This window comes from Sceloporus occidentalis, unplaced genomic scaffold (assembly GCF_023333645.1).
Source record: "Sceloporus occidentalis isolate IW3139 unplaced genomic scaffold, rSceOcc1.0.p SCAF_1, whole genome shotgun sequence".
NCBI classification, from domain to species: domain Eukaryota; kingdom Metazoa; phylum Chordata; class Lepidosauria; order Squamata; family Phrynosomatidae; genus Sceloporus; species Sceloporus occidentalis.
In genome coordinates, this window is record NW_028316981.1 from 161,658,421 (window position 1) to 161,802,599 (window position 144,179).

Sequence of the window (144,179 nt, forward strand, 5' to 3'; positions counted from 1 at the left end):
CCCTAAAGGTACCATGTCTCTCTCTCTCTCTGCTTATGGGGTTTTCTGTCTCAGGTGTCCCAGCCTTGGAGGCCATGTTCCTTCATTCATGAGATAGACCGGATTACTGCTCCATCACATACAGCAAAATATCTGCCAGCGACTCTATCTAGTTCATACTGGTCCACAAAACAAACTGGAGGGCAAGTGTTGGAAATTAAATTAGTTTACATGATTTTAACCTGTTTAGATTATTTTTGTTGTTTTCAATTTTAAATGCTTTTAAACTGCTTACATTGATTTTATGTGCACACCACCATGAGATCCCTTGATACGGATATAAATACCTCAAGGAAACACATTCAAAATATTGATCTGCTACAGCTTAGTCAAACTACATTCTAATCAGACTGGGATGTGGGTTTTGTTTTGGGATATAATACTGATAATGTTTTCAGTGTTTGGTCCCAAGGATGAGTGTTCAGATTCCACAGAGGAAACAGAAAAAGAGGTGACCCATAGGACTTGAAAGTAACTTGGTATTTGTTGTTGTTGTTGTTGTTGTAATTGAACCCTGGTGTCCAGAGTTCTAGTCCAGCACACAAACCCCTACACCACACTGCCTCTCGGACATGGTATACAAATGCCTATTAAATATGACTATTTGTGCATTTCAGTATTTCCTTGCTTGCAAGACTGGCCCTACCGTTTACATGATGTTTCACATCACAATGAGGTGTTCAGCCATTATAGACACTGGGCACCTTGCTTTTTTTATCTCAGAAGAAATGTAATGGGGGGAATTTGGGGCAGCATGGGAAGGCAAGGCACAAAAGGACATCTAATCACTCTGGGGCAGTGTAGAGTCTAGACGTGCCCCTAAAGCTCTCTGCTCAGGAATTGTAAATGTCTATCTCTCAGCTACCATAGGATGTTTCCATGGCATTTAAACTGGAATTATAGTGCTATAATTATGTAGTGTGGAAGAGCCCTTGAGGCAGGGCCCCACCCATTTTCTAGCTGCTCATTTGCCCACAAAAGGGTTATCACTTTCCTTCAGAGTCAGAGACTTGCTGGAGGTTGGACTAACCTCACCCACACATCCATTTTAATTCCATAGAAAAGTGGCAGCATTTAAGTATATAGTTAAAGTATGTGAATAACATAATGGGTCATTTAAACTGGCCTCAGAAAGGGGCAAGCAATGGAGACAAGCCAGGACTTGTTTTTAGACCAGGTCCTAGGTTACTTTATGGCAACCTATACATTAGCTGCTGGGGGCACTATCTTCCCATGTAGTGTGTGTGTGTGTGTGTGTGTGTGTGTGTATTCATTCTTTATTAAACACAAACACACACACAGAATGCTAAACTAAATGTTAGACATATTTTTCACCATTTGGTGTGTTTTTTAAAGGTCACTGTGAACTGAGAAATTCTCAGATTTCTTTTGACAATACTAAGTACCTAAATGCAACAAAAATCCAAATTCCATAAAACAGTGATAGCTTCACTGGTTTCTTCTTCAGTTAAGATGACAGAAAGATATCAACCCTTGGTCAAATAGGGACTAAGGACCTAAACATAACATTGGTCCAAAGCACACTGCAGAAATCATCCAATCTGAGACCAGTATAATAACTGCCTTTGCTCAGTGCTTGGGAATCCTAGGAATTGCAGTTTGTTGTGGCACCTGAACTGTCTGACAGAGAATGCTAAATGTCTCACAAAACTATAATTCCCAGAGACAGGCAGTTAAAGCAGTCTCAAACTGGATTATTTCTGCAGTGTGTTTTGGATCATCATAATAGCCTCTATTTTTTTGTCATCTGGAATGCAGGCTCCAAATATTAACAGATGTTTCCTTTCTGGGAACAGCTGCTGTTTTGGACCAGTGGAGTAATATCACACAAGGAATCTACTAGATGCTTTTATGTGAAGTCAAGGGCTTTCATGGCCGGCACCCATAGTTTTTTGTGGGTTTTTCGGGCTATGTGGCCATGTTCTAGAAGGGGTTATTCCTGACATTTCGCCAGCATCTGTGGCTGGCATCTTCAGAGAATGTTGGCATGGAAGAGAGTGGGGTGTATATATACCCTGTGACCCTGAATTGGGAGGAGTGATTTCCATGTTAATGGAAACAAGCAAATAAAAATGCACAGATTAACATGAAAATCACTCCTCCCAACCAAGGGTTACACAGTATATACATACCCCACTCTCTTCCATGCTAGCATTCTCTGAAGATGCCAGCCACAGATGCTGGCAAAACGTCAGGAATAAACCCTTCTAGAACATGGACACATATAGCCCAAAAATACCCACAAAAAGCTTTGATTTTTCTTTCTACAACAAAAATGAAGCAACGTGATCCCCCCACAGATTCAGCAAATAAGTCACAAAATAATTTTTAATAAATAAATGAACTGCACTTGATGCTTACATTTCATAAGTCAGACTTGAAATGCAAATGCTGGGATTTCCGAATTTGTGAACATTTGTCATGTTCTACGAATACATTCAGCACAGGATTTGAATCACACGAGTTGACACACACAGGCCCACCTGGGTTTGTTTTTAAGCAAAGCTACCTGGGTGGGACGCCATCCACTTCCTCTTACGTAGGATGCTGGAACACAAATACTGCTTGGTCATTAACCCGGCAGAGTGTTTAGTCACTGATAACATTTTAAAAAGTCCCGAAGAAGGATCTAATGTTATGGCTGGCATGACCCAGTTTCTAAACATCATATAGATAAGATGACAGAATTCAAAGACATAGGTCCAAAGCACACTGCAGAAATAATCCAGCTTGAGACCATTTTAACTGCCCTGGCTCAGTGCTGGGGAATCCTGGGAATTGTAGTTTATTGTGACACCAGAGCTCTCTGACAGAGAAGGGTGAATGCCTCACAAAACTACAGTTCTCAGAATTCCCTAGCCTTGAGCCAGGGCAGTTAAAAGCAGTCTCAAACTGTATTAGTTCTGCAGTGTGTTTTGGACCATGTCATGTTAGTTGTGATCAGTATGTAAAGGGATCTTGTAGCACCTTTGAGACCAAAAAGGTGCTACAAGATTCCTTTGCATATAAACGATAATACCTAATAAAGTAGGAAGGCAGTAGAAAAAGAGAGTGATCCCTATGGTGGACTGACTCCATCAAGGAGGTCCTGAGTTTGCAAGACCTGAGCAGGATAATTTGTTATTGGGGGGGGGGGGGGCAGTTTGACACCACTTTAAGTGCTGCAGCTCCAATGGAATGTGAACTGCAGTTTCCCGAGGTCTTGAGCCTTCTCTGCCAAAGACTGTTGGTGCCCCACCAAAGTATAAATCCCAGGATTCTGTAGGATGGAGCCAAGTGGTGTCAAACTGCATAATTCCTACAGTGTAGATGCAACCCAAGACCATGGCTGTATCTGCAATGCAGAAATAGTCAAGTGTGACACCACTTTAATTGCCCTGGCTCAATGCTATGGAATTCTGGGATTTGTAGCTTGTTTGTGGTACTAGAGCTCTCTGACAAAGAAGGGTGATGCCTCACAAAACTACAGTTCCCAGAATTCCCTAGCCTTGAGCCAGGGCAGTTAAAAGCAGTCTCAAACTGGATTAGTTCTGCAGTGTGTTTTGGACCAATGCTATCTTTAGGTCCTTGGTCCCTATTTGGCTAAGGATTGATATCCTTCTGTCACCATAATAATTAAGATGACAGAAGGATATCAATCCTTGGCCAATCAATCCTTCTTCAATTAAGACTTAATTGAAGAAGAAGCCAGTGAAGCTTTGAAATCTCTCGCGATGTGTGTGCATTTTGCTTGGTTATTTCTGCAGTGTGTGTTTTGGACCTGTGTGGTTTGCAGTTTCCAATTGCAGCCCTTCCTCCCCTTTTAGTAAAAAACAACAACACAATTTTAAACCTCAGTCTGAAAGAAATAAAATGAATCCTTGCAGCCAGGTATGAGAGAGCGTCGCTTTAAATCCGGGAAGAGAGGGGGCGAAAAAGGCATCCTTTACCTCTATGACCGATGGCCAGCCTGGGAACCTGTTCCTCCTGATTGGCCGCGAGAGACCCCGCCCCCGCTTTTCATTGGCTCCCGCCAGCAGTATATAAAGCCTGCCCCCGGCTGCGTCCCTCGTCATTCCCTCACTGGTAGTGGAGGAGTGAGGAGTTAGACAGTGGAGGGACTTTGCTGCAGGGCGCCGGTCGTCGTCATGAGGGAGAGGCGGACTCCGCAGCCGGTGGTGGCCCGGTGCAAGCTGGTCCTGGTGGGCGACGTCCACTGTGGCAAGACGGCCATGCTGCAAGTGCTGGCCAAGGACTGCTACCCGGAGGTAGGTGGTGGTCTCTCTATCTAGCGGGGTCTGGGCTCACAGCCAGGCAGCCTTGGGTTTGGGGCCACTGGGTTCAATGAAGGCCCCCCAAAGGAGGACCTCCTTCCCCCCCCCAAAAAAAAATGGAGGACGTTCATGGAAAGTGGAGGACGTGGCCAAAGAAAGGCTAAAAGCACTCATAGGAATATAAATCTACAGCGCTATATAAATAAAACAAAAGAATGATGATGATGATGATGATAAGTTCAGGCTTCTTGGTCATGCTCAAAATGGAGGACATTTTGGAATTGCTCTTGGAGAGAAAATAAATGCTAAGAACATTAATATCCATGTAAATCAATGCTTCTTAGACAGGCTCAAAATGGAGGACGTTGTGAAATTTCCTCCTGGGTAGAAAATAAGTGCTAAAAACATGAGTATAAATATGTTTCTTGGTTATGCCCAAAATACAGGATATTTTGGAATTCCTCCTGGTCAGAAAATTAATGGTAAAAGCACTCATAGGAATATAAATTCATGCTTCTAAAACAGGCTCAGAATGGAGGACATAGTGGGATTTCTCCTGGACAGAAAAGAAATGTTAAAAACGCTAATATAAATGTAAATGCGTCCTCCTTAGTCAGGCTCAAAATGGAGGACATTTTGGAATTCCTCCTGGGCAGAAAAGAAATGCTAAAAATGTTAATATAGATGTAAAATCATCGTCCTTTGTCGGGCTCAAAATGGAGGACATTGTGGCATTCTTCCCGGACAGAAAATAAATGCTGAGGGCACTAACGTAAATGCATCCTCCTTAGTCAGGCTCAAAATGGAGGGGATTTGGGGATTTCTCCTGCACAGAAAACGTAAATCCATGCCTCTTGGGTGTGCTTAAAGTGGAGGACATCATTTCATTCCTCCTGGGCAGAAGGTTGAAATGTAGGACATGTCCTGGGAAAGGAGGACATCTGGTCACCCTGCCTGTGGGAGTTGCTTCCTGTCCGGGTGGCCAGATGTCCTCAACACAAAGGAGGACAAGGCACTGCGAAAATGGAAAACATTCAAGAAAAATGTAGGGCATTACCAAATAAAAGCTAAAAACACTCATAACATATCCATTCATTTCATATGGTTTATTTACAGCTGTATTATATATACTGTCATTTATTATGGGCTTCATTGTGTATTTTTCTGATCGTTAAATTTAAAACTTAGTTTAAATGCCTTGTTTGCTTGCAATATACTTCTAGACCTCTGAGGAAGACAAAGGCTTAAAATTGTACTTTACTAGCAGTAAACCCATGAATGAATCTACATTTACATTAGTCCTTTCATTTGTCCATTGCATTGAAATTAAGGGGAGGACCCTTTCATCAACATTTGCATAGTGTACTCCTCAACTTTTCCCCTCCAAGAAACATGCCCTGAGCTCTGGAGAGGGCAGGTCATGTCTGCTGCTGTTCCTAGGGAAAATGAATTTTAGAAAGATCCGTCCTATTCCTCTATTTGCAGAGAGGGCAGGCTGCCAGATAGACCAGTTTCTCAAAGGGGAACAGTAAATATGGTGTTGCTCAATGGGCTTTTTGGTGATGCTCAAAATGGAGTACATTTTGGAATTCCTCCTGGACAGAAGGTTGAAGTGTAAGACATGTCCTGGAAGAAGAGGACCTCTGGGCACCCTGCTCCCTCAGATGTCTCCCTCTTTCCGGCATCCTGTGCCTCCAGCTGCAGGCTGTGCTGGGCGACTGGGGTGCAGTCAGCAACCTTTAGCACTTGGAAGTTCGCTTTCTAGAGCAGTGCCATGCAAAGTGGTGGTCTGTGGGCTGAGGTCAGCTCCCAAGCCATCTGCTGCCAGTCCCTGGAGAGTTTCCAGGCAAGAAAAAGCCAGTTGTAGCCATTGGGCACATACAGGGTGCCCGTCTCTGACCCATTAGTGATCAATAATTGCTTGTCCTGCAGGTTTAAGAAGCACTGCTTTAGGATGCAGACATACGCTGCTTTTTTATTCTCCCCCTAAACAGCTTTGGGCGAAAGGAGTTGCTTGTCTTAAAGGGTATATTGGTTGGGTGTTACCATCATTTGGATTTCAGATTTTCTCAAAACAAGGAATTTTCCAGATGCTTTGGACTGCAACCTCCATTGTCCCCTGACAGTGTGATACATAGAAGGTTATGTGTGCATGCAATGGGGATGTTACTACTGCTTTGAGTGCAGCTTTTCTCCAAATCAAGAGCCTTCCAGATGCATTGCACTGGAGCTCTAGTTGTCCCAGTCCAATATGGTCCCCGCAGTGCACTAGGTTGCAGGAAAATGAAATTTTTATATGCATTGATCTTCCCTTTGCCCATTTCTGGATAAGAGACAGACCTGTACATTACACTGCTACTTGTCAGCCTGCTTTTGACAGTACTGTCAGTGTGTATGCGTGTGTGTATGTGTGTGTACTTTGTTGAGTGGGGCTGGCCCTACACTGTCTCTCCTTGGGGGCTGTCATCTCCTTTGGTGCCAGCGTGGGTCCCTGGCAGAGCATGACACCATAGCTCTTCATCTCTCTTGTTTCTTTCCTTCTCATTCATACCCCAATTTCTGCCTGAGTGACTATTCAGTACCTTCTGTCTGACCCCTAGACCTACGTGCCCACGGTGTTTGAAAACTACACAGCTTGCCTGGAGACGGAGGAGCAACGTGTGGAGCTCAGTCTGTGGGACACATCAGGTGAGCCGCCTCTTTCTCCCCTTTGGCCCTTGGGCACTGCTGTAAGGGCCGACAACTGTCAGTCTGCCCAGCCTGCTATGCTGCAGTGAGGCAACCTGAACAGAGGAATAATTTGCTGAACCTTATTGCTTGGCACAGAGATACATAGAGGATGAAATGGGGATGGGGAGAGGGAAGAGGATGAAATGGGGATGTGGGGGGGAAGATGGATGGTAGAGAAGGACACCTGGATACCTCATCTGCTTCCAGGGTTTGTTTTAGTGTGTCAGATGTGAGCTGTTGAGGTGCTGCATGATCTTTAGTAGCCTTTATGCAAGAGGGAATGAGTGCAGTTCAGATGAGTTCAAATTAAATTCCGCCTCTCCCACCTAGCTGGCCATGATAGATTGCTTTGAGGCACTTAGGAATGAAAAGGGGGAATTTCCTTTGTGTTTTGGGGAGTGTTTGTTTTACAGTATGATGCAGTCCTGAGCTGGGGAGAAAGGGGGCATTGTAATGCGGAACTTGGGGTTCTCTTTTTAAAGAAGCAGTGATTTGGGGAGAGGGGCATATGGGACTAAGGCACAAAATTGAGACCCTGCTCCTAGGGAAGCAGCTTTAGAAAAGGAGCTCTTTATGGGTTTCAGCAGAGAACACCTGTACGGCAGGGTTCCTGTGCCAAATCCAGAATCTATCATTTCTCATTTTGTGTTAGGATGAGAGAGGCTCTACTTCCCTCCCCAACCAGGGGTTGAAGTTTAAAATGCTGCAGTGTTTTCTGCTAGCCCTCCCCAATTTCTTCCTCCATTTCCAGTAAATATCTGGATGCTGAAGGTGCTGGGCTCATTTTCCCTTTGATCAGTTTTGACTCTATTCCTCTTCTGGAATGCAGAGAGGAGGAGGGCTTGCCCATTGTGTGCAAGTGTCTGTGGACACATACATACATATGCATTGAGCAGGGGCAGAAACCCTAGGGCAAGAGGCTCTGTGGATCATTGCTAAAGAAATGTCGGGGTGGGGGGAGATTAAGAGGGGCATGCCCCATTCGCGATAAGGGGCTCTTTAAAAGTATTGTGTGTGTGGAGGGCTGCAAGAGGGTTATCCTAGCAACTGAGAATGGGCAACAGCCACTCCTGTTTCTGCAGCATCCCCTCTTTTGAAGGGGGCCAGAGATGGGGGTCCCTGGCTACTTGGATCCCCTTGGTTGCCATGGTGATGGCGATGGTGCAGGGAGCCAGAGGTTGCTTGCTATTCTAGGCACGCAGTGTCTGGGCTGCAGAAGCATTTTGGATGCTGCTGTTTCTGATAGAAGATTGGGGGGGTTGCCTGTGATCCTATTCCTGTTCTTCCGCCCCCTTATCATCTATGCAGCAGCTCCCCTCACTCCCAACACCCTGTGCAGCCCTCTCTCCCCCTCCCCTGTTCATGCATGCACAATGTCCCTTGCAGATATGCAACCCATTTTTCTCTCCCCTTTCTCTCTCCCCTTGCCAGTGAAAGAAATGTTGCTAAGCAACCCCTGTTTCCCCCCCTGTATGTTGCATCTTCCCCTCCTAAATCTCCAGAAAATGGGAACTCCACCCCCACCTATATTGATTGCATGGGTTGGGAGTGGGTGGGTAGATGGCCTTGGTTATATAAACCATAGTGAAGCTATTTCCCAAGCAGACTGGGAAATCCTAAAATGGGTGTGCGTGTGGTAGGGGGTGAACATGCAGAGTCCTGCAGAGTGCAGTGGAAATGAGGTGAGCTGGGGAGCAACTCTGTCAAAGACTGGTTCCTTTTATCTTTGCCTTACTTCTGTAAGAGTGAAAAAAATCACCACTTTGTCCCACAAGCACGCACACACACAGCATGACGTGTGTAATCCAAAAATAGGACAGTGTTATGTTAGGCCATTGGAAATAGAGAGAGGCTTCTTTCTTTTCCTTGATTTTAGCTGAAGGGAGTCCTATGACCTGCCTCTCTGCTTTCCACAGGCTCCCCTTATTATGACAATGTGCGCCCCCTCTGCTACAGTGATTCAGATGCTGTCCTACTCTGCTTTGATGTCAGCCGCCCTGAGACCATGGACAGTGCACTGAAGAAGGTGAGGAGTGTCTGACTGCCACTTGTTCTTGCCCCTCTTCTCATAAGACCTAAAGCTTTACACTATGAACATTGTCGGCATGTGACTTGATAGGATGCACCAAGGATAAGGTGACATTTCTGGAGTCTCCCTTGCAAGGGTTGTGGGGTCTGTTACATACATGAAAGGTATCCAGTCTTTCTGTCCAGTTTCTCATGCTCGTGTACATCCAGTGGTGTAACAAGGATGAGTGAGAATGAGGAGACTGTGCCTCAAAACTCCTTAGGATAGTGGGGGTAGGGTAATCCCTGGTGTCCAGATAATTTGGACTTCCATCCACAGAAGCCTCAGCCAGTATGACTAGCAATATGGTAGTTTGGAAGCGGTCATCCAAAATACCTAGAGGTCCAAAGTTTTTGCCATCCTTGGATCATTTGCAAGAAAAGATGGCCAACTGGTCTGTTATCCTTTGGATACAGTATCTGGACCCTGTTTTTTAACATGGCATAAAAAAAGGAATTCTCATTTATGGGGATTGAAATTCCACATTTACATGATGTATTTTGCATGTTATATGTAAGCATGCACAGTTCAGGGCAATATTATACATTTATGTGCAGCTGAGTATAATAATGATATGATTCTACTTGAGCAGCAAAACATACTACTTTTTCTTCCTAACTCCTGAGCCCCAGAAGAATAGCCTCTCAGAATCCAGGCTGTCTTGGATAATTATGGTACAGCTGGCCCTGCGTATCCACAGATTCTGCATCCACAGATTCAACCATATATAGCTTGAAAATAGTCCAAAACAAAATGTTAAAAAGCGAACCTTGACTTTGCAATAGCATTTTACTATGTACTGTATATAATGGAATTTGAGCATCCATAGATTTTAGTATCCACAGGGGGTCCTGGAACCAAATCCCAGTGGATATGAGGGACCCACTGTATTATAATTAGAAGAACACAGACTACAACTAGTGGCCCAGGAAGTATGCCAAAAGCATTTTTCTGTCTAAGCTTCTTGATTGTTCATTTGTTGTTTTCCACATAACTGAAAATCAGTTGCCAGATCATCCAACTACTGCTCGCTTACAATGCTTGGAAAAGATGCTTTAGGGAGACTAACATTCTCAGAATCCTCCGGTCAACACATCCAGTAGCCATGTTGGCTGGTTTTGAGAGCTGTAGTTTCCCAAAGCAACTTTCTTCTACTTCTTGCTCCACTATTAATGTTTGTCTTGTTAATGGCCTCCAATAATTATTAAAGCACCTAAATTGTTCTTGGTACTGTACAGTACCTGGAAAGTGATAGTGCTTCTTTTTGTGCTAACTTTTGTTTTGTAGATCTCCAGTAAATTCTCTAACAGTAAATTTCTGAAGAATCCCTAAAATGCAGTGGTGTTCAGTCTCATTGATGATGAAAAAGATAATGATAATCGGCTGTACCTCAACATTATATATTAGTGAAAAGATGAAGTATTTGCCTGTGGAACTAATTCTTTCTGTCATCATTCTTGCACCCTGCCCTTGGAAAATTTGTTCTGGGTGCTTAGGGATTCCTCTGGAAAAAATTTTGAAGGGAGGGCTTAGGAAACTGCAGTAGAGAGAAGGAAGAATTCTGTGGCACAAATATTCATGCTACTTAGATGTCATGCAATAAATTGGGATGAGCAAATGTGATGTTGGACTTCAATTCTCATCCGTCCTAGCCGCTGGTGAGTTAGAGTCAGCTATCTGGTGGGGGCATAGTTACTCATTCCTGCACTAAATGTTTCCTACTTCCCAATTAATTTTTGTGTCATAGGTTCAAAACACACTACAGAAATAATCCAGTTTGACACCACTTTAACTGCCCTGGCTCAGTGCTAGGGAATCCTGGAAATTGTAGTTTATTGTGGCACTAGAGCTCTGACAGAAAGCTAAATGTCTCAGAAAATTGCAGTTCCCAGAATTCCCTAACATTGATCCAGAGCAGTTAAAGCAGTGTGAGAATGGATTAGTTCGGCAGAGTGTTTTGGGACATAGTGAGCCTTGGATTTAGAAAAGTTTATTTTTATGGTTCCTGCATCTTTTAAGCATTCCTGTCATTCTAGTCTGCATCTGTGTTGAAAATATTCTGAACAAGCACTTCCTGAAATACCTCTCCACTAAGATGGACTATATGGCATTGTACAGGCCCATTAACTCTGAGCCCTGTGATTCAGACACAGGGCTAGGATCTAATGAGTTGTTGTTGTTGTTGTTATTTGGAGTAGGGAGAAAATTTGAAAAGTGGCCAGCCAGTGCACATATCTAGAGAAGGTAATTGCTCAAGGGATGTGAGATGGCTTTCCAGCATTTGGTTCCAGAAGTGGTCAGTTGTGGAAGTTACACTGTGTTCATAGACTGACAGCTAGTGTTCAGTTAGTGTTGGCTTTTCCCCATTGCATGCTAATATTCATATCTAGATCACTGCCTATCCCAGTCTGGGAAAGTGAAGATGATTTCTGAGTCTTATTAAATATTTTCCCCCTGTGGTGTGTCTAGGCTAAAAACACCAAGCCAACTGGTCTATTAATATACTTTCCTTCAAACTTGCATGTAGTAGTAATTGAAATCTGCCACTAGTCTTCCAAAGCCCAGGATCAGTCCTGGTATTCCAACATCTGTGGCCACTTCCCCCTTCTCGTGTCTGCAAAGACAGGTAATTCTTGTCATGTGCAGCTTGGAGATTAGAATTTTGGGCTAAAGAGATTAGCAATTTCTTCCGGATCTCTAAAATAGAGGGAGCTTGAATTTTCATATGGAACTATAGATATGTTGCTTTAAAAAACCCCACAATACCTGATGTGTAGGGTGCTGATGAAAGTATTTCCAGTCGGTGTTGCAGCTTTTAAACTAAACCGAAGTGTAGGAGTGGAATGTATTGTGATTTGATGTTTTCTCTGTTACATGGGATCAATGCTTAAGCCTTGCAACCTTGGGGTGTAGTTTGTGCATTCTATATAAATTCTCTCTCCCTTTGCAGTGGAAAACAGAAATCTTGGACTACTGTCCCAGCACTCGCGTATTGCTGATTGGTTGCAAGATAGACCTGCGCACAGACTTCAGCACCCTGATGGAACTATCCCACCAAAAGCAAGCTCCTGTCTCGTATGAACAGGTAAAGCCATGTCTTATGCTGGTCTTGATTTCTAGCCTATGAGATCCTTTCTCCTATTCTGGATTTCTTATAGGAAGGATGAGTGTTGTCTTGGTTGATGTGACCAGCCAGTCCTTTTTGTTTGGACGTTATTTGCAACTATAGTTATGAAAGTGCAAATGACTGTGTTTAAATTTTCTGTTCCAAGCTCAAATGGTTAAGAAAAAAATCTAACACAAGCCTGCACTCACATAAATTTGCTGTTTAATTCCAAAGAATGGCATCAGCAAAGTATGAAATGCACTCTGGACATAACTGTACTATTTTTCTTCAAAGTCAAAAAAGTATTGAGTAGTGCTTTGCTCACATAATATATAAAGAAACAAAATCTGCTCTTAGTAGTGAGTTTGCGCTCAACAAGCAAACATACTACAAACACAAAGACTTGATGAAAGGCACATCATACAGCTAAACCAAGTCAGGAATTTTAGCTTCAGTGGATATGTCTGTCCCATACAAATTTGCCGTCTTGTACATTCAGATTTCTTCCTGTTGTTGAGTAGCTGTGTAATAAGTGAGCCACTGAGATGACAACTTTAGCAGAGAGATTATTGCCAACTCCATGCATCTCAGCTGCATCAGTTCAACACATTGATTCTTCTGCTCCCTCTAAGGCCTTACAGAACATGAAGCAGTTACTGGTCATGATGACTAGGAGATTCTGCGAATTGTAATCCAAAAAAGTAACTGCAGACTATGATCCTTGCCACAAACAACTGTGGTATCCCTTCACATACCTTGGAGCCTTTTGACCAGTGCTTCCACATTGCTGGGCTCTTCCTCTTCCTTAAGTGAATCAGTTCTCTGTCTTATGCCTTCTTTCTCTCACACTCTCTTTTTTTTGCAGGGTTGTGCTGTTGCCAAGCAGCTTGGAGCAGAAACCTACCTGGAGTGTTCAGCCTTTACATCAGAGAAGAGTGTGCACAGCATCTTCCGGACAGCGGCATCCATCTGCCTCAGCAAGCCTGGACCCCAAACCCCCAAAAGCCCAGCCCGGAGCTTTCCCAAGAGACTCCTCCGCTTGCCCAGCCGATCTGAGCTCATCTCCTCCACTTTCAAAAAGGAAAAAGCAAAAAGTTGCTCCGTCATGTGAAGTGGCCACCCACTTCTGGGAGCAGAGGGTGGTGGTGGAACCAGTGTGGACACTGGACCCTCCAGTTGGCCCTTCTGGGGTGGGATTGGGGGGCTGCTTAGTTCCTGTGGGCCAGGCCCTAGAGGATCCAGAAGGGTCCAGTTTCCCCCACTCTCCCTGGCTTGAGCAGGCGTATCATCCCTTCCGCATTGCAATGCTTCCCAACATGCAGCCGCAGTGTGCGCTTCCAGGCTTAGGCCTGAGGGGGGATTGGCTGGACTGCAAGAGTGAAGGTTGGCCCAAGACCTGCCCTGTTCTGGAAGGCCTTTGGGGCTAGGTATAGCAACAACTTGGACAGTGGTGGCTCCTCCGTTTACTTGAAACAAAATTGTTCCCCCATGCACAAACACTCTCTGATGCACAGTTAATAATAATCTCATTGGGCCCTGATCATCTTCTCCATCTGCTGCTTGTCTCGTTGCCTGTTGGGAGCAGGCTGATTGCAGACACCTCTCCTTTCTCCCCCCATTCCTCCCCCCCCCCCAGCACCCCATATCCTCCCCTTTACTGTCCCTCCTCTCTCTAGTACTGAGGTGTCTGGGCATCCTCTGCTTCTCCCTCAGGAGGTGAAAAATAGGGAAGGGAGGAGAGAGGGAAGTGACTGTTTTATAGACATTATCTCTGTGTGAAGGAAAGGAAATGGGGAGGGGGGTTCTGTTAAATGTTTGGTGTTATTAAAAGAGATCTTATTTATTAATGAAAATATAATGCAGAGTAACAGCTTGGTTCCAAGAACTTTTCTTATTTGTGGGAGGAACTCTTTTGGTTTTTCCCATATGGGAAGGAAATTGTGGGAGGGGAGGGGTTGCCTTGCGCACTCCACACAAGGGTGCACCCTTGATTTCTTCATTTCTCATCACTTCCAGACTTGATGCCCACAATATCTAGCACATTGATTCTTAGCCTTTGCTTGGGTCACTTTAAGCATCTGATGAAAGCTGTGGTTCCCCTCCCAGGGGAAAAAATAATGCAACAGCCTTACAATTCAGAAAGTGACAGAAGAAATCAAAAGATATTTAGGCATATATCCAGTTCATGGATTTCCCCAGAGGCCCATGAGTCACAAGCTGAGAACCCCTGCTCTAGCGATATTGGGAAGGGCTCTAATTTGGTAGATGTACACCTACTCTGCATGCAATGGGCTCAGGATTAATTCATTAACATCTCGTTGAATGGCAAAACAGGGTTCCTTTCCTAAGACTTTGTTGAGCAGCTGCTGTTGTGCTACAAAGTGGTTCTCACCTTGGGATCCTGGGCATGCTTTCTGGGCTTTCTGCAAGTCCCAGAATCTCTGACCATTGATCATGCTCACTGGGGCTTCCAGGAGCTTAAATCCAGCACAATTTAGGTCCTGGAATTATTGCAAAGGGCCATCCTTCTGTGCTTTTGGTTTACATGTTACTGCTGTGTTGATCTAGCATATGTGGCTCATTCCCCCCCCCCCCCCCCAAGCTATAGTGAGCCTTCCCAACTCAAGTAGAAAAGAAAATTCAGGTACAGTATAAACTGGGTTCACTTTGTCTCTCTGGCTGTCTTGAATTGAGTTTGAAGTGAACATTGGTTTGGTGCCACAATCGGCGCCTTGGGCATCTGAAACATGACTCGCTGTATGTATTTGCTCACAAGACTGAGTCAGTGAACAGTGGACCCAGAGGCTCTGGAGAGATGCCAATAACAGTACTGGAGACCTTTCCAGGAAAACAACTTGTTTTTGCCACACTGCTTGCTACTTGCTTCCCAAGTTGCCTGTCTACCACATAACAGGTATAGACCATTATGAAGACCGCATTATCATGAAAGCGGGTTTCATCACCTTCATGTTTTTCAGGTCAGCACCCATTCTTCATGGTGTATTGGCTAACAATTTACATGTTGGCAGCTTATCACATCTCAATGGATCTCTGCAATTGCTATATCCCTATTAGCATCTGGTACAGTTTCAATGACTGGGTATTTATGGTAAGGTTCCAGTGGATGAGTTCCTTTGTTCAGAATGTATTTCAAGTTAGACATGAAATTTAAAGCAGCAGATGGGGAATCTTTCAGCCTTCAACTCTCAGAGTCCCAAGCCAGCATGGCCAAACTATGGTGGGCTTGTCCAAAACATGTGAAAGGCCAAAGGTTCCCCAGTTCTTCCTTTAAGGGGTTGTCACTAAGTATTCTTTTGAACCTCTGGATTTCAGTGGGTCTTCCATACTGATGTACCTGCCATGATACCCCTCTCCATTGCAGTAAATTCTGGTCCATATGCTTAGGATAAATGTCCAAGCACATTGGGCTTTGTTGCTGGAATAGTTTGTATCTTGAACATATTTCAGTATATTTTCTAGATCACCCTATCTACTAGTGTGTATTGTCTCATTTCAGGCTGCTACAGCCATCTAACTACTGCTTGACATATGAGCAGCAGGGCAAGTACTGAAGTAAGTAGACAGCAAATCCTAATATTGAAGCTGGAACAGAGCAATGGATGCAACTAGATTGGGGGTGTAGGGTGTACAGTCTTCCAAATGTTGTTGGTCATTAACTCCCATCATAATAAAGTGTTTCCTCTGATTAAATCATCACAGTACTTGCTTGAATTGTACACATTTTGTAATGTTTCAGGCCTAAAATTAAGGAACATAGGTTCTGAAATGGTTAAACAGCAGAGATTCTATTAATGGACTTACGGAGAGATGTTTGCAATGGTAGAGTTAGGTTAATTTAAGGGATACTTTTCCAAAGCAGACTATGCCTAAAGTGGATCAGAGGCATCAACATATCAAAATACGAAAAGTTTTAAAGACTATTAACCAGTTCAAACAAATTAAATAAGCATAAATTTAATATGAAAATCAAATATCTGACGCCCATAAATAAAAAGCGATGCCCAAATTAATAAACCACCAAGATTACTGACCCTCACTGTGTGCATCAAAAGATATAAATGTGAGCCATTGAAACAAAAAAAATCCTAGTGTAAGATTTTGTGGAGCAGTGGTTCAAGTGGCTAAGACGCTGACTTTTTTGATTGCAAGATGGGCAGGTTGGCAGTTCAAGGCGGGTGCCACATGATAGGGTGAGCTCCTATCACTAATCCCAGCTTCTGCCAACCTAGCAGTTTGAAAGCATGCAAATGCGAGTAGATAGGTACCACTTCTCAGTGGGAAGGTAACAGCGTTCGGTGCTAGACTCATGTCAAGGGACTGCTTTTACCTTTAGTCCACTTCATCAATTTGCCATTGTTGTACTTCTACAAGCCACAGCAGCCTGGTCTAAATACAGATAAGATGGAGGAAGCTGGATGTTTCTCTGCTAGCACCCACCTTCCAAGGAGACTAACAGCCACAGTGGGAAATGGGGAGTGACACTAGTGGTATGTCCTCTGCAGAGTTGCCAGATTGAAAACTGGAGATGCTTCCTGTACTGTTAATGTCTGTTTTGAAGAGGATTTTTTAACAGATGTTGCTAGTTGCCTGTATGACAAGCAACACCTCCTGAAATGCCCTCTTCAACAGGAATAGGAGAATGGGTGAGGAATAGGAGAAAAGGAGACAGCTGGAAATGACGTGCCTTTCTCACTCCACCTCTGTTGACCTAAGGGTCTGTTCATCTTGCTTTTCCACATTTACCAGCCCTTTGACCTACAGTATGTTGTAGGCAGGAACTACTAATGCATGTGCCATTGGACTTTATCCTCTGAGCAAACAGGCACCTATTAACACATCCGGCCACCTAAATCTCACATGCAACCTGAAGTTTGGGTTTATACAAGCCATAGTGGACTGTGTCATGGAGAGAGGAATCCCAAGAACTGTGTCTATGGGTGTGTCCTTGTAATGACTTAAGGCCTGTGGTATATTTGCTGTTCACAGCTAAGCTGGGCCTATTTATTTGTTGCAGGGCAGTGGACATGTCTTTCTTCTCCACTGCATCCCTGTGAGGGTGATGAGGCTGATCAAGATTCTCCTCAGAAATGGCTTGGCTTAGTGGGGACTTGAATCTGGATCAGCAAGTCCATGCTCAAAACTCTCACACCTACATCATGCTGTAATTTACTAATAGGTGAAGTAAGGAGGCTAAATCGGAAGGCATATGCTGGAAGCAAGGGAATAGCATGCACAATCATGCTGAAGAGAAAAGCTGTGTGTGTTGATGCCATATGTTGGGCTGAAAGCCAGCCTATTACCCTCTGGAAGTCTGGTGACCAGTTTCGCTTGTGTCAGGGACATAGCTAGGATTTTAGGAAGGGGGGGTCCAGACTAAGTTTCACCATTATAATGGGGCTTGGGTGCGGCAGCGCAGCAGCACACCATTCATTTTTCTAATGGAAGGGGGGGTCTGGACCCCAAGAACCCCCCCCCCCCGGCTACGTCCCTGCTTGTGTACATGGAAAGAGGATAGCAAAGAGAAGAGAGGCACCATCTTTTATTTGTCTTCAGGCAACAAATTGTGTTCTATCAACATTAAACCAGGATTAAACTAGAAGTGGGGAACCCTTTTGTAGCCCAAGGACAGTTGACTCTAGGCAATCATGGGGCTGAGGGTACACAAGTGGATGAGACCATCCCTGCACTGAAGGGTCTGCAATATGACCACTAGGTTATACATACTACATTCTCCCTCATTCTCCCCTCCCTCTCTTACTGACTTGCATAGGCTCCCAATGCCTTGAAGTGGCAACCCATTCTGCTTCACTTTCCCCATCCTTTTCTTGACTGGAAGGCAAGGAGTGAGCACAGCAGACAGGACTGCTGTCTCAAGGTGCCAGGAATAGCTTGAAGCAGCAGCAGCAGCTTATTCAATGCTTTGGAAGTACTGCTTCAAGTCTCTTCAGGCCCTGTGCAGCAGTGACACTCATTTTTGAGGTCAAGGACCCAGGGAAGGGGGGGGGGGAGAGACCCTCAAAAGATCTGATAGATACCCTTTTGTTTTGAAGATACAAGCAATGCAGCAATGGTAAGGGGAAAGTAACATAAAAGGCTCATGGCTCTTACCTATTGATCTACCAAGGAATATAGATTTTTTTTTAACAGCTAAAAACCGCCATTCCAGTATTCCACCCCTCTCTCTTTACATTTTGTTACTCATTACATGGCCAAGAAATGGAACCCAAAATGTGGCTAGGCAGGTATGCAACTGCACTTGATGCTCAACAGCTGGGCTGGAGTTGCCAAAGAGTCAGGCGTTGTTGCTGTTGTTGTGTGCACCTTCAAGCCCTTTCTGACTTATGGCAACCCTAAGGTGACCCTATCCTGGGGTTTTCTTGGCAAGATTTGTTCAGAAGAGGTTTGCCATTGCCTTCCTCTGAGGCTGAGAGCACGTGACTTGCCCAGGGTCACCCAGTGGGTTTCATGGCTGAGCTGGGAACTGAACCCTGGTCTCCAGAGCTGCAGTCCAGCACTCAAACCATCACATCATGCTGGCCTAGTTACCATTCTGTACTGGCTCCAGTTCCCTGGGATTTGTGATACCTGCTTTTGGTACTGTATTTAGAAGACTTATGGACAAGCCATGATTTGATTAAAAGAACAAATTGTTGAATTTTGACCCAAGATTTTCACTATATCCTGCCTGCTACCCCCCCCCCCCCACACACACCATAATTTGCAACAATATCAGACTATGTGGTCATCATGCTATTATTCCACATTTACTGCTATGACTGCCTCCTGTGGAATTCTGGGATTTGCAGTTTACAGAGGGGCATTTAGCATTCTTAGCCAAAGAGCTCTTGGGCCTCACTAAATTACAAGTCCAGAATTCCACAGGAAGCAGCCATAGCAGTTATGGTGAAATGACAGCACTACTATAGAACAGTCTAGTGTGATCCAGATTTCTCATCTCAAGGCATTACACAGTTCACTGTTTTAATTTCTATGGTATAAATGGTTACTGCCTAAGTACCCTAAAGACACCAGATCCGATTTGATCTTGGAAGCTAAACATGGTCAGCCCTGGTTAATACTTGGATGGGAGACTGACAATTAGTACCAGGTGCTGTGGGCTGTATTTCAGAGGATGGCACTGGCAAAACCAGGAATCACTGTGTAAGAAAACTTGATGAAATTAATAGGGTCTCCATAAATCAACAGGCAACATGGTATACACACCTAGAGTAATTCCTATGTGGGAAAGTACACTTGTAGGAAGAGGGGAAATGTGTCTTCCACTCTTAGCAGCATTCCAACTGGAGTTGCACCATAGATTTTTGCAAAGCCATTTATGAGTTGATGAGAAAGGCAAAATAATATAGACATCATCTCACTATGCCATTATATTTAATGCAACTTACTTGAGCATCCATGGATTTTATATCCATAGGGAGTCCTGGAACCAAACCACAATGGATATCAAGAGTCCACTGTATTTTCAAAGCTGGGGCTGCCCCTGATCAGAGATGCAGGACAGTTGAGGAGCAAATTTTCATCTATCTAGAAATGTTTAGCTTAAATAAATAAAAGGGCCTAGCATCTGTTTCTTGATTGCTTCTCTCTTAGCTTTCCCTCATAATCAGGTTGGTTTTGTGACATCCCATCTGTACTTAAAGTGGCATCATGCGGGGAGTGCAGACTGCACCAGGTGACACCCTAAGAGGGGGTGATACGCCACTGCTCCTCAAATATCTGCCTTTTGGCAGAAACGGGTTCTGTATGGAAGGAAGCCAATGGGGGTGTGTAAACCATGAGTTACCACACAGGGTGATACCAACCCTGCGGACAGCACTGGGCAGCACACCTAACACTGAAAACCCACAGCTGCACCAGGAAGAATTATACCACCCTGATATGAATTTAACCCTCTTGGTCAAGTGTTAGAATGGGAGAAGATAGCATGGCTGTAGGGCTTCTAGTTAAGTCCTGGCCCCTCTCTTTGCTGAGATTGTCACAGCTGCCACAAAGTCAGTGTTGTGCCTCTTAAGGCAACTGCTACATTACTCAGGAACGCACAGTGATTACTATGCTTTTGCTTAACTGAATCTAAACAGCTGTCCTCCCACTAACATGTCAGTTGAGGAGAGATGACATTTTCCCACTTGACAAACTGCAATTTGCTATTGCTGGAGAAATTCATATGACTGTTGCTTTGGAAAACATGGCGTTCTGGAACCTACCTAATTTCTATGTGATTAGAGCAACTAATGGCTAATAATAATACTTGTCTAGCCAGAACTATAGGCAGAGATGTACTTTAAAATATTCTGAACAGGGTTTTTAATTAGTTCTCGAAAGCTTGCATTTGACACATCTAAAATAATGACAAATTAACAAAGTTGCTGTTATTTTACCATGTTCTCCAATCTAGGCTGGCTTGCCAAGTAGCTTACAATTAAAAAGTAACTGAATGCTACTGCAAGAAATTGCATTGTTATTCCTTTTCGTTGCTGTTTTATTGCTTATGTATGCCTCTATATATGCCATTTTATGATTTTATTGCTGCTGCTTGGGTTTCTGAGGAAAACCCTCTTGTTGTGAAGCCTTTGACTTTAAATGTGGCATATAAATATTCTCAACAAATAAAACAACACAAGAAAAGTAACTTTGAACCTACATATGCAATGCGTTTCGTTACGGAATAGATGCTCCCCCTAATGTCCACAGTAGATATTTGCCACTGCAGTTTAAATTCAGAGATAAATGTTGCATCTGGTAGACCTGGACCGGTTGTTTTGCAAAATGTTATTACTATGCTGCTTCTCCCGTTATTCAAGATGATTTCCAACCGAATTAAGACTGTAATAAAATCAAAGTTGCAAGTGGCTAAATTTCTGATTCTGTTTCTTTTCCCATGTGTGCTGACTGAGTAGTTTATTTCCAGGATTACTTTGTTGCAGCAAAAACAGATCGCAATTAAAGATCACAATGCTGTACATTTTATTTGGTATAATCTTTCATGGACTTGACCTTTCTTAATCAGATGCATGATTCTGTTGAATCAGATTTCTGTTTTTTGTTTTTGTTTTGCAGGGGAGGCAGGAATGGTTAGGACTGAATATAAAGTGAACATAAATGCTGGACCCCTTTTCTGTTCCTGCAATTCCTCAATGCCAGATCTGTCTGCGGCGGTTTTAATGAGGATAAAACTAGTTGTCTGCGAGAAGGGGCGGTCTGCCGTCCTTGGGAGAACCTTTCCCAGTAAACCTATTTAGGAGCAGCCATGTTGGCCACACGGCAAAGTACAACACAAATCTACAAAACAACTTTATTTGGATGAACCAAAATGCACAAAATATAACATGCCAGTTTTAAAGTTCTATTGGCTTCTGCATCAGGCAAAAGTGTTAAAAATCATACAGCATAAATAATAAATGTTAAAGTCGCTGGTCTACATTTTGTTAAGATGTTTTTGAGGAATATCCAATTAATGCAGCTTGGCAATAACAGCCATGGCTCCATGCTATGGAATTCTGGGATTCGTAGTTTGGGGAGATATTTGCCTTCTATCTGTCAGAGAGTTCTGGTGCCACACTGCATTAATTCAGCAGTGTAGCAGCTGTAGGCAGAGGCCATTCCTCTCTTTTGGCCATGTGGGCTCTGGGAGACAAAGGGTGCCTCTGTCTTGTAGAAATAATGCAGTCTGAGTCGGCAACACTTTAACTGCCAAGACTTCATCCTACAGAATCCTGGGATTTGCAGTTTTGTGAGGCACCAGCAGCACTCTTGGGCAGAGAAGGCCTTGTAAAACTACAAATCCCAGGAGTCCCTAGGACAGAGCTACAGCACTTAAAAGTGGTGTCAAACTGCCTTGTTTCCACAGTGTAGCTGCACCCAAAGAGTTGTAAAGTCCAGGAAATAAAACGTAAACTCCATTAGCAATGATCCTGGCTGCCTCTGTCTTGCGCCTGATGAAGAAGCCAGTGGAGCTTTGAACGTTGTTGTTGACCCTGACTCATGGCGACCCTATGGATGAGACACCTCCAAGCCCCCCGTCCTCCCCTTCTCTGCTCAGGTTCTGCAGATTCAGGACCATGGCCTCCCTGGCTGAGTCCAGCCATCTGCCGTGTGGCCTTCCTCTCCTTCTACTACTTCGACCTTCGCTAGTGTCCTTGTCTTTTCTAGTGAGCCGTGCCTTCTCATGATGTGGCCGAAGTATGACAGCCTCTGTCTCGACATCTTGGCTTCCAGGCTTGATTTGTTCAAGGATCAGTTTGTTTGACCTCTTGGCCACCCACAGTATCCTCAGCACTCTTCTCCAGCGCCATATTTTGAATCGATTAATTTCCTTCCTGCCGACTTTCTTTACTGTCCAGCTCTCACATCTGTACATTGTGACGGAGAATACAATGGCTTGGATGATGCTAATATGATGATGATGATGATGATGATGATGATGATGATGATGATGATGGGCCATTCCATAAAAATGTAGGGCATTGCCAAACCGACTCATAGACCCATCTGATCACCTTTTACATCCTTATCTCTTTCTTTTTTGACACTTCTTTCCATTTTCTCTTCATATTGTTGGATTGTCTTTCTATTAATTGTTTTATTGAACTTTAATTTAACATAAAATAAACAATAAAAAGCATTCTTTCATGATACACTCCGCATTATCATTATCAATGTAGCATTATTATACACTGACAAACTATCTAATACAGCTAAGTCGTTTTAATTTTATTATCCATTCGTCCCTTTGACGGTATAGATATATATGGAGGACGTTTTGGAATTCTTCCTCCTGGACAGAAGGCTGGAATGTAGGACGTGTCCTGGAAAAGGAGGACGCGCCTCATCTTCTCATTTTGTGCATTTCTGGGCTTTCTGTAACATTTCCCCCTGTTCCCCTTTGGGCCAGAAGGTGGCGCTGTTACGACTGCAGACAGACAGATTTCTTTTAGAGGAGGAGCGATGCATGCTGGGTGACTCCGCCTTCTTTTACGTCACGGGCGTCACCGTCGCGTCACTCGCTTTCTCTCCTGGGACTTGTAGTCCTCGCGTCGTCACAGCGGAGGGCGATTGGCCTCGAACGGACTCCCTTTCCCGTAGTGCTTTGCGGGCTGGGGGAGCGCTGTGGTGAAAGGAAGTCGCTTGAGGAAGATGGCGGCGGTTCTGGAGTGAGTCGCTAGCGACGTCGGGGAGCATTTACAGGTGAGTCGGGTCGGAGAGACCCCGAAGGCCGGGAAGCCGGGAGCGGAGGGGATGGCGGCTGGAGGGGCCCTCGAGGGTATCTCATATCCATAACATATAATATAATATGTAATATATGGTATAATATAATATAGTATAATATAATATAATCCATAATGTGTGATATATTGTAACATATAATATAATATGATATATAGTCTAATATATAATATAATATGTAATATAATATAAATATAATATTATGTTATGTAAAATATAATTGTAATATAATTATAATATAATAATTATATAGTAATATATATATATATTCTATTACTAAATTACTATTGTGTATATATATATATATATATATATTCATTATATTATTATATTATAATATAGTCATATAATATAATGATATATAAAAATATTGAGGATATCTTATACCAAGGAGTCGAGCGTGCCTCTGAGGAAGTGCAGAGTGCCTCTGCAGACGGCAGAGTCACACTCTCTCAGCCTCGGGGGGTGGCACAGGCAAACCTCCCCAGAACAAATGCCGCTGCCGCCGCTGCCGCCGTCCTCTTGTTGCAGAATAATTTGAAGCTAGACTTTGTTAAACCAGAACTAGCAGGGAGAGCCAGTCAGAAAGGAAAACATGGTTTATTTTGCCACAGAAGGAAATACATCCAAATTATTGGGACCCAGTGAAGCCAGCTTTTATAGTACTTTGAACAAAGAAAACTACAGATCACATTTCGTTGGTTAGCTTTGAATTTAAACATATAGACCCCTGTGTGTTCATTGGATACTCTAATATTACACCCAACATACACGTCTCTGTCGCTGGTGGGGTACACATCCTTCAAAATGTGCTCTATATGTTTTTCTTTCTCTGTCTCCATCTGCCCTGTGTTGCATCCTCCTTTTGTTCTGAATAATAGCTTAAAGCAGGAACCGGTTTAGGGGCCTTGCATTCCAAGACCAAGGATTTGACATGGCCTGAAATAGCAACCTTTGCTCTCAGTATATATCGAGACTATAATTTTCAGCTCCTCAACAAGTGAAATTCCAATTCAAATCTATCCTTTACACTCTGAGGCTGAGAGAGTGTGACTTTTGCCCAAGGTCACCCAGTAGGTTTCATAGGAGTCAAACCCTGGCCTCCAGAGTCATAGTACAGCACTCAAACCACAAAGACTTGCTCACTAGTTAGAATATTAAAGGTTAAAGTTTTCTATGATTGTAAATACCTCATAGGTTGGTTGTTGTCATTGTTGTTGTGTGCCTTCAAGTCATTTCTGATTTATGGTGACCCACTCATGGGGCTTTCTTGGCCAGATTTGTTCAGAGTGTGTCTTTGTTTTGTCTTCCCCTGAGGAGGCTGAGAGAGTGTGACTTGCCCTGGTCTCCAGAGTCATAGTCCAAACGCAACTGAAACCACTGCTACACCACGCTGCCTCTCTAGAAATTAATCATCCTCATCCCTGCAGTTTAGGAATAATCACGGATTGTTGCTGGGATGCCAAGGCCCTGGGATTCTTGAGGAAATGGTGGTTCTGATGGTTCAGTTGACTTCACTGGAAGAGCGCAAGGTTTGATTTGCTCCTGCAGGCCGTAAGCAACTGAGATGCCATTCATTACTCGTGTTTCCCCAATACCACTTTTTCCTATTCAGAGACATAACTGTGCTAGTCTGGAAAAGCAGGATGCAAAGGGATCTTATAGCATTTTTCAGACAAACTGAGAGGGGAAAAAGTTGGTTGCATGAGCTTTCGTAGACTTGGATCCAAAACACACTGCAAAAATAATCCAGTTTGAGGCCGCTTTAACTGTCCTGCCTCAGTGCAGTTAATCCTGGGAATTGTATTTTATCATGGCAACAGAGCTCTCTGGCAAAAAAAGGCTGAATGTCTCACAAAACTACAGTTCCCAGAATTCCCTAGCATTGAGCCAGGACAGTTAAAGTGGGATTATTTCTGCAGTGTGTTTTGGACCTCAGATGTATGGAATGAAGTGTTGCCCAGGAAAGACCTTTATGACTAGACTGTTTTTTCTGTGTAAACGTTCATAGCATCGCACATCTATATTTATATTAAAATTCCACCTGTTCTCAGCAGAGTTCAAAGAGACTTCCCCCTTTCCTGCCCCTACACCTGTTTTATCTTCAGGACCACATTGTGAGGCAGGTGATGAAGGTTAGGCTGAGAGATGGTGACTGGGTTAAGGTCGCCCCATGAGATTAATGGATGAGTTGGGATTTGAACCCAGGTTCCTGGTCATAGTCTAATCTAGATCACACAAATGTTAGAACTACACATTTATGAGAGGAGAAAGCCCCATGAAAGGGTTGCCTTTGGGTCACCATAAGTCAGAAACAATTTGAAGGCACACAGCAACAATAGTACACACAACCTTCATGTGATGTATGGATGCACTGATAGTCAAGGCTTTTTATCATGTTTATGTGCAGGGCTAAATATTAAAGGAATCAGCTCCTATCTGGTCTGGGAAACTAAAAAAGGTCAGGCTGCCAGCAAATCCCAGGTGCTGTAGTCTATATTTCAGAAGAATAAAATTGCAAAATCGCTTCTGATTACTCCTTGCCTAAGAAGACCCTGGGAATTTCATGGGTTTGCCATAAATTGACAGGTGACTTGAAGGCACACACAGTGTAACGGATTTGCAGTGAAACGTATTTATTTGTATCACTCATGTGTACTTTTTCCTCATCCCTTAAAGGAGAAGAATTACACAGCAAAGAACCCAATGTGTGTATATACCATACAATCAGGTGGGCAGAGGGTGGAATGTTTTTGCAGCCCGCAACCCCACCATACTCTCTGGACTACCCTTCCCCCTACTCTTCAGTGGATTGCATTTCCTGGTATTCTCCAGGAGTGATAATCCACCTTCTAAGAAGGTTACACGCAACCGCTGTACTGTTCAATTTTTTTTATTAAAACCACTGGTGGATGTTTTGTTTTGTTTGTTTTTGGGCAGTTTGTGTGACCCCTGGAGAGTCCCAGAGACAAAAAAAACCCTGCGTCCTGAGCCTGATGTAATATACAGCCCAAGCTGTATATGAACTGGAAACTAGTACTCAGTTGCAGATGCTTGTCAGGTTAAATACATCTACACTGCAGAATTAATGCAGGTTGACTCTGCTTTAATTGCCTTGACTCAATGCTATGGATGTCTGGGATTTGTAGTTTTGTGAGCTATTTAGCCTTCTCTTTTAGAGAGCTCTGGTGCCACAACAAACTACAAATCACAGGATTCCATAGGATGGAGCCATGACAGTTAAAGCAATGCCAAACTGCATTCTGCATTGTGACAGCAGGTATATTGGGATGTTTAAATCATTAACTTGTGTGTTTTTAAATCAGAGAATCAAAACTGGATTTGTTGACAACTCTGTGAATGAGCTATTCTACTTGGCCATATTGTAAAAAGAATAGAGATAAAATGGAACTTTTTAAAAGAAGTTGTCCTCTCTAATCGCTCTTTCATATATGAATTGGTAACTGGTAGTGAGTTGGGGGCATACATTTCCTTTATCTGAAGTTTACCTTCAGGGGCCTACTGTACTTTCTCCCACACATTAAAGCCAGCACAGTAGTTCAAATATAATACAACTGGTGCACATGGCTTTGTGTACAAAAGTCCCAAGTTTAGGCCTAAGGATCTTTAGGTATGGCTAGCAAAGACAATCTGAAACCCTGAATTGTGGCTGATAATACCAACTTTGATGGATCTATTGCATCCCTTCCAAGAATCGGAGGACCTAAGGTTGGTAATCTTGAAGCTGGACTTCTACAATGCACTATACATTGGGCTACCTTTGTACCAAGTCTGGAAACCAACTGGTTCAGAATATAGTAGTGAGACTGATTATGGGGACATCCAAGAGTGATCACATTATACCAGTCTTAAAAGCACTCCACTGGCTGCCCATTAGTTTCCGGGCAAAGCACAGAGCATTGCTTATTATATTAATTTGTGTATGAATACTTGCGGCTGTATTTTAATGGTTTTATTGGTGTGGAGAAGATGGCTGGGAAGGAGCACTCTTCAGCCACAAACTCATGGCCTTCTCCCAAAGCAAGACGCAACCTGCAGTCCCAAGCTGGCACCACCAGGAGTCAGTTTAAACCAACTCCCTTTTTGATCCGGTCCTTTGGACTGGAGGGTATAATTGGAGTGGCTTCCAACTGCTTTGGGAACATGTGTCATCTAAACATCACACCCTCAAAGTGACCGAAAGCCACTTCTTTTGGCTCCTGTGTTCCAGGCCATAGTATTGTATTTTAACAGTAGGTTTTGTGTTTTTATGTGTTTTGTATTGTAACATTCTGTACCCCACCTTGAACCTTGAGAAGAGGTGGGAAAGAAATAAAATTCATTATTATTTTTATCTAAAGAGGAAGGATTTTGGAGAGTCCATTAGGTTATATTCACCTGCATTTGAGGATCATTCCATAGCATAGTAGTATTGTTGCCCAGTTTCCATTTCTTTGGTCACATACTAATTCCTTTTTCTTTAACCAGATGGCTGGGGAAACTGTTGAAAAAAGAGAGCGAGATTCTTCACCGGTCAAAGAAGAACGGAGACGCTCACGTTCAGCAGACCGGGAACGTGACCGAGAGCGTGATAGGAAAAGCTCCCCCAGTGCGAAGGACAGAAAACGGCATCGCTCCCGTGAAAGGAGGAGAGGCAGTCGGTCAAGATCCCGATCTAGGTCAAAGTCAGCCGAGAGGTAACGCCAGACATTCTTTTGAGGTTGTGTTGTCAGTCTGGTCTCTCTTACAGAGGACTTGATTATTCAGCTTTGGTTAGTGAGGTAGCAGGGAGCAGAAGTAGATTTGGCTTCCATTAGGTTGAAGCAGCTCAGCGCTGAACTTAGATTTTGTAAATACAGGTATACCTCAGCTAACAAAGTAGATGTGTTCCTGGGCAATATTTTTAACAGAAAATTTGGTACCAGAAGTAGAATTAACATGGGGAGAATAGCAAAAGTTTGCCACACCATAAAAAAGAAAAGCAATGCAAAATGTTTCAGCAAACGTCTTGTTTGAAACTAACAATAAGCACATGTAAAACTAAACAACCAGCTCAGGAAAGCCTTGCACAAATAAACAAAAATTTGAACCTTTTAGAGAACACTTTGAAGGTTTTTTTCCAAAATACATTCAGGGATGACATTTTTCCACCAGCCTCCAGTTTGCATAAGACTTCCATTTTGGTGGCCAAACTTACAGTTTTGTGCTTTTAAAAAACATTCTGGAGGTACTTTCTCCAAAAGTAACTGTGTTACTTTCTTCTTTTCTCTCTGATTTGCTGTTCATGCACACTCAATAAGAGATTCTGGAGGCGACTGCTGTTTACCTTGTCTGTTGTGGACAGGCACATACAGCTAGAGTAGAATCCTGTTTCCTAGCTTGAACTTTTTTGACTGTAGACATACTGCTACTGTAACCCAACACTAAAAGTGTGTCTTCTCCTGCACATGCTGTTCTGTCTTTATACCACAATGCCTACAGATTCTCTGTGGTGCTGGTTCCTCCCCCCCCCCCCCCAAGTTGTCTACAATATCGTACCAGCCTCCTTGCCAAAGAAGACCCTGGGGAATTCATGGGTTTGCCATAAATTGACAGGTGACTTGGAGGCACACACACATGTAGTGAAACATACTTTTTTGCATCACTCGTGTACTTTTTTCCTCCTTCTTTATTTGCATCACTAATGTGTACTTTTTCCTCATCCCTTAAAGGAGAAGAATTACACAGCAAAGAACCCAATGTGTGTATACACCATACAATCAGGTGGGCAGAGGGTGGCATGTTTTTGCAGCCCGCAACCCCACCATACTCCCTGGACTACCCTTCCCCCTACTCTTCAGTGGATTGCATTTCCTGGTATTCTCCAGGAGTGATAATCCACCTTTTAAGAAGGTTACACGCTACCGCTGTACTGTTCAATTTTTTTTATTAAAACCACTGCTGGATGTTTTGTTTTGTTTGTTTTTTGGCAGTTTATATGAGAGGACATGAATTGTGAGCCCTACAAAAATTATGTACAACTAACATCTATGTTTCACAGAACTTGACATAATTTCTTTGGCTTCTGCTATTTACAAGTTGGGGTAGAAATGTCAAATTTTGAAGGCTTAAAGACCAGCCATTAAAAATGCTGCTTTGTCTTAACTCCATCCCTGCTATCTCTGACCTTTGGCTAGGCATTGCTTGCACATCTTTGCTATTTATTTTTTTATAAAAAGGAAAGAAATTCTTATGATGCTGATTACATTGCTCAGTGCTAAATTCATTGCTTCTACCACTGTCATGTCATTTCATAGGGATGCTTTTAAAATTTGAGGGGACTGAACAGTAAATTAATGTCACAAATTTAATGAATGTCTCCTGCTTTTTATTGTCGGATGACATCAGCTTGTTTGGCATGTGCTGAAATTGTTCAACATATAAATCCTCTGTAGAGAACGACGGTATAAGGAGAGGGAGCGTGACAAAGAGCGGGAGCGCAGCAAGAAGGACCGGGATCGTGAGAAAGATGGACACCGAAGGGACAAGGACCGTAAACGATCCAGGTATTCTTCCTTTTCAGGTTGTGGCATGAATGCAATGGCTCCCGAGGTGTCACAGTTACTGTAGAACAGCAATATGTCATGAGTAACTTGAGTAATTGTGACTTTTGCTACCTCTTTGGGGAGCATGAAGAGAACAGTACCTTCCTCCATTTATTAAAATATAGGAATTTAAGAAAGCCTCATACAATTATAGAATTTGGGTTCCTTTTAAAAGTGCAATGTAATCTTCAGTGATTGTGAGTCACTGAGGCTGGGAATATGTTGCATAAATGACATAGCCAGAGGTTACTGGTGTTGAAGGGACAGCTGCTGGCCATTTCTGCTACTCTTGGTGTCATTTTAGTGTTATTAATTTTTTTTCTTAACCAAACCTGTGGCTAGGTAACTTGCAGGTCTACTTGAAAATACTGTAGTGGACAAGGGTCGATCAGTCTCTTTGCTATGGTGAATGTTGTGTCACACTCCGGCTAATGTGACAGGACCCAGATTTCCCCCAGGCTTGTGAGAAAAAAGTAGGGATCTTCTCTACAGTGCTTCTGAAGAATTTGGAGCACCTGCACAGTGCAGCAGAAGTGTAAGGACAATCCCTTCTCCCTCTGCATCTCCACCATTGGGAAGAGAGCTGGATTTGTTTTGGTGCTGCACTGTTTAGATGCTACACTCCTGCAGCACCCAAACAATCTTCCACGTTTCTTTTTGGCTGGGGCATGGCGCTAGCAGCTGCTCTTGCAAGGTTCTCTTGACTGTCTTGGAAGCCTGGTGCCATAACAAGCCAAGATGCTCCTTGATAACTTGGAGCTGAAACAGCTGGATTGTCCTGGCCACTATGCTGTTGCAGAGACTTCCAGCTTTAAGACTGGAAAGAGGTCTGGGACTTGTTGTGATCTCTAGACTCCTGTTCACATTTTCCAGTTCTAAGCTGGAGAAGAATACTGCAGTACAAATCTAAGGACAGTTTTCTTCCTCAACCCACCCAGTCTGGCTTCAGATTTGGAGCTAAGGAGAGGAAGAGAACATTGCCCTGACCTTGTTCTGCGTTTCAGAGATGAAGTGTAAGGTCAGGGACAAGACAACCACACCACAGTCTCCACCCTTGGAAGGAGACTGACAGTCCTAATTTGGTTGGCCACCAATGCCAACTAAGACTTATAGACACCTGAGTAGGGGAGAGTGGCCTTCCTTAATTCCTGATGCTTCCTTCCTTCTTGAGCAGGAGCACATCTCCAGGTCGGAACAAAGACTCTAAATCCAGGAAGGACAGAGACTCTCGCAGAGATGAAGAGGATGAATCATTGTCCAAGAAGGAAAAGGTAGTAGATACACTTGCCTTGTCTCCAAAGATTGCTCACTTCCCTGTACCGCAGGGCTTGATAAAGGCTACATGTGCTTCCAAACCTTTTTTTTCTGGAACTGCCCCCCTCCTTTCCAGAGCCTTGCATCCGCAATCATTTTCACACTTTTTTTCAATTCAAAAATTGCCCCAAAAATGTTACTCATTGATCTTGAGATACAGCAAGTCCCTCCAGCCATATCAAACACACAAAGAAACTAAGATGTCACAATTGGAAGTGATATTGCAAGCAGCAGTTATTAAGATGAACGTTTTACATAGGTTTATGTTCCTTTTCCAGAATCTGCCAATTCTTTTACATTTACGTTATTTAGATAATTGGCAAAAAGAGCTCTCAAAATTTTTATGGTCAGGAAAGAAAGCTAGAATCAAGTGGAAGATCTTGACTGAAAAATTTGCACAGGGAGGATGCACTTTACCCAACCTAAAATTCTGTTTGTTCTCAGCTTGCTTGTATTGGCTAGAGGAGTGGATAAGATTGGAGAATAAGAGAATACTAGATCTGGAAAGTGTCAAATTGAGATTTGGTTTCCATGCCTTTTTATGGTATGAAAAACGCAAAGAAAATTCCAATTTCTCTCACCACTTTGTGAGAAATGGTTTATTGTCCTCATGGCTGAAAATAAAAAAACCTGTTCTATAATAAGCTACCCCTGTGGGTGTATCCACAAGAAGCGTTCTTTCAAAGAACAAAACCAAAGCAGGATATTAAATATCAGACTTACAAATCCCTCCTGGAAAGTGTTAAAAGATATCAGATTAAAATCATTCGAACGAATGAAGTCTGAGGAGATAATACATGACTGGTTCTCATATAGACAAATAATAGAGCAATTCAAAACAGATAATAAAATGGTTGGAATAAGCATGACTAAAACAGAACTTGACAGAATTATATTTGACAAGGGCAAGAAACATATCTCAAAATAATATAAGATTCTACACAAAAGAGATCTGGAAAATGAAGCGGTAAAACATACCATGGTGAAATGGTCCCAAGATGTGGGCAAAAATATTGAGTTGGAGAAATGGGAAAAGGCCGTACAAAACTCAAGTAATTTCACTCTTTGCCAGAACTTTAAAGAAAATTTTCTAAAAATGCTACTTCAGTGGCATATTTCCCCACATAAAATTAATTTAATTTACAAGAAAAGAGATGCGGCATGTTGGAAATGACAAAAATGTGATGCGAATTTCTTTCATGTATGGTGGAAATGCAAAGAAGCAGAAAAGTTCTGGGGAAAAATTCACTTAACAATCTCGGAAATCTGAAATGAGAAAATCCCCTTTGACCCACTCCTATTTTTGTTAAATATGACCTCCGAACTCAATAAAGCGATAGAAAAGAAATTTAAACGCATTATATTATATATGATTACTGCGGCGAGAATTATCTTTGCAAAATCATGGAAAAGCCTGGTAATACCAACAATAGAAGAGTGGCTAGCTAAACTTTACGAAGCAGTAGAGATGGATGTATTGACGGCATTGATGAAAGGTAAAACGAAAGAAAAAATAGAGGAAGATTGGTCCTGTGTCATAAAATATAGAGAGGGAAAATGAATAATTATGTATAAAGGAATATATGTATGTATGTATGTATGTATGTATGTAAATACATAACTTGCTAAACTTTAATGCAGTGTTGTTCCAAATGTCGGTAAGAACAATTGACAGCTGAACTGTAGATCACATTAGGCTAAGGAAACGTGTTTAAGAAAGAAGATGTTATAGTAATTGGGAAATGAGATACGATAGAAATAAGAGAAGTTACCTCGGAAGTATAAACAATTTTTTGAAAATTATATATAAGAGCATTGTGTAATGACTGTGTAAAGTTATATACGGCTATACAGTCATTTGTGTACATATGTTTATTTGTTTATGTTCACGTTTATTTGTTGACATGTTTGTCATGTCTTAGTGTATGTTTCTTTCTGTCTTTAATAATAAAACCTTAATAAAATAAATAAAAAATTGGAAGTAATATTTTGGAAACTTTATACTGCTGTTGTACATCCCCTGTAGTAAGGCTGAGCAACATGTAGCCCTTGGGGCTCCTGAATGCAGCTCATAAAGACACCCAACCCCCCATTTTCAAAATTTGGGGGGCTACTTTGAGGTGCTTTTGAATTGAAAACTGCCAGAACAGCTTGAAAATGTGGTGGCTTGATACACCTAAGAGGCCCCCCCCAAAAAAGCAAAATCAGCCAAAACGATAGCCAGATGGCATGTTATTTGTCAATGAGGCCCTTTGGGTGGGTGTAGGGGGAACTGGCCCTCACTCTCTGTACAGTTACCTGTCTCTGCACTAGATTTTTAAAGTAGCAGTTCTTCTTTGAGTTGATTGATCTTTTATGGGCATCTGTTTGTTCACAGGCCCAGCCACTTTCTTTGGAGGAACTCCTAGCCAAAAAGAAAGCTGAGGAAGAGGCTGAAGCCAAGGTGAGAGTATGAGATATGTTTTCCTTCCTTCTCCCAACTGCCAATTCCACTTTTGCCCGTGTGAGACCAACTAGTATGTATACTGGGTTCTAGTGAGCTCTGTTTGTCTGTTTTAGGATATATTTGGCTTCTTGGGCACTTCAGCAAAAGGAATTACTAAATATACCTGTCCTTTGGTGATCTGTTTTAAGTGTTTAGTGGTTACACTGACTATCATTGAACATCCTTCCTCTGATTCCTTGTAGCCCAAGTTTCTTTCCAAGGCAGAACGAGAGGCTGAGGCCTTAAAGCGCCGGCAGCAGGAAGTTGAGGAGAGACAGCGGCTGCTGGAAGATGAGAGGAAAAAGAGAAAGCAGTTCCAAGAGATGGGGAGGAAGATGCTGGGTAAGGCTTTTGTCCTGGTGGAAGGCCAGATACCTAGCCCAAGCCTTGGAGGGAACTGCCTAATTGGACCAATAAATTTTTCAGTGCTGAGCTTTTTAGTCCCTGATGCCAACCTTTTCTGATTATGTGCTCTTTTACTTTCCTTGCAGAGGATCCTCAAGAGAGGGAGAGGCGTGAGCGGCGTGAGCGCATGGAGCGAGAAACCAATGGCAATGAAGATGAGGAAGGCCGGCAGAAAATTCGAGAAGAGAAAGACAAGAGCAAGGAACTGCATGCCATTAAGGTCACTTTCTTGTACTGGGCATAGTCTCAGCCTGTCTTATTTGATCTCAAGTCTCAGAGAGATTGAGACAACGATTAAGGCATTAGAACGAGGGACAAGAGTTTTTTGAATGAATAAGCACATGTATTCTATGTGTCAGTTTGTTTTTGTACATTTGGTTGACTATTGCACTACAGTTGTAGTTTTGGCCTTTCACAGAATCAGCTGGCATGTCTCAATGTGTCAAGATGTTATTTCAATCCCTGATCCTTACCTCAATTCCAATTCTGGGGGGGCAATAACTGTGCTTCTCAGCCCTCTTATTTGGAATTGGAAACCTTTCCAACACATTATAAATGCTTTGCATAGCTATTATGTTTTCATCCCATTAGCTGCCTTGTGTGTTTATTGGGAAGAATAACAGGATATATTTTAAATGAATTAATATTGTCCCCACCAGGAGCGGTACTTGGGTGGAGTCAAAAAGCGGAGGCGCACTCGGCATCTGAATGACCGCAAATTTGTCTTTGAATGGGATGCATCAGAGGACACTTCCATCGACTACAATCCCCTGTGAGTGCTACTTTCAGAGGGGGAGCCCTCTTGGGATTTGCACCTTCACAGCATAGGTTGTCTGCTCACAAGCTGAGTGAGAATATGCCAAAATCTGTATTCTTCCTGCTGGGAGGAAGTGGGAAGTTACTTTTTCCTCTTTAAACTGCAGAAGCATTTCAGAAAGATGCAAATTTCTCTTTTGGATGTTCCTAGCTATAAGAAGAGGCTGGCTAAGGAGGCCTAGAGCTTCATGATTCTTAAAAAAAAATCCAAATCTATTTACCATAAAAGTACACATTCCAAAATACTGGCAGTATAATTTTGAAGTGAGTTGTGCACGTTGAGCTGTATTATGGAAATACTCTATTTGCGTACAAAAAGTTAGACATTCTGTGCTTGGTTATCAACCTATTTTGTTTTAACCTTTTTGTTAGTGATTTTAAAGGGGTTGTAACTCAGTGGCAGAGCACATTCTTTGCATGTACAAAGTCATGGGATGACTCTCTAGCATCTCCTCTAGATGGTTGAGCAGGGTGGGGTGAGGGTTTCCTTGAGTGGAGTTAGAAAAGTGACACTTGAAAGTTTAAAATAGTCAATATGAGAGAGATAGTACAACGTCACTTTATATATTCACCTGAAGGGACATGTGGCCTTTGTACAATAGTTGTATGCAGCAGACTGTCAGCTGAAACTGAATGTGTTGTGATTATTTAAATCTTCCTATGTGTGTATTTGTTTGTTTTTGTTTGTTTGTTTGTAGCCTGCAGTCTGTGGATTAAAAACTTGCTCTTCCCTTTTAAACAAAAATGATGTTTTCAGGATTCTAGATGCTTTTGACCTTTGTTTGAATAAATTTCTTCCACAGTTTACAATTTGATATTTTCTTAAACAGGTACAAGGAACGACATCAGGTTCAGCTTTTGGGACGTGGCTTTATTGCTGGTATTGACTTGAAACAGCAGAAGAGGGAGCAGTCTCGTTTCTATGGAGACTTGATGGAAAAACGGCGCACATTAGAGGAGAAGGAGCAAGAGGAGTAAGTGACTTGTAAGACAGGAGGGAGATGCTGGAACTGTGAGATTTAAGAGAAATCCTCCCAATTTAGGATTAATGAGGGATTTGTGTTAAACCCTATGGATTTCTCTAGGTTTTGGTATTCAGATGGATGAAGGCAGACATAGTATGCTGTCACTGGTGCAAAGACTTAATATGCTACAAATTAGGGGCTGTACAAATCCAGCTGCCCTTCTTCAGCCGGATCAGGGCTATGGCAACCGCATGCCGCAGACCCAATCCGGCCTTTCCAGGGTGCAAAAAGGAGCTGCAAAAAGAGGTGCTGCATGCTGTGTGGAGTGGCGCACCTCATCATGGTGCCCTGGGGGTGGAGCTGGGTTGTGCATCATGGCGACGCTACACCCCAACTACGCCCTTAGCTGGCCCAAAGTGCTGGTCTGTACTGAGCCTTAGTGACCAAAATTCTAAAACTTCAGTGTGAATAAGTTAAATTGTGCAGATTATTTAAAATATGCATACACTTGATTATTTGTTCTATTAGTTATTGTATTTCTTTCTTCCACCCAAAATTCAGCATCTATAGAAATCATGATAGATTATTTGAGCTGATTTGTGCTCGTCATGTTTCTTCTTATGACTTTAGGAGCTGCGTAACAGAAAGAAATTTAATAGGTGCAGCTTTCTGCCATACAAAATTAAGTGTTGGAAAACGTGATCTGTTGAATTCTTGCCTTCTTGTCAGCTATTAAAAGCAGAGGAAAGCTGTCTTCCAGAAAGAAGATAGGAGTTTTACGTTAGTATGCTTTCATAATATTGTTTCTACGATTGTGGTAGTCGTAGTAGGGGAGAGAGAAGTAGGATACTGGAAAACAATAAATGGCATTGGCTAAGGGCTGGATGAGGAACAGATGAAACAGAACTTTCGCTAGGTAGAGGAATAGTGGATATTGACAGCCCAACCTATATCCTTATACACTTCATAGAATTGGAAGAGACCACAAGGGCCGTCCAGTCCAACCCCCTGCCATGCACTTAAAATTTATCCTTATAACAATAAAGTCTAGAATTTTACTAAAAATGGTATTAAATGAATTTGGATTCACAAGAAGATGTATATGAGCGTGTCCTGGAGTCAAAACCCCACAATTCTTGTCATGATCATAGTCTTGATGGCAGTGGTTCCTGCTTCTGCGTGTAAAATAGGAACTGCCTCCTGTGGATGTGGTGCTTTTTTATGGAGCCATTTTAGCCCCTACTACTTTTGCCTGCCTTTCCTGACCTTGGGATTTTCCTTTCCTGCTTGGCAGGGCACGCCTGCGGAAGCTGCGTAAAAAGGAAGCCAAGCAGCGCTGGGATGATAGGCACTGGTCTCAAAAGAAACTGGATGAGATGACAGACAGGGATTGGCGTATCTTCCGAGAGGATTACAGCATCACCACCAAGGGAGGCAAAATCCCCAACCCTATTCGTTCCTGGAAAGACTCCTCCCTGCCTCCTCACATCTTGGAAGTTATTGACAAGTGTGGCTACAAGGTAAGAGACAGACCCCTTTCTTAGGTTGATTGTCCCTTCCAGTTACCATTGTAACTTCAGTTCCTTGCTAGAGCCTATGTTAAGCTTCTCCCTCTCACAGAACAGAGAATCAGGGCTTCTGGAGTACATCCCCATTCTTGGAAAGATGCATGATTCAGGATAAGAATGAAATTTCCTTGGCCTTTTATCATCCCCTTGAAATATTTCTCTTAAGAGTTAAAGGTTCTTAACATGACATTTTTTCCCCTTTGTTCTGGACAGGAACCTACGCCTATCCAGCGTCAAGCCATTCCTATTGGTCTGCAGAACCGTGACATTATTGGTGTGGCAGAAACTGGCAGTGGTAAAACTGCTGCCTTCCTTATCCCACTGCTGGTGTGGATCACCACCTTGCCCAAGATTGACAGGTGAGAAAGCAGGTGGTGTTCCAGGTTATTTCTTTAGCATAATCTGGGTCACGTTTCATCCTAAAGTGGCTCTCAAGATTAAAAAAATAATAATAAAGAATTAATAAAAGTCAGCAACAGTGACAAAACATATAAACTGTACTTCTCAAAAAATGGTTAAAAAAAGGATAGCCAAACCATCAGCAGTCTTATTTTTTTTTAAAAAAAAATGCAACTCAGGAGATGGCTTGAAGACCTATATTGATGGAGTTACTGCAGAAAAGACCCCCTGTTATATGTGCTAGCCTTACAGCTCTGATATGAGCAAGGTGAGATGTCACAGTCATGTGATAGCATTTTGTTGTTGAGCTTTGTTAGGCTTGTCCAACACTACTATTTGCAACAGTGGCCAGCTAAAGAGACTTCTGGGAAGTTTATATGCTGAGGATAAAACATAGCACACTATATGGATTACTTTTTTTATCCTATGTGCACTGTGGCTACTTTTATGAGAAGTTTTTGCTTTACTTAGACTGTGTGGCTGGACTCAGCCAGCAGGGCTGGGGAGCTAGAAGTATACTGGTTCAATTGGAGCCCATCAATTTCATTTGTCAACATACAAGCATAGAGGTGGGGATGTGACATGCATGAAACAAATACAGTGGAGAATTTTACCTGATTGTAAGGGCAAGAGCAATCAGGAGTGGAGAAACACGATACTGTTGGACTGTGGCTCCTATCAACCCCTAGCGAACATAGAAGTTTACACTAATGAAATCCCTCTAAAAACGGGTTTCAAACTAGATTTAAGTTTTAAAAACCCCACAAATGTGGGAAGTTTATCACACCACATTCCTGGAAAGGTGAAGTAATGTGAAGTTAAAGCGAAGGCAAAAGGGAGAAAAATGGCAGCTTTTTACTTTCAAGAAGTTCCAAAAGTGAAAAGCTCCCATTTTTCTCCCTTTTGCCTTCGCTTTAACTTCACGTTATTTCACTTTACCAGTGACATTGTCTGATAAACTTTCTGCATTTGCAGTTTTTTTCTAATTTAAATGTAGTTTAAATCCCGTTTTTCGTCGGGATTTCTCTAGTGTGATAAACTCCAAAGTCAAGGCTGAGGAATGATTGCAATTGTTGTCCAGCAAGAGAGGGACTTACGTTTAACATTAGAATGTGTACTCCTGTTACCACATTCAAGTGACTGGCAGCCAAATCTGGGCTACAAAAATAAGCAAGTATTTATCATCTAAAAGGATTCTACAATTCTCACAAAAGGATGAATGGGGGACACTTGAGGTGAGCCGATTTTTCTGTGGAGTCTTGGAGGCTGGAGAGGGAGCAGTTTCACATTGTTTGCAGAGACTCAGTGTGTGGTATTTCTTCACTGCAGGATTGAAGAGTCTGACCAAGGCCCCTATGCTATCATTCTGGCCCCTACCCGTGAGTTGGCCCAGCAGATTGAGGAAGAGACCATTAAGTTTGGAAAGCCCTTGGGCATTCGCACAGTGGCTGTTATTGGTGGTATTTCCCGTGAGGACCAGGGCTTCCGCCTGCGCATGGGTTGTGAGGTAAGGGGAAACTCTGGTTGCAAATGGTAGGATGACCCGGGGGGGGGGGGGGACCACATGTCCCCAGATGTTATACATTGACAGAATATCTGTATGTGCCTTTAAATCTCCTATTGACTTAGGGCAATTAATTTCCTAGGGTTTTCATAGGCAAGGGAAACTCAGGCTGCATCTGCACTGCAGAAATCATGCAGTTTGACACCACTTTAACTGCTATGGCTCAATGCTATGGAATTCTTGGAGTTGTAGTTTTGTGAGACATTTAGCCTTCTCTGTCAGAGAGCTCTGGTGCCACAACAAACTACAAATCCCAGGATCCCATAGCATTGAACTATGGCAGTTAAAGTGGTGTCAAACTGCATGATTTCTGCAGTGCGGATGCAGTCTCAGAGGTGGTTTTGCCAGCACCTTCCTCTGAAATCTAACCTGCAGCATTTGTTATTGGTGATCTCCCATGCAAGTACTAACCAGGGCAGACTTTGGTTAGCTTCTAGGATCTGGTGTCTTTGGGGTATTTAGGCCAGTTTAGCAAAGTTTAATCTAGAAATAATGAATAACAGCAAAGAGATTGAATAACGCATTGCTTGTTGTTATTCATTATTTTAGCTTAATAAAGTTTACGCTAGAAATAATGAATAACAACAAGCCATGTATTGTTTAATCTCGTCAGACACATAGTGTAGCTCAACTTTTTTGCTTGGCCAAAACACTGGGAAATGATACGTTGCTCCTTGTTGGGGTGTGAGGAGAGATGATATGCACAGTGATTTTAAGTCCAGGTACAGCCTTTTCCTTTATCTTTCAACCTGCTCCTCCCTTTCCTCTCCAGATTGTGATTGCTACCCCTGGACGTTTAATTGATGTTTTGGAGAACCGTTACCTAGTGCTGAGTCGCTGCACATATGTGGTATTGGATGAGGCTGATCGCATGATTGACATGGGCTTTGAGCCTGATGTACAGAAGATTCTGGAGCACATGCCTGTCACTAACCAGAAACCAGATACTGATGAGGCTGAGGACCCTGATAAAATGATGGCTAACTTTGAGTCGGGCAAGCACAAATACCGACAGGTAGTGAAACTTGGATGCCGTGCTTTTCAAGTCTTAAGTATTTTTCAAAATCCAAGTACCATTGGTCAAGATCACCTTTCCCCATGGAAACTATTCACTTAATATGTACATTTTCAAATGTACAAGAGATTTGCTTTGAAAGGGTTGTTGCCACATTTTTTTTTTCTGATGCAGGAAATTGTATATCAGGAAGATGTTTTATTATAGGAAGCTATAATTCTTAGGAAAGTGTGCTCATTCCGACGAGAGTCATAGTTGCAAGACAGAAAGTTTTAAGAAGAAAGCTCGATATACGTTAAATGTAATTAAGAGGAAATCAGAACAAAGATCAAATAAAAATTTGCAGCTTTTATGACAGAAAAAAGGTTTCCAATATTTACTAGATAGAAAGATGAGTTGTTACACTTAGGGTCTATGATCTTGTAAAGATTCAGCAGATCTAAAGTGGGTTCCTGCACAGAATATGAGGAGTGGAATAGTTATTCTGTTATAACTTCAAGATTTTCTGAGGGAGGGAGGGTTAGAGGGAATTTCTGTTGTGTGCAGTGTGATAAGTATGCCTTCTCCTTTACCTCTAAGCAGAGGGGAAGTTCTGTTTTGGGAGAAGAGGCACATTTGCCTTCTACTTGGTGGTTCTCATCCTTTTCTTTTCTTCTTCCCCCCTTCCTAAACTTCTGACAGACGGTGATGTTCACAGCCACTATGCCACCTGCTGTGGAGCGTCTGGCCCGTAGCTATCTACGCCGGCCAGCTGTAGTTTACATTGGTTCAGCTGGCAAGCCCCATGAGCGTGTTGAGCAGAAGGTCTTCCTCATGTCTGAGTCAGAGAAGAGGTAAACAGGGCTGTGGGGAGTGCAAGGCAGGAAGCAAGGAGGGTGGCTTTGGGGAACATAATCTGGGGCTGCACTGTGGTAGGATTACAGCTTGAACTAGCCAGGCTAAGTGGGAATATGTGCGTACACATGTACTCCTAATAGACAGGGCTGTTTGTCTGTTGTACCTCTACAAATCTGACCCCACTAACTTCATTAGACCCACAGTGTCTTTCCTCATGAGTCTTCTTATTTCTTATGTTCTCTTTCCCCCGATATAGAAAGAAACTGTTGGCTATTTTGGAGCAGGGCTTTGATCCACCAATTATTATCTTCGTCAACCAGAAGAAAGGCTGTGATGTGCTGGCGAAATCCCTAGAGAAGATGGGGGTAAGTAGTTTTCCCATGCATGGTTGGAGAACTGCAAATAATGGGTTGAGATATCCAAAATAGACAGGGGTTGCTACTCTCCAAGCTCCCTGTGGCTTTTGTCACACTTTGGAAAGATGTATAGTTTCTCTCTCATAGTAAATAACAAGAATAATGTGGGACAGCTGTAGAACTGGTAACAGATGTTAAGATGCTTTCCTGCTGACTAAGCACAGTTTAAGCTGTGTCTGCAGAAGTCTGAATCTGAGAACTACTAGAAGTAGCTCCCACCTTAAGTTCTGGTATGGTAGTTGCCACAACCCCTTTCCCCAATAGCTTTCAAAGTGTGCAAATAGTAGAGCACTTTGCCCTGCCATCTCCCATTCAAATAACTGTCTTCCCTTGTATTTGGAGGGAATCTTATTCATGTTTGCCTGCCTGTTCTTTCTACCTCCCACAGACATGTGGCTTGACTTAACCCACTGTTCTTCCCCCTTCTACAGTATAATGCCTGCACTCTTCATGGTGGCAAAGGACAGGAACAGCGAGAATTTGCACTCTCTAACTTGAAGGCTGGTGCCAAGGACATTCTGGTAGCTACAGATGTCGCTGGACGCGGTATTGATATCCAGGATGTCTCCATGGTGGTAAACTACGATATGGCAAAGAATATAGAAGGTGCATGATTATATATAGTATTATTCCTTTCTTTGTAGATGTTCTGGGCCGTCCCGTTCTTAAAATAGAGTTGTCCCATCTGTGAAGCTAACTGTTATCTAGCTGAACTGATAATGGATGGGGGAAGGGGGGAAGGAACAGGGATGTGCTGATAGGATAAGGCACAGAAAAGGCCTGTACTGGTAAAGTTGTTGCCCTCTTTAAATGCCAGTGTGGTGTTCCCTAGCATTCAACTCCTGAAAGCTTGTAGAATGTGGTGACAAAGGGCACGGGTCAGGAATGCCTTCATTCAGACTTTTGTTATGATTTGCTTTATGCAGCTACTAAGTGATGGCCAGATTCTATTCCAGAAGCCAGTTGTATTGTCTGGCTGTGAGTCTCCTCATGGTCAGCTGATACAACCTCCCCTGAAGTAGCTATGCCTTGACAACTTCATCTCTTCTTGTTTATAGATTACATCCACCGCATTGGCCGAACTGGACGAGCGGGCAAAAGTGGTGTGGCCATTTCTTTTGTCACCAAAGAGGACTCTGCTGTCTTCTATGACCTTAAGCAGGCTATCCTTGAGAGTCCAGTGTCGTCATGCCCACCAGAGCTGGCCAACCACCCTGATGCCCAACACAAGCCAGGAACGATCCTTACTAAGAAGCGTCGAGAAGAGACTATCTTTGCCTGAGTCCCACAGAGGAGCTGCTTAAAGACACCCCTCTGACTGGCCAGCGGCCTCCCTCTTTCCTTGCCTGGTGCCCAGCCAAGACTTGGGAGAGTGAAGAACCTTCAGGTTTGAGGTGGCTCCCCCAGTCACAGGCACTTAGTCCTTAAGGAAGGCAGTGCGTTTTTCTTTCCTTTTTTTCCATTCAAATTTAGATGCACTTCCTCTTTCTGTTGATATTGAGCCCCTTCACAGAATTTAGGACCAAACAATGGAGACTTCAGTCCAAAGCAGATAAACAATCATATTGGGAATCCTGATCTAGAGAAATCTCCAAATTTTGTTTTTATTGGAGCCAGTGTTTGTTCATCACCAGAGAAAACTATTTATGCTTTTGTTGAGAGGCTGGGCTAGGCTAGGCTAAGTGGACCAGCTTTATTGATTTATTATGCCTGGTGGGTTAAATTCCCTTTTACCATGGTTTTAGAAGCTTCATCTTTGATGTGTGTCCCTCATCCTTTACTCCATGATCAGGCAAGAATGGGGCATGGCCATCTGCAGTTGGAGTGCTGCAGTCTTTGTGGATGATGTACAGAAAGACTGATCTTATTTTCAGTGATTTTTTTTTTGTGCTACTATAAATCGATGTGAAATGTTGCTCACGTCTTTGTGAATTTCTTGATCCTTGGCTTCTCAAAAGCAGAAATAGGGATGTGACTTCAGACTTTAACCTGTATACAACAGACATTTCTCTGCCTTGTTGTAGACTACTCTTGTGTCTTTTTGAATGAGACAGTAGCCCCTAAAAACAAACAAAACCCAATCATCTGCATTTATAGGACTACCACCTTAGAAAGAGGATTGCCATTTGGAATTGCTGGTAACTTTTAACCACATGTGAGAGGTGGCAGCAGTAGTGGGGCAAGTGGATGGGTAGAATAAAAAGGAAAGTTAGTTTTGTTAAAACAAAATCTTTGTGTAGAAATTGTTTTCTTCCTGAAAGTCAAGACTGTTAGCTTGAAAGGCTTGTGTTGTGTACCTTCATGTCATTTCTTACTTATGGGGACAAAAACCTATCATAGGGATTTCTTGGAAATATTTGTTCAACTGGGATTTGCTTTTGCTTTCCTCTGAGACTGAGAAAGTGTGACTTGCCTGAGGACCCAGTGGGTTTCCATGCTTGAGTGGGGACTTGAACCCTGGCCTCCAGAGTTGTAGTCCAGTGGTCAAACTACTACACTCCTTTGGATAGCATTATTCTGTTGAAGATATTTTCCCCTCCCTGTTTGATACTCAAAATAATTCTGCTTTTTGGTAGAGGTGGAGGTGCAACTCCCTTCCTCTCTCAAATCCACTTCCTATGGAATAATTGAATCACTCTGGAATAGTTTAACTTTTAACCCCAAGGACAAAACATCTGTGTCTGAAGTCATTTCTGAAAGTTACAGAATCATGTATGGAATCATGTCTGGAGGTAACAGCTGGGAAAGATTCAGGACCTTCTTTGTGTCTGGGTGTTGCCAGGAAATAACGTTGAAGTATACATATACATGTTTTGCACCTGAGTAGGTAGTCAGCCCCTTGTATCCATGGGGGATAAGAAAAAACACGGCTTGCATCTGTGGATGCTCAGAGGTGCCGACGGCAAGCCCATGGATGGCAAGAACTCACTACATATCCCAGTACAGGATGTCAAGTGAGATAATCTTGGTATAAATCAGTGCTTCTGGAGCCCCTCTGTACTTTGAAGTGGCTTTGCCTTTAGTTGACTACCCTGTTCAGGATTACAGGAGAAGTCAAAAACTGTTTACTACAAATCCTTGTGCTGTACCTGGAAGCTTAATTTTAATTTTAAGTGTCCATTCTAACAAAGCAGACTTTGTTTTTGTTTTTAGTGAATGTACGCTTCTATGAAGAAGCAATTGCAGTGCAGAGACGATGACATTTATGGTAGCAAGCAGCAACCTTAAAGATACTCATTTATGGAATCTGATGGGTTGTGTGTTTTTGCAATCAGCAGGAACTGCTTTTCAATGAAGATACTTAGGACTGCACCAAATATAATTAAGACAGTGTGTGGAATACCCAGTTTCTTGAACTGATAGTTTTGGTAATATAGTTACAGGCTAGATTCCTAGTATGTGCTCCTGATAACTTTTTCTCAAAGTCAAGATTTCCAGTGAGTGATAGAAAATTACATTCCCCACAGCATTGGGGGGAGGGGGCATTTCATGCAATAACTTCATGATAGGAAAACAACTGAGAAAATGTGGTTCTCTGAAACAACAGTCCAAATGCAGAGTAGAACAGCTATGGAGCTGTTCAGTTTTACAAGCTTTTTAAAATACGTGTATTAGAACCTCCATTGTGAAAGGGGTCTAAGTATGCAGACTTTTGACTTGCCTTCTTTTAAAAAGGCAATTGGTAGTGTGCTTCAAATATAATTTAGTGGGGGGTATGCTATTTAATCAGTATACAGTCAGCCCTCCTTATCCACAGATTTTGTATCCATGGATTCAAGTATCCACAAATTCCTATAGGCAAACCTTGATTTTGCCCTTTTATGTAAAGGACACCATTTTATATTCCCATTATATTTAATGGGATTTGAGCATCCATGAAATTTGGTATCCATGGGGGGTCCTGGAACGAAACCCCAAGTGATACCAAGGGCACACTTTACTTAGAACAGAGGCTCCATCTTAAGTCTGTGTAATGAAATGGAACATTATCATCAATCACGTTAACTATTAACCATCGCTCTCATTCAGCCTTATTGTATAAGTGACATTAGTAGTGTAATTTAGGAATAGGCTCCCTTAAGGCCAGGTGCAGCAAATAAAGGTACCTGAAGTCTTTAAAAACAAAAACGTTACTGTACTTGGCCATCTCAAACATCACACACTTAATATGGGGTTATGTGCCATTTTAACTATCATGGATTTTCTAAAAGAACCCTGGGAATTATATCTTGGTGAAATACAGAAGAAACCCCGGTCTTAGAGACTGATAATTCTCTGGGCAGTGAAAATGGCTGTAAATCAGTTTTAACATTTTAGTGTGAGTGTGTACTGAGTTCTTGCCACAGGTGGCATACACTCAGACCTGCCTCTACACACGCACACCCCTCTACAACCAGCTATTCGTCCTTTAACTGTGTTGCCTTTACTGTGACATTTGTGTATGTGTGCCACTCAAAATACCATCCTAATTGCCATCCACATTGACTCGCAAAGCCTAATTTCTTCTCCCACTTCTCCTCCCATCCTCCAAATAAAGACAGACCGCCAATATTCTATAAACAGCAAACACTTGTTGTTTCAAACTGCTTACAAGTTGTTGGGGAAAGAAGTGCCCTCTACAAAAAAATAATAGTAACAAAGCTGTTGCCACGGTGGCCAAGTGGACAGCAACCGCAGGGACAGAACCCAGATCTTCCTGGCCCAGAAACTACCTAAGCTGGGAAGCAGGAAGAAATGTCTCCCTCAGCTCTTGGCAGTTTAGGGCATGTGAGTTACACTCAAATGACTCCCGATGTTAGTGCGCAGTATATACAGGCTGATTTCAGATAGGTGTACGTGCTATTTAGGGGCAAGGGCCTGCCACCCACTGCCCAGTGAAGTGTTTGGAGATGCAGAGGGGAGAACAGTATCTGGGTTTGGAGGAGCTGTGCATCAGGAAGCAGGGAATGCGGGTGAGCTCTAGCCCTGAGGGTGGAGGCACAGTCAAGGTGGTGTGCACCCAGCACCTCTCTGTCTGCCCACCCCAAGACTGAACATGGAAGATCAGTGCCTCATGCAATTTGCAGAAAAATATGGGCAGAGTGGAAAAAAAATAATTAAATCACATATTGTGGCTTTACAGATGCTCTTCTGTCACCAGATCCCAAACAGAGGGGGTGTTGCTGTGCAGGGAGAAAGGACAGAATCCACATGAGGTGAGGAAAGGGAAATGGAAGGGTCAAATCTAGGCTGAGCCTCAAGACTGCTATGCCAGGGAGAGGACAACTCACCTATTCCTTTAACTGTGTCAGAGGCCAAGTAGACACTTTCCAGGCCTTAAACTGCAGTTTTGAGGGGAGAAACAGCTGCTTCCTTCTTCCCAGAATATTCCTCTTCACCATCCAACTACCCCTGTGGATCTAAAATTTCATTGGGGGAAAGCAACTGTAGGAGGAATATTTAGAGAGAACCCAGCTGAAAACTATGAAGTATCCCCCTGCAGTCTCCTGCCCCAAATTGCAACGTCCTAAGCCTGCTTTTCATAAAAAAAGATGCTTGAAAAGGCTTGGGGTTCCTGCTTGTGAGTGGTCATATTTAGCCCCCTAGCTTCCAAAATATCAAATGAGGAGCTCCCAATTAATGGAAGCCAAATTAGGATGGAGTTGGCTCTTTTGTTACTTAAGAGTATGTCTTTACAACATATCAGCATTTTACGTTTGCATTCAGTGGTAAAGCTAAGGTGGCATAGCCCTCTCTCCTTGGCTACTGCTGTATCTGTGAACAAATACGTTAAAACAGACACATCCATACCAGAAAGATATCCCGAGGAAGCAAAGCCTCTGTGGCATGATCTGTTTCACCCTAGTCACTATATAGGATAATACTTTGACTTTACAGACAAAGGGTAAGTTGCACATAATTTGTTACCAGCCGCTTTGATCATATGTCTCCGTTAACACAATAAGAAAAGGTGGAAGACATCTTTCTGGACTATTATCAATTAAGATTACAGGTAAGAGAATCACAGAATTTTCCCTGGTTCCTTCTTCCTCTTCTACAGAGACCAAGAGCATACTGAAGGCTAAAGGCAGAAGCATGATATTTTTCTGTGAACAGGAGTTGGTCTGGAAGCACTGTTTTGTGGTACTTCCCAATCCACACTGCCTGAAATAGTATAGAGCAAGGACAGTTAAAGCTCATCTACTACTTATGGTCTGTGAAGTATCAAAGTTTAAAATGGTCACCAGTACACTACTGAGCTGCACTCAAGACTTCAACTCAACTGTTTGACTTGACTTGCATATCCCAGTAGTTCTCACAAGCTGACATTCTTGTGCTTCCATCAACCATGGAACTCGCTGGCCTTACTGCAAAGCATGGACTAACATCAAGTCCTAAGGTAAAGCAAAAACCAATCTTCTTTTTCTTGTAACATTGTACTTAACTGACTAGATAAGCCTTCCACAGCCTGGTGCCATTCAGATGTGCTTGACCATTTGTTCTGGCGTGCCTTCAAGCCATTTTCGACTTATGGTGACCCTAGGTGACATATGCAGAGGAGGTTTGCCAGTGCCTTCCTCTGAGGCTGAGAGAATGTGACTTGCTCAAGGGAACCCAGTGTGTTTCCATGGCTCAGCAGGAATTCAAACCCTGGTCTCCAGAGTCATAGTCTAGTACTCAAACCCCTGCACTACACTGGCTCTCATGCTAGACCATAAATATCCTCATAAAATCCAACTATCATAACCATACTGGCTGGGAAATGATGGGGTTTGTAGTCCAACACATCCAGAGGGTGCTGGGTTGAGGAATGTTGCACAGGGAAAACAAAACAGAGCTGCGTGTTCTTACCTACCCATTCTCCTTTGCTATAATAATACAGCCCTTTGCTCTACAGAGTTAGAAGAAAAAGAGAACCATGGCTTGTTAGTTCCTTTCTCTTTCTCAGCCATACTGTCTGTCTAAAAGATACCATGAGCCCCACTTCTTCTTGGCCTCCTTCCCCCCCCCCCCCGGCCCGGAAAATGAAATTGGGATGCAAAGCTACCAATGGAATTTACCCTGCAAGGACATTATCTGGGTCCTCACCGTTAACCCCTAACAAAGGTGAGTGAGAGAATTCACCCAATCCGCATATAGGAATCAGGCAGCTGTGGCTGTGTTCAGGGGGATTCCATAGATAGCACCTGTATATTGTGGGCTCATCTGGGTAGGGAAAAAGAGAAAGGCATGGGAGCAGGCAATTGAATCAGTCTGGGGGGTGATGGTGGTGGTGGCAGCAGCAGTAGCATTCTTGTTCCGCATCCCCAGCTGCCTGGCCCAAGGGCAGGAAGTGCCCAGCCAGAGTGGAATCTCAGTAGCTGTCCTTGGCCCAGGGCCGGTTGCGCTGCCAGTTCCTCTCATTGTGGTTGTGCTCGGACTCACGCTCCAGGAGGCGATCCTGGGAGTCATGGCCGTTGGTGCTGTGGAGGCCGCTGTTGTGGTTGCGATGAGGCTGGTACAGGTCAGTGTAGGCATCCGAATACTCATCTTCCAGGTGCCGGGAACTGCGCTGAGACGATGCTGTCCAAGCCTTGCGGGAGGCATCACTTGTTTCATCCGACTGCATCAAGCTATCGTGCTCCACCGGGGAGCGCTCGTTGCTCTGTTCGCCCAGTGGGGCCTGGTTCTGGGGAGGGACATGTATAGCACATCAGAGGAGGCTTACAGAGTTTCTTCTAATGGGAGAATACTGCCACCACCATCTCCTCCTCCTCTTCCTTCCAACAGTAACCTGGCTCTTGTTCAGCCAAGTAGTTACTCTACAATTATACTCAGAACCCCTGGTCCAATCAATTGCACTTACATTCTGTATCAAAATAACTTAATTCATGGTTGCAGCTCCAATTCTGTGTGCAGAGGACTTGTGAACAGGACATTGTGAAAAGTAAAGCACAGTGCTCCACTTTGAAGAATTGCCTTCACTTAATCTTAAAGACCAATCTCAGTCGGATTGGGGCATGAAGTTTAAACCTGTTTCAGTCAGAACATGTTGTTGTTCACTAGATATTATAAACTTGCTCATATTACCTCAAAGTCCGGTTTGAATATAGGTTTATAAGTTTGGATATTTCTAGAGTCTAATGATTTGAGTAATGAAGGAAAGCAGTACATACATTTTGTTGCTGTGTGCCTTCCAGTGGTTCCTGATTTATGGTGACCCTAAGGCAACCCTAACACGGGCTTTCTGGGACTGAGTGTGTGTTACTCACCCAAGGTCATGCAATGGGTTTCCATGGCCAAACAAGTAATTGAACCCTGATCTTTACAATCGTAGTCCAACGCACAATAAAAAATGTAAGATCATGAAGATGATTTAAACAAAAAGTAGGAAACCTGTGACCCTCCAGCTCACTGCCCAGGCTGACTGGGGCTGATGGGAGTTTGAGTCCCAACAACTTCTAGAGGGCTGACAATTTCCCATCTCTGGCATGAAGCAGAAAAGAGGACTTGGTTTATGTTGATAGGTTTTCAGGAGCAGTATACAACTAAGTCCCAGATGCTGGGACAGATGACAAGCCATGCAAGCCTTCCAGAAACATCTGGTATGGCCACTGTTGGAAACAGGATGTTGGGCTAGAGGGATTTTTGGTGTGATTCAACAGAACTGTTCTTATATTTTTCTGTACCTGCAATCCTGGAATGGCAGTAGATGGTGTTATGAGGTTCTGGCCACCAAGAGTGTGTGAGGGGTGGTGGGTTGCTCGCCAGTACACCTCCAGGTACTCAGCCAGGTGTTCACAAGCATCCTCCAGCTGGTTCTCATCCAGAATCACATCAAATAGTTCCTTGGAGGATTGGGGAGAGATAGCAGAGAGAAGGAATTAGCATCTGAATAATAATGGATTGCAGCTTTCCCCAAGCTAGTGGCTAACAAATGAGTTGGAGTAATGGCTGGGGATGATGGGAATTGCAACTCAATTTATCTGGAGGGCACTGGCTTGGAAAAGCTTAGAACAGTGACACCACAAATAGAGAGGTGGACACATCATAATACAAAGTGTAGAAAGTTCAGTGGTGAATATCAATGAGTGAAGAGTGCTGACACAACTATTAGCAAAGCTGCAGTCTAAATGTTTCCCAACAAAAGGCAAGGACAGGCATTCTTAGAATGTTTGTTAAATGATGTAGAGGCAGTATTTAATTTCTATAAGGAAGAACTGGAATTCAGCTTTGTATGCAGATATCTACCATTTGTCTTGTAATGCTCCTTCAGACAAAGTGGACGTGGTCAGACTGTTGTGCAGAGTGTGGGAAAGGCACTGTGTACATGCTCAAAGACACATTTAGCACATAATATTACTTCCCAACGATTTCTGTAGAGGAATGGCCATAAGTGACAGTAGCGTCTCCTATTTTAGACAGGTGAGAAGGGTTAGAAATGGGTGCTGTGGGGAAACTGGGTCCAGCAGGTGAGTGAAGAGCACAATGGAGCCACACAAAAGAACCTAGGGCACAGCAGAGATGATACAAGAAGGACACCATATCACATCCCTCTCAGAAACTCACGGGAGGACACTGCACAAGCTTGTCAGCTGCCATCATCTGCACATTGAGATGCTTTACTTGCGATTTCCCTCTGGACTTAATAAGTCGCTGCAGCACCTTCCATCAAAAGAGAAAGATACAGAATCAGATGATGCCAAATGAGTCTCTAGATCAGTGCTTCCCAGACATGGGACACTAGCTGTGGATGTCAATTCCCCAGAATCTGCCAGCCAGCAATTGCAGTCCAACAGCATCTCAGATTGATGTTTGGAGACTTCTGCTTTAGATGCTGAGCTACTGCAGTTTTACTGGTAAGAGACATTTGAACTAGCATGTTCTACTTGCTATGAAATCATTTGGTGCTGCTAGGCAAGTCGCTCTCTCAGCCTGAGCTGCAACATCTTATGAAACCACTCTGAGCTACATACTTGTAAAAGAACAATTTTCCTTGTATGGCAGGTGAGCGGGGAATACTAGGGCTAACAGCTAATGCTAGTACAGTATCTCTCTACCTCTCTCTCTACCTGAGTTAAGGTAGTCTTATCACATATCCCACATGCTCTCATACAAGCTAACCTGTTATGCCAGATTTATGACTGGATTGCCTGACATTTTCCTGTTGGAAAAAAGGCAACTACTACCGTTATTGCCATGTCTCTTGCTGCTACAATTCACACAAAAGGAAAATGTCAGGAGACCCACTCAGAAGTCTCATAATTTATAATCTGCACTTCTGTGCAAATTACACATAACACAATACTGCTCCATTTACTGCTTCAATAACAAGGACTGATTTTTTTAATTGACTGATTCAGCTGTGGATTTATCTCTGGACTGAATCTGACACAAATTTTGAGCTGTGATTGATAATTTTGTGATTTGTAAATTGTAAAAACTCATGCATATTCAAGTCTCATAGGCTTAAATGGGGTGCACCACTGCGTGTGTGACCCGGGTGTGCACAGCACTGGAAATAGTGGAGGTCGCCCATATTCGAGGTCACATATCTCAGAGTTAGGAGGAGTGACTGTATTTTCAGGTAAAATTAATGGAAAACCTAAAATGTGGCTTCATGGTAGCTTGAATGGAAGAAACAAATCTCCTAGTACAACACTAGGAGGCAGTAGAAAACACAACAGGAGAATCTGGGGTTCAGAATGGGAGATGCTTCAAGTCACAGGGGAGGGGTGCCATTGCCTGGGTATAAGCCTTTCCCCCTTGCTCACCTTCGGAGAGGAGACCTTGACATAGACAATGATGGGTGCCAGCGAGGTTTTGGCCAACTGTGCTGGGTGGTTGATAGTGTCAGCATCCAGTACCACCAGCTGCAGTGACTTCGCCAGTTCAAATATCCGCTCAATCTCACTCTGAACCTCAGCTAGGAAGAAAGAGGAAAGACAGCTGGATGCACCTCTCTGCCAGACAGGAAACAAAATTATTTCTGCTTCTATCCTTCTGCACCTCACATGCCTGCCTCCCTGCTTCTCATTTCCATTGCTCATTGCTGCTTTCCAATCCACAGTAGGTTTTATTGTAGGTTTGAGAGCCATCCCCATCTATCTATGGTTTGCAAGAGGCTGCAGGAAGGACAGGAAAGAGTGTAAAACCCTGTTTCATAGGCCTTGCTGAGAAGATAGCTCTATCTCTGTTTCTTTCTGTCTCTTCACTGGCATCCACTAGCAGACTAGCTTTATATACCAACTTCCAGAGCCTTCCAGAACAGACCGGCCAGAGAGAGGAGAAGGAGAGGAGAGGAGCTGCTTGGCAGCCATTTTGAGACCGTGTGCTTGAGACCGTGTGCTCGTTGCTGAAGGGGAGGAGCTTCTGTGAGTCACATCTGTGAGTCACAAGGGGGCGGAGCTAGCAGACTAGCTTTATATACCAACTTCCAGAGCCTTCCAGAACAGACCGGCCAGAGAGAGGAGAAGGAGAGGAGCTGCTTGGCAGCCATTTTGAGACCGTGTGCTTGAGACCGTGTGCTCGTTGCTGAAGGGGAGGAGCTTCTGTGAGTCACATCTGTGAGTCACAAGGGGGCGGAGCTAGCAGACTAGCTTTATATACCAACTTCCAGAGCCACGCGCCTAATGGCGCGCGAATTTTCGTTTTTTTTAACTCAACAACTCTGCTCAAGTGGCATCAGGGTAGAATCAGATATTGAAACAGAACCTTCCCTTTAAGTTTAAGATAGCAGCCAGTACTTACTTTTAAAGAAGTATTCCCAGTAGATTGACTGTTATATTTATTACTAAAACTTTGCAGTATGGACAACGAGGGATCTGCCACAGTCACCTGCAACTCTTGTGGGATGTTTCTCTTCTTGCCTACAGAAGTGGAGAACTTCACATGCACCAAGTGCAAGTTGGTAGCACTCTTGGAGGAGAAAGTGCAGCAGCTGGAGTCCAGAGTAGCCACACTTCAGCATATTAGGGAACAAGAGGATTTCCTGGACACAATAGAACTAACCATCTTGGATGAGTACCACGCAGAGGAAGATGCTAGGGTGGAAGAGGTCACTTGCCAAACAGAGGAGGCAGACAGCTGGAGGAATGTCACAAAGAGAAGTAAGCCAAGAAGGAATTGTTCAGGGAGCTTGCAGCTAGAGAATCGATTCGAAGCTCTTTCCCTGATCAAGGAGGATGAAGAAGAGCAGCATGGACAGACTTCAGGGACAGAGCAAGGGAGCCTGAGAGTCCCACCCGAGGGAACAGTCGCTGCTAAGCATCGGAGGAGGCGTGTGGTCGTAGTGGGGGACTCCTTGCTGAGGGGTACAGAAGCAGTGATTTGTAGGCCTGACAAGATGTCTCGAGAGGTGTGTTGTCTTCCAGGTGCAAAGATCCGTGATGTGACAGAGAGGCTGACAAGACTGGTCAAGCCTACTGACCAATACCCCTTCCTTTTGGTCCACATGGGAACTAATGATACTGCAAGACACAGCATTCAGAACATCAAAAGGGATTACGAGGCGCTTGGTAGGAAGCTGAAAGGAATGGATGTACAGGTTGTCATCTCGTCTCTTCTGCCAGTTGAAGGGCATGGTCCAGGAAGGGAGAGGAAAATAGCGGATGTGAACAACTGGCTTCGCAGATGGTGCCGCCGAGAAGGATTTGGATTCTTCGATCATGGGCTGCGGTTCCATGAGGAGGGACTTCTTGCAACGGACGGGTTGCATCTCACGCCAGTTGGAAGAAATGTTTTTGCCAACAGTCTCAAGAACTTGATCAGGAGAGCTTTAAACTGAGTTCCGAGGGGAAGGGAGACAATATTAAGGAAGGCAAAAGGGATGGCGAAAATATTCAAACTGACATAGAGGAAACAAGGCAAACAGTGCAAGGACCCAGCAGTGGGAGGCAAAAAAACTTGCACAGGCAGCAAGTAAAAGGGAACCACGGTCTGCGATGTCTCTACACTAATGCACAGAGCATGGGAAATAAGCAAGATGAACTCGAACTCCTAGTACAACAAAGCAGATATGATATAATAGGCATCACTGAAACCTGGTGGGATGAGTCTCATGATTGGAATGTGGAAATAGAGGGGTATAACCTTATTAAGAGAAATAGGCCAAACAGGAGGAGGAATAGCACTATATGTCAGAGATATTTACACCAGTGAAGAGATCCTGGACATCAATCATGGAAGCCAGGTGGAGAGCATCTGGATAAGAATCAAAGGGGAGGGAAACAACAAGGATGTTACGGTGGGAGTCTACTACAGACCCCCAAGTCAGACTGAGGAATTGGATGATGCCTTTCTAGAACAGATGACCACACAGTCAGATAAGAGAGATGTAGTAGTGAAGGGTGACTTCAACTATCCTGATATTTGCTGGAAGTCAAACTCAGCAAAATCAAGGTCTAGCAAATTCCTCACTTGCCTGGAAGACAATTTCATGGTCCAAAAGGTGGCAGAGGCAACAAGGGGGTCAGCTATTTTAGATCTGATCCTAACCAACAAGGATGACTTGGTTAATGGGGTGCAAGTGTTGGGATCATTAGGTGGAAGTGACCATGTTCTCCTGGAGTTTGTAATACAGTGGAAAGGAGAAGCCAGGCAGAGTCAGACACGCATCCTAGACTTTAGGAGAGCGGATTTCAGTAAACTTAGAGAAGTATTGAGGGCGGTTCCATGGTCAGAAATACTAAAAGATAAAGGAGTTCAGGACGGATGGGACTTTCTCAAAAGGGAGATACTGAAGGCACAATTTCAAACAGTTCCAGTGAGAAAGAAAAACGGGAGGTGTCTCAAGAAACCAGGATGGATGACTAAGGAACTTTCAACCGAGCTAAGTTTGAAACGGAACATGTATAAGAAATGGAAAAAGGGGGAAATCACAAAAAAGGAATTCAAAGAAATAGCAGGCATGTGTAGGGGTAAAGTCAGAAAAGCTAAAGCGCAGAATGAACTCAGGCTTGCTAGAGAGGTTAAGAACAATAAAAAGGGCTTTTTTGGATATGTTCGCAGCAAGAGGAAGAAGAAGGAAATGGTAGGGCCACTGTGTGGAGAAGATGGCAAAATGCTAACAGGAGATAGAGAAAAGGCAGAAGTACTCAACACCTTCTTTGCCTCAGTCTTCTCAGAAAAGGCAAAGGGTGCTCAACCTGAGGATAATGGAGCAGAGGACAGAATAGGGGAATTTCAGCACAGAATAAGTAAAGAGATAGTAGAGGAACACCTTGTTAATCTAAATGAATTTAAGTCTCCGGGACCAGATGAACTCCATCCAAGGGTATTAAAAGAGCTGGCAAAAGTAATATCGGAGCCATTGGCAATCATATTTGAAAACTCCTGGAGAACAGGAGAGATCCCAGCAGACTGGAGAAGGGCAAACGTTGTCCCCATCTTCAAAAAGGGGAAAAAAGAGGATCCCAACAATTATCGTCCAGTTAGTCTGACATCAGTTCTAGGAAAGATTCTGGAGCAGATCATTAAACAGAGAGTCTGTGAACATCTAGAAGGCAATGCCATAATCACAAAAAGTCAACATGGGTTTCAGAGAAACAAGTCATGCCAGACAAATCTAATCTCTTTCTTTGATAAAATTACCAGCTTGGTAGATGAAGGGAATGCTGTGGATATAGTATATCTTGATTTCAGTAAGGCCTTTGACAAGGTTTCCCATGACATTCTTGCAAACAAGCTTGTAAAATGTGGGCTAGACAAAGTAACTGTTAAATGGATCTGTAATTGGTTGACCGGCCGAACCCAAAGGGTGCTCAACAATGGCTCTTTTTCATCCTGGAGAGAAGTGACCAGTGGGGTCCCACAGGGCTCTGTCCTGGGCCCAGTGCTATTCAACATCTTTATCAATGACCTGGATGACAGAATTGGGAGCATACTTATCAAATTTGCAGATGACACCAAATTAGGGGGAATAGCTAATACCCCAGAGGACAGGATCAAGATTCAAAATGACCTGAATAGACTAGAAAGCTGGGCCAAAGCTAACAAAATGAAATTCAACACAGAGAAATGTAAGGTATTGCACTTAGGGCGGAAAAATAAAATGCACAGATATAGGATGGGTGACACCTGGCTGAATGAAACTACGTGTGAAAGGGATCTAGGAGTCCAAGTAGACCACAAGTTGAACATGAGTGAACAGTGTGATGCGGCAGCTAAAAAGGCCAATGCTATTTTAGGCTGCATCAATAGAAGTATAGTGTCTAGATCAAGAGAAGTAATAGTGCCACTGTATTCTGCTTTGGTCAGGCCCCACCTAGAATATTGTGTCCAGTTCTGGGCGCCACAATTCAGAAAGGACATTGAGAAACTGGAGCGTGTCCAAAGGAGGGCGACAAAAATGGTGAAGGGTCTGGAAAACATGCCCTATGAGGAACGACTGAGGGAGCTGGGGATGTTTAGCCTGGAGAAAAGAAGGTTAAGAGGTGATATGATAGTCCTGTTTAAATATTTGAAAGGATGTCATATTGAGGAGGGAGCAAGCTTGTTTTCTGCTGCTCCAGAGAACAGGACCCGGAACAATGGATGCAAGCTACAAGAAAAGAGATTCCACCTGAACATTAGGAGGAACTTCCTGACAGTAAGGGCTGTTCGACAGTGGAATGCACTTCCTCGGAAGGTGATAGAGTCTCCTTCCTTGGAGGTCTTTAAACAGAGGCTGGATGGCCATCTGTCAGGGATGCTTTGATTTGGATTTCCTGCATGGCAGGGGGTTGGACTGGATGGCCCTAGTGGTCTCTTCCAACTCTACGATTCTGTGATTCTATGATCCAACAACACCCATTCCATCAGAGATCAGCACAGGGAAAGATACAAGTCATTCCACCAGCTTAATGGAGGGATCAGCTACATTTGACTTCTCCTCTCCTTGAAATATTTCCATTTTGACTGGCTGATCTAAGAAATTGTAGCTAATAACTAGTGTCTCTGTTCAGAGGGATTTTTTCCCTTTCCTCCCAGTTTTCTTCTATTTTGTGCTGAATTTTTAGATTGTGCTAAGGACAGGGAGCCAGTGTTTTGTCATGATTTGAGTGCTGGACTTGGAATAGGGTTCAAATCTTCACTCAGCCATGGAAATCCATTGGGTGACCTTAGGCAAGTCATTCTCTCTCTCTCAGCCTCAAAATAAGGCAATGACAAACCTTCTCTGAATCAACCTTGCTAAGAAAATCTTAGGAGAGGGTTGCCATAAGTCACAGTTGACTTGAAGAGACTTAACAACCAACCCTAAGAACAGGGGTTGCCTTATTACTAAGATTTGTTACCTACCCTAGAAGTCTTTATAGCTGAAGAGCAAGTTTTAAGTAAGCAAGTGAAACTGGGAATAGAACAAGAGTTGAGTGAGTCTTGAGAGATACAGTGAATTAGAAAGACAGGAGAAGAGCCAGGAACTGAACCAAAGAGGAATATGGAGAAACTGGACCACAATAAGTGTAGAGAAAAGAACAAGAGGCTAGATGGGATGATAAAATGTTGCTTTGTTTTTAATTGCATCTATGTAGGGAAACAGACTAAACATTTGTATTACAGCTGAAGAAAGGTTTGAGGGAGCATTGTTCCCTATGGTGCTATGAACTTATTTTATCCCCGTGTCATATCCTGTCAGGCAAATTGTGCAGATTTTGGTGTCATAAAAAAGCTGCAAAGCCTGTTCCATATAAATGAAAGCAGGATGTACACATAAACAATCAGCAGTGACCCCTCTTTCAAGTTGCTTTAACTCTGGGGGGAAAAACCAAATCACTTCTACATATCCCCAGACTAAACTAAAATTAAAGTCAAATAAATTTGCATCTATGTTTCAAAGAAAACTGACAGTGTTTGACTGCAGTGTTGTCAGTAACGTTGCAATCCTATAACTTCCCATCTGGAAGTAAATCTCATTGAACTCAACAGGATTTGCTTCTTAGCAGACATGTATCTGGAAGTCCTAGATCCAGCTAGAAAAAGCTATAATACCTGGCCAGAAAAAGGAAAGACTGAGAGGTTCTAGCACAAAAGCAGTAACAAGAAGCGGAGGCAAGAAACCCCTCTTGACATGGAAGCAATGGTCCCATCCCCATTATACCTCCCTTGGCCAAATCTGAGAAAGAAAGGCAGCCCTCCCTTATTTCCTTACCTTCTTTTTTGGACTGAATGGCATTCAGTAGCAACCTGGGAGGGCCCATTTTGGCTGCTTGAGGTGGAATGGCACAATGCTGGCCATTTTTAATAGGGGCTTATCACATAATACTCTCTGCAGAGAAATCATCAAGCCTCATGAGGCTTAGTAAGTCCCTATTAAAAATGGAGGCCACAAGTCTCTCTGCAGAAAGGCTTAGAAAGTAAGCCCCTGCTAAAAATGGCTTCTGCATCTTCATTCTACTTCATGTCCCCAAAATGGTGGGTGCACTGCATTTTTCAGGGTCCCCCTGATAGCTGCTTAATCAATCAGGCTGAAAAAGAAGATCAGAAAGGAAAGAGGGATGCTTTTTCTGGTTTGGGCAAAGGAAGGAGTAATGAGGGGGAACATTGCTTCCATGCCCCACCACACCAAGATGGGCCTCTTGCCTCTGCCTCTTGTCACTGCCTTTGCACTGGGTTCCTATTCCAGCACTTACCTGTGAATAAGGTCTTTTTTTAGTCTTTTTTTGGTCAAAATTTGTTCAATGTGCAGTCATCCCTCCCAATTCACAGACTTGCCGTTCGCGTCCCTTGGTCTTTCAGACTGCAAGCGGGGAGGGACATAATGGTGCATGCGCGCCTGGCAGCGCACCCCCATTGTAATCAATGGGGCTCCAATACTGGCAATTTCCCCAATTCAAGGAGGGGTCCAGAACAAATATTTATGATATAAAGTATAAGGAGCCAGTAGTGGTTTGGGCACAGGATGATGACTTTGCAGGGTTCGAATCCCTCCTTGGATATGAAAACTCACTGGGTGACCTTGGACAAGTCACAGTCTCTCAGCCTCAGAGGATGGCAAGGGCAAACCAACTCTGAAGAAAATTCCCAAGAAAATTTTGTGATAGGTTCACCTTAGAGTCACTATAAATCAGAAACGATTTGAAGGCAAATAACACCCACCCACATTTATGGTATATATACTATCAATTTTTCATAGCACTCTAATCCAGTTTTTAGATTAATATTGGCTTGCATTACAGAACTGCTCCAAGACTAATGAAAAACAGACGTAAAGCACTCTGAACACTATAAATGATTATTTTAATTTTTGCCTTACACTTATCCCTGGTCAAGTTGAGCATATTTTGATACTACAAGAACCTGCTTATGCAGTAAAAGGAGGATGAGTAAGCTCATACCCCTCTTAAAGTGACTCCAAACATCTAAAAAAAAATTATTACTCATCTCCAGACTGAAATTGCAATCCTAAAGACATTTATCCAAGAATAACTCCCCGTCATCTGAATATACACGTATAGGATTGCATTCTGCTATTGGATTTTAGGATGATTATTAGCCTTCAGTATTTGTTTCAGAAACATGTGAGAATATATTTCTAAAATGGTATAAACATCTTAATGGAGCACAAAATATATTATAAATATAAACAGGGTGCTGAATACTGCACGAGGCTGATAAAACAAGCCTTGCAAGTACATTCAAGGAGACCGATGAAGCTGCTTATATGATTTGCCTTTACAATCCAATGTCAGTAGGAGGTGAGAAAAACATCTGATTCTCCCAAGCTTTCTCATCCTTACAAATGTCCTCCTTTACAGGGTAGCAAGGATTCAAGTCACAAGATACGCTTCCATTCCACCACAGATTTGCACAATCACATTCCCGTAAGTATAAGTGCACGGATACCATACAAGTATCAGACAATTTCACTGGAGTGCGTCATCTCTTCTCTCTCCATGTGAAATGGTGCATTGTATAGAAGTAAACAGCAACAGAAAAATCAGAGAAGCAGTTCATATCATAGTAATATGTGACTTGTAAAAATGGACAGAGATCACTCTAAGCTGTAGCAGGATCAGGACGCTACAACAACAGTGGCCTGACAGAGAACACTAATTTTCAAACTGGCTACATTATCAGTGACAATAAAGAGTTTTGAAAATCAGAGAAATTATAGAATTATAATTGTAAGAGTTGTAAGAGGCCTCAAGGGTTTCATTTTTTAAAAAGCTGTTAAGATTGAAAGTATTAAAGTCTTTGTGAATATTTCCACTGATAATAAATCAGTAAAGACTGTCAGGTTTCCAAATATCTATTTTAACATGCAGCCTATAGAAGCTTCCCTTCCTTAAACTATCAGTGGCTGGGCTGGGTATGATCTGTTGGAACTGCAGCACAATGGAAAGGAAGTGTTAAGCCCTTCTCTATCCATCAGATTCCTAAGGACACTTGCCACCCCCACAACCATTAAGTAATTTTAATTTAAGTGAATGCAAATAGCAAATGTCACATGACTTCTGGCCCTAAGTCCCCAAGATCTGAACTGTAGTACTTAGAAACAAAAACAAATGTATTTTAGCTAATGTCATTCTTGCATCCTAAACCCCTCCTCCTCCAAATATATCCCTTAGCACCCTGTACTCATGGAGCCACCCTTGGCTGTACTATTTCTTTTAAGGAACAATCTAATGCTGAGATAATTAATTACGTTTACAATTCAACACCAGAGACAAATTATCCCTCTCCTGGGCAGCAGCTGTGAGGAGATATGTGGTGACGGAAATTACAAAGCGGACATGGTGAAAGCAGCAGTACATGCAAGATGAGTATCCAAAGGTGAGCATATATAAAGGCTGGACTCCTTCTAACAGATTTTAGCGTTTCAACCGTCCTTCTCAACCAATCAAGTAAAGCAAAACAGTAACCCTTACTTTCCAACATCCCAGGATTTAAATTTTTAAAACTTATAGTAGTGATACTATTGAGATTCTGTAGATAATTCAACCACTTTGAGTCCTCTAGACTGGAGTCTCTCTTTTTTAAAGAGACACATGGAGGATTCTAGATACCCAAAGCAACACCGAAAACCCTGTATGAGTGAGAAGCTGATGCTGTGAAATGAGCACCCCGAATTCTATTATTTTTTTAAAAAATAAAATTGTGCATCTAAATTCTAGTGTCAAAGAATGTATATCCAAAATTACAATGTGCTATATAGCACCCTCATTTTTTATATTCAAGGAGCTTGTTTTTGTTTTTTTAAATATGCACCTAAGCACTTGCACACCCACACACTGAAATGTCAGTCCCTATTTGCAGTATGAATGGTACAATCCAACAAATCTTGCATCAAACAATCACTGTTTGGCTGTGATAAACTAAATTCTGATTCCCTTCATCTGAAATTGATACTTGTAGGGTACCAGGACAAGAAGAAGAGAATTCACACTAGACACTGCTGGAGAAAATGTTTTACTGCATCTTTAGAAGCTTAAACTGGAAATAATTCATTGTGGCCTAGCCCATCTCAGTAAATGCAGGATGCCTGCTTTACAGCAGCATAAAATGTCTACATAGGATTGCCATCTGTTTTTAGGGATTATTCATATTTCAGAAGCTTGGTGTAAACAGAGAAATTATCATGAACAGACTTTGTCTCTATTTATTCAGGGAAGCAGAACTGTGTATGCAAACAAATGTGATTATTGGCTCCAGATTTGTGTGCATATAAAAGAAAACCCAGTGATAGCTTTGCCTGAAGTCGAAAATTACTTGAAGGCACACAAGTACAAAGGAGAACAGAGAACCATACTAACCATGCTTATAAAAATATTAACAAAAATAAACTGACCCATTTAAAAATGCATAGCTATGCTATTTCTATATGACACCTTTACTTCAAACACAAAGTTGCCATGGAGGTTAATACAGACTATAATGATGATCCATAACTTGTTTTCCAGATCCACATTTAACAACTTAAATTAGGTTACTAAATTTGGTGTGCATAATCAATACTTTCTATTTCAGTGAACCTTTTCCTATGTGTTATTCCTTTTGCCTCACTGACAAAGGAGATTATCACATGAGTCCCATTCTCACTGTAGTGAAACGAGTCGGACACATAATGGTTTGGGAGCATTCCATATCAGATGTCTCTTCAAGAGCACGATTGGGGCCTTGTGCTGTCCCTAACCCTGCCTTCCTGCCTTAGCCAGTGTGCCTTTCAGGTTTATTTTATTTTAATTTCTAACACAATTCTGGAGGTACACTATTACAATTTTTAAAAAGTGAATGAATGAATGAATGAATGAATGAATGAATGACAGCCTGCTCTGGAATTACAGGGTGGGAGGGGGAGAAGAGGAGACATTGACACCTTGTGATTGCCCAATATCAGAACTGCCATGGGAGGAACCTATCACACCTAAGGACTAATGCTACAGCAGCACTTTTAGGAGCTTATTGATGGGTTTTCCCCATCAATGACAAGGTGCACAATAACAATTTTCCAAGCACAAGGTAGTGACAAGATGGAGGTGGTGCCGTGAAATAAGTATCACCAAAGGTGCTATTTTCCAACTTGAAAAACAGTTTAAAGCCACATGTGATAATCTCCAAACTGAGCAGCTGAACAGTTCGTGATTTACTGCTACTGAATTCTGCAAGAACATGACCTATCATTCTATGTTGAGAGGGACTGATGGAGAAGCAGCATGGCTCTGCCACACAGACTGTTTGGCTGCCAGTTCCCATCACTGCTTAGGAGCCTGATAGGACTCACCAATGCTGGACCGGGTTGTGGATCGCTCGATGATGGCACGCTTGCCTGGATTGTTGAGCACGGAGCGCTTGGCCAATGACAGGTCAGCAGTGACGCGTGTGATGGAGATTCTGAAAGACAGAATGACAGACAACAAGCATGTTATCCTTGCTCGCTTGCAGATGGGGATGGGGCTCAGGGACTCTCTTTCAGAGAAAAAGCATCTTACCGGCCATCAAATCTGTGCTTCAGGAAATCAAAGAGAGCTTTCTGCATCATATCTGTCACCTAGAAAGAAAGAAAGGTGGGAAGAAAGACTGAAAGCATTTTGGCCAGGGGACTGCTATGTGCATTTTGGCATCTGTGCTTATTGCAGAATTTCAACCATACTAGCTTCCCATACCTCATAACCTTTTAGGGAGGGTCCCACCAGCACAACTGGCCTCATGGAGGGCACAACATCATATGGGGGGATGTGCTCGGTCTGCAAAATAGAGGATATGTCACATAAAATAGCAGCTCTCTTCCTATTCTGCTCAAGAAGTAGAAGCAAAGGGATGCAAAGATGTGAAGGCTTGAAGCCTCAATCCCCACCACCAAAGCCGAATATCCTCCCTGAATCCCTCTCAATTGCTGTATTTACTAGGGAATCAGTCTTCAATCTGTCTTCAATCTGTCCAGAAGGCAAATCCCTCTCCCTCCCAAAATGCACATTATTTCTGATGACTAAAGGAACTTCTTTACCACCACCATCACCTACAGTGCAGCCCACCAAATGGCTATTCCAACCCAAGATAGATCCTCCACTGGAGATCAGATTCTGCATCAAAGACACACTGCTCCAAGTTAGACAATACAACATTGGAATTCGCCATTCCTTCCCCTGGGAAACTGGAGGGAACCACTCAGTGTCCAATGATGTAATCCCGGCATTAAATCCTTACCTGCTTTTGCTTCTGTTTTGCTTGTTGGAAAAGAAAAAAAAATGAAGTTGTCAACAGTCAAGAATCAGCAAAAAAGAAAGATTGCAGGAAGGAGTAGAACAAAGCAATGTGAGAGCTTTGATCCCTTGGAGATACAACATGACCAAGGGTCTACCTTCTGGTCTTAGCTTCCAACCACTCCCAGGATCATACCCCAGCAGATTACTTTTGGATTCATTTATTAAAGATAAGGCATGGGATTAAACCAAGCCTTGTCCGAGTTTAATGCTCAGGGATGTGTATATCCTCTTCTAAATACAATGGAAATTCTACGCCCTGGGCACAAGACCTGAGTTGTGACAACAAGAAAAGTGAAATCTTGTGACAAAACATATATGATTTTGCTACTGTTCTGCCAAGCTTATTGTGGTGCTGCTAGCTGTAGGAAAATTCCTCCTCTCACCAGCCCAGAGAATGCTATCTATGTTCAAAATGTAAACACCTGCCCTTGGGCAACTGGAGAGCTTACTTCTTTGGGGTGGAACAGATGGGCAGTAAAAAGCAGCTGGAACCTGCATTTTCTGGAAGTGTGTTGAAACCCTGCTGTCTGCACCAACCGCTCCTAAGGCAGCCTTAATGCACACGGCTTGACCACACAGCGTGGCATCAAGCTGTGCTGCTTGCTGGGTAATTTTTTTTGTCGCCTCCCCATTGCACAAACACACTGCCAGTGACTGCCTGCTGCATAAATGTCATACCATTGGATGGCTGCCCCTATGATTGGCCATACAGTCGTACCTGCGATCCTCCATCAGGACAGGGCATGAGAGCATCAGTGAGCCCAGTAAAACACTGGCAAAGCAAAATCATGGTCTCCCCACATGCTCTCTTCACTCCCCACTTCACCCCATGCCCCCTCTTGGACTCTCAGGTTTGTATATGTTGTACTTATATCCATTGGAGATGTCACACTTTCACTTTTTTGCATTGCCACCCCGACCTCTTGAGTACATCAGCTCCATCCTTTTTAAATGTACCCATTCATTTATATGGAGATTTAGGGTTAGGGTAGGGTTAGGATGAATCACTTTTTCATAACCACTCTCGTCTCAAGGCATTTATATGCAGGGTCAAAGGTGCATGTTTTCTGGGCTCAATCAGAATATCCCAGCTTCTTTTTGCTCCAGTTTTTAGCCTCAGACTATGGCTTCAATCTGGTTTCCACCCACTTGGAGGCATGCATCATCTAAACACCCTGCCTTCAAACCGAGTGGAAATCACTTTATTTGGTCTGTCTGTTTCACCCCATAGTCTCATTACAGATGCTGTTAAAGTGAATCTCTCTCCCCAGTACTGACAATAAGATCATTTCTGTGTGTACTTTTCAGGACAGAAAGATGGCAACTTGGGGAGGGGGAAATCTGATCTCAGGTCTCAGATCATTTATATTAGTTAAGATATTTTTACCCACTTTCCCCTTGAAAAAAGGAGTTGCTCAAAATTATTTAAAAAATGTAAAATGGTAACAAATAATTGCAACACATTAAGAATCTGAAAACTACATCTCTTCTTTCTAATCACCCTCTTGGAATTTTCATTTAGCTTAGGTTATCCTCCTTACACCTTTGTGAGATCATGATTATTACTCTCCCCTGCTGTTCTGTGAAATGATTACTCTGTCTCTGTGTCTGTATTTTTGCTAAGTGTGTTAACACTTCATCAGGCACTGTATGCACACTTTCAAGCATGGTGTTGCTGACATAAAAGCTAGACAGTTCCTTCTGTTTTATTTTAATAAATGTTGAGAAGGTTTCAAGGAATTCAAGGAAGTTGAATTCTGCATCTAGTATCACATTCATACATTGCACAGAATCATGGCAAACACTCAACCCTATTTATGCCTTTACCTAGTGATGGGGGAGGCGACCGCCGGTTGCTGATGGCAGGATTGCCAGACTGCCTGATTAAAAAAGAAGAGAAAAGGTTATTGTAATGATGTGGGGAAAGTGCAGAATGTCAAGCTACTGTGTATTTATTTCTAACAGGAAATCATGCCTAGAAAGATGCAGGAGCAACCTGTACAAAGAATCCCCTCCCAAAGTCCAGTTATATTAGAAGAGGAAGAAAGTCAGCACTGCACAACTGAGGTGGTACAGAGTACAACACAGGCTTCCTGCATTACTTAGAATCAAAGCCATCTGAATATGCACAATTCAGCAGAGAGGATTGAGCAAAGAACTTAGATAGGGGAGGGCATATCATGTATTCCTATATTTAGAGACAGACTTTCACCACCACGGACTACTATCATATACCCTTTTCCCTTGGTGATGTGGGTGCACCCCTTTCGCCCTTGGCCTTCTTACCTGGCTTTCTGCTCCTGCTTCAGCCGTATGGCCTCCAGCCGCTGTGGGCTGGGGATGAAGGCGATGTCTCCCCCCTCCTTCACTAGCCTCCCGATCCACCAGTCATTGCTGTACTTCTGTAAGGACATTGTGATAGAAAGTCATAGACTACATCCCCCACCTAGCTTCCAATATAGTGGGAGGCAGGTCAGGAGGAGAACTGAGCCCTTCAAATAACGTTTCCAGCCAAACAGAGTAATTGAGAGTAAACAAGTGAGTACTAACAGTCCCTTTACACATTAAAACACTCAGATTAGCAACTGGGTTTAGAAACTATTGCTGGAACTCTATTGCAGTCTACATTGCATAAATTTATACATACTTAGCTATGTAGCAGAAGCTCTAAGGAATCCTCCAGGAACTGCAAACATGCATATCAGGGCACCAGCAAGAGTACCCCAATGCACATTGGTCCCATTGTGCATCTGGCTCCCCTAAGTGGTAATGTCATGGTTGCCCCTTGTTGAATATGGATGTTGCTGAAGTGTTTAATTCTATTTCTCATAGACATAAATCCACTTACAAATTCCAGCCTTTGTTTTTTATTTATAAACTGTCAAAGTTACCAACATGTTACTAATCAATTAATCATTCAGGCTGCCAGAAGAACCAAGGTTCTTTACTGTCCACGTTCAGAAGGCAACACGGTCACTACAAGTCAAATATTTTAGAGTGAAGGTTCCACATAGAGTGATCAAGGAACTAATATTTTTTTATTTGTGATATATTAACAACTAAATTCAATATGCTCCAGCCAAACATTTTAGCTTTCAAAATCTTCAGTTCTTTCCCATTCCTGGATAAACCTTGTGATTTGTCCTATCTTTTGTTCTCCCTGTTTTTCAACCCTCTCTTCCATCCTTCTCTTCCCATACATTTGCTGGGTGAGGACCAGACAAAATGGTTACTGCTGTAGGGTTTTATATCCTTCATTCTAATATTAACACCCCCATCCCTCACACAGCAAAAAGTTTCAAAAACCCATTTGAAGAGCATTTAAGTTAATCACACAGTATCTTGCCATGAGTGAAGAAACAAAAGTGGAGGGTGCACCAGATGCCATCAGAAAGAGATAGAGAAGCAGGGAAGGAGATAGAGAAGTAAAGTGTACTCAAGCCCATACTTGCAGGAACTGGCTAAGTCCTGACCACAGGATTCAACCAACTCCTGCAAGCACTGGTTGAGTGTGTGGCTTTGCGGTAAAAAAAGGATGAACGAATTATTCTCAGCCAGTGCTTGCAGGAGCCAGCAGAGTGCATAATGTGAGAAGCACAGGAAGGAATCCCTGCTGCCTCTGACCACGGTCTGGTATAGCAGGGATTCTCATGTGTATTGCTTGCCATTGGGAGGATGAGTGGCATACAAGAAATTCCTGCTGTTATCTTCGATCACTGATCAGAGATTATGAATCCTAGTGGGCCAGAGGCCCTGTTCCCTTGCCCTGTGCCATACTGTTCCTGATCATCAAAAGCTGGTTTGATTACAGGTTCAGCACTGCTTCTGGGAATCACCAGTACTTAATCTTTGGCAAGTCTGGGAGAAGGAATTTCTAAGTCACTTATGCCTAAATCTGAGGCTAGCAAAGTGTGACTGAGGTCTGCATGCACCCCTCAAATCTCAATGCCTCCTCAACATCCAACACTTTTTTGTGAGGGAGCAATTTAGTTATGTTCACCCCAATCTGCTTTAGGCTCAGGGATGAATGGGATTTGCTTAAAATTGGGAGCTACTTTTGGTCTGTAAAACAGCCCTTCCCAGGCCTTAAACAGGAAGGAAAAGTACAGCAAAATGGCCCTCCCTAGAGGCTGCCTTTCTGAGTAATAATAATAATAATTGTGGGGTGTCAGGAAAGCATGGGATGGCTGCAAATCTCTTGTAGGGGTGTAGCCCTGAACCTCTGGAAGTTGCCCACCCCAGCATAAATTATTGGTTCTTCTACCACTCCACCTTTTCGTCCCTCTGTCCACATGCCGGTGTCATGATGACCTTTCCTTCTATTTCTGGAAACAGATTCCATTAAAATGACCAGCTTCCACCTGTCCCATGTTCCTCCAGCTCTCCCACCTCTTTGATGTGCAAGAAGTCTTTGGCTTCAAAGTTGATGGCAGATCCCTGCACGGGACATTCCTCATCCAACGCACCACAGTAGCTGACATTGGTACGAACAGCAAATGCGACTGGCTTGTGCTGAAGAGTAGATGGGGAGAGGTGGAAGGGGAAAAAATCAGAGACAAGATTGTGAGTGCCAATTGTACTGTGGTGTTGTCATTTTGCATCCCAGAATAAAAAGGATCAATCATGCATCATCACAATTAAGGCTAGCTCCAGAGAATAGCAAGAGCAGTTGCTGAGGTTCAAATGGGGGCTCATACAGAAAGTTTGAGAAAACTGAACAAAAACTCAAAAGAAAGATACCTTATTGTTAACAAGAATTTCTTGTTCCCTAGACAGTTTCCAAGACTAAACTTGATGGAATTACACAAGCAAAGGAGAGTCTTTTTGTACATCTGCTCCTACTTGCCCTTACTGATTATGCAAGCCCACTGAGACCTTTTCCTGAATGACTCAAGTCTTCAGGAAATCTTCAGGAAAACTCTGAAGAGCCAGTGTCATTTTAACAGTTGGAGAAATGAATTCTCATATCAGACTTTAGACTGTTTCCCTTCATTCACTGATAAATACCACTCTATTCCCTTGCATAATTTGTGTAAGCTGATTTGGAAACAAATCAATATTAATGTTTTAAATAATTTAAAAATACAGAGAAAGCAGATAGCAAGGGAACAAAAATGAAAATCTCACCTTTCTCTACTCTCAGCAGTTCCCAGGATCTAGAATGAAAAGCACATGTGGCACCACTTGATAAATGGTTGAGCAACAATCCACCTGCTGGACAGATAGCACCATCTACCAGAAACTGCTTGCTAAGTACAGAATACATGATTTCAAATCATTTTGAGGTCATAATTGAGAGAGGAGTGGACATCTTGTTACCTTCCAGTTGTCTTTGAAAAATAAATACCATTATGCCTCACAACTATTGGCTATGCTGGGCAAGGCTAATGGGAGTTCTAGATCGACAACATTTAGACAACCACATTATCTCCCACCCCTAATTTAGAGAGAAAAGACACTGAGATATCATTATCCTGAAAAATCCCCCATGAGATAGACTGGAACAGACTGTTTCTATAATGTACAAGAGACAACAGAAAATATTGGTTCTGTTACAAAATGTTTTAGAGTATCACATATCTCTGGAGATCTTTAAACAGAGGTTGGATGACCATCTCTTGGGGGTGCTTTAAATCCATATACACTAGGTGGTCTTTCAATTGTAAGATTAGTTCCAGCCACTCCATGCCATCCTTCCTCTCTCCACCCTGGTTCTCAATCTATCTGTCCTTATCCAAAAAAAGAAAGTCAGCATTCCATGCCCATTGAACATGTTCACTGTGGTGTATGGTTTCTCCTCTAAAGATTGTTAGTATTCTGGAAAACTTGGGATTTCCATTGGATTCCTTCAAAACTGCTGGCATCTCCCTCTTGTGTGCAGCCAACTCCTGCTCTAAAAGAATAATTCAAGATTGTGTGCTCTGTACATAGAAAAACATTTCTGCTAGATGATGCCATCTGTCAGGCAGACAGATTGTTGCTCAGTCACATACCAGCTGTGTTTTACATTCTGGATTCTGGGGACTGCAGAGAATGGAGAAAGGAGAGATTCTGGATTCCTTCACATTCATTACGGAAGCAAAGGTGCCTCCAGTCAGTAAGGGTACACAAGCAACCATACTATGGATATTGGAAGCTGTTATACATCCATATGTATCCCTCCCAAGATGTTTCTCTGACTGAAGACATTGTCATCTGGGTTCCTAATAAAAATCTATGAAAGAGTATACTGAGTTTGGTCTTTGTGACCTGACAAATGGGTTTTAGAAACCTTGGCACCATCATGGCCAAACATTAACAGCGGGCCAGAGAGCTGTCCACAGAAAAGTTAAATTTTTTTAGGTATTTTTGAAATAGATTCTTGCTATAGCTTGGTAGTTTAAAACAGAATATACCAAAGGCTGGAAACAGACCCAGGGAGTAAGTTTCCCTCTATTACCAACCCACTTGCACAGTTTTCATAGCTGTAGGATAGGAGATGGGTCATGCCTGCACATTTCACTTTTCTTTGTTTACTTCTGCACTATATAAACCTTGGAAATCCAACTTTAATTGGCCTCACCCTGGGGAGAAAATTACACCAAAGTCCAGGGACCCTATTTAGCCAGCCATAGGGAACCATAGTGGGATATTCTAGGTAGAATTATGTTGCTTACTGGCTCATTTCTATCACCGGCTCAGACAGGATGCTAATGCCAATCAGCTAAATGACTGTGATGTTTCTCAGCTATATATCATCTGCTGCATCATTTGCTACTAATAAAGCTCATATGATAACAGTAACAGGTATCAGTGTTTGGTACTAAACTAAGCCTTCAGAATGTCAGGAAATTTGACAATTTCTAGCTCAGAACACAAGGCAAATCAACTGGCTTGGAAGCACCTTGAGTGAAGTTATTTTAAGGCAAGAAACTCCTTACCTGATATGGTTCTCTACCTGCCCAGCCAAAGCCAAGACTGCCCCCTCCCCATCTAGTACCTTGGCTTTCTCAAGCTGCTGCTGAGCCTGATTCTCCACTTCACGCTTCACACCCTCGCGTTCCTCCTCTAGCGACACGTCGGAGTCCAGCGATGGGCGGCTGGTGTAGGAATCAGCTGAGCCCTGAGGAGAAGGTCAAAATTCCAGTGAGCTAATGGATTCATTATTATTATTATTATTATTAACCTTTATTTATGAAGCGCTGTAAATTTACACAGCGCTGTACATGCAATCTTTTTAGTTAGACGGTTCCCTGCCCTCAGGCTTACAATCTAAAAAGACATGACACAGAAGGAGAAGGGAGTGGTGATGGGAAAGGGTAAGAGGTCCAGCAGTTCCTCTCTACCTCCGAGGCCTGGACCAAGGCAGATGGACTGGAGGGAGGGCTTGGCTCCAAAATGGAAGGTTAATCATTATCCAGGGAAAATACATACTCACAAGTAGGATAATACATATACAGTACATAGCAATACAGGAAATGGATCGATAAACAGCCAACAACAGAACATCAGATAGTAAGCGACAATTATGCGATGCCTGGGAAGGCTTCTCTGAACAGGATGGTTTTCAGCTCCGTTTTGAAGCTGGTTAAAGAAGTGATGGCTCTTGCTTGTGGAGGAAGAAGGTTCCAGGAGTGAGGGGCAGCAAGTGAAAAGGGGCGAATCCGAGATGGGGCAGAGGAAATCCTGGGCTGAGACAGGAACCCTTGACTACCAGAACGGAGGGCCCTGGTGGGAAGGTGAGGAGAAAGAAGGTCTGATAAGTAAGGAGGGGCCAGTCCATGGAGGGCTTTGAATGTCGACAGCAGGAGCTTATACTGAATGCGGAAAGGGAGAGGGAGCCAGTGAAGGGATGCCAACACAGGAGAGATGTGGTCAGAGCGGTGGGTGGAAGTGATAATGCGTGCAGCTGAATGCTGGACAGAGATTAAGGGACGGAGGTGAGAAAAAGGAAGACCAGCCAGGAGGACATTACAGTAATCAAGTCGTGAGACCACTAGGGCATGGACCAGGATCTTGGCAGTAGAGGCGGAGAGATATGGTTGGATTTTGGCAATATTGTACAAAAAGAATCTACAAGCCTTGGCTGTGGTCTGGATCTGAGGGATACACGACAGAGAAGAGTCAAAGATAAAGCCAAGACTGCGGGCTTGCTGGACTGGTTGAATGGAGATGTTGTCCACAGAGACAGAAAAGGAGTGTTGAAGGTTGGGGTTAGGAGGAAAGACAAGAAGCTCCGTCTTGGACATGTTGAGCTTCAACCGCCGATGGCGCATCCACTGCGAGACAGCTGTGAGGCAAGACGAGACTTGCTGTTCAAGCCTTGGAGAAAGGTCAGGGGCAGAAAGATACAGCTGGGTGTCATCAGCATACAGATGGTAGGAAAAGCCAAAAGAGCTGATGAGTTTTCCTAAGGACAGTGTGTAGAGAGAAAATAGAAGGGGACCCAGAACAGAGCCCTGGGGAACTCCAACAGATAAGGGAACAGGAGAAGAAGTCTGACCCCCTGCAACTACTGCAAAAGATCTGCCAGACAAGTAAGATCTAAACCAGTCGAGAACAGAGTCTGAGAACCCAAGGTCAGAGAGTATGTCAATTAGGAGACAGTGATCAACAGTGTCAAAGGCTGCAGACAAATCGAGAAGAATGAGAACAGAGTAAAGGCCATTAGCCTTGGCCTGTAAAAGGTCATTCGAGATCTTAGTGAGAGCTGTCTCTGTAGAATGCCTTGGGCGGAAACCAGACTGAAAGGGATCGAGGATGGAGTTGGCTTCAAGAAACTCAAGACAGCACGAATAAACAACCCGTTCCAAAACCTTAGAAAGAAAGGGGAGAAGAGAAATCGGACGATAGCTAGACAAGGAGGAGGGGTCAAGAGAAGGTTTTTTCAGAATTGGGGAAATGAGAGCATGTTTGAAGTCCGAGGGGAAGGAGCCTGTAGAGAGAGAGAGATTGAAGATATGGAGGAGCGAGGGCAGAAAGGAGGGAGCTATAGAGATTAGAAGACGAGTAGGAATAGGATCAAGAGGACAGGTAGCAGGTTTGGAAGAGTTCAGAAGTGTAGAGAGTTCATCCAAAGAGGCAGGAGGAAAGACAGAAAATTTGTTAGGCGAAGGCGATAGAAGATTAAGAGCAGAAGAATCAGGAGGGACTATCTCAGAGCGAATAGTGGTAATCTTAGAGATGAAATAGTTAGCAAAGTCATTAGGAGAGAAAGATGAAGAGACAGGAGGAGAGGGAGGTTTAAGCAAAGTATTGAAGGTGGAGAACAAACGCTGCGGGCACCTCTCATTGGCAGAGATCAATGATTTGTAATAATTCTGTTTTGCCATAGAGAGGGCGCGTGAGAAGGAAGAAAGAACAAATTTGAAATGGATAAAATCAGCCCACTTTTTGGACTTTCTCCAAAGACGTTCGGCCGCTCTAGAGCAGGACCGGAGAAACTTAATGTTGGGGGTAAGCCAGGGCTGAGGTCTAGTCTTGGAGGAAGAAGTGTGTACAGAGACAGGGGCAAAATGGTCAAGAGTTGAGGAAAGAGTGGAGTTAAATAAAGACATAGCTAAATCAGCAGAATCCCCGAGATTTAGGGAAGAGAGAGATGAATCCAGCTGTATGAGCTGTTCAAATGGTATCTGCTTTAGAATGCCAACTGTGGAAATACTAAATCTGAATTCAAGCAGCCTGTTCTAGCTGAATGTTTACTCAGAAGTATATAATCTAAGGTCTTAGACTGCAGCCTTAAAACTCAAGTTAATACACTCCAGCATTTCCCAGGTGGAAAGAGCTTAGTGTATTCAGAACATTTCAATCCTCATACAAAAGATCACCCACACACTGTTTACACACTTTATATTAATTATAATCATTATGACTGTTGGCCAGACTCCTCTATAGCAGTTACAAATATGTAACCTAGAGTTATGCGCTCTTGGCTGTTACGTGTTCATAGACCATATGTTTAGGGGCTACATAGGGACTGTCAAAGTCCCCCAATCCTTACTTACGGCTGTGATCAATGGAGGTCTGTTTCCCTGTTGATCAGGAGGCAGCTGGCTGACATTCCCACTGATCCCTTTGTGAAAGCAAGCCCTGGCTCAAGGGGGAATCATGAAATCGCAGTAGCAGCTTCATTTATATACCATTTCATATCGCCTAAGCAGTCTCTAAGCAGTTTACAACAGAAAGCACTCAAGGTGGGGATGGCAGCCAGCTGCTTATCCAGTTATAGGGGAACAGGCCCCCATCAATTGCAGTAACTGCTTCCCAGTAAGTGGGGACTGATGGTGGTGGTTGGGATGGGATTCACTGTGTAGCACCACAACTATGCATATTTAAATCCCATACAGGATTGTAGCCATCATCATCATCATCATCATCATCATCATCATCATCATCACCACAACCAGCACCACCACCACCACCACCGCAGCTGGCTTTATGTTCTCTTTATGCTGTTTTGCTATACAGTGGGTCCTTGGCATCCACTGGGGTTTGGTTCCAGGTCCATCCATGCATACCAAAATCCCTGGATGCTCAAGTCCCATGAAATACAGTGGCATAATAAAATGGTGTCCATTAAAAATATGGACATATACTGAAGTAACTAAATAAATGAATTAGAAATTGAAGTAGAAAATATTAAAGTACAAGTCACACATATCGGAGAGACTTAGAGAAAGCTAATATTGTTAAGATATATAACTTGCAGGCACAGCAATTTATGCACATATACCAAATATTTCAGATAAAAGACTGGATCTGTGAAATAATATATATGGTTGCAATTTATTTAAGATCAGAATCAGTTCAATTCAATGTATCTAATATTAATATGTATTGTATGTACGATGAATTATTGGATTTTATTTATTAATAAAAATGAAAGTTTAAAAAATAATAAAATGGTGTCCATTATATAAAACATCAAAATCAAGGTTGTTTTGTGGAACTTATATTTTTTTTAACATTTTTAAGCTATGGATGCTTGAATCTCATTGATAAAGAAGCTGTGTACATAGAGGGCCAACTGTTTAACAATATATTGTGTGTGTTTTATTGTGGTATTAACAATATGTCTTATATTAGGTAATACGTCAGTAAAACAACCACAACAATTTCCTGTTTTAAAACATAAAACAATATTGGGCAAAATATTCCATTTTTTCATAAGGGACATGATTGCACTTCTAGAAAAAACTATAAACCAAACACATCCACAACAAATTCAGTGAGGTGGAAAGGAAGCTAATGCACCATGTGGGAACACTAGCATGTTCTTTGTTTTTAAAAAGACATCTCCAAACCTCCCCAAAGGCAAAAACACAAAAAAGGGACAGGTGAATAGGGACAACTGGAGCGTATGAACATACAGAGTACGTTCTACTGTCACACAGCACAGCTAAGCATCACAGCTGTTACAGTATAGTTTAGCCTTCCCAAACCAAATACTCTCTATGTTGCATGGTAACTCCCATCATCCATGGGATGATGGGAGGCTGGAATTAGGGGAGTTGTAGTGCATTTCGGATGTATTAGTCACAAAATGCTTTCCCTTCCACATTTCTTTTTGTCAGGCGCTTGTTAAGGGTACAAGGATACAACTCTTGGCAACCTAGAGAATGGTGACACCCCTAGATCTTAAACCTCTCAATAGAATCCAGTTCTCCATATCTCCCCTCCTCTCCATCTGCAATATGAAGATAATAATAATAATTGCCTACAGGGCTGTTGCCACAAGGATTAGTGAGATAATCTGTATGAAGCACTTTTAACACTTGCAGAGTGCTATATAAATGCTAAATTATATTGTTATTGTTAATTGCTAATTTGCCTGTAATCATAGTTCTGTGATTAAGCAGCCACTCTCTTCACTGCTGTATACAAACACAATATATACCAGGTTGAGTCTCCCTTATCCAAAATTGCTTTAGACAAGAAGTCTTTGGAATTTCTGAGCTTTTGGATTTTGGAATATTTGCAGATAAATCATGAGATATCTTGGAGATGCGATGCGACCCATGTCTAAACATGAAATTCATTTTTATATTTCATATGCAACTTTTACACATAGCCTGAAGGTAATTATATACATATATTTTGTTCATGAACCACCAGAAAGCAAAGCTGTCCCTGTCTCAGCCACCCATATGGATAGTTTTGCATTTTGGAACATTTCTGATTTTGGAATTCTGGTTAAGAGACTCAACCTGTACAAATTTTTGTGAGCTTTCACAGTTTCTAAGACCCCTGGTCTTCTTCCAGCTCTCCTCGCTTTGCCCCTGGGCCTTTGGCAGAATTCCAAATCATCCTTATTTGCAGCTGTGATCAATTTAAGTTCGTATTAACAGTACTTAATTACATTCTGTTCCTTGCTGGCCTCCCCTTCTGTTTCCTTCCCATTTGATGTTTTTCATTTCTAAATCCCTTGTAGGAAGGGACCCATCTATATTTGCTTATGGAATTCTGAAATGCACATCAATGAATTGTTGCTGTTATTGTGTGCCTTCAAGTCATTTCTAATTTACAGCGACCCTATGGTGAACCTATCATAGGGTTTTCTTGTCAAGATTTGCACAGAGGAGGTTTGCCATTGCCTTCCCCTGAGGCTGAGACCATGTGACCTGCCCAGTGGGTTTCATGACAGAGCTGGGAAATGAATCCTTATCTCCAGAATTGTAGTCCAACAGTCAAACCACTGGGCCATACTGGCATCCATGAATGCTGCTGTATTAAAAAAGAAGAAGGAAGACTGGAGGGTTCCTACCTTTCTTTATAGGTTACCACTGTAAATAAATCAGGAAAGGAAAGGAAAGGAAAGGAAGGTGGAGACAGCTGGAGTTGATTAAAGATGAAATAGGAATGTGGTCAGAGCTAAGCATCATCATTCTGATGCAATCACTCTCATTGCTCAACCCTAAACCAGCCTTCCCTGACTTTTATCCTTTTGTTAAGACTGCATCTGCACTGCAGAATTAATGCATTTTGACACCACTTTAACTGTCATGGCTCCATTGTATGGAATCCTGGGATTTCTAATTTGTTATGGCACCAGAACTCCCTGATTGAGAAGGCAAAATATCTCCCAAAACTACACATCCCAGAACCCCTCAGCATGGAGCCAGGACAGTTGAAGCTGTGTTAAACTGCATTGTTTATTTATTTATTTATTTATTTATTTATTTATTTATTATTGACATTAAAATCACATATACCATCACAACAATCACTTACATTGTCACCACACCAAATAACTTCCCACCACCAAAGCAATGAATCCTTCCTGTTCTTTTGGTATCTGCTGCCATTTTCTGTAGCTTCAAACTTACTTTGGATTTTTAAAGTGTTTACACTTAAACTAGCTCCATGTTTATAGCAAAACTGTTTTTGTTTATACAGTCATCAATTGTTTTATTTCAGTTTAACCCCATTACAAAATTGGACCCCATTCCTTCCTCAAGTACTTTATCAATGGGTCCCAGTCTTGTCTGAATTTAAAGAGTTCTTCCTCAACAACTGTGTCAATTCATCAAGTTTCCATATCATCATTTAACTTCCATAACTATGCTTGTATATCTGGACTTTCTTTCCTCTTCCATTTTGCTGCGTATATCACTCTGGCTGCGGTCATCATATAAAATATAAACTTCCCGTACTTTCTCTCTGTATAAATGTCGTGCTATTTAAATTTTAAGGTTTGTATTTTAACATATTTTTCATTCATAACTGTTTTAACTTTTTAAATGGTTTAACTTATTTTAAAATTTTATATTTATACATTTTAATGTTGTACTGTTTTTAAATTGTATTGTTTTAAATCTGCTGTTTGCTGCCTAGAGTCTCCATATTGGGAGAAAGGTGGGATATAAGAAAATAATAATAATAATAATAATAATAATAATAAATCTATATTGTCATCTGTGATCAAGCTCAATAAAGGGACATACTAAAACAAATGCCAGTACATGTCCATAGGGAAATCATATTTGCCGATAGAAAATCATTGGAGAATACTTGCTCATAGGGGAACTATGCAATGTTTCCCTATGGGCAAGTATTCTCCAATGATTCTCTATGGTCAAGTATGGTTTCCCTATGAGCAAGTACTGTCATTTGTTTTGGTATATTAATTGAATACTATGTTTCTCTATGGTCAAGCATTCCCCAACGATTCCCTGCATCTCATTTGTTTTAGTATATTAGGCCCTCCATTGAATACTCCTATGTTTCCCCATGGCAGGTATTCCTCAACGATTCCCTATGGGCGAGTACTGTTATTTGTTTTAGTATTCCTCTCAATAGACATTTTGGGATCACCCTGTCCTTTAATATCTAAAATCTTCACTACATGGCTGTGAATCATATTCCCAATTTTTTTCTGCATTACTTACATGACCATCAGGTATGATAAAAGATACCTGTTTCAGTTTCACATTTCCCACAGACTGGATTTTTAAGCATTTTACCTAATTTGTGTGGGGTAAGATACCATCGATGTTCAAACTTCATTAATGCTGCAGTGCAGATGCAACCTACATTCCAGAGAACTTCATAATTGTTTTTCTGTCTCTGATTGTTTTAATGATTTAAATTATATTTAATAAATACAAATAAATGTTTATTATTATTATTATTATTATTTTACTATCATTATGTAGGAACTATTATGTTGTTTATTTAAGAAAGGATAGTGGGATTCATTTTTATGTTGTATGAATGTAATTGTTACTGTAAGCCGCCCTGATTTTATAGGAGAGGCGAGATAGAAATAAAATTTTATTTATTATTATTATTATTATTATTGCAAGAGAAAGATTAGGCTTAGCCCTTTGGGGGCGCTCATGGCCGAGCCTTCTGTGCTTCTCTAACACGACAAACGAACGTGTGTACCCTCAGACACGTGTCACTGGCTGAGGCGAGGGAGGAAGAGGCTCTCTTGTCTTTTCTCTCTCCCTGCAAAGCCATCTTCCCTCCCGAGTCCCTTCCTAGTTCCTACGCCCCAAAGCTAGGCACACACCTACACAACCCAGGCTGACCGGACGCGTCCTCCTTTTCCAGGACGCGTCCTACATTTCAACCTTCTTTCCCGGGAGGAATTTCAAAAACGTCCTCCTTCTGAGCACGACTAAGCAGCATTATTTACTTATTTGAACGTGTGTAGCTTTTCCTTTGGTCAGGTCCTCCATTTTTTCTCGCCCGCCCTACATTCTGCAGTCCCTCGTCCTCCTTTGTGGTTAGGACATTTGGACACTCGGACACAAGCGTCCTCCAAAGGGGCCTCTGAGGCAGCCCTTCCTTCCCTCCTCCTGGATTTGGGGGACTAATTTCGGCTTACTACTACCCCCACAAAAAGGAGGGGGAGAAGAAACGGGCCTCTCTCCCCGACCAGACGCGTCCTCCATCCCACCTTCTTCCTCTCCAGGAGGCATTCCAAAGCGCGCCCTCCATTTTGAGCATGATTAAGAAGCATGGATTCATAACATGAGTGTTTTAGGCTTTTATTTGGCCGTGTCCTCCGTTGTTGTTTTTTTTCGTTTACAGCTCCCTTGCCCTCCTTTCGTGGTGGGAAGAGCGGGGTATAAACACCATAATAAAGTAATAAACCTGGCCACCCTGGTCTACCTGGACGAGCAAGAAGGGGGCTGTGGGGACACACCCGTCCCCCCCCCTCAGAGAAAGACAACACGAGGGGCTGTGCTTATGTAGGGAATGGAAGGCTGAGGGCGGGCGTTGTTGTTGTTGCTGCTGCTGCTGCTGCTGCAGCACACGAGCCTCTTCTGTGGAAGCGTCTGCTGCTCTCTGCACACGGATCTTTCCCCCTCCTCACGCGCCCCAACGGCTGCATGCGACCATTAAACGGCCTCCCCTCCCCCTCCCTCAGCGCTGCCATCTGGAGGGAGGCGCACATGGAGGAGACACGCAGAGCCACTTCCCGCCATTTTCCTCGGATGGGCCTCTTGCTTTGCTTCCCCCCCCTGAATCTCCCTCTCAGAGTCAGAACCCCCTGCCTCCTTCTCCCCCTCCTCATATAAACACGCCTCAGCTCTTCTGGAGGCGCCACACCCAAGTTCCCCCAACCCCTCTTGGGTGTGGACGAGGCAGCCCTGTTTGTACATGGTCTCCAGAGGAGGGCCACCCAAAGGCTGAAGAAGGGTCTGGAAACCATGCCCCATGACGGGAGGCTTAGGGCCCGAACAGACAGGCCAAAATAAAGCTGCTTCGGGCCAACTTTGGAAGTGTGCTGTTTAAATAAGGCAGGCGTCCTAAGAAGCCGGAAGCTGCGCCAAAGCCACAATCCAGTCCTAAGGACTGGAGCGCAGCTTTGTCGCAGCTTCTGGCTTCTTAAGACACATGTGTCATTTGGACAGAATGCCTCCAAAGTGACCCAAAGCTTTATTTTGGCCTGTCTGTTTGGGCCATTAGGAATTTTATCACACAAGGAGGGATTCCGTGGGGGAAAAAACAAGATTTAAAGTGGGGAAAAACCCACAAAACAGAGTTATTATCAGATGATGGAGTTCATCACACAAACGAGATTGGGAGCTTATCCCATGAATATCCCAGAAAAACTGCGTAATTACACTAAACGATTTCACTCAATGTTGCACAAAACCCACCATTAAAGAAGCATCAACACACATCTTTTTGCTTTCAGGATTTCAGTGACAATGCATTTCCAATATCACTATCGTGTGATACTCATTCGCGCAATTACTCACCATTTTTGCTTTATTTGCAGGATGCTTTAAATGTGCTTTAATCTCTCTTTAATGCTGAAATTAGTCCCAGTGTGATAAACTGACTCCGGGTTAACCTGACATTAGGCAAAACATTCTTTTTTACTTCCAGAAAATCCCAAAAGTAAAAAGAATCACGTTTCGTTGACTTTCTTGCCGTTTTAATGTTGTGTTAGCCCCAATATGTCTGAAAATCAATCTTGCTTTTGCATGTCTTCTTGGGATTTTTTCAGGTTTTAAATCCCATTTTAAATCCTGTTTCTGCACAGGATGCCTCCTGTCCTGAGTCCTGTGTAATAAACTCCTTAGGGAACTGGGTATGTTTAGCCTGGAGAAGAGATGGTTGAGAGGTGATATGATAGCCCTGTTTAAGTATTTGAAGGGATGTCATATTGAGGATGGAGCAAGTTTGCTTTCTGCTCCAGAGAACAGGATCCAGAGCAATGCAAACTAGAGGAAATGAGATTCCAGGTCTTCAAACAGAGGCTGGATGGCCATCTTTCGGGGGTGCTTTGATTGTGTGTTTCTTTAGTTAGTCTCAAAGGTGCTACAAGATCTCTCTACATACTGATTCTACAGACTAACACGGCTTTATCTTTGAAGATTCAAAACAGTAGTCAAAAACAGAAAAGTATTCCATTAAAACAGAATTAAATTATTGCAATATTAAAACTGATTGTATATTAGTGATACACACATGCCCGCCAAAAAGGCATTTAAGCACCCTGAAGCTGAGGCAGCCACAGGCTTAACAGAATGATGTTGTAAAATGAGGCAGAAAAATGTCGCCAAGGAGCATTTACCCACTGCAAAGCAGAGCTAGCCTTACCATTTGGAAAAGAAGGCTCTGTGTGTGTGTCTGTGTGTGTGTGTGTTATGTGCTTCAAGTTCTTTCCAACTTATGGCAACCCTAAGGGGAAACTATCATTGGGTTTACTTGGCAAGATTTCTTCAGAAGGAGTTTTCCTCTGAGGCTGAGAGAGTTTTACTTGCCCAAGGTTATCCAGTGGGCTTCCTGGCCAAGCTGGGAATCGAACCCTGGTCTCAAAAAGCAGAATTGAGACACCATGAAAAGGCCAAAAAAAGTTACTTACACTGACCCCACTGCCAAGAAACCGCACAGCTTGACCGCACATGCAGCGGCTTCACAGTGTTTCGGTGGCATAGCGTTTACACGTGCTGTGCCACTGAAAAGCTGTGGCAGTGGCAGCAAGGGTGTTCTTTTTGCCCCCCAAAAAGGAGCAGCATTTTGCCGCTTCTTTTTGGGCCAGCAAAATGCCAGTGTGGTTGTCACAGCCCTGATCTGCCGCTCAAAAGGGCGGCATCAACCTGCCTCTTTAGGGCCATCTGTACTGGCCCACAATGATGTAGTAAAATGGTGTCCCTTATATAAAATAGCAAAATAAAGGTTTGCTTTTGGGAATTTATAATTTTTTTTAATATTTTCAATCTGTGGATGCTTGAATTTGTGGAGGGCTGATTACTATGCAATTTATGCTGCCTTGGATGAAGGCATGTAGTTTCTGAGGAAGGGAAAGTGTGCATGACATACATGTACACACCAGCCTTCCTCAACCTGATGGGCTCCAGATGCATTGGACTACAATTCCTGCCATTCCTGACCATTGGCTATGCTGGCTGGGCCTGCTGGGTGTTGAAATTCAAAACCTCTGGTGAGCACCAGGTTGAAGAAAGCCAATGTATGCAAATGTGAATAAATTCAGCTGGGGTGGGTGGAGAAATCAGGTTTATTTTTTAAAAAAATACCATCACTGACAGTGAGGAGAAACATTCCCCCCTCCTTTCAGTTTGTTGCTTGTTGTTAAATGCTATCAAGTCGACTTCAGCTTATGGCGACTTCCAAGTCTCCCTATCCTGTTCAAGTCTTGTTCAGGTCTTCCAGATTCAGAGCTGGGGCTTCCTATATTGAGTCCATCCATCTGGAATAGGGTCTTCCTCTTTTCCTACTGTCTTCTACCTTGCCAAGCATTACTGTCTTGTCTTATGATATGACCAAAGTACAGCAATCTCAACCATCTTGGCTCCTAGGGAAAGTTCAGGTTTAATTTGCTCTAGGACTAGGGTTGCCATAAGTCAGGAGCTCCAAACCGGGACAAATGTAGGACAATATTTACAAATGGAGGACACATTTTTAAAATGGAGGACATGCCAAAATAATGATTTTTTAAAAAATGTTAATATAAATGCATGTTTCTTAGACATGGTCAAAATGGAGGACACTTTGTTATTTAATAACAAAAATAAAATAAAATAAAATACCAAGGCTGGGTTGAATATATTTAAATATATTTAATATATTTAAAAATAAAATAAAATAAAATAAAAAAACCAAGGCTGGGTTGTATATATTTAAAAATAATAAAAAAAAACTTTTCCCTCCCCCTGGCCCAGAGGCCTATCCTCCTCCTTTGCCTCCTCCTCCTCCTATTACTCCTCCTTTGCCTCCTCCTCCTCCTGCTGCTGCTGCCTCCTCCTTTGCCTCCTCCTCCTCCTCCTCCTCCTTTGCTTCCGCCTCCTCCTCCAAGGCTCCTGACACTGGCCAATGGCAGACTGGGGCTGGAAACTAGGCCAGCCCCTGCTCGTCTGCCATTGGCCAGAAGGCTTAGGAGGCGAGCGCTGCCTCTTAAGCCCTGCGCGCAAAAGGGGCAAGTGTGCGCTGCTGCCGGCCCTGGCCCAGGCATGCGCCATGGGCTGCGCAGCAGCTGCGCTGGGGGGGAGGTGGAGGAGGAGCGGTGGAGGCGGAGGGCAGCGCGGCGCAGCCATGGAGGAGGAGGAGGAGGAGGTGGGTGGCCGGCCAGCCATGCTAGCGGCCGCGGTAATGGCTGCATGAGCGCGCCCGGCCCAGAGGCTGGGCCCGGGACAAAGGCCGGAATTGGGGGGAACCGGGCCGGGGCGGGCAGGCCCCCCCCAAAAGCGGGTTTGTCCCGAGAGCCACCAGGATATGGCATCCCTATCTAGGACCCATTTATTTGACTTTCTGGCAGTCCACGGTGTTTGCAGAACTCTGGTCCAGCACCACATTTCATATGAGTTGATTTTCTTCCTATCAGCAGTCTTCACTGTCCAGCTTTCACAACTATACAAAGAAAGTGGAAATACAATAGCAAGGACAATCCTAACTTTACTATTTAGTGAAATATCTTTACACTTCAGGATCTTACGTAGTTCCTTCACTGATGCCCTTCCAAATCCTAGTTATCTTCTGAATTCTTGACTGCTGTCTCCATTCTGATTAATGACTGAAAATCTTGGGAACTATTTCAATGTCTTTGTCATCTTGTTTACAGTTATGTAAACCATCTTTTGTCATTATTTTTATTTTCTTAATGTTCACCTGTAAAACTGCCTTTGCATTTTCTTGCTTGATTTTCTTCAGTAATCATTCTAGGTCTTTGCTGTTTTCTACTAGTTGCATGATATCATCTGCTTATCTTAAATTGTTGGATGTTCCTCCTCCAGTTTTCATATCCTCCTTCCTCAGAGTGTAATCCAGCTTTGTATAAGGGTATACATTAAACAAATAAGGTGATAAATGCAGCCTTGCCTGAGCCTGACCATTCTGTCTCTGTATTCTGTCCTAAAAGTGGACTCTTATCCTGAGTGTAGGTTATGCACTAGGATAATCAAATGTTGTGGCATACCCATTTCTTTAAGAGCAATCTGTAGTTTTCATGATCTACAACGCACAGGATGATTTTCTTCTGAAATTCTTTGGTGCACTGCATTATCCATTATATTATAAATTCACAGTATAATCCCTCACATGCCTCTTCCTCTTCTGAACCCAGCTTGGACATCTGGCATTTCTCACTCCATATTTGTATAATTTTGAGCATCAGTGATGCTCTGGAAACTGCAATTCCTGGTGTCCCCTTTCTTGGGGTTTAGAATATTTATTGAGTGTTTCCAGTCTATGATTTGGGGGTTGGGCATATTTTAGTTAGAACCAGATTTAGTTAGAACCTGTAGCTTCTACTTCTGTAGCATCTCTATTGGTATGCTATCAGTTCCTGGTGATTTATTTCTCCCAAGCTCTCTGAGTACAGTTTCCCCTTCACTTTCTAGAATGGGAGGTTTGTCTTCGTATAGATCTTCCTTAAATACGTCTGTCACACTTTTATCTCTTTTATATATTTCTTTTTATTTCTGCATGGTTATATAATGTATTCCTCTGCTCGTAGTATAACATCTCCACCCTTGTTTTAAATTTCACTTTGATTTCTTAGATCTTGTGGAAGAGGTCTCTTGGTCTTCCTTTTTAGTTGTCATCTTCTGTTTCTCTACTTTGATTATTACAGTACAGTCATCCCTCGGTATCCGTGAACTTGCCATTCGCGGTTTCGGTCATTCACGGATAGCAAGCCTGCGGGACAAGTCCTCCCTCCCCCTCTTCTTTCCTTCTCTACCTCCTTGTTTCCCCCGGGCTTAGCTTTGCCTCAGGGGCCGTGAGGGGGCCTTCCATCAATTGGGGGGGGGGGAGAACCTTGAATGGTCTCTTGGAGAGGTCCTCCTTCTGGCTCCCCCTTTTGGGCTCTCCTCTCCGGCGCAGAGACAGATAGTTCATAGTCTGTACCATAATCGGATCCTGGTATTGTTTTTGTAGAAAGATTGAAGGTTCTCCGTCTTCTGCTTCAAGTTATGTAATCTGATTTCTATATTATTAATCAAGTGATGTCTATGTATATATAGTTTTTTGTGGGTTTTTCAGTCTGTGTGACCTTCGACTTCTATGTATATAGTCACTTGTTGGGTTGTTTGAAGAATGTGTACATGATGAACAAACTGTTGGCCTCACAAAATTCAGTCAGTCAATCGGTCTCCAGCTTCATTTCTTGTTTGCTGTTGTTGCAGTGTGCCTTCAAGTCCTTTCCAACTCATGGAGACCCTATCATGGGGTTTTCTTGGCAAGATTTGTTCAAAAGAGGTTTGTGACTCCATTCCCTTGAGGCTGAGAGCACGTGACTTGCTCAAGTTTAGCCAGTGGGTTTCATGACCAAGGTGGGAATTGAACCCTGGTTTTCAGAACTGTAGTCCAACACTGAAACCACTATGCCACACCAGCATCCATGAATGCTGATGTATGAATACTATGTCAGTTTCAGCCTATACAAATAGCAATCCTGACCTACCTTGCAATGTGATTGTAAAGGTTATAACTAGATACTGCATACAATATTTTCTATCTAAATACTCAACAGTGGTATACAATTTAAAAATATTGCTATTGTTACTCTGTTTAATAAAACTGTTAATTCCATATCAGACTAATATATAATTTCCTATTAGTATAATATAGTAACAGCTTTTTTTAATTTGTCAGGACATTTCAAATTCCTTCATCAACCTTGCACTGTATATTATTTCAAACATGGATGATTCCCCATTTAGATTAAGTCATCAGTGTTAAGTCATCAGTGTACTTAACACCATCTAACTAGTAAAGGATTGTGAGTTGCATGAAATGAAGTAAAAAGGCAGTTGCTTGTGCTCCCCTTCTTTACTCCCCATAGGTGCCAGGACAACATTCTCACATATTATTATCATTCACTTTATTTATATTTTGCCTTTCCCCTTAGACTGCGACTCAACACAGCTTACACATTTACACAGTACTATATCCAAACGCTAGCTCCAAATGAAGGGTGCATCTACACTATAGAAATAATGCAGTTTGACACCACATTAAGTGCTGTAGCTCCAGCCTATGAAATCTTGGGATTCATAGTATTACTTTCGTTAAATTTCTCTGACACAGAGTGCTGGTGCCTCACAAAACTACAAATCCCAGGATTCTGTAGGATGGAGCCACGGCAGTTATAAACTGCATTATTTCTACAGTGTAGATGCACCTGACGTCCATTTATGGCCTCACCTCCACAGGAGGCTATTTCAGGGGATTTCTCTGTTTCTTCTTTGGAGCTGACTTCATAACTAGACTAGCACTGCAAGGGACTGCGGTACACAGCACATAGCATTACGAGGTGGCGGGAGGAATCAGCAGGGTTTCTCTTTCCAGTCATGTATTGGCACTCATACCATTGCTGCTCCTCAACAGAAGGAGGTTGATGACCAGAGGAGCCGATATTTTAGAGACAAAAAGGAAGGACTAGGGATGTGAAGTTATATAACAAATGGGATTCAACATTAGCAAGTGTGAAGTAATTCATCGTTGCTATGTGCCTTCAAATCTACCCCAACTTAAGGTGACCCTACCATAGGATTTTCTTGGCAACATTTCTTAAGAGGTGGTTTGTCCTTGCCTTCCCCTATGGCTGAGAGCATTTCTCACCAAGGGTCACTTAATGGGCTCCTACAGCTAAGAATTTGAATCCTCATCTCCCAGAGTCCGATACCAACACTGAAACCACAACACCACACTGGTTCTCAAAGTGATATATACCAGGGCCCCCAAAAAATTAAAATTCCTAAATTCACATACACAGATGGAATATGAGTGGAAGAGACTGAGCATGGATTTTTCCCCAAGAGATAGTCATGTTAGTCTGTTTCACTATAAAAATAGGGAAAGAAAAAGGAGTCTTGTACTTTTTACTTCAATATAAGCCAGGTTTCATGGACTACAATCCCCTTCTTAACACTACACAGTTTTAACACTATAATTCCAGTTTAGCTGCCATGGGATCATGGTGTGGGATCATAGAATCATAGAACCATCTGAGTTGGAAGAGACCCCAAGGGTCATCCACCCCAATCTCCTGCCATGCAGGAACACACAATCAAAGCATTCCTGACAGATGGCCATCCAGAGTCTGTTTAGAACCCGCCAAAGAAGGAGACTGCTGGGATCTGTAGTTTGGTGAGGGACTAAAATTCTGTAGCTGAGAATTCTAAATATGCCTCCCAAAACTGTGAATCCCAAGATTCCATAGGATGTTGGCACTGCAGTTATTAGTAGAATCATAGTATTATAAGTATGTCGTATGACAGGACCCACTGTATACAGTTTTGGTCACTGCACCTAAAAAGGCTGTTGTAGGAAAGGTGCAGAAGACAACAACTAACATTATCAAGAGACTGGAGCAACTGTCTCATGAGGAAAGTTTACAATATATGGAACTGTGTGGAAAAAGGCAGGACAAACATGATAAAGAGGTCTAAAATTATGAATGGTTTTGAGAAAGTAGGAACCTTCCCTAATGAGACTAGAAACTGGGATCACCTACTATAACTGAATGGTGGGTGACTCTAGATAGATGAAAGGAATGTCTTCTTTACAGCTTATAGTTAAACAGTAGATCCAATTTAAATTAGAGCTAGTGTGATGTAGTTGTTTGAGCATTGCAGTATGACTCGAGACTATGGTTCAAATCTCTGCTCAGACAAGGAAAATCCATGGTGATCTTGGGCAAATCGTCAGAGGAAGGCAACAGCAAACCCACTCTTAAAAAATCTTGCCAAGAAAACCCTGTGATAGATTCAATTTAGGGTTGCTGTAAGTCACAAGTGATTTGGAGACACACAACAACCAACAACGTGAATTGCATTAAAAGGAAACTGGATAAATGTAAGGAGAATGGGTCCCTCAATGGTTGCTAGTCAGGATGCCTATATGTTATATCACCTTCAATATCAGAGACTAAGTTTTTATGCATCAGTTGCTGGGGACACAATATACAGTATTATACTTAAATCCTGCTGGTCAGCTTCCCATTGAGGCAATTGAATAGCCCCTGTGTGAACAGAATGCTAGACCAGATAGTCCTTTTGTCTCATTGGTGAGAATGTGGCAAGAAGGACTTGGCAAGAAGTCCCATATTATGGTCTAGACTCATGATGTGACAATCCCAGTGGTGTTAAACAGTGTGGTCTGGATGCTAGAACCCATGTATGCTACTTTGAGTTTTATGATGGTAGAAATGTAAGTTACACATGTTTACACATGGAATTTGCCACAAAAAAGTAAAGTTGGCTCCTACCTGTGATAAGTTCATTTCTGGTAGATAAGGGTGAAGCCTATTAGTCGTGAGTGGAAGGAGCAAATCAGGTTCCAGGTTGTTCCATCCTTATCTACTTTGAAATGGTGCAGTTCAGAACGCTGCTCAATTCTCATCAGTATATTCCGTTCCATTCCTTTTCCAGTTTTCCTGTTCCCCCAACAACAGCCAGCCAGCATTACACTGAGCATGCACAATTCTCACTTGTCTCCTCCTCTTCCTCCCCTATACCTAAATATTTTGTACTTCTGCAAACTTTGGGAAAGCATCATGTTCATGAGTTATTTCACTATACTGGCAGCACACCACAACGGCACTGGAAAAAGAGCAGAGTGATAAATTGTAGCAGTAATGGAAGGAGAATGATTGAAAGACAGAGGCCTGGAAAGATCCACAGCTGGGACACTGGAAGACTCAGAGAAGGAGGTGAACAGGATTTGGTCAAAGACAATGTTTGAGCATAGAACTATGACTCTGAAGAACAAGATTCAAATGCCCACTCAGCTGTGGAAACCCACTGGGTAACCTTGGGCAAGTCACACAGCCTCAAGGGAAGGTCCGCTGGCAGACGTCTGCTGAACAAATCTTGCTAAGTTATAGGTTGGCTTTAGAATCACTGTCTGTCAGAAATGACTTGAACAACAACAATAACAATAATAACAATGAAAGGATGGGGCTGTTGGAAACTCATAAATACAGAAACAGAATAAAGGAGCTTTTGAAACTTTATATTGAGATATAATGTTAGCCAGATAAATGCTGGAATCTAATGGGGGTAAGGGTCTGAAGAGCACTGCAGATTTACTTCACTAAAGTTATTAAATGCTGAGGATACCGTGGATTGCCAAGAAGACAAATAAATGGGTTCTAGAACAGATCAAGCCTGCACTCTTCCTGGAAGCCAGGATGACTAGATTTAGGCTGTCATACTTTGGTCACATCGTGAAAAGACACAACTCATTAGAAAAGGCAATAATACTAGGTAAGGTAGAAGGCAGCAGAAAGAGAGGGAGACCACATGCCAGATGGATGGACTCAATCAGAGTGGCCATTGGCATGAGCTTGGAGGACTTGAGCAGAGGAGAGAGATGTCTTATCCATAGGGTCACCATGAGTCAAGATTGACTCAAGAGCATTTGACAAGAACTAAGAACAAATACCAGGTGCTCTAGGCTCTATTTCAGAGGCAGGAACTGGCAAAACTACTTCTGAGTCTTCCTTGCCTGTGAAAACCCTTTGAAATCCATGGGGTAGCCATAAGTCGACAGGCGACTTGAAGGCACATGCACATACACACAGAAAGGTTATTAAAAGCTTTCCAAGACAGCAGTTAGAAAAGCTGTAAATGCACCCTTTCAGATTTAACAAAAGAAAGCAAAAAGTCCACAGTAAACAGATGTGGCTGCTAGCTAAAAGGAGTTATTAGGACTAGCTTAATTTTTCTCTCTCCTTGAACTACAACAATATATTTTCTGGACTGAGCTTGAAAGGAATGCATGATATGTAAAGCAGTTACCTTTCACACATTATTGTTGAGGGTACCGAGGGGACAACAGTTTCATCTTTCAAAGCTACATAATGACTAGTAATGTCATTACTGGAAGGACAGCAATGTTTACTTGTTATTTCTGAATGTAGCACTTTTGGGGTCATTTAGGAGATTTTTGCCCATTTTTGTTTGTCTAAAAGTAAAAACAAAAAGCAATACCAACATCATGAAAGGGTCAATCTCATTATAGTGAGTTATATTAACAAGCTACCCACTATTAACAAAAGAAAACTAAATGGACAACTTTTAAGAAATTATTTTTAAAAATAGTTTCCAAACTGTGTGCTGAGACCCTAGAATTATGATCTAGATATTCTGCCTCCAGCCTAAAGATGTGATAATAAGCAAAACGTTCCTCTGATGCAAAGCCCTATTTTGGGTTCCTTGGCATCAAATCACTGCTAGAACAACAGACACTGTAATTGCTGTTCCAAGCATCCTGAATGTGAGCCACGCCACCTTCCATGATGGGGATTCAAACCAGTTCTTGTCTGAGTGGCAAACCATACATTACATGCAAATTCATGCAACAGCCTTCCAACAGATTTTGTGTCTGATCAAAATTAAAAGTAGCTTTTGGAGACCAGAGAGCTGCACGGAGGAACAAAACTGAGAAAGGCTACTTTCCCACTGACCCCTTTCCTTTCTGGGGGAGAGTATTTTTGAACAGAAAAACTGCTGCTGGAGAAGAGGTAAGCAACTGCTCCTGCCAGCACTCCCCCCATTCACAAAAACAGAATCCAAATGTTGTATGTTTACTATTTTTTTTATAGAAATGTCAGGTATTTGTCACATATACATGCAAGTAACACTTGCCAAGACAGCTGAAGAGCACAGGGCCAGCCTACCATTTGGCAGAGTGGCCTTAGACATATGATGAACCGAAGGACAGCCAACAGTTTACTGCTTAATTTTCAGGCTTATGGCGATCCTAAGGAGAACCTGCCATGGGGCTACTGTTTAATTCATTACTTTATTTTTATGATCAGGGAGGGGGAAGCACTTATGTGGTCTTCTGCCTCCAGTTCCAAAACAACCTGGTCTGGTTTGGAGTAAATAAGCATCTTAGTTTGGAGAAGGGTGGGGAGTGTGCTGTTTGCTACTCTCCTCAGGCAGAAGAATTCTTTAGGCTGGTCTTGTTGTGATGAACCTGATTGAAATACTTTCCCCACCACCACATCTTTTGGTAACTGTAGTGTCCAGATGTTTATTTTGGCAAGTCTCCCTCTTCTCTGTGTGTGTGCGCTTTTTCTCTGGCCCTAAAATGCCTGTTCATCCTATATATGTAAAAATACAAGATGACAATCATGATGACCCAATAAAATTGCCAGTACTTCCTCCTCCAAGTGCAGACACTTCTCTCCGGACCTCCCACTGCTAGAGGGAGTGGACAATGTGAGATAAAATATGTGTAGAAGACACTAGATCCCATCTGATCTTGAAAGCTAAGCAGGATCAGCCCTGGATAGTCTTGGGGTGGGAGTCAGCCAATGAATCCCAGGTGCTGTAAGCTAGATTTCAGAGGAAGAAGCTGTATTCCTTGCCTTAAAAAACCCTATGAAAAATTAATAGGGTCGCATAAGTCGACAGGTGACTTGCAGGCACATGTTCCCCCCCCCCCCCATCATACAACAAAGCCTCCTCTCTGCTCACATTCCTGCTGTCAGCCTGCAAAAATCAGGAAGTCAAGAAGGAAATACTTTTGTCTTCCCTTTTTTTCTTTTTTTTTAAAGTCATGCTGGCGCCCAGAGGGAAGCCATCCTCTACCTTCAAAACTCCACTGCCCCAGGGAGCTGACTAACCTAATGTCAGATCAGGTGTATTGTGAATGACTGTGGTTGGTTATACTGTGGTAGTGAGAGAAAGGAGTCTACACCTGGCTCAGAAACCTACTCTCTTTCCTGCTTCCTCTAGTTTAGAGGACCCTGTTGGAAATTTAGGCTGAAAATAAGCCCAGCCTAGAGATATCACTATATACAATGCCTGACATGCAGCTACCCAAGAGAGAAGTGTGTACATACCAGTATGGCTTGCTTCATCCGGACAGGCTGAACAGAACTGGACTTGGAGACACAAAATGGAAAATCCTTAAAATTGCCTCCTCCCCCATGACTGAAGGAAAAGAAGCTCTTTCTAGCCTTGATCTGTGTTGTCACAGCTGTAACTACCGTCCCCCAGGGTAGAAAAATGAATCTCAGCCAAAGAGCTTAAGATCCAAGCTGTCAATGACCAGTAAACTCCCCCCCCTCTTCTCCCCAGCAAAAAGCTTTGCCACTTGACCAGCAACCTTGCTTTCCATCTCAGTTGCCCCACCAGCCACCCTTAGCATGCCCTGTTTCACATTTCATTGGGGGGGGGGGGGAGGGACAAAGGAATATTCATCATTTATTTTAAATAAATAGCAGGTTTCCTACAGAAAAGGGTTTACTGTCAGCCAGATGCCTATCCCCAGGGGAAAAGACTTTTACAATTAAAGGCAGAGAAGATGAATGGGCAGAACTAGGACTCTTACCCAACCTGGTGTGATTAAGGTTTAGATGGTGACAGGAAAAGCAACCATAAGATACGTGACAAGAGTGTTTTCCGAGCACTTCCACATGGGGATGAAAACTGGGGGTGGATTTTGGAAGAGGAGGACAGTCCTCTGGGAGATAACATGCTACAGACCTCTTCAATCCGGTGCCCCCCAGGCATGTTGGATACAGCTCCCATTATCCCCAACCAGCATGTCACACTAGCTATGCTGACTAGAGGTGGGGATGGGGGCTGTAGTCTAACATGCCTGGAGGACACCACATCGAGGAAGGCTGACCTACTTCTGTGTGTCAACAGGGAAGACACTGACCCAACTTCTATTCATCCATCAGTTTCTTCAGCTTCCCATTACAATGGGTGAATTCAGATTCCAAGACCAAGAAGGGATTGTTTTGATCCTGGTTCCTCTCCTTCCACCCCACTGTACCCCACCAATTCAGCATGCACTTTTCCTATTTCTTGGTTCATCTCTGCAAAAGATGCACAACTGCAGCCAATCTATGCAGTATATAGTGTTTACAGCATAGGTGGGAATGCAAGGTGCAGTTTATCAGATGTTATTGGACTGTAACTTCTAGCACCCCCTCTCCATTAACTGTATTGCTACAGCTGATGGAAGTTGCAGTCCAACAACATGCCTGGAGGGCTTCATGGTTCCTGCCCATAGGTTGGAGCCTTAGACTGTGATGCAATTGTTAGTCCCAATTATAGCAGACCCACAGAATTAATGGAACCTATATCAGTGCTGATTAAAACAAAAAGTTTTAATTCATCCAAATGGGCTTTCTCTCATTGAGACTAAAAATTGGATTAAAGTTTCAGCCTACAATGGGGTGAACTCAGAGTACATCCAGTCACACAATGACAACAATCTGATAATACTTTAACTACTATGGGTCCATCCTATAGAATCCAGGGATTTGTAATCTGGTGAGGGGTACTTAGAATTCTTTACTGTGGTTCAAGGAGTGTGCTGAAGCTCTCCAGTGGAGAATTCTAAGGCCCTTACAAAACTACAACTCCTAGCATTCCATTGCATGGAATCATGGCAATTTAAGTGGTACAATTGTGCAATGTGAATACACAGCCAGATTCAATTCTGAACTCAAGCATCAAGTCCACTGGATGACTTTGAGCCAGTCATTTTAGCTTATCCAAATCTGTCCTCTTCACAGGACTGGATTGCTGCAAGGAAAAAGCAAGCAGGAAGGAGAACTATGTCTGCCACCTCAAGCTTCTTAGAAGGAAAAGCAGAATACAAACATAATACATAGAAACAAATCGAACATACAAACTAGGAAACAGGAGTGGAGAGGAAGGAAACCAATTAACAGAAAGTGGAGGCTGTTTTAGAAACCTGATACTAACCTTCAGGAATCTAGGATATTTTCCACAATAGTTTCCCAAACCTGCATCCATCCAGATGTGTCCAATTACAACCTGCCAGCATGCCCAGCCAGTGGCTGGAGGAGATGGGCACCACTGTTCCACACATCTGCAGGGGGCCAAGTTGGAAAAGGCTAGGACACAGAAAGAAGGGGGGATGGCTCCACACTCTCTCTTCCACTTACACTTTCTGCCCCTTCCCTAGTTCTTCAATTCCCCTCCCTCATTCTCCTTCTGCATATCAAGACAGATTCCACAGACCGCAAACCAAGAGAGTTGATGGTAGAACTCAAATCCTGCAACAGTCTATGAGAAGTGTTTATGACTTAGGTAAGAAGTGCTGTAGATGGAGGAGGGGAGCAAGGCAGAAGAACTCACACTTCCAGCAAGTGATATGTATGCCTTTCTCCCCACCCCCATCTCACTATTTGGGCAGGCTCCCCTCCCTCTCAGGCAGACTCTCTGACAAATGCCAAGGCTCCCCACAGCCAGTCCCACCATGCCATCTGATCATCTACCTCCTCCTGCCTGCACCCATCCACTTCAAAGTGGAGCAGCTGCACTTGCCTGCTGGGAATGCCCGACCCCAAGCAAGTGGGCAGGAAGCCCCAGGCCTGGGCATGAAAAGAACTGTTCCGGCATCCGACAGCTGACTTCTTCTTGATGGGCTCCTACAGAGACTGACAAAGAGGTTCAGTCTAGACTGGCTGAGTTGGCTTGCTGGGTTTCCTGAGCCATATGTACTCTCCTGCTTCCCCTTTGGACTGAAAACATTACTAAATGGATTACTATTGAAAAGGATTTCATTCTGGGAATGGCATTTAGGAGTCCTTGCACCCCAAAGAGTCACTGCCTGGGTAAAAAGTTTGCAGGGCTGTGACTGGACCAGGCTGAGAAGAAGAAGTTTTGTTCCTCCTCTGTCCAGCTGGAGCCTTAGCAACTTTCTGTCCAGCTGGAGCCTTAGCAACTTTCCACTCAGAATCTCTTCTAGCTGCTCTTTGGAGTGCACCATACCTGGATGCAAAGGAGCACCACCACCTCTTTCAAAGTAGAATCATTTGGGAGATTCCAAGGGAGACTGACATATTTTCTATCTTGTTCTTCCCGCTGTATAGATCACCCAGCCAAACATCTGCCTCCAAAGGACTTTCTCAAGCTGGGTTACTCTGGTCCATAGGTATGGGGTGAGTTTGAGCTGTGTCCTCTGATCCTGGCCCACAGCCAACAGTGAGAAAAAAACGCACCTAACTGCTAGAAGGGAGTTCAACACAACATTCTCCATGGTCCTCAAAAGGCCACCCTATACATACCTCAAGAGGAAGCTATTACAGGAAAGCTCCTCATTTCCTCAAGTGAGAAAGAACCCCCTCTGCCCTCTTTGGGGAGGACTTCAAGCTCTTCAGAACCCAGAACCACTCCAAGGAAAGTCACTTCTTTACCAACAACAACCACCAATGACCATCGTAGAGACGCTCCCTCCCCAACATAGCTCCCCCCCCAAGAAGGCCGTGAACAGTCCCTTCCTCCCTCAAAGGTCTCCTGGTGACCACCAGTCCCAACATCACCAGCCCCTCTCCATGGATCCTCTGCTCCAACTCTCTCACATCACCTACCCACAAACCCTGCAGTTCACCTCCCTTACCCCACCCCACAATTCAGTGAACCAGGATGGTGCCAGTTTCCTTTAGGGTGGGCGTCTCCCATGCTTAAAATAGCCCCTTCTCCCAGCCTGTCGACTCACCACCTCAGAATCTTCGAATCCATGGAGATAGGAATCGTCATACATGGGGGGGGGGGAGAAGATGATGGTGAAGAAGAAGAAGAAGAAGCAGAGCTCAGGAACCAGGACACCCAAGGGTGGGGAGAGAGAAGAAAAGGGGTTGCTTTCCCCACTGGGATGGGTGTTGAGACCAGTCCTGGGCCCCCAAGCCCCAGCTGGGCACACCACAGATGGGCACCCAACAGCAAAGCAGGTCAGTCAACCTGCTCTCTATCAGAGTCTCCCCACACTGGTGACTGCTCTGGTGGTTCTTCTTGGCTCAGCAGCAACTGGGGAGCGGCTTGGTGCCCACCCACCAGCCCTCCCCTGGGGGCAGGCACAGAGAGAGAGAGAGAGACTGGCAAGGGAGGGAGCTGAGGCGGGCAGATGAGGTGGGCAACACAGCCCCTGGGCTTCCCACATCTATCCATACCTGCTTAGGCCAACTTAGAACGGATGGGGTTGGAGGGTGCCAGGGGGTGTGGTAGTTCAGGTGGAGAGCAAGGAAACCATAGGACAAACACACTCCAAAAGACGGCCTGAAGGATGCCAGGGGGGCATCCAAAACTCTAGGGTGGCAGAGCGTGTTTCTCCACCCACCATTGCCCCATTCATTGCTTCACCTCCCCCCAAAACCCCAAGATCTGAAGGGCACCACCTGAGAGAGGATGGGAAAGATGCTTGTTAGATACACCCAGCTAGGTGGTGGGGATGCTGGGACTTCTCATGAGGAGAAGGACTGAGCCACCCTGGCACCAGCTTTGCAATCCAGTCCCAGCTGCCTGAACATCCCTGAACCTCAGTGCCAACATCAGTACCTTCCTAGCAATCCTGAGCCCCCTTTCCCCAGCAAGACTCCTTCATCCCTCTCTCCAATCCCAAGCCAACTTTTCTGGCCCCCTTATAGCTTGCCCACACTCCTCTTTGCCCTACTGGCCTAAACGCCCTCACATCCCCCAGGGCCACCTCAACCTCAGGGACCTCCAAGCTTCTGCTGGTGTTATGTCTGTGGATGGAGATGGCTCTGCAGGAAAGGAGGCCAGGTGGGGATCCCCCCCCCCAACACCTCTGCCTCTAGATGCCTCTGATGGCCCTAGCTAAGCCCCCAAGCCCATCCCCTCCCTCTAGCTGAATCTGGGGGGAGGCCCAGGGATTGCCACCCAGATTATTTTATTTGCAAAAACATAGGCTTTTTTTTTGGGGGGGGGGAAGGGGGGTCTACAAGTCTCCCTTCTTTAAAATGACTACACATAGACACACAGACACACACAGACACACGATCTACAATAATACAACCAGGAGGGGAGGCGGGACAAAGGGAAGAGGCACAGCTGTCTGTCTGTCTGCCAGCCTCTGCCCATCTCTCTTTTCTGCCTCCCCGCCACCATCCCAAGGCTCCTCCTATTTGGGGTCTCTGGGCAAACTATAGGGCCAAAACCCGGGGGGGGGGGCAGGTCCTGGAGGATGGAAGACCTGACCAAAGAAAAGCCTTTTAAAAAACACTCATGGAAATACTTCAGTATATATAGAATCAATAGACTCTCAATAGAGAAGAGATTCCTGTTTCTTGGTGAGGCTCAAAATGGAGGACTGGGGGGGGGGAAGATTTGGGATGTAGGGCAGGTCCTGGAAAAGGAGGACGCCTGGCCACCCAGGGAAAAAAGGAGGACCTGGCCCAAGGCAAGCCTAAGGCATGGAGGCAGCCTAGGATCAGTCCCTGCTCAAAATGGAGGACCTTGGGAAGAAGGGGAGGGATTCTCTCCAGAAGTGTAGGGCGTGTCCGGAGAAAGGAGGACGCCTCTGGTCACCTTCTCTCTGGGAGGGAGGGTGTTGGTGAGGCAATCTGGGAGTGGAGGGGGAAAGAGAGAGAGAGAAGGAGGGAGAGACAGAGAGAGAGAGAGAGAGAGAGAGAGGAGGCAAGTGCGGACAGTGCGGGGTCGAAACCGGTTTAGTGGCGCCTGTGAAGTTACCTCGTTTAGCAGGAAGGTTGCGCTTGAGTCAGAAAAAGACATAGACGGACGGGGCGGGAGCCCGGGATGCGGTGCCAGCTGGGAAGGATAAGGATGGATGGATGGATGGAGGGAGGGAGGGAGGGAGGGAGGGAGGGAGGGATGGAAGGAAGGAAGGAAGGAAGGAAGGAAGGAAAGAATGAGAGGGAGGGAAGGAGGGAGGCAGATGCCTCCCGCCCCCGCTGCTCCCCCTCCTCTCCGGCGCTTCCTCCAGGCGCCCTCCTCCCGGCTCTGGCTCCGGATCCCTCTCTTCTCTTCCTCCTTCTTCTCCTGAGGATCCCCGTGCGCGCCCTCGAGGAGGAGGATGCGCGCCCCCGGGCCCCTTCCTTCCTTCCTTCCTTCCTTCCTCCTCTTCCTCTTCCTCTTCCTCCTAATGGCTTCAGGGACCAGGCAGGCAGCAGGCAGGCAGCGCTCTCTAATCCCCTGATTAAAGGCAGCCAGGCAGCAGGGATGCGCCCAGCCCAGCCAGGCACTCCTCCTCCTCGGCCCCCTCTGCACAGCCCTCCCCTGCCTCCAGACAGACCCAGCTCCAGCCCCCCAACACACACACACACACACACACACCTGGGGAGGGAGGGGTGTGCATTTCTCCCCCACTTATGGCGACCCTAAGAAGGCCAACTGGTCCCATGGCAAGAGAAGGGTCTGGCCATTCTGGGGGTCTGCCTTCTCCAGCCCTTTCTGACCCCTATGCTGCTGACCCTAAAGCAAACCAAGGACAGCACCAATGAATCCCTGTAAGACAATAGAATGATGATGGTGATGATAAGGATGTAGTTACCTCTTGTGGCGCCTTTGAGACTCTCTGAAAGAAATTGACAACATGAGCTTTCCTAGACTTCAGTCTACTTCCTCAGATGCATTTGGATATAATAATAATAATAATAATAATAATAATAGGTAGAGAGATCTTGTAACCCCATTGAGACTCACTGAAAGAAAAAAGTCAACAGCATGAGCTTTCCTAGACTTTACTTCCTCAGATGCATTTGGAGATGATGATGATGATGATGATGATGATGATGTAGAGAGATCTTGTAGCCCCTTTGAGCCTCACCAAAAGAAAGAAGTTGGCAGCATGAGCTTTCATAGATTTCAGTCTACTTCCTCAGATGCACTATAGTCTACCAGCTATAGACTTTAGTCTAGACTATAGCTCCTGCTGACAACTTCTTTCTTTAGTCTCAGAGGGGCTGCAAGATCTCCCTACATACTGATTCTATAGACTAACACAGCTATATCTTTGAATAATTTTCAATGCAAGAGTTGTTCAGAGGGGGTCTTTTGCCATGGCCAGTTGTTGTGGTGTGCCTTCCCAAGTCATTTCTGACCTATAGTGACCCTAAAGCAAACAAGATGCTTTTTGTTTATTGGCAAGATTTGTTCAGAGGGGGTTTGTCTTTGCCATCCTCTGAGAGAGTGTGACTTGCCCAAGGTAGAGTTGGGACTCAAACCTTTGTCTCCAGAGTCGTAGCCCAACACACTCAAGCCACTAGGCCACACAGGCTCCTCATCCAACCCCCTTTCCCCCATCTCTCTGTTCCCAGCGTTAATGGACTGAGAGAAAAGACCCAGAGGGATTGAGAGAGAGAAGAAGTTGCAGCGGGTGATGTAGGTCATGGGAACATCAGGGCCCCTTCGATACTCATCCGGCTGAAGTCTCTTTATGGAGGGTGTGGGGAGAAGGAGGAGGACATGTCACAAATCCAGAAAACTGGGGAGGGTGGGAGACAGTGGAGGACACGGCACTGTAAAATGGAGGACCTTCCAGAAGAATGGAGGACATGACAACAAATAAAAGCTAATAACATTCATAGAGATGTAAATTCAAGCTTCTCATTCCTGCTCAAAATGGAGGACCTTTTGGGATTCCTCCTGGACATAGGGTTGAAATGTGGGTGCTCGAAAAGTTCCTCTCTTGCAGGGTGACCAGATGTCCTCATCTCGAGGACAAGGCACTGCAAAATGGAGGACCTTCTGGAAGACTGGAGGACATGACTAATGAAAAGCTTAAAAAAACACTCATAGAAATAGAAAGTCATGCTTCTTAGTCAGGCTCAAAATGGCAGACCTTTGGGGATTTCTCCTGGACAGGAGGTTGAAATGTAGGACAAATGCTGGAAAAGGAAGACATGTGTCACTCTGGTGAGAGATGGGTGGATCTGTGTGTATGTGTGCGTCTTGAGCGCTTTCCTCAACCCAACAGGCCTATGGAACAGATTATCTTCCAGCACTGGGAACACTCTGGAGCATGTGCAGACTGTGTTTCTACTGGCACTCCCTGCACCAACGGAATGAAGAATTACATTTCCAGACAACTCTGACATTTCTTTTTGTGGGGATCAAGTTACACTTTTCCCTCTTGAACACACAGCCCAAAGTAGAGCTCTTCCTTCCTCTGTCATTCTTCACCTTCTTCTTCAGCGTGCATCTACACTACTGTAGAGATAATGCAATTTGACATCACTTTTAAATGCTGTAGTTCCATCCCTGGAATCCTGGGATTTGGAGTTTTACAAGACCTTTAGCCTTTTCCACCAAAACTACAAGTTCAGGATTCTGTAGGATGGAACCATGGCAGTTAAAGTGGTGTCAAACTGCACTGTTTCTACAGTGTAGAGTCACTCTCAGTTCCTTCAAGCTGATCTTCCTCATTTCCTTTGCTGGAATTCGCCTGTCTAGACGCCCACCCCATCCCCCTTTGCTCCAGCTTCTGAATAATGTCCTGGATGGCTAGACAGTGATTATTAGGGCTTGAGCTCCATTGTTCAGGAATGGTTCAAATTTTTTAAAATCATTTGGATATGATTCTTCAGATTCACTGGGCCTGTGATATCTGCTGTGTGATGCCAGGACCCCCCATAGATACCAAAATCCTTGGACTGTCAAGTCCCATTAAATATAGTGCCACAGTAAAATGGTCTCCCTTATGACAAAATCAAGGATTGCTTTTTTGAAATGTATATCTTTTGGAGTATTTTCAAGCTGTGGATGCTTTACTCTGTGGATAAAGAATCTGTGGATACGGAGGGCCAAGTGTATATAATTGCAGACCGCTGGTTGTAATTCCACCTGGATGGGACTTTTGATACCCCTGAACTTCATATTTATTACACTGTGAAATGGTGGATTTGAGAAGAAAGGGAAGCAGGGAGACACCCTCCTCCCCTCCAAAACAACAACAACAACAACAACCCTGAATGCATTGCAGAGATAGTGGGAATGATGAATTTCCAGATAGGAAGCATAGTCCTATAAAGACAGTACCAATGCCCCTCACAGGTGGACCAAAAATGGAATTGTTTAGTTGGCATCCGAGGCACAATGCAGTAGAAAAACAGGCAGAGGGTGGGTGTGTTGAGCAGGCATGTCCATGTGCCACAATGAGAGTGGAAACTCTGGTTGTGAAAGAGCCTTTTGAATCTTGATAGTTCCAGACCTGTGGGGTCAGGCGGAGGCCACTGTTTTGGCAACCTGAGAAGCTTATGGGGGAACCTTGAAGACAACAGAGCAGGGATGGAGGTTGCCAAAACAGTGGCCTGTTCAGTAGTTACTCCAGGATGACTAAATTGAGACTGTCGTACTTTGCCCACATCATGAGGAATAGTGAATCATTAGAAAAGACAATGATGCTGGGCAGTAGAGGGCAGTAGAAAGAGAGGAAGACTACACCCCAGATACATCTAAATATGCATCAGAGGAAGTAGGCTCAAGCTCATGCTGCCAACTTCTTTCTATCAGCTAGTCGATCCGTTAGTGGCCCTTATGGTCTCTTCCAACTCTATAATTCTATGATTCTGGTCTCAAAGGTGCTACAAGATCCCTTCACATACTGATTTTCCAGACTAACATGGTCATGTCTTTGAATTTTCCCACTCCAGATGGTTAGACTTGATCAAGGAGGCCACAGGCCTGAGAATACAGGGCCTGAGCAAGTCAGTGGAGGACAGCAATCTTGGAGATATCTCATCAACAGGGTCACCATGAGTCAAAGTCAACTGAGGGCAGCTAATAACAAGAACAACAACCAGGGAGTACGTGATAGAGGCTGTGCTGATGAAGGATTTCCTACACTGAGCACATTTATCCAGCAGGGGGCAGTGCAGGGCATGGGCCTTAGGCCCTGGACAAGGGGCAACTATGGACAGGGGAAAGAACTGGTGCCCACCCTGCCCTTTCACAGAGTGAGATTATCACTTCAGGCAGCAGCTGCTGGTGGAGGGGCAGAAAGTGCAGCTTCCTCTCTTCATCCCCCACTATTTCACCTAAGCCACTGGCAGATCCCTGCTGTTGGAGGAGAAAGCTGGGGTGCCACACAGTCTGTCCTGAACTCCCCAAGCCCAACCAAGTTGTTGCCTTGAGATGCAGTGAAGAACAAAATCCTGTCACCTGTGCTTAAGTAAACCTCAGCTCCCAGTCTGCTGTACATGGGGGAAAGGGCATTTTCTTGTCTTGGCAGCAAAATAGCTCGGGGCAGCTCTGCACGGCACAGCACACCCACCCACCCTGCTCTGTGCTTCATGGGACAACAGCATCAGCCTACTTGCCAGATTCTTCCTTCTGAACTCTTCCTGACAGCTCTGGCTAACCAGATGAGCCAACCCAGCCACATAGTACTGTACTGCCTTTGCTTTTCCCATGCTACAGTCCACAGTTCTGCCACCACATGCCCACTTCCTAAGTTACTCCGCAAGTCTTTCCTCCTTTCCCACCCCACCCTGCCCCATGAGATGTTGGCACATTACCTCGTTGAGCAGGAAGACACTGGAGTTGGAGAGAGACATGCAGAGTGTCTGCTTTGCTGGACAATAGCGACACTGACTGGCTCACTCACACACACTCTTATCTCGATCTCTCGCACACGCACACATATACACACCCCACCTTCCTGATGAACCCAGCCCAGCTCACGGGGCAGACGGGAAGCCCGGCCCACAGGGACTCGTGGGATGGGGAGCGAGCAGCCTGCAGGCTCAAGGGCACGAGCAAATTGTATGATAGTGCACGAGCATCCCAGGTTCTCTCCCATACACTCTGGTCTTGTGGCACTGTACCCAACCACTCCATTGGATCACAGGCTCTTCTGGCACAGAGGCTGTGCATCTACAAGGTCATCGCTGTGAACCATCCTCTCTTAACACCAGCCACAAAGAGCCAGTGGGCTTGCAGATTGTTGCAGGACAAATGACACAACAACCGTTTGCACAACAACGCACTACCATCTTGCCATTGGATCAGCTTACCCATGCTATCAGGATGGGGAACATGTGCTTCTAACAAATATAGCGACTGGGAATGATGCAGCACAATGGAGTTAAAATTGTGAGGGTGAGACCAATAAAAGCTAATACGTTTGTGGGGATGCCTCTAAAAATAATATTACAGTATTATTATTTTGCTTTTATGAGAGAATGTACAACTGCCAAACCACCTAGTCCAGCAACCAAGGCCTGGTCAATTTTCCCCCACCTTAACTTGCTGGGATCCTCTTCTGACTGTGGTTTGTCTTCTTAGCCATAATATGCCTTGCCTCCTAAGCCAAGAGAGTTACCCAATCATCCTCTTTAACGCTCATTCTTCTTGTTATGTTTTCAAATTGACTTCAGCTTATGGTGTTTTTGGTAAGAAGTATTTAGAGGATGTTTCCCACCTTCTTCTAAGATTGAGGAAGTGTGACTTGCTCCAAGTGGGTTTCCATGTCTAAGTGGGGAATTCAAACCCTGGTCTCCCTGAGGCCTAGCCCAGTACTGAAACCACTACATCACACTGGTTCATAAGACCCATATTCAGTACTAATATACACTCATCCCTCCACATTTGCTGTTTTGACTTTTGCAGATTTGGTTATTCATGGATTTTATTAATGTGTTATCTCCAGGGATATCTAGGTCCTCCAGTGCAACTCTATGGTCAACTTTAACCAAAAGTCGCACTGAAGCACCTAGAGATGCCTAGAGAGAACACTCCACTAGGCATTTGTAGCTCCTCCAGCTCAATTCTATGGTCAATGTCTGGCAGATGTTGACCACAGAGTTGCACTGGAAGACCTAGACATTCCTAGAGATGTGTTCTCTCAGGTAAAAGCATAGTGTTTTTGGTATTTGTGGTTTTTTCACATTCACGGAGGTCCTGTGCCCTTAAACCCCAGCGAATGTAGAGGGACAATGTAGATTCATGTCAGTCAGGAATGGAAAGGTCTAATGAGGGTGGCTTCCTGACTTCCTTCCTTCCTCCCTCCCTCCCTCCCTCCCTCCCTCCCTTTCTTCCCTCTTCCCTTCCTTACAGGATTCTCCAGGCCAGCAGCACTATTGACGATTTCCATCAACATAGCAACATTCCTTTTTACCAGCACCTAGAAGTTCAGTCTGACCAGACAACAGAAGCACTGAGACATATTTTATATAAAAGAACTCCCAAAAGTCCATAAAATATCATACAGTTCCAGCCACTTGCACTATCCTTTCCTACTCCATCGTTTCTTTGTCCCCCTTCCATTGTGTCTTGCTGGGGTCTGTTTTTTCTCTCTTGTCATGAAAAATATTCCTCCAGATCAACTGTCCTCTTATCTCAACCCCCCCCCCCCCCTGGCCACACTCCAATGTCACCATAGCTGATCATTGGGCCAAAAGCCCTACCTAATCTGTTTCTGTTTCCTACAGTGTCTATCCAGATACCTTCTGAAAATAGCAGCTGCCAGTTCTTCAAACAAATTATATACACACAAATCCACTTTCTGTCTCCAGTTCTGCTTCTGGCTTTTCCTCAGCTCCACCATCCCTTCGGCACTCCAAAAGCACTCCCCCCCCCCTCAAAATATCCCTTGGATTCCTCTTCACTCTTACCTCTCTAGTTTACTGGCCACCATAACAATAATAAGCAACTGTTCACCTTTGCTGGAGAAAAATAAATACATTAACAAATATATCTAGGAGAATGGTTGGGAATTCTCAGGCTATTCTGTGTGTGCATGCACCTTCAAGTCTCCTATCAATTTATGGCAATTTCATTAATTTCATAGGGTTTTCTTAGGCAAGAAATACTCAAATGTGGTTTTGCCAGTTCTTTCCTCTGTCTGACTTTGGAAGCTAAGCAACCCTGGTTATTACTTGACTAGGAGACTGCCAACAAATACCAGGCTGTTCTGTACCTCTAGTAATTCCAGCCTTTCAGATCAGGTCTGCTCTTCCAGTCTACAGATCCCCTTCATTCAGTCTTGTTTCCCAACCATTCTAAAGTGCAGCAAAATGCTGGGAAACATCTCTTATATATCTACAGAAGTTTCCACACAGATTCAAAACAGGAATAAAACTGATTATCTGGAGAAAATAAGGGAGGGCATGACATTCAGAATCTGAGGAATTCAAGAAGCTGGAACTGCTTTCCACACTCCTTCCTGCACTGACAGAATGGAGATTTCCAACGATGATTGAACTATGTTCAGCTTAGTATGGCCCCTTATTCTGTTCAGCTTGATGCCATGTGTTGAACTACAACACTCTCCAGTGCAGTCAACATGGGATGATGGGTTCTGTAGTCCAGTGTGTTTGGAGAGAACTGAGTTGGGGGAAGGGGGAGTAGTCTTCCCAAACATGATGCTATTAGATGTTTCACTTTGTAATTTTAATAAACTAGCATGGCCATGTCAGATGAAATCCCAAACTCCTACAAGGTCTTGAGTTATTTTCCAGTTGTATAATTCTATGAAATATACTTGTTCTCCTCTTTCTTTCTGCCCTTGCCCACTTTCTTGGTGTGACACCATTTTGGGGTTGTGTTTCATGATAACCCTAAAGGTATAAACAGTTGAAGAGCCTCTATGAAATGTTCCTCCATTATCACCAGCTCCCCCTCACCCGCTTGTGAGTCACTTGGCTTGGAAGAATGGGGGATGCCGACTTGGAAGTGTATGTAAGTAGGGAATGCTTCCATTTGGCTGCCTCAGAGAGGCTTCATAAATAAGAAAACACCAAGCCTGGAGGGCTGATGCAGAGAGGGGGAGGTCAGCGTGGCTGCTAATGGATGCTCACAGATGCCAACAAGGGCCCTGGGGATACAAGAAGCCTCTCCACTTTCCGAAATAAGAGGAGAAGGGGGGTTGAGGAGGGAAGGAAAGCCATGGTAGGGAGCCAAAACCCTTTCCCCTCTCTTAATATTTGGGAGAGAATCGATCCTTGCCAGGAATTGGCATCAAACAACATGACCAACCAATCTCCAGCTTTGCCCATTATGGCATGGGGCTACTTGACAAAAGGCGCCCCTACCAAAACCAGCCAAGAAACCATACCGCTCCCATTTATTTATGTATTTATTTATTTATTGAAATATGTAGCTGCTTCTAGCATTTATATGCCCACTGAGATTGTGCTCATACAGGAAAGTAATGTAGGGAGAGTTACCCCATTTTGTTTTAGATTCTGTGCTTGTTCTTCATCGGCTTTCACGTTATTTCATTTCATTTCATTTATATCCCTCCTTGCTCCCAATATGAGACCCAAGGCAACTCAAAACATAGATTAAAACAAAATATGCTTTTAAACCTTATCATAATAGTAGAAACTTTTACAGAACAGAGGAATGATAGCACTAATATAACAGTGTTAAAATATAATAATAAATAATAATAAATAATTTTTTTATTTCTATCCCGCTTTTTGCCAGGCAATCAAAGTGGCGTACAACAAGTTAAAATACATCCATATATATATAATGCCCCCCTTAAAACAAGATTAAACAGTATAAGATTAAAAACTACATATAATATATAACCTTGAGGATTTGAGTACAGGTACAATAATCCCCATTAAAAGACCCTTAAGTAGCAACCAGATAATCAGGAGTATCATTAGGGGGCACGGAAGATGTGGGCCACACCAGATGACACCTGAAGGAATGATGGGGGGGGTGACACCACTGTTCCCCAAATATCTATCTTTTGACAGAAACGGGCTGTGGCATTCACCTTCGTTCCTTTAAAATGCTGGACCTGAGTGGAAGAGATAGTGTGAATGGGCAAGGGTCAGTGTGAGGAGAAAGGAGAGGCCTCAGTTTAAAAAAGAAATACATCTGTTACATCCTTAATTTTAAATTTAAAAAATATTTCAAAACTATCTTTAAAAACATTTCATTTAACCAAATTTCCACTCTAACCACATGAAACTACTGGTATGTACATGTAAATATATGTAGATGTACATTTTCACTTTAACCACATGAAACTATGTACATGATATTGTAATTTAAATCTATAATTTTAATTTTTCTAGTTGTTTAGTTCCCAACTATAACTGAGTTACATTCAGTGATATACTGGAATTAGTTTACAAGTAACATTACTACAAAAAACATTACTAAGGAGCCTGTATGGTGTGGTATGGGAGGAGGTCAAGGGGGGTGGTGACACCATGAGTTACCACACTGAGTGATGCCAACCCTAGTGATGCCACTACAGTTAATAGCTCAAAGTCTGTCTCAATAAAAGGGTTCTCTTCTTCAGGAAGGAATTCCACAGCCAGGGAGCAGCCACCCAGGAGGCCTTCTCATGTGCCTTCACCAATCATGCCTGTGACAATGATGACCTGAGGTCCTTCTCTTAAGGAAATAAAAAACCAGGCAAGCTCTTACAGCGAAATACAAGCCAAAAACCTATTGGTGAATCCCAGCTAGAGTCAGCGCTGCCAAATCGCAAGGCAAATCTCCAGTTTTCAGGAGTCATCTAAAGGTGGGAGACAAGAGCACAAATTTTCCAGTTTAGGTAGGTTCATCTCCAGAAAAGAGGAAAGGACTGTCTCCAAACCATCAGTTCAACTATTAAAGCAGTAGCTTGCCACCATTTACAAGGCTTATAACTGGTTCTCAAACTGTGGCCCTCTGAATATTTTGGATTTCAGGTCCCAGAATTCCTGACTGGTGGCCAAGCTGGCTGGGGTTTCTGGGAACTGAAGTCCAAAAACCCAGAGGACCAGAGTTTGGGAACCATTGGCTTAAATTATTAACTACTGCAGCTTGCAAAGACTCTCTATGGCTTTCATGTGATCACTTAGCTTGCTCCTTCCCTCCTAGTAACTGGGGGTCCAGGGCTCACCCTCTGCTCTGCATCTATTTTCTGGCTACAGTCTAGATTAAATGCCTTTATACTATCTCTAAGTAATGCAGAAAGAAGAATCCCCCCATTTCACATTCATCTAGGAACATCCCCTTTAACTAAGATTTTTTAATTTCCAAACAGGAAAATATGCAGGTGGTTAGGTTGGTAGTTGGGTTAAAATGACAGCTGTGAGCAACTACAGTTGGTACTTCATGCCTAATGCTTAATGACATCCCCAGTGGCCATCCTTAGGTCTCACGTTTTGCCCGAGAAACCTCTGGGCCTGAGATGATCCTGAACTGGCAACTCTACCTAAAGTAGATTTACTGAATCAATTGTTAATTGGCGAGTTAACACATATGTATATCACACTCATTTGTCTACTCTCCTCTGTTGTTCTTGTGTGCTTTAGGTAATTTCTGATTGATATTGACCCTAACACAAACCTATCACTGGAGTTTTCTTTGCCGGATGTTTTCAGAAGGGGTTTCTCCTTGCCTTCCTCTGAGGCTGAGAGAGTGTGAATCACCAAGTCCAGTACTCAAACCACTATACTACACTGCCTCTCTCTCTCTACTCTGCTAGGAACTATAAATATGGCTGTCTTTCAAATTGTCTGCACCCAAGCCCTATGTATATAAACACAGTAGCCTGGTCTCTGGCTATTATGATCTATAAAGAATCATAGAGCTGGAAGAGACCACATGTGCTCCTTACAAACAAAATGCATTGGGGTTTTTTTTGGCAATTTCATCTTGAATACTTTGAAATTTATTGTGAATTAGGCTGGCAAATCTTGGGGGAGGGTGTGCCTTGTCTTCCTCCTATGCCACAGATATCCCATCTATAAAGTTACTACAGGAATGGGCAAGTATGGCATCGCACATAACCAAAAAAGCCAGTGGTGAGGAATGCTGGGAATTGCAGTCCTAAAGCATTTGGAAAGTCACAAAATCCCCATCCTTGATTGAAGGAGTAGGAATTATGCAGCCATTCAGATGTCGTTGGACTGCAGGTCCTAGCAACAGCCAGCCTCCCTAAAGGTGAGACATGCTGAGGGTTGCAATCCAGCAATATCAGCAAGGTGACCCACTCCTCTCCTCAACCTATGGGATTACCAAATTGTCTGTCTGCTTTTGGCAGTCAGGCAGTGAGTCGGAAAAACAGGGAAAACGTATGTTGGGGTCCAGTGAGATGGAAGAAAGCATTAGACCCCTTGGTGACTCTACCTTATGGGCTGGGTTGACTGAGAATCACAGGGTCATTTAAAAAAACCAAATAGAATCTCAAGGTGTAAGATCTAAAGCTGAGAGTTTGCATAGATCATTTGACAGTGGGCTAAGAAGACTTCAGCCCTGTGCATTTTTACTCACTTATCAGTTCCATTCCCATACTCATAAAAGCATATGTAAACTAGAGGGCCCTCTAAAACAGTTTGCAGATCAAAATACCGTAAAACCAAATAAAGGCAAAATATTTAAACCAGATACAACCAGACCCCTAAATTTCAAGTTTAAAACCATTAAAAGCCCTGCTAATGTTATTGTTATTGTTGTTTTCAGTTTACAGCAAACCTAAGGCAAACTTGTCATGGGATTTCCTTGGCAAGATTTCTTCAGAGGGGGTTTGTCTTTGCCTTCCTCTGAGGCTGAGAAAGCGTGACTTGCCCAAGGTCGCCCAGTGGGTTTCATGACTGAGCAGGGATTTGAACCCTGGTCTCCAGAGTAGTAGTCCAACACTCAAATCACTATGCCACATTGGTTCCGTAAAAGCCAGAGTGCTTTAAAAAATGTTGAGATGGCCCACCTTAACTATGGCTTTTTCTCAAATAGCTGTATCTAGGGTTGCAATCTATAAGAATCAATGGTCTGACTCAGTCCAACCTTGCATGTATGATGCAGAGGAAGAAGAACCATTTTAATATTTTAAATAATGTGCTAAAACAAGAACTCTGCTGGTGCTCAACAGACACACTGTGACTAAACATTGTAATATGCCACCCCTCTGGCCCCAGGAGTGGCATTTGGACTGTGGCTTAGAGGTCCCGCATGGTCTCCCTCCTCCATTCACACCCTTCCTTTGTCTCCAGCTGGGCTGAGAGCAATTGCCCACTTTGTCATCCTGCCAGCTGGTATTTCAGAAGGCTCAGCATCTCCGGATGCTGTCCTCTGACACAGCATTTGCTCGATATAAAAATAGCAAGACAGAGCCAGGCAGCACTATCTGGCCAGCACGCTTCCTGCTGACTCTCCCAAGCTTTGACGGATGCCACAAAAATCCCTCTTACTTCCATCATGTGCTGGGCAAAGTCAACTCTTGTGACCCTCCAAACTGATATTTGAGAAGCTTCAATGTACCCCCCGCCCCTTGCGTTTTCACAGTCCCTGCAAAGTCTTCATGGAAGGGGCAGGTTTATTTCTTTGTCATTCATTCAAAAGGTTTAGTAGTTTTAAAAGTGAATCGGAGCTAGGATAGCCAGATGGAAAAGAGGACAGGACTCTTCTGCCTTTAACAGTTGTGCTGTAGGTGAGGTTTCTTTTACCTGAGAAGTTGTACCAGCTGAACTTCCCCACTTCACCACAGGGGTAGGCAGGATGTAGGCTGAGATCACTAGTATTGCTCAGGGTAGCCTGCAGTAATTTAGGGATAATTTTTACTTGGCTAGGGCCAGGAAATCAGAGTAAGATAAGAATGGGGAAAGCAGCTATGAAAGAACTAGAAATGATCTTAAAATGCAAAGTTATACAACTGAGCACAAACGTTAGAACTGTACAAGCCATTGTTTTCCCTATTGCTGTGTATGGATGTGAGAGCTGGACAGTTAAGAAAGAAGATAGGAAGAAAATCAATTTATTTGAGATGTGGTGTTGGAGAAGAGCGCTGAGGATCCCATGGACAGCCAAAAGGATAAACAAATGGGCCCTAGAGCAGATCAAGCCAGAAATGTCCCTAGAAGCCCAAGATAACAAAACTGAGGCTATTGTACTTGGGACACATCATGAGAAGACACGACTCATGGGGAAAATCAATAATGCTAGGAAAGGGAGAGGGAAGCAGAAAGAGAGGGAGGCTGCATGCTAGATGGATGGACTCTATTAAAGAGGTCACAGGTATTAATCTACAGGAACTAAGCAGAGTAGTGGAGGACAGGGGTTCTTGAAGATGTCTCATGCACAGGGTCACCATGGATCAAGATCAACTCAAGGGTGGTTAACAACAAGGCAGGGCTAAACAAGGCACTAGATCCCAGTGGTGTCACTGCGGGGTGCAGAGGGTTCAAACCACACCAGATGACATCTGAGAGGAGAGGTAATATCCATTTAGTTCTTCCTTCCACTGTGTGGCTGGATGCAGTGCTGCTGCTGGTGCCTGCCCCTTCTCTGCGGTCCTAGCTCTCTTAGTCAAGGGATACAAGGCAGCAGAGAATGTGGTGTGGGTATATGTGGGCCTTCCCCACCACGCCCCTGGTGCCTTGGCTGATTTGTCCAAGCAAGCCAAGACATCAGGCAAGGAGAGGGCAAGTGGGTGAGCTAGTCAAGGCACCATTATTATTATTATTATTATTATTATTATTATTATTATTATTATATATAGCGCTGTAGATTTACACAGTGCTGTACATACAAACAATAAAATCAATAAAAATAAAACCTGCCAATGGCGTCCATTCTACAAAATACATATAAAACAACAGATAATAATACAAAATAGAATTAGATAAAAAAATAAGCAGGCAACAAATTTAAAAACATCAAATATCAAATCCGATCGCCAGGGAAATATCACCAGGGAAATCAAATATCACCAGGGAAAGAAGGAAGGAAAGGTATGTGCATGTTTGCCCCTGCTTCCTCAGTGTCTTGGCTTGCTTTTGACTGGTCACAGCAGGCAGGAGGCAGGGCAGGGCATTCTGCCATTGCCGCCCCCCTGGCACCCATACTAGGTGACACCAGCACAAGGAACACGACTGCCAGATCCCACCAGATCTTGGAAGCTAAGATCCCTCTGGATCTTGGACGCTCCCCCTGCTAAGTTAAATTATTGCTAGCTACGTCTGCACTTTGAACTCAGTTTGCAGCAACTGAAATAAACTGAGGACAAAGGAGGGGGAGGGTGAAGCTGGGTTTTTTTTTAAATCCCCTGAAAAAGTGGGATGACAGACATTTAATTGGGGCTGTCCCTGTCAAATCATGACAGTTGGAGAGCACACATGTATGTGCCATCGTGACCTATCTGCAGGTTGCCTACACTTGTTTCTCATATGTAAATGCTTTGATGTGTGAGAATTTTGTATGACTTCAAGTGGTCCTGCCGCTGAGAGAGAAATTTAGAGGAGTAGTTCTCAAATTCCAAATGTTTGAACTTCAGCTCCCAGAATCCCTCTACACTGCTAGCCTAACCAAGGCATCTGAGAGGGCACTCCCAGAGGCATTATCACACAACCCTTAGTCTCGCCACAATCTTGTTAGTAAAGGACAATGGAAACATACCAGGTTGAGAACACTGTTATCACACATCACCGCAGTAGTGTAAATGTGCTGTTTTTGCCAACGACAGTCTCTCACACTCTCCTTAACCCTGCCTTCCTGCCCTATGCCTTACCCAGCATGCTTTCAGTTTTTAATATTTATTTATTTATTTATTTATTTATTTATTTACACAGTCCTAGAGTTCCCTGCTAATATAATTTAATTTAATAAAAAAAGAAAGGAAAAGGAAAACAGCCTGCTTGGAAATAACAAGGGGAAGGTAGAACAGCGGAAGAGAAAGAGACACTGAGACAATGTAACTGCCATGGAAGTGATGCATCGCACCTGCGAAGTAATGACAAAGCAGCACAGTTGGGAACGTATTGACAGGTTTTCTCCATGAATGAAAAGGGACATTTTAACCATTTTTCACAGGCATAGCAGCAACAACTTTGTATGATAAGTATTTGCAAAGGTACTATGGTATTTTCTAATTTTAATTGTGGTTTAAAAGCCTTGTGTGATAATGTCCTAGGTAACAAGGAACAGCTGCTGAAATCTACAACAACAACAACAAACTCTGCTGAAATTCCCTTTTCTACACATCCATTATAGGGGCAGGGGCAGAAACGTTAGGAATGCTGTCAAAACGTTAGGAATAAAGTCTTTTAGAACAAGGCCACATAGCCCAAAAAACCCACAAAAAACTATGGATGCCAGCCATGAAAGCCTTCGATTTCATAAATCACATTCACTTGCTAACATTAGATGTGAGGAAGTATATAGGTCTGGTTCCTATTGTGAGTCCTACCTAGAGCAGGCCTATTGGGAAACAGTGAGATTTCTGTGGATCACGTTGAGACTATCCAGTTGCATTCAGGCCTAAGTGTGCTTTTAGGGTGACCAAGAATAAAGGGAAGCAGGAGTGTTGCCAGCATAAAGAAGGGATGTACAACTTGTTCAGCCTTAAGGAGAGCATCTGCTGGCAGCCAAGAGTTTGGACATGGATGTGCTCTTCCATTTCCTTCCTCCTACACATCTCAGCTGGCGGGGATGGAGAGGTTTAAGGTTCTTCTCCATGCCTATTAAGATCAAGAGATCATGGGGATGGGGGTAAGTAGGTAAATGAAAACCTCTCCTATCCCCTACTAATTGCCACTGTGATAACTATTTCTTTGCCACTGCTTAGCAGAGAGGGGAACCAACAGCCTCTGAAGCCATGAAACATTTGTTGATGTTGTTGTTTTAGGCTGTGGGCATTTGGGAGTTCAGTTCCAATAGGCTTCAGAGGTCCAACAGGGAGTGACTGAGGGCCATATATTGTGTTCTCTCAATAAAAAAAAGTGCTTTGATTGTTTATGTATGTGTGCCTATGTGAATGCCTTCGAGTCGCCGGTTGACTTATGGCAACCTCATGAATTTCATGGCTTTTTTTAAAGGAATGAATATTCAGAGGTGGTTTTGCCACTTCTTGCCTCTGATATATAGCACTTGGTATTTGTTGGTGGTCACCCATACAAGTATTCATATAACCCTGCTTAGCTTCCAAGAACAGATGGGATCTGGTGCCTTTAGGGTGCTTAGGCTTCTGATTATTTATATGGAAGAATGTATTTTGGTAGGGGAAGCTTTTATCACCTCAAGCCACTGTTCCTTTTTTACACAGTTATGGATGAGCTATCCTCCAGTGGCACCTGAGCATCACTTGTTTTGGGCTGAAACCCTTATAGCTAATGGTTGCTAAGTGCAGAATCAGTGATGCTCTTTCCTTTCTGCTTGCTTCACAGATTTTAGGGATGTTTCCAAAGGTTTCCAAAGCCTGGCTTGCTTTGGTGCCTGTAGCCAACAACAGCTCAGTCTGCTGAAATCAATATAGATGAGGCTTTTCAAGGCGCTGATGTACACGTGAGCACCTACGAAGTTTGCAAATCAAATTGCTGTTAAAGGCACAGCCACAGTGGCCAGTTGAGAAGTTGGCAACCTTAGATTACCTCTTTAGTTTAACAGTCGGTGCTGAGCACATCTGCAGGCCAGGAACAGAGAATTCTGATATACCAAATGAATTACTTATTGTTCCACTTTCCCTCTACTTTTTAAGAGGCCTGGTACATGTTTGAACATCTGGGTGAATGTGTTGGATTATGCTGCATCACTCATAATGTGGAGTTAAATATTCTGGATTTGGGCTCACACAAAAACACAGGATTGGACCCACTGTGTGTCTAAGCATCTAACGCCCACTCAAAATGCAGCAAAACCAGTCACAGAAATGACGGGAACATGTGTGTCTCTGTATCTATCTCTTTATCACTTTCCCCCTCCTCGGTGTCTCCTGCATTTTTCCTGCAGCATGTGTGGGGGTGTAAAAGGAGAAAGAGTGGGGAAGGGCACCTCCCCAAACCAAGATAGTCTCCAAAATTAGGACATCTTGGCAAAACAGTTCCAACAACATATGAATTATTGAGAAGCATGGAGAAGACTGCTGCTAGGTGATTTGAGAAAGGATAGCAGCAGATTGCGGAGGGGAGGGAATGCCTATTGGAGGCAGGCTAGGGGTTATGCAGGGGCAGATGCAGGGCATGACAAGCTAGAGGGAAAACCAGGGTAGATTGGGGTGGCAGCAGCCTGGCTGAGCTGCAAAACAACTCTCTCCAACTCTGCTCCCCAGTGCACATGCAGCAGAGTCCTAAGCAGCACTGGAGATGCCAGAGTTAAACACAAGCTAAATCAGCTCCACTTTAGAGTATCAGATTAGGAGGAGGCTTCTAAATGCAATCAATCAGTCAGTCATCGATCTGTTAGAATAGCACACATTTGAAATGAAGAGAGATAATGCTGTAGGCCTGGCATGTCATAGTTGGAGCACTAGACTACAGCTCTGGAGATCAGGGTTCAATTCCCTGCTTGGTCATGGAAACCCACAGGGTGACTTTTGAGTCACACATTCTCAGCCCCTGAAAAACCCATGATAGGTTTGTGTTAGGGTCTCCATCAGTTAGAAAGAACAAAGGCACAGAACAACAATATCTTAAATCAGTCCTGAGTAAAGGTAGCTGCCTAGGATGGTGAGACAGCATAGGCAGGCTCCAAGTAAAATCTAAGACCCATTCACACCTCAGAATTGTATCACTCTGATTCTGCTTGACCTGCCATGTTGGCATCCTATGTAATCCTGGGGTTTCATCATCAGAGGCACTAAAGGAGCTCCCTGGAGGAGGAGAGCTCTCAGTCTCCCTCCCTAAACTGTGAATCCCAAGATTACATAAAATGGAACCATGGCAGTTAAAGTGGAATAATAACACAGTACTTGTGTAGTATGAATGGACCCCTAGAAAATCCCCTGGAGGGAACACAAACAGAAACACCACCACCCCATACGTAGGGCACTATTTTCGGGTCTGTCTTCTTTTCCCCCCTCAACCTAGTGAAAAGAAACCCTTTTCCATATGGAAATTATGAGAGGGATAAACAAAGAGTTGCCATCATGTAATCCTTTGAGGAAGAAACATTTGTTGTTGTTGTGTGCCTTCATGTTGGCAACCCTAAGGCTACCTTATAGTTTTCTTGACAAGATTTTGTTCAGAAGTACTTTTACTTTGCCTTCCTCTGAGGCTGAGAGAATGTGATTTTCCCAAGACCCAAGGGGTTTCCATAGCTGAGTGGGGTTTCAAACCCTGGCCTCCAGAGTCATATCCAATGCTCAGCCCACTACACCAGATTGACTCTCATTTTAGGTCCTGTCTTCCTTGGCCATGGAAACCCACTGGATGACCCTGGGCAAGTCATACACTCAGAGGAAGGCAATGACAAACCCCCTCTGAACAAATCTTGTCATGAAAACCCTGTAATAGGTTCACCTTAAGGTTGACATAAGTCAGAAATGACTTGAAGGTGCACACAACAACAACAACAAGAACCATCTCTTCTTACCACTCAACCCATTGAAAGGAAAACCCTTTTCCATTTGGAAATGATAAAAAAAAAGCTGCCATCAGGAAGCCACGTGAGAAAGAAACATAACTGCCCCCATTGAGACCTTTTCCTTGATGAGTCACCAAGACAAGACAGAAGTGGACTAGCATCAAAATCCATTTGTAGCCTACAGCTGGAAAATAGCTGGAGAGCTGACAGTGGTGGCTCTGGGGCATCTGTTCTAGGGAAAGATGGGTAGGAGACAGTTTGTAAGGGCTGTCACAGGATGGAGAAAGTGGTGACAATATCTGAGAGGTACTTTAACTGGAAATCTGCCCTGGGAAGACAAACCAGGAGATCAGTTCTGTTGCTACGTGGCCAAAGTTTCCAGCAGGAGAGCCAGCATGGTGTAGTAGCTGAGCATTGGACTATGACTCTGGAAAGGAGGATTCAAATCCCTACTCAGCTATGAAAACCCGCTGGGTGACCCTGGGCAAGTCACAGTCTCTCAACCTCAGAGGATTGCCATGGCAAACTCCCTCTGAATAAATTTGTCAAGAAAACCCCATGATACCCCATGAACTCCAAGGGTCGCCTTAGAATTGCCATAAGTTGGAAGCATCCCAAAGGCAAGCAACATACACCACCATTCATTGGGCAGGATGGGCCCAAGACATTTTACAGCCTGAAGCAAAGGACGTTAGCACCTCCTTCCATACCAATTGGACTGGGAGTTGAATCTTCAGCACTGGTGATAAGAGAGCATCCTTCGCCAAGGGATGGGGAGCCACTGGGAGAAGAAGGGTGATGCTCAGTTTCCTACCTAATGTAATAATTCCAAATTATTTACTAATTTACTAATCCCAAATTATTTATGTCTCTCAACTGCAGCTTCAGCATCATGAGCCATTCTGGTGAATTCCACTTAGTTTCAGCATGAATAATAGCAAGGTCAGATTATTTGTCCAACCAGCATAGTATTTCCTGCTCCAACTAGCAGGCAAAAGCTTTCTGGAAATTCAGGCAGGGAGGTCTCTTCCGAGCCCTGCTGCCCCATTGCTTGCTAGTACCTGGTCCTTTTTTCAATCTGAAATCGCCAGGATGGAACCCAGCACTTTCTGAATGTAAGGCAGAGTTTGGAAAAGTGCCCCCCCCCCAGTTTTCCTTTTGGATTACAGCTCCCAGTTTCCTCAAACTAGCATAGCCAGGAATTTGGGTTATCCAAATAAATCCCATTTGCATTTCTGATCCAAAGCATGTGGTCTACGCCAATGCACCACAATTTTATGTGAAAACTATGTGCCACTGGCTCTCAGGAAGAAATGGAGGGAGACAAGCTCTTTATTGGCTCACAAGCCTAGAGGCAAATCCCAGAAAACCATCCATGTTAGAACCAATTTTTATGACCACTCAGCTTATTAAACCCAGATGTTTGGCTTCTTTTCTGGAACAGAGTATACAGCAAAGGAGTTGCCTGGGTAAGACACAGCCTAAAGAGAACCCTTGTTTTGTTGTACTGTATTTACAGCCCTTGAGAGCCAGCGTGGCATAGTGGTTTGACTGTTGGAATACGACTCTGGAGGCGAGGGTTCGATTTCCAGCTTGGCCATGAAACCCACTGGGTGACCATGGGCAAGTCACATGCTCTCAGCCTCAGGGGAAGGCAATGGCTTCTTCTGAACAAATCTTGCCAAGAAAACCCCATGATACATTCATGGAATCGCCATAAGTTAGGGTTACCATAATCAACTTAGGATCACCATAAATTGAAAACAAATTGAAGGCACACCACAACAGCAAGAATTCACAGCCCTTCTTGATCAAGCCTGAACTCTTATTACCAAAGCAATTGTTATTTGGATTTGTGAGCAGCAATTTGAAGGCGCCATGCTTCACATGTGCAGTGTAATCTGGGCTAAGAAACAGCAGGGTCATGATGAGAACTGGTCTTTAGCCACCTTGAGTCCCTGTACTGGGAAGAAGGCAGGATGTAAATAAACATAAACACAACAACAACAACAACAACAACAACAACAAATCAGAAGTGGTATGAGGGAAAGCAACCCAGCAGCAGCACCCAGAGACTAGCTGATTTACCATGGCAAGCCTGAACCTTCTTGCAAGCACTGGATGTGTGTGCACAGTGGATAGATGGATGTGCTGGCAACTAAGGGTATCAAACCAGCCAAATCAAGTCCTGTTGATTTCAACAGATGAGTTAAGCACAAGATCAATCATTGCCATTAATAGGGAATGAAAGCACTTAACTGAGGTGAATTGTACCTCCCTATAACAAGAGCTTGTGTTGTATAGTGTAGCAAGCCTAGCACACTCTAGATTTTTGGAGAATAACACCCATTAATCCCCGGTCTGCATGGCCAGAGGTAAACTGTGGAAGAGCTGTAGTATGAAGCATCTGGACTATCCCATTAGACTTGGTCTGGGGAGATATGGGTTTGAATCTCTGCTCAGTCATGGAGTTGGGTGGGTGGTCTTGTGCCTGTCTTTCCTCTGCTCCTTGCAAAGAAATCTGTTTCATAAGCATTGGTTTGTGTTACCTGAGGGAATGTACTGTATAAGATGGTTCCCCATGCTATACCATGCCACACCATGTAAAGAAGCTGACTGGACTGCCAATTTCAGCTTATTTTCAAGTCCATGCTAAGTTTCAGGTACCTTAGGTTGCATAAGTTTAATAATCCTGGAGCTCTGATGCAGACACCCATTCCTTTTTTTTTAACGTTGCCAGTTCAGGATCATCTTAGGGCCTGAGGTTTTTGGGCCAAAATGTGAGACTGAGGGACAGCCCTTGGTGAGATCATTAAGCATTATGCCAGTGTGGTGCAGTGGTTGAAGCACTGGACTACTATTCTGGAGACTAGGGTTCAGTTCCTTGCTTGGCCATGGAAACCCACTGGGTGACCTTGGGCAAGTCACACATTCTCAGCACCAGAAAACTCTGTGATAGGTTTACCTCAGGGTCATCATAAGTCAGAAACAACTTGAAGGCGCACAACAACAAATGAAGCTGTTTCCAGATGAAGATAAAATTAGGCTCTTATTCCTTCTCACCTACTTAGGGAGACAAGATAAGGACAATTTATTCTGGCCCACTTGCTTCTAGCAAGAAAGTAGATGCAGAACAGAAGGTGAGTCCTGGCAGCAGGACTAAGAGAGAAGGAATATGCTAACTAAGTGAATATATAGACGCCATGGAGAGTTGTTGTATGTAACAAAATCAATCAAGCCTTGCAAAGTGTCATAAGCTGCTGCTCTACTAAGGGAACTAAAGAGTTACACACAGCACTTTTATCTTGCCCTGAGTGGAGCAAAACTAGAGAATCTGCATTTTTTTCTCCTGCCAGGAGATAACCCATGAAAACTGGAGAGTCAGGGCCAGGCTCTGAGATGTGGTAATCCTATATTTTATTACTGTAGCAGATATGTTAACTGGGAGCACATTTTAGTCAATTAATCATTACAGCCAAGTCTACGTGTTAAAAATATAATTTGTGCATCTCAAAAATGCTCAAAGGAAACTTGAGGATAGTCACAAGATTGAGAGCTGACAGGAAAGACAGAGAGATTGGACTCCCCTTATACTTTAAACAATATCTTGATCTGCAAAAAGAAACTTTCCCCCCCCCTGTCAACTTAGCAAACATTATTGTCTGCTAATGTGTACATTATTATGACAGGTGCAGCTATAGGGGCCGATCAAAAACCGTAAGGGAAATATTGTTCAGATCAACCATAATGCCTTGAATCCAGTGACCATGCAGACTGGGAGGTCTGGGAAGTTTTAGTCCACAAAATCAAGATTTCCAATATGGTGCGCAGTACAGTACTATACCCAGATTAAAGTAACTGTGAGGATAAGACAGGCGACATGCCTGAAAAATGGGTCATGAAATGGTTAGTGGATCTGTCACGTTTGAATCTCTCTTCTCACTTCACACACACACACACGTTAGGAGAATCAGGACCTGCCAGAAAAATTTTGCTGCTCGAAGCAAAGGATAAAATTGCATCCCCTCCCTCAATGTACAAAAGCCAAGTGGAGTGATGGCTGGATCTTCTTCCAACACTAAGGATGGGACAGTGCTCTTCACCAGACCTCAAGGCAAGAAGACACTTTAAGGGGTCAGAGACTGCATTACATTCACAGCCCTGCCCTCCAACATTTCACAGGTCACACACCCCATGCATCATTTGAGGCAGCTGCCTCACTCTGCCCAATACTGGCCCTGGAGAGGGAGGGAGGAAGAGAAGTCAAAGTGCAGCTTGCCAACTTCAGCCACTCAGTGTAGAATGTTTAGCCTGGAGAAGAGAATGTTAAGAGGTGATATGATAGCTTTGTTTAAATATTTAAAAGGATATCATATTGACGATGGAGCAAGCTTTTTTTCTGCTGCTCCAGAGAACAGGACATGGAGCAATGGATGCAAACTACAGGAAAAGAGATTCCACTTCAACATTAGGATGAACTTCCTGACAGTAAGTGCCATTTGACAGTAGAACACCCTCCCTCGGAGTGTATTGGCGTCTCCTTATTTGGAGATCTTTAAACAGAGGCTGGATGGCCATCTGTGGGTGGTGCTTTGATTGATGGCCCTTGTGGTCTTTTTCAACTCTATGAGTCTCCTACCCCTGGAGGGTAGGAGCAGGGTAGGTCTAGTGGGCTTCAGATTACAGAGGGACAAATTTCAATACCCCATTAAAGGAATTCCTCCATGGTAAGAACAGTTCAGCAATGGAGCCAATTGCCTAGAGATGTGGCAGGTCTCCTTCTTTGTATGTCTTCAAAAAGAGCTAGGCTGCTACATGCTGGAGATGCTCTAGCTGGAATTCCAGCACTGAGCAGGGGGTTGGATCTGATGGCCTCTTGGAGACTATATGAACCAACTGTCCTCTTCTCACCTTTCTATTGCCAGCCATGAGTAGGCCAGGAAGCCTGCTGAGCCCTCAGTTTGCATGTGGGGAGGAGGACAGGGGCTGCTTGACCTCCTCCTCTTTTTCTCCTCCTCCACATCCTCTGTGGAAATTCCTAATTTCTCAGGTTTCTTCCAATTTTTATCCTTGTTTTCAGCCCCAAAAGGGCTCCAACAGCACCTCACAGCAATTAAAATACAACAGAAGATGCTGCTGCTGCTGTTCAGGGAAGCTCACAGCTGGTGATGAATCCAGGCACAATGAAGAAGGAGATGAGACAACTGGTTGCTCCCCCACCTCTTCTTCTGATGCCAATTGTTGATGCCATACGGGTGGAGGGGAGAAGAAAACTGAGCTCAGATATATCCTCCCCCTTCCACCACTGCCACCCTCTCTGCTTTTGTTCTTGTCACAGCTTTTACCTGTTCCAAGACAGCTTTATGCACTGGCAGCTCTCCTTGGAAGTGCTTATCGTCTTTCCTTTTTGAAAATAAAGCTTCTGCATGGCTGCTGAATCCTCGGAGCATGCAGAACTCCTCCAGCAGCTGCCATGTTTGTGTGTATGACCCCATGAATTTTATAGGATTTTCTTAGGAATACTCAGAGGAGGTGCTTTGCCATTTCCTACCTTTGAAATAAAGTATAGCCTGCCTGTTTTTGTAGTGGGCTGCCCTCCTGGTTGGTCCTGTGCTAGAAGGCTTGTTCTTAAGCCTAGAAAAATCTGGGGAAGGAACATCCATCCCCTAGCAGCAGTCTTCCAGTATAGTCAGGGTGTGCTTAAAGTGTTTATAGTAGGAGTGTAGGAATCTGCAGGTTAACCCCTCCATACCATGTGAACTGAGAACAACAACAAAATGCAGGCCTATGACTAACATCTTCAATTTGTTTCCTCCTGTATGGTTTTTAACACTTTGACTGATGAAGAAGCTAGTGGAACTTCAAAAGCTTGCAATATGTATATTGTGCATGTTGGTTGGTCCAATAAAGGTATCACTGGTGGATTTTAGATGTTATTGTACTTCACTATATGGCCAGCACAGCTACCCCGGATATGTTTTCTGCTTTGCAGATATTGTCAGCTTGGTCAGTGGTAAGGGATGTTGGGAGCAGGAGTTTGTGACATCTGCAGGGCACTAATTGAGACCATTTTTAAGTGTATATGGTGCTTAATAGTATGGCCTACAACTTGTTTTTCTATTTTGTTTTCTTTTTTAAATCTAGAACCAAATACATCAAACTGGAAGATGACAAATGAAATGTACTTCCAAGTTAAACAATGTAAGTACATTTTTTACAGGATACTTATTTTGTAGTGAGCACCCAAACAACCCAATGAACTTTGTGTGGGGTAGAGACACGATTAAAGACACCCAGTGTGAAGTGTTTGCTTGCCCCTACTTCACTACTGATGGTACAATCAATAAACATAGTGGCACTAAGGTCATTTCTAGCTGCATCTGCACTGTAGAAATAATGCAGTTTAACATCGCTTTAACTGCCATGGCTCAGTGCTACGGAATTCTGGGATCAGTAGTTTGGTGAGCTATTTAGCCTTCTCTGTCAGAGAGCTCTGGTGCCACTACAAACCTCAGGAATTCATAGCACTGAGGCGTGGCAGTTAAAGTGGTGTCAAACTATAATACATTGATTCCCCAGTGCAGATGTAGCCTCAGTGTCCCCTTCATCTTAGTGCCTAGAGCAACCACTCAGCTTGCCCAGGGTTCCATTCTTAAGGTTAGTTAAGGGTAATTGGAGAGGTCACTGGCATGAGTCTGCAAAATGTAAGCAGAGCAGTGAAAGACAGAAAGTCTTGGAGATGTCTCATACACAGGGTCACCATGAGTCAAGGTTGACCCATTCATAGTAATGGCTAATACCATGGCTTGGACAAGTCTAACTTTAGTGCTTAGTTCTATATCTTTACTCTTTAGGATCTTTTCTAGCTCTTTCATGGCTGCCCTTCCCATTCCTTGTCTTCTTCTTATCTCTTCACTTCACTCTCCATTCTGTTCAATGTATGATCCAAGGTACAAGAAATCATTAGCTATTTTGATTTTCTCATTGTCTAGGTTGAATTTAGGTATTTAAGAAAGCACATACAGATACTCAGTACCACGTTAGATGGCTGGATCTAGTTGTAATTCAGATGTTCCATAATCTCCTCCAGAATGATATAAATTAAAAAGTCACTCAGCACTAACTAACGTGCAGATCAACATTTAAAAAATAAAATAAAATTGAAAAGAGGAACCAAAGTGAGGCATTGGGGGCCCCTGAAAATGTAATGTTGAGAGTACAACTTCCGGAATCCCCAGCCAGTATTGCCACCATGTTGGCTGGAGAATCTGGGCATTGTAGTTTAAAAAGCATTATGCTTACCCAGCAATGAATCCTAACCTTCTTGCTGATGCTTCTAAGAACAGTCTCATGCTAAGCAACCAGTTTTGTTAAGCAGACACTCTGGAATATTCCAAGGGAGATTCTCCAGGCTAGTTTCTTACCCAAACATGAGTATCAGAGGGTGCCCCCATGTGGTACAAATGTGTAAACTCCAGTTAGAATGCCATGGTTGTTAATTGGCATCAGGTCAATAATCAACAGCCCTGCTCAGGTCTTACAGACTCAGGGCCTTGGCCCCCTGGATTAAGTTTAAACATCTGGAATGGCGTTTTCCTCTTTTCCAACTGCCTTCTACCTCGTTGTTGTTGTTGTTAACTGCCTTCGGGTCGGCCCCAATTCATGGTGACCCTATGGATAAGACATCTCCAAGACACACTGTCCTCCACTGCTCTGCTCAGGTCCTGTAAATTCAGGCCCATGTCCTCCTTAATGGAGTCTAGCCATCTAGTGTGTGGTCTGCCTCTTTTTCTGTGTATCTTTCCTAGCTTTAGTGTCTTTTTCTACCAAGCACTATTGTCTTTTTAGCAAGTCACCTCTTCTCATGATACAGCCAAAGTACAACAATTTCATTTTAGTCATCCTGGCTTCTCAGGAGAGTTCAGGCTTGATTTGCTAGGACCCACTTTTAGCAGTCCAGGATATGTGTAGAACTCTTCTCCAGCACCAGAGTTGATTCTCTTCCTATAAGTTTTCTTCACTGTCCAGCTTTCACAGCCATACATAGGAATTGGGAATGTGATGGTATGGACAATCTTAACTTTACTATTCAATGGCACAACATTACACTTCAGGATCTTGTCTAGATCCTTCATAGCTGTCCTGACCAGTCCAGGCCTTCTTTTGATTTCTTGATGGTAGTCTCCATTCTGATTAATGACAGAGCCAAGATATGGAAAATCTTAATTTCAGTGTTTTCATTGTACTTCAATAGGGTATCTCAACAAATTATTGTGCTCAGCCTAGGGTGGCTAGATGAAAAAGAGGACAGTAAACAAGAGGCTGATGAATTCCTAGCTGTTATGCCTTAACTGAGATGCATATACACCCTTCAGCTATGATTCATTATGTATCCATGTGCACAGACATGTGGACTTTAAAACTGGTCATTTCCTTTTACACCTTTATGCAGGACAGTGCTGAGCCAATGCATGGATTGGTCACTAGAGGGTACTGCTGCCTTACAAGTGTAGGAAAGACAGGCACTTCACATAAGAAGTCAAACTTTTTTCCCAAAGGCAGCCTTGCCCAATTGGGTGTGTGCCACATTTTGTATTGCATTTGCAACTCCCTAGTCCCTGTATGCATGGTCAGTAACAAAGTGTGATTCAAAGTGTGGAAGTAACCAGATCAGGGAAGGTTTAAGGTTGCGATTTGTCCCAGAAAACCTGGAAAATTCTGGATTGAAGTGAATCAAAAATGTCCTGGCTGGCTGGGTCAGTTGAAGCAGTAAATCCTGGATTTATCTTTTGTTGCAGGCTGATGTCTAGGTTAAAATGGGAAAGTGGTGATGAAGTAGGAAACCAAGCAAGAAGCCTGCAGGGCAGGATGAGACTCCCACCAGTGCCAGACTTCTTGCAATTTCCAGGTTTTCTGGGACAAATGGGAACCCTATGGCTGCATCCTATGGAATGCTGGGTTTGTAATCTGTTTAGGCAATAAAGTTATCTGGCTGATAATGTTAAATGCCCCTCCTAAACTACAAATCCCAGGATTCCATAGGAAGTTGCCATGATAATTAAATTGATTCATAGAGCTATAATTGTATAGTGTGAAAAGGTCCTTTGTATCTTCAGGCCCCTCATCTTTCAGTGCATCGGTCCATAACCTAGCATGTCACTATAAATTCAGCAGGACAATCAAGGAGGAAGGGGGTCACAGATGGGGAGAGAAAGGTTAACTTTCTCCCATCACACAATTGGAACCCTTCCTTAAATATAACACATCATGCAGCAACTAGGATGTTGTTTTTGTCTTTATAAAAGCCGCCCATTTGAGGTAATGGGAAGCTATTTCAGTTTCAGTCACAATGCAGGTGATTGCCTCAATTGCTGCAGTTAGATTTGAGCTGCATCCACACTACAGAAATAATCCAGTGTAACACCACTTTAAATGTCATGGCTCAGTGCTATGGAATACTAGAAATTATAGTCCTGTGAGACATTTAGCCTACCCTATTATAGAGGGCAGGTGCCAAAACAAATTACAATTCCCAGTATTGAGCCACGGCAGTTAAAATGGTGTCAGACTGGATTATTTCTGTAATGTGGACCAGTCTTTAACAAAGCTTCTAACTGGCTCCAAAGTAAGGAGTTTTTTCCAAGCCTAATTGACAGTCGAGGTTGAACCCCAGAACAGGGAGGCAAGGAGATCAACGTCCTAGGCCCCAATCTATGCTGAAGGAGAGGTTCAGCCCCACCTCAAATGTTACGACCACAGGGATCAGGCCCACCAAGCTGCCAGTGCAGCTGAGGCCTGAGGAACTATGAATCAGAAGTGTCCTATTTTACAGCCATCTTTTCATTCCTTAATAGTACATTTCCTTGATACATTAATTTTATGCATTAAACAGTCTGATAACATTTCATTTGTTATTTTGTCATTGACTTCATGGGCGTCACATTAACTACTTTAGCTGGCAGTCTTATTAGTCACTGCATTCTGGTTTTGTAAAGACAAGAAAAGAAAACCATGCACAATTCATCAAGACCTTCCTGCCTGTTTTACAACCCCCCTCTCCCACACACACATCTTAAAAACAGTTCCAAGGTACCAGTACTTGAAGGAAGGGTTATCTCAGGGATAATATGAATGAATCTGTGAATGGCAGTCTGGCTATGCTTCCTACCCCCGGCACAGGCTGCTCTCCTTTATCCTTGATGAAATGTGGCTCTTGAAGTGAAAAAAAAATCTCAATGAGAGAATGGTAAGAAAGCAATAGCTGCTAGGCCACTGATCAAAATGCCACCACAGTTAGCAACCCCACATAAGTGAGCCCACTTGTGATAGTGAAAATGGCACAGAAAGGTGTTCGCTAGTGGGCAGTATGTTGAGCATAGTCCCAAGCCTGAAGCCACCCCAGAAGTGATGGGAAAGTTTCCTTTCAAGGAAGTTTCTTTGGCATTCCTTTTCATAGAGGACACCTGAAGCCCATTAATCCTACACCAGTGGTCCTCAAACCATGGGGTAGGACCCTGGGGGGCATGAGATTTGGAGGTGCTGATACCCCTCTCCTCCTCCTCTGCTTCCTAAACTTTTTCTGTCCTGGAGGGGAAGACAGAAAGGCAAGGAGGATACTTTTCTGAGTCTCTTTTCCTCAAAGCCTGCAAGATATACTCCTCAATACCATGTAAACTGAGATCAAAAACAAAAAAATGGAAGCCTATGATTAACTTCATCCCCCCCCCCCCCTTCCCGGCATGGTTTTTTACACCTTGTCTGATGAAGCTTCAGTGGAGCTTCAAAAGCTTGCAACATGTACATTGTGCATTCTGGTTGGTCCGATAAAGGTATCACTCTTTAGTAGATGTTGATGTTACTGGATGTCCTCAGATACATTCATTTACGCACAGTCTCACACACAAATTCTCTCTCTCTCTCTCTCTCTCTCTCTCTGCCTCTCATGCACACACTCAGCCACATCTTCATCTCTCTTTAACATGCTCATGTATACACAAGAGATTGAATGTATTTATGTGACTGTGTGTGAGAGATTAAATGAGCATGTGCAGGAATCAAAAAAAGAATGAAAGAGCATGATTAAGTGTGTATGTATCTGTGAGCACTGCTATGTGTGAGTGTGGCTGTGTGGGAGACAATATGTGTAAAATTTATATATGTATTGAGTTAGGTATTGAATTTATTTAAATAAAACTGTTTATGTCACAACTGTTAGCATGGCATTCAGTGGTATATGGGATTTATGATTTATGAGTAACATTAGTGCAAAAAGGGATTACTAAAGATTCTGTATGGTGTGAAATGGGAGGAGGTAAATGGGGGGATGACACCATGAGTTACCACACCGGGTGACACCACAAAACCCTAGTGACACCACTGACTCAAAGACAAGAGTAGGCAAAATTCAGCCCACAAACCACATGCAGACCATGTCAGGATGCACATTGAAATCCACAAACACAGGTAAAATTCTACCCTGCTTCTCATCTCCTTTCAGCTGAGTTAACAGAGTGCAAACCATTTTTGCACTTTGAACTCAGTCTGCAGCAATTGAATTAAGCTGAGGAGAAACGGAAAAAGTGGTAGGAGGAGACAGAAACTGGGAATTTTAAAAGCAGCTGAAAAAGTGGGATAGCAGAGGGTTAACGAGGACCATCCATGCCAAATTGGGATAGATGATGGGTATGGATAGACCTTCCTGTTCACATAGCAGCATCCAAACTGGGTAGGATGCCTGCTTATGGAGAAGGAAGTATGGCCTGCTTATATGATGTTTAATACCATCTCGGTATATAAGAAATAAGGAGGTGGAGCTTTTGTAGCATGAAAATAAATATATTGCATGCTAATGATTGCACATCAAGCTGATAAAGCAGGGATGGGGGTCATACACTTCCCTAGATACAGCTGGACTGACAGCAACTTCCATATAGCCAATGATGAGGAACATCAGGAGTTGCACTCCAACAATATCTAGCCACACATTTCTCAACCTTGTAAAAAAGGCAAAGAAGCGAGGGCATGGTTTTTTTTAAAAGCCAGCAGACCTCTTTGTGAGAAGTTGCAGAAACTACCACAGCAAAAAGAGAAAACCGGAAACTGAATAGGACAGGCATGCGTGTCACATCCATAGTGTAGAAAAATCATCTTTTTGAAATGGTGACTTTCACAATTCCCCAGCCAGCATTTTATACCTGCTATATTAGGCTGATAACCACTGGGTAGTTGTTGTAAGCTGGCTGACTTTTGAGACTTTCCTTGGGCACACAATGGGTTTTTCTTCAAACCGCCACTTGTGCAGCCTGAAACCACATCTCCCGCATGAAGATTTAATGTGATTAATAGTCACATTCTGTGTCACTGAAGGAGGAAAGGAATCAGAAGGAGCAGAAAGAGAAGAGTGGCATTTATTAACTACTTTACTGTCTTAGTCATTTGTCATTCATAATGATAATTCATAATGGTGGAGGTGAGCATAATTAGCTTCAATGGCTTTTTGCAGCATCAACAGTAGCAGCAGCAGCAGCATAAAGGTTTGTGATTCCCGATAATGTCCCAAACTGCTGACGGACTACAACTCCCATCACTGGCCATACTAGTTAGGAATGATAGGAAGCTATAGTCAACCAACATCTGGAAGATGACCGATGGGGGAAGCCTAGACATGATGGTCTGATCCTATAAGGAGTGACTTCCTTTATTCCAATATTCATCTGTCTGTGGTGGGGCACAGGACTAAGTTTGCCAGAGTGAAAACTGGAGAAGACTCCTGTCCCTATAAATGAGGAGAGATATAGCAAAAGCAATCAAAGGATATAACCAAATACAGTCAGCCCTTCTTATCCCCGGATTTTTTAATCCATGGATTCAAGCATCCACAGCTTGAAAATATTCAAAAAAAAGTATAAAATCCAAATAGGAAATCTTGATTTTCCAGTTTATATAAGGGACACAATTTTACTATGCCATTGCATTTAATTGGACTTGAGCATCCACAAATTTTGTTATCTACAGGGGGTGGGGGGTGGGGGGTCTGGAACCATTTCTATGTATGGTTGTGAAAGCTGGAGAATGAAGAAATATGATACATTTGAAATATGGTACAGGAGAAAAGTTCTGTAGATACCATGGACTGCTAAAAAGACCAGTAAATGGGTCCTAGAGCAAATCAAGCCTGAACTCTCCGTAGAAGCCAAGGTGGCTAAACTAAGACTGCTGTACTTCGGACATATCATGAGAAGACACGACTCACTTGAAAGACAATAATGTTTGGTAAGGTAGAAGGCAGTAAGAAAAGAAGAAGACAGCATTCCAGATGGATATATTCAATCAAGGAAACCATGACCTTAAGTCTGCAAGAACTAAGCTAGGTGGTTGAGGTTATGGTGACCTGGAGGACTCATTCAGAGGGTTACCATAAATCAAAGCCGTCTTGCTGGCAGTTAATAACAAATATAGGTGCACTCTTAAGCCTTTCCTCTCAACTTATTAGGTTGTTACATGATGTTGACACAGAAGGCTAAATCATGACTTTGGCTCTAGATGCTTTCAAGACATGCAACATTTGCCTTGGAATGCTGTTAATTTATTATTATTATTATTATTATATTTGCTGAAGAGAACAAAAGGTGAACAGCATTCAACAGTTTTCTGCTTTATCTAAATAATTAATTTGAGGATATAAATAGAGAACAAAATCTGCTGAGAATCCCTTGTGAGCTGATATGTGAGTGAAGGGCTACTTCTATAATTCAGCATGGATCTAACTAAAGAGAGCCTCTACATCCAATAACAGTATCCTTCTGAATACCAGCTGCTAGAAACGAGCAGCTCTCTGATGCTAGAGATAGCTGATCTGACCCTACACAGCAAGCTATAGGGCTAGATATATTTATGATATAGACAGCACACACCATCCCAGCAGAGAAGAAAAGCAACCAGTGGTAAAGGATAGTGGGAGCTGGAGTCTAAAACATACAGTGTGGAAGAAGAAGGATTCCCCCACCCCCATGTACATGTTCACAATTCCTCCGTTTCCAATCAGCCTGTGAATCACATTAATTGCTTACCTGTTTAATGTGCTGCCAGCTTGCAGCTAGGTAGGCGTTCTACTTAGAGTAGTAGCAAGGTAGCCTGGCAACAGTTCTTGTACTGTTCTTCATACCACAGTCATATCTTTTCATAACCTTGATCCCATCTACATTACTTGAGATGAATACCAAAAGCAATGTTTTCTCCAGGGATTGCTTTTGAAAGCTTCAGGATCAGAAGCTTTGAGATCTGCAAGACAGAAAGCCATTTCTGGGTCTTTGTTTGGTTCCCCTCTGCTACTACCACCTTTCTCCCCCAAATGGGTGCTTGCGTTGCAAAGAGCAGTAGCTTTAGTAAATTAGCAATAGCGGCTTCAAAATCAACAAGTGCCGGGTGTGTGTGTGTCAAATGAACACCATAGCCATCCATTGTGCCACGTTTGTGGCTTCCAGGTTCCAAGATCGGATCACCATGTATTGTGTATATTATATATAGATCTATGGTCTCATTCCCACTACCTTTTAAAGTGGATCACAAATTGGTTTGAAGCGATTTAAATGACCCTGGTTCTCACTTGAACCAAATCGCTGAAGTGATTCGGAGATGAGGGCCATGCACTAGACCCATTTAACTCGCGTCTATTTGATGCTGATTTTTTCCATATCTTTTTTGATAAATCAATTCCATGCAAGTGCGAACCAGATGTGGATCAGAATCGATTTAAATTTGCTCTTTGGCCAGCTGGAGTGGGTCCATTTTGAATTGATTTATTTGTGAATGTGAACCACAAGTGGGTTATTTTATTTTATTTTGCAGCAAGAAAATGCGATTGGGGCAAATGTAGTGTGAACAACGCTCCGCTGCTGAACCGATCCATCAATTCAGTTTATTTGTAAGTGGGAATGCAGCCTTAAGAAACCATATCCTCTTTCGGCAGTCTTTTCCGCCTAACCTTTTGTAGAAGATCCTAACAAATGTTCCACTCCTGATTATGAATGTATAAATTCGGATGACTAGTTGATGACCCAAACATTTTATTGAATTTATAATAATGACAGTATTTTATTGATTGTATTTTTATTGTATTATATTTGTACTGTATTGTACAATATTTTTTCTTATTGATGTGATCTCACCTCGATCCACAGGGAGAGGTGGGAAATATAAATAAAAATTATTATTGTTGTTGTTGTTGTTATATCCAGGTTCACATTAGCACTATAAAACAGGTTGGTAACTTTTAAAAAAACTTCCCCATTCTGTGGCTTTAAATAGCAGATTGATCTGCAGTCATTAGCAATGTGATAATGTGTATCCCCATGCTGTGAAAAGTTTTTGCCTGCTGAGTTCTACAGATCAAGCTGCTGTGAAAGGCAGATAAGCAGGTGAGGTTATGCCTTTATTTTGTGTGTTTTTCCAGATAACTGGCAATGCTTTGCTATAATAATTACAAGCTATGGATTGTAACCAGATTGGCCATTCTGAAAATGGAAGAGATTCTTCTATTCATGGAAAGCACTAGGATCCAGCTCGAAGAAGAGGGTAGGTAGGAGTCAGTGGAGTTTATCACACGTGAAATTTGAACTAAAATCCAAAGCAAATTCGAAGTGAAGGGGAAGCAGAGTCAATTCGAATCCAAGGCAATTCACGTGATTAATTATCGCACGTGAAGAGTGGAATTGTGGTTATTCCTGTAGCAAAGCAGAGCGAGTGAAAAATAAATTATCATACCAGTACATACCATGCGAAGTCACCAATTCGAATTGGCACTCTTGCGCATGCTCAGTGGGGCTCTGAATGCACTGTGAACCTTTGCACTTCCGGGGTGAAGAAGGGGGCCGCTTCCTGGTTCCATTTTCACATGAATGATAGCCTCATGTGAATGATTGCTTCATGCTTCTTCCTCCCTTCTATTTTCCCATCCCTGGCAGCCAAATTCAAACGGTGTCCTCCTTGTCAGAGCCCCCTTCCATTTCAGCCACATCTACATCTATCCTCCTGTCATTCTCCTCATCCATTTCAGCCACATCTACATCTATCCCCCTGTCATTCTCCTCATCCATTTCAGCCACATCTATATCTATCCTCCATGTCAGAGCCGCCATCCATTTATTATAATTATTAAGGAAATATTATTATTATTATATTATTAATAATAGTAATACATTTCTTTCACTGCAAAATAATCAGTACAGAAGCTGCAGCTTTACTTGGAAGTAAATCCTTTGGATTTGAAGGAGACCCATTTTGGAGGAGTGCAGAAATGATCCAGTTTCCCTTATTCTCCATGCTCCCTAAAATACCACCTCCCTGAATCCAATCCACTCTCCTTCCCTTTGTAACTGTTGCCTTCTCTTATGTTGCATCCACACTGGGGAAATAACCCGGTTTGACTCCACTTTAACTGTCCTGGCTCAGTGCTATGGAATTCTGGGAACTGCAGTGTTGTGAGACATTGAGCCCTCTCTGACAGAGAGCTCTAGTGCCTCAGCAAACTAATAAATTATTATTATTATTATTATTATTATTATTATTATTATTTTGCAGTGCCTTGTTCCACTTTGGGTACCCTGCCTCAAGCCTTGAGGAGAGGCAGGAAAGAAATTATTATTATTATTATTATTATTATTATTATTATTATTATTATTGAAATATTATGCAGCCTCAGTTCTTGAAGGAGTACCAGAAACAAATGGAGCAAAATTGCAGTGCTGCATTATGGGAAACCTGCCACCTTGGAGGTTTGGGGGGGGGTGTACCAGGACAGAAGCAAAGTTGCATTCCACACCAGACCAATTTGGACTGAAATCGAAGTGGGCTTGGAAAACAATTTTTGTGAATTTGCTTGTTACCGAATTCACAAAAATCAGGAGTCAATTTGGATTGACTTTGGATCTGGTTCGGAAGTACTCCCCATAGAAAGCAATCATGTGTGATAATCTATCACATTTTAACGTGAATTCGCATGGTTGGACCAGCAGTGACTTCGGATTGGAGCTGCAAAAGTCGTCGTGTGATATCGTCCCATCTCCGCACAGCTACATTGAGCTCCACAGGGTCTCCCAGAAGCTTTCAAAGGGAACAGGGAGCTGTAGGAGGAAGAAGGAATCAGACAAGATGATTCACCATAGTGTTAATCTGGAATGGATCCAGCCTGTTGTATTTTAAGGGCAGAAGAAGAACCACTGTAGTTTGTACTTCATTCTATGTCGCCAACTAATGGCCAAGACTGAGATGTTATATTTTGTTGTTGTATGCCTACGAGTGGTTTTTGACTTCTGGTGACCCTAAAGCAAACCTATCATGGGGTTTTCTTGACAAGATTTGTTCAGAGAAGGTTTCCCTTTGCCTTCCCCTGAAGCTGAGAGCATGTGACTTGTCCAAGAACAGCCGGTGGGTTTCATGGCCAAGTAGGGAATTGAATCCTGGTCTCCAGAATGATAGCCCAGCTCTCAAACCACTATGCCATGCTAGCTTTCTTGAACTATTATATAGGTTGCTGTTTTTACAGCTTTTACGTACCCCCTTGAAAACAGGTAGAATGGTCAAGCTGGGGCATGCACCTCAACCAGAGGACCATCTCAAATATGCACACCAACTGAAATTCCAATATTTTAGTCTTCAAGAAAGAAAGCAAATGGATATCTTATTATGGCATGATTTATGTATTTGCCAATATCACTTGAAGACTACCCCAGAGTTCATACCTGAAACACAGCAAGTTATCTAGAACGAGTACACCAACATTTGATCTAGAGTCTTTATGTCCAGGACATGATGCATTGTGGATTTTCCTTCCTTCATTGAAAAATGGGCATGGAAGACAAACTGATATTCACCATGGCTCAGGCTCCAAATGCTTCAGACAACTGATGTGGAAGAGGTCCCTAAGAAGGTCATTCAGAGGCAGAATTCAGATACACGTAGGTGCCCAAGGTGAGCTGGGAGCAAAGCGGGCACATAAAAAATACTCCATAATAAAGCCAGGATGACTTCTTGTTGCTCAGTCTCAGTTCAAGCAGAAAGACTAGTCCTTCCTCTAGAAGGACCCAGTGACCAGGCTGTGCAGATGGGGATATTCCAAGCTGCAGTTCTGATAGCTTATTGATGGAGAAAGCTGCCCACAGAAGAGGAGGTCCTGGTTTCTAGTCAAGAAGATTCTGCCTTGGGATGGCTAAAACACTCACTTGAGAAACTCTTTGCAGGATGGAACCTGTGGGAAATGTTTCAGCACTTCCCTGCCCTTGTCTGTTCAGGCTAGGAATTAGAATCCAGAAAGAGTTTGAAAAATGACCCTTTTGGGATTACAAGATCCTCAGTGACCACACTGATTGAGAGAATCAGGAGATATTATCCCAAAAAAGTAAAATGTCCAATCTATGATTTAATCCACAGCTCCATTCTGTTGTCATTCACCCAGGATACTCAAAACCCCACCCACAAGAATCAGCTAGAAGCCACCCAACAATACTAGGGTGCCAATCTCCCAACCAAAGCACTGTCCTTCTGTATAAAGTTTGGCTAACTGTCAAGTGAATGATGGCCTTGGATAATGATTATTTGGATGCTCCATTTATTTTTGTTTCTTACTAAGTACATTCATAACCTATTGCCACATATATACTAATGAGTGGAGAACTGTTCTGGAATACAAGCTGGATCTCCATCCCTCCTATCCCTCGTGGGCTGAATGAAATCCCTGCGCAGTTCATCAAGTTCAGTCAATAATTGACTCTGCCCCTTGAACTACCATTTTATGCCTCTGGTTGGCAGGCCACAGAATTCTAGCAGGAAACAAAATATGTAGGTCCTGCAAGTCACTGCTAGCCATGGGATCTGGGAGCTGTTTTCCAAAAAAGTAACTTGTCAAAGCTTTGCACTTCACCAGCTGAATCAGTTGCTGTGGAGCCTAGCGCTTTTTCTGCTAAAAGCAGCAGTCTGAGGGTTTTTTTTTATTTTAAGTCTGCAGGCTCTATTTAAGTGTTTTTGCTTTTGTTGAATTTATCGGACTGCTAACGGGGAGAAAAAAACCAGAGAAAGCCTTCAAAAAGACGGGGAAACCACTTTGAAAATCTGTTTAGGAATGTAGAAGCCAGAGTACACAGGTAAAGGGTTTGTTTTCCAATCTAATGTAAACATCTAAGTCCTTGTGTACTGGTTGCACACAATGGTTATACAATGTGAGGAAGTTTCCTTGTGACTCTAACAAGCTGAGCGATGGAGCTTTGATTCGGGAGGTTGGGGGGGCATGCTTAGCCCTGCTTGTCATTTACCAAAATACATCTACAATTCCAGGGAAGAAAGCATATATCAATCCTTAGCCTTATTTGTTTTATGGCATCCGGTAATACGATGACAGCACATGTTCATTTTGGGACAGAGCTTCACTGTATGTGATTGTTCCCACAGTGCATGGGTACATTGAATGGAAAGAATGTCACTTGGCAATGAACAATGCCTCCATTTTACAGGCGGCAACCTGACAGAAAGGCGCAGGGCTGAAGTTACTGACTCACCACAATTGTTCACATAAAGGTCCCTTGGCAATCTAGTTGCCACCTGACCAAAAATAAGAATAAAAGGAGAAGAAAGAAAAAAACAACAGAACCCAGCCAAATCCACTACTCCAGAAAAAACTGAAACAGCCTGATATATCAAAAGCAACAAGTGAAGCATAGTTCATCTATTCAACCTTTTATTAAAGGCTGACTACCGGAAGCCAGTTTAAAAGCTGGTAATCCCAACTAACAAAAGGCAGCAAAACCAGTACATGTACAGTGGGCCCTCAGAATCTACTGGGGTTTGGTTCCAAGAACCCCTGTTGATACCAAAGTCTGCAGAGGCCAGGGACGTAGGTAGGATTTTAGGGGGGGGGGGTCCAGACTAAGTGCCACCGTTATAATGGGGCTTGAGTGCGGCAGTGCAGCAGCACACACCATTCATTTTTCTAATGGAAGGGGGGGGTCTGGACCCCAAGACCCCCCCCCTTGGCTACGTCCCTGCAGAGGCTGAAACCCCATTACAATGGGGTAGTAAATTGGTGTCCCTGATATAAAATAGACAAATCAAAGTTTGCATTTTGGAACTTTTTTTAAAAAAAAAAATTCAAGTCATGGATGGTTGAATCTGTGGATACAGAATCCATGGATCTGAAGGACTGACTTTTTATTTTTAACCCAATGTATATCCTACTTTTTGTCTAAGGAGCTCAAGGAAGCATGTTTGTTTTATACTCAAACAACCTTTAGAAGTAGAAATTCATGCTTTCCAATCATGGGAGTCTGGTAAGTGCAAACATGTGCTCCTCATGCTGAGCACACAAAAATGTAAAAGGCAACTGGACACTCGAGGAAATATTGTGCATCAGAGCTCAAACACCCATGTACCCTTTCATGCTCTGGGCCTTCCTTGAGCTGGAAATTCCATAAGGCTGGCTCAGGAGTAAACAGCATACTGTTCATGTGCCATATGTGATGCTGTAAGAACTTCTGCTGATCCCACCAACTGTGAAGGTTTCTGCCTATCCCACCTGCTGCCAGCAAATGTGGGATAGTGGGATAGGGTAATCTGCTTATCCCCACCTCTGTCACTAATGTCAGACCCTCCTCCTATCCCAGCACTAAGGCATCAAATGCGGGGACCTTCTAGGTGCCTTTGTGGTTCCTGTGCAAGACTTTATTCATTTAATCCTATCAACCACCTTTGAATAACTGCCACCACCACAGACCCTGTGTGTCTGAACTCAAGCGTTTTGATATCCCTTTTGAAGTATTTCCAGAAGGACAAGTGTATAATGAAAAGTGACTTATTAAATAGAAGTTTAATAATACATTTAAATTCTGACTGACACTTGGGGCTTTATCGTACAAGCCCAATCAAGTCAGTGAAAAAAGGAAGCATACTGCATGCAGAGCCTCAATATTGCACATCTTTATAATTGTGCAACTGGGGCTACTGCTGCCATTGGGCTCTCTTCCTGAATCCCCTTTAATCTCATCTCCCTGCCTGATGCCCCAGTCAGTATGCCTTTCAGTATTTTTAAATTTATTTATTTTTCTTTTAATGCACACAGTTCTAGAGCTCTTCTACAGGGATGTAAGTTAAAAAAAGTTTTAAAAAGAAGAAAAGAAATAGGAAAAAAATAAAGGCAATTTGGATTGCTTAGGAACAGGGAGGGAAAGGAGGACAGCGATGTGGGGGCAATCTGACACAGTGTCACAGCCAATATCGCAATTGCCCTAGCAACTATGTTTTGCACCTGGGCACTTGTGCTATTGACAGCTCATTGATGGGTTTCCCCTGTCATTGCCCTAATTGTGGTTGGGAACTAAAGCAGCTACCAGTTGGAGGTGTCGTTGCACAATAAATATCCCCAAACTTTTTCCCAGATGTAATCGTGATTCATACTGGACAGGAGTGAAGGCTTGCCATGTTATCAGTGTTACAAGAAAGTCTACCACAGGGTCAATCACACATTTTAGCCCCATTTGATTGTTGTTTAAGAGTACACTCGTCCCTCCATATTTGTGGCTTTCACTTTTGCAGATTTGATTATTCACAGATTTTATTAATATTTTCTCTCTAGGAATCTCTAAGTTCTCCTGCACAACCTTATGGTCAGCTTTAACGAAATGTCGCACTGAAGAACCTAGAGATTCCCAGAGAGAGCACTCCACTGGGCATTTGTAGCTCCTTCAGCACAATTCTATGGTCAATGTCTGGCAGATGTTGACTACAGAGTTGCACTGGAGTACCTAGAGATCCCTAGAAAAGTGTTTTTGTTATTTGCAGTTTTCCCACATTCACAGGGCTCTTGTGTCTCTAACTCCAGTGAATGCAGAGGAACGAATGTATATATCTGAATATGCAAACATAGACAGGGCTGCACCAACAGCTCAGGGTGCCAGTCTGTGTGGAAGTACCCACATGCATAGCTGTATGTGCAATATACCCTTCTCTAGAGACGTTCTTGCTATAAACATGGAAGTTAAGAAGAAGGACTATGTGGGGTGTGAGATGAGAGAATGGCCTATTCAATGTGGCCCCTCACTAAATAACTCTTGTATACGGCTATAAAAAGAAAAATGCCCCATGTTACTTACAAGCCAGCCTCTAGTATCAGTTAATGTCAAATGAGATGGATGATTTCAACTGTGTTTTACCTTGGCCAAGGCACTGATTTGATCTATTTCGGTATTTGATGTGTAAATGCACAAATCCATGTACAAACATATAGGCACACCCACACATCCAAACATTCCTGTATGTACACAATTGTAGAATGCCCACAGTAGGTATTCAGTTGTATAATAATCATATTTGGGTAACATAAGAGGAGCAGCTGTCTGGGATATAATTTGGATTGGGGGAGAACATAATGAACATTCAAGATAACAGAGTATGTCGATAATTTTTAAATTTTATCTGAAATGTGGTTAAATTATTCACAAGCCTCATGCTTGCAATCTAACCAAACTAACTAACCAATTCAGTGGCTGAAAAAAATTAAAAAGCTAGGAGGGCAGGAGACTTTGAGCTGCAACAGGCAAAAGGTTTCCATACAACAGCTCATGAGCTCACGCAGTCACCCAGAGCAGCAGGACATCACTGAGAATTTCACAAAATATGCATAAGCTCCACAATTCTTCTACATTCCTAAACTGTCCTGGTCTCAATTTCCTAGTGCAGATTTGGATATCTAACCAGGAATAAAACTACAGGGGGAGGAAGGAGTGAGGAAGTACATTCTTCTACCCCTTGTCTTTTGGATCAAGAATTTGGCAGAGAACTTAGGCAATCACTGGATTTAAATTTAAAATAAGGAGAAAAACAGTGCTGTGTTCCTTCTTGGTCAAGCTCAAAGTCATGTTTAGGATCTTGTGTTGTCTGAAGCAAAGCCTCAGACTTAGCATGGTCAGGCATCTCCTGAGGCCCATTTCAATTCAAGGGAATCTACTACCAATCCCTGCAACATCCTCCAATTACATAATATATGGAAGAATAATTGTACTGGATCTAACCAAAAAAATGTGCTAGTCCTGCATTCTCTTCCCACAGCGACCAACTAGAGAAACCCACAAAGAGGATGTGAGAGCAACAATGCTTCCCTCCCCAGTAGCAGACAGCTTCCTATACTGTATAGCCATTGTAACTATACAACCACTGATAGCCTTATTCTCCATATGCTTGTTTGGGCAATTGAACTGACTGAGTCCAGAATGAAAGGGAATCTGGAGAAGAGGGGTAAGGAAAGTGTCAGCCATCAGATGTGGTAGAGTTCGAGCTCCCATCAGACACTAGCCAAAAGGCATAGTTAGGGATAACAGGATTTGCAATCATTGGCATACCTACTATGCTAGTGCAGATCATTTTTTAATATCTACCTTCTTCCTTCAACAGCCTTTTCTAGGTCTTGCAGAGATATTGACCAGATGGAAGAGGGGACCTGCTTTTCTGCTCGGCCGTCAGAGCCACCAGACCCAGAACTTCCCACAAGTGCACCAATGACAAGCCCTGTGCAGTCCACACCATTCCTTCACCTCCAGTGTTGCCTGTTTGCAATCCAAGAGTATCTGGAGGGCCACAGGTTGTGACAGAGAAGGCTAAATATCTCATAAACCTAGAGATCCCAGGATTCCATAGCATTGAGCTATGGCAGTTAAAGCAGTATCAAACTGCATCAATTCTGCAGTGTAGATACAGCCTGAGTTGTATGGTGCATGAGGAAACAGACACAAATTGCTGTTGTGTACACTGGACTCTGATGGGAAGGGATCAATACTTTTGACACATACAACTTGCTCCATTCACCTGAAACTAGTGAAAGTTAATTTTAAATCAAGGGGTGGGAATCTGTGACCCTTCAGATTGTTTCTGGATTCCCATTATCCCTGACTATTGACAATGCTTGCTGAGATTGATGCGAGTTAATGGGAGTTGGAATAACAACATCCTTACCCTTCCTTTTAATATGCAGCCACAGAAGATTGCAAAGCTCCTCTGAAAAAATCTTGCCAAGAAAAACCCACTGTAGGTTTGAATTAGAGTTGCCATAAGTCAGAAGTGACTTGAAGGCACATAACAACAACAAATACCAGAAAGCACTCTTATCCATAAGGCTCCATTATGAAGTTCAACAGGCTATCAAATGTTTTGCATAAAAAGAGAGCATGCCCTAATATCCCTGATACAGCGCTTGGGGCTTCTGCGGCACATGCTCAGAGATGCCCCAGCACTAACTCAAGTCAAAAGGAGATCCTTGAGGAAAGGGTTTGAAAACCATTGCTCTGGGTGGTTGTCTTTGGCATGTTACAGATCACCTGAAAGCGGCGGCCTACTGCAGCCATCATTAGCGGCGCCGAGGAGCCCCAGCGGCCAAACTGCGAGGCTCCCCGGCGCCACAAAAAAGAAGCGCCAAAATGGCGCTTCTTTTTGCGCCCCGGAAGTGGCACCACGAGTCGCTAGTCACGCACTCACGGCATCACTTCCACCATGCGATGTGCAGACACTAAGCATCCATGATGTCAAGATGGCAGTGCCTGTGTAGAACAATACGTGTCAACGCTAGAAACTCAATAATAGAGGGCTAAATTGGCGGATGATGGAAAGGAAGTAATGTATGAATTAATATGAAGTGTAGAAAGTAAAAGCAAGTTATTGAAGGTCTGAGTAAGTGAATTGAAAGTGAGAGAGTCGAAGAGTAACTGAATAGAATGTGAGGAGGGAATAGAAAGGGAAGGGAGAGAGGAGCAGAGAAGAAGGAGAGAAAGACGGGAGAAAAGGGAAAGTAAAGTGGAGGGAAAGCAAATGAGAAAGGGAGAAAGGAAGGTAATAAGTTGATGGAATAGAAAGAAGGAAGTTGCTGAGGGCCATTATTGCCAAATATATTGTTGAACCATAGGGCTGCATAGATACAGTTAAAGATAATGCTGAAGATGAGTAGGTATGTAATTATGTGTATGTACTGTATGTATATAATGATGGAAATTTCTTCAATAATGCATGGTGTGTGAATTTAAGGGGTTTTTTGTAACGTTTTTAAAGATTTAATAACATTTTTAAAATTAAGAAAAGAAAAAAAAAATGTCTGATAGAATAGCAAGCTATGCAGCAAGACCAAAACCAGAACTTGTTCTTTTATAAAAGGTTCCCGCTCATCAAGTTCATAAATAATTCCGGGAATAAAAGCAGACAAGCTCCATTCCATTAGAATCTCTGGTCAGGCATTTTGGAATAGATCTACGCATAGACACTAGATTTTGGAACTACTGATTATTTCAAATGAAACAGAACTCAAGAAGAAGACCTTGATCTTTTAACTGTAACCCAAAATTGTAAGATTCATTATTTTACTCTGTTTTGAAGTCAAAGGCTTTCATAGCTGGCATCCATAGTTTTTTGTGGGTTTTTCAGGCTATATGGCCATGTTCTGTTTTATTGTTTTGTTAATTCATGTACATGTTTGTTCACTTACAATTATTCCAAAAAGCAAATCTTGATTTGGCCATTTCATGTACGAGACATCATTTTACTACCCCCATTATCCCACTACCCTTTTAGGAGTTTATCACATAGCTTACCTTCCGCCATGCTCCCATCGCGTACACATCACTGAGCTGCGACGGGAGCCTCCTGGTGGGATCGTGGATGGCACAACGCTTCCATTTTCGTCATGGAAGCGTTCTCGTAAGTGTTTTAAAAAGGGCCCTTTTTAAATAATGGATTAAAAAAGGGCCATTTTTTAAACACTTAAGAGAACGCTTCCTTGAAAACAGAAGTGTTGCGCCATCTGTGATCCCACCAGGAGGCTCCCGTCGCAGCTCGGTGACGTTTACGCGATGGGAGCATGGCGGAAGGTAAGTCATGTGATAAACTCCATATAGTGCTGCTATTCCGTTTTACTGCTCTGGCTGCCTCCTGTTGCATTCTGGGGTTTGTAGTTCAGTGAGGCCTAAGAGCTCTCTGGCTGAGAATTCTAAATGCCCCTCCCTAAACTGCAAATCCCAGAATTCAACAGGAGGCAGCCAAAGCAGTTAAAGTGGAATAGCAGCGCTATAAGAGTGTAGTGCGCTAATCTAGTACATCATTGTATTCGATGAGACTTGAGCATCCACAGGTTTTGGTATCCATGAGGTCCTGAAATCACACCCCAGCAAATACCAAGGGCCCACTGTATAGGTCGGACTTTGGAAGGGCAGAACCTTTCTTGCTGCTTTTGGCTGATTGGAGGAAAAATGGCTGCATCCGCACTGCAGAAATAGTGTGGTTTGACACCACTTTAACTGCCATGGCTCAATGCTATGGAATCCTGGGGTTTGTAGCTTTGTGAGGTATTTAGCTTTCCTTGTCAGAGAGCTTTGGTGCCACAACAAACTATAAATCCCAAGATTTCAGAGAACGGAGCCATGAGAGGCCTTCCGCCAACAGGCTAAGAGGACCTACCTGTTCAGACAGGCTTTTTAAAAACAGAGTGTTTTTAAAGGACTGGCTTGGGGTGTGATATTGTTTGATATGTTTTTAAACATGTTCTTTGTATCATTTAATACTGCATTTGATATTTTTACACGCAGTTTGTTTTCACAGTGTCATTAATGTCATTGTTTTAATTGTACATTTTAACTGTACTGTTTTATTATTGTAAGCTGCCCTGAGTCCCAATTTTGGGATATAAATAAATAAATAAATAAATAAAGGCTGTTAAAGTGGTGTCAAACTGCATTATTTCTGCAGTGCAGAGGCAGCCCATGGAGGTCATAATACACCGTTGCTATGAGCCCAGAGAGCTCTTCCTCCATCAAAAATAGACTGTAAAAGAAGTGTGGTTGCCCCCCCCCCCCAACCAGGGGTTTATAGCCTCCTTTTATACAAGCTCCTTTCCCGGGCCTAACTAGGCCTCACTTAACCCCTGCGCTCCCACCAACTTTCCTTCCCTTGGTTGCTATGGCAACATTGTTTACAGCAGCATAATTGGGATAAATGGAATCCCAGGCCTGAGCGGGCCTAGGGCTGGTTGCTAGGCAATGAGAAGCCTGGGCAAAGGCATCCCCCCTCCACAGCCTTGCTCTCCTCTTCCTCCTTCTGCTCCACTTGCCAAGGAAAAAGGGGTGGCGGCAGAGAGGGGTGGCTTTGGGACTAAGCCAGGGTGACCAGGCGTCCTCCTTTTGCAGGACATGGCCTACATTTCAACCCTTTGCCCAGGAGGAATTCCAAAATGCCCTCCATTTTGAGCAGAACTGGGGTCTGATTCCCACTACCTTTT

General features: G+C 43.3%; 3 protein-coding genes across 10 annotated transcripts; 2 read left to right on the forward strand and 1 right to left on the reverse strand.

Annotated features, from left to right (window-relative positions):
- The first annotated feature begins 4,129 nt into the window (after positions 1-4,129).
- RND1 (Rho family GTPase 1) lies at positions 4,130-14,087 on the forward strand. The gene is made up of 5 exons (XM_089479822.1): positions 4,130-4,307; positions 6,914-7,001; positions 8,960-9,069; positions 12,062-12,196; positions 13,083-14,087. The coding sequence occupies exons 1-5, from the start codon at positions 4,188-4,190 to the stop codon at positions 13,326-13,328; spliced, it is 699 nt and encodes a 232-aa protein (XP_089335948.1). The 5' UTR covers positions 4,130-4,187; the 3' UTR covers positions 13,329-14,087.
- A 9,250-nt stretch (positions 14,088-23,337) lies between these two features.
- DDX23 (DEAD-box helicase 23) lies at positions 23,338-43,765 on the forward strand. Of its 2 annotated transcripts, none has more exons than XM_089479835.1 (17): positions 23,338-23,443; positions 27,971-28,179; positions 29,917-30,027; positions 31,241-31,337; positions 33,758-33,823; positions 34,069-34,207; positions 34,357-34,490; positions 34,930-35,042; positions 35,917-36,060; positions 37,346-37,571; positions 37,833-37,978; positions 39,348-39,525; positions 40,355-40,597; positions 41,279-41,430; positions 41,691-41,799; positions 42,282-42,456; positions 42,909-43,765. In XM_089479835.1, the coding sequence occupies exons 2-17, from the start codon at positions 27,971-27,973 to the stop codon at positions 43,130-43,132; spliced, it is 2,466 nt and encodes an 821-aa protein (XP_089335961.1). In that variant the 5' UTR covers positions 23,338-23,443; the 3' UTR covers positions 43,133-43,765. The 2 variants fall into 2 exon arrangements, with proteins under 2 accessions (XP_089335961.1, XP_089335970.1); XM_089479844.1 differs by lacking the exon at positions 23,338-23,443 and adding an exon at positions 27,189-27,211.
- Positions 43,766-45,119: 1,354 nt separating this feature from the next.
- Positions 45,120-103,227, reverse strand: CACNB3 (calcium voltage-gated channel auxiliary subunit beta 3). Of its 7 annotated transcripts, none has more exons than XM_089479866.1 (14): positions 98,378-98,781; positions 92,749-92,790; positions 71,470-71,592; positions 68,880-69,002; positions 66,777-66,892; positions 66,318-66,370; positions 64,432-64,451; positions 63,891-63,971; positions 63,717-63,775; positions 63,509-63,618; positions 52,584-52,735; positions 51,379-51,474; positions 50,499-50,657; positions 45,120-49,498 (listed from the first exon to the last, which is right to left on the reverse strand). In XM_089479866.1, the coding sequence occupies exons 1-14, from the start codon at positions 98,417-98,419 to the stop codon at positions 49,184-49,186; spliced, it is 1,491 nt and encodes a 496-aa protein (XP_089335992.1). In that variant the 5' UTR covers positions 98,420-98,781; the 3' UTR covers positions 45,120-49,183. The 7 variants fall into 7 exon arrangements, with proteins under 7 accessions (XP_089335992.1, XP_089335982.1, XP_089336019.1 ...); XM_089479856.1 differs by lacking the exon at positions 98,378-98,781 and adding an exon at positions 94,631-94,708 and having other exon boundaries at positions 45,121-49,498; XM_089479893.1 differs by lacking the exons at positions 92,749-92,790; positions 98,378-98,781 and adding an exon at positions 103,162-103,227 and having other exon boundaries at positions 45,121-49,498.
- Between the last annotated feature and the right edge of the window lie 40,952 nt (positions 103,228-144,179).

Excerpts from the sequence above, each read along its gene's own strand:
- RND1 (XM_089479822.1), top strand. The coding sequence starts at position 4,188 with ATGAGGGAGAGGCGGACTCCGCAGCCGGTGGTGGCCCGGTGCAAGCTG. Across the intron at positions 7,002-8,959 it reads CAGTCTGTGGGACACATCAG|GCTCCCCTTATTATGACAAT; the intron begins GTGAGCCGCCTC and ends TGCTTTCCACAG. Across the intron at positions 9,070-12,061 it reads TGGACAGTGCACTGAAGAAG|TGGAAAACAGAAATCTTGGA; the intron begins GTGAGGAGTGTC and ends CTCCCTTTGCAG.
- CACNB3 (XM_089479856.1), bottom strand. The coding sequence starts at position 94,681 with ATGGATGCAGGTTTGGGAAACTATTGTGGAAAATATCCTAGATTCCTG. Across the intron at positions 66,893-68,879 it reads ACTTCTTGCACATCAAAGAG|AAGTACAGCAATGACTGGTG; the intron begins GTGGGAGAGCTG and ends ATGTCCTTACAG. Across the intron at positions 50,658-51,378 it reads AGCTTGTGCAGTGTCCTCCC|GAACTATTTGATGTGATTCT; the intron begins GTGAGTTTCTGA and ends CAATCCTCCAAG.
- DDX23 (XM_089479835.1), top strand. The coding sequence starts at position 27,971 with ATGGCTGGGGAAACTGTTGAAAAAAGAGAGCGAGATTCTTCACCGGTC. Across the intron at positions 34,491-34,929 it reads AGGAACTGCATGCCATTAAG|GAGCGGTACTTGGGTGGAGT; the intron begins GTCACTTTCTTG and ends TGTCCCCACCAG. Across the intron at positions 37,572-37,832 it reads TTGACAAGTGTGGCTACAAG|GAACCTACGCCTATCCAGCG; the intron begins GTAAGAGACAGA and ends TGTTCTGGACAG.